At 46.8% G+C, this 139,535-nt stretch overlaps 11 protein-coding genes and 2 long non-coding RNA genes across 25 annotated transcripts in view; 10 read left to right on the forward strand and 3 right to left on the reverse strand.

The window, feature by feature from the left end:
* bbs9 (Bardet-Biedl syndrome 9) overlaps nt 1-5,148 on the forward strand; it is a 96,897-nt gene extending 91,749 nt beyond the window's left edge. For both annotated transcript variants that reach the window (XM_068322944.1, XM_068322945.1), the window contains one exon: nt 2,716-5,148. In XM_068322944.1, coding sequence (XP_068179045.1) covers nt 2,716-2,984 — 269 coding nt within the window. In that variant the 3' untranslated portion in view covers nt 2,985-5,148. The remainder of the gene's footprint in view (nt 1-2,715) is intronic.
* A 5,330-nt stretch (nt 5,149-10,478) lies between these two features.
* Nucleotides 10,479-30,206, forward strand: bmper (BMP binding endothelial regulator). The gene is made up of 16 exons (XM_068322969.1): nt 10,479-11,876; nt 16,199-16,284; nt 21,883-21,982; nt 23,941-24,023; nt 24,126-24,216; nt 24,339-24,421; nt 25,140-25,239; nt 25,343-25,452; nt 25,603-25,737; nt 25,818-25,922; nt 27,608-27,653; nt 27,773-27,939; nt 28,024-28,225; nt 28,318-28,660; nt 29,074-29,204; nt 29,285-30,206. Exons 1-16 carry the CDS (start codon nt 11,771-11,773, stop codon nt 29,464-29,466), a joined length of 2,070 nt encoding a protein of 689 aa, XP_068179070.1. The 5' UTR covers nt 10,479-11,770; the 3' UTR covers nt 29,467-30,206.
* A 118-nt stretch (nt 30,207-30,324) lies between these two features.
* Nucleotides 30,325-34,353, reverse strand: eaf1 (ELL associated factor 1). 2 transcript variants are annotated; one of them, XM_068323031.1, is made up of 6 exons: nt 34,102-34,353; nt 33,236-33,330; nt 32,898-33,034; nt 32,397-32,569; nt 32,107-32,328; nt 31,822-32,020 (listed from the first exon to the last, which is right to left on the reverse strand). In XM_068323031.1, exons 1-6 carry the CDS (start codon nt 34,202-34,204, stop codon nt 31,971-31,973), a joined length of 780 nt encoding a protein of 259 aa, XP_068179132.1. In that variant the 5' UTR covers nt 34,205-34,353; the 3' UTR covers nt 31,822-31,970. The 2 variants fall into 2 exon arrangements, with proteins under 2 accessions (XP_068179131.1, XP_068179132.1); XM_068323030.1 differs by having other exon boundaries at nt 30,325-32,328.
* Nucleotides 34,354-34,608: 255 nt separating this feature from the next.
* mettl6 (methyltransferase 6, methylcytidine) lies at nt 34,609-37,041 on the forward strand. Its single transcript, XM_068323037.1, has 6 exons — nt 34,609-34,630; nt 34,767-35,085; nt 35,278-35,412; nt 35,630-35,800; nt 35,959-36,100; nt 36,186-37,041. The coding sequence occupies exons 2-6, from the start codon at nt 34,771-34,773 to the stop codon at nt 36,338-36,340; spliced, it is 918 nt and encodes a 305-aa protein (XP_068179138.1). The 5' UTR covers nt 34,609-34,630; nt 34,767-34,770; the 3' UTR covers nt 36,341-37,041.
* Nucleotides 37,042-38,076: 1,035 nt separating this feature from the next.
* On the forward strand, nt 38,077-40,931 carry LOC137601081 (uncharacterized). The gene is made up of 4 exons (XR_011037020.1): nt 38,077-38,216; nt 38,578-38,667; nt 38,899-38,988; nt 39,359-40,931. It is a non-coding gene; the product is annotated as an uncharacterized lncRNA (long non-coding RNA).
* Nucleotides 40,932-42,312: 1,381 nt separating this feature from the next.
* Nucleotides 42,313-45,081, forward strand: LOC137601080 (uncharacterized). Its single transcript, XR_011037019.1, has 3 exons — nt 42,313-42,449; nt 42,570-42,696; nt 43,210-45,081. It is a non-coding gene; the product is annotated as an uncharacterized lncRNA (long non-coding RNA).
* Nucleotides 45,082-47,097: 2,016 nt separating this feature from the next.
* On the forward strand, nt 47,098-57,067 carry sh3bp5b (SH3-domain binding protein 5b (BTK-associated)). 3 transcript variants are annotated; one of them, XM_068323008.1, is made up of 9 exons: nt 47,098-47,409; nt 47,745-47,807; nt 49,455-49,583; nt 53,598-53,762; nt 53,853-53,983; nt 54,459-54,501; nt 54,629-54,848; nt 55,162-55,494; nt 55,879-57,067. In XM_068323008.1, exons 1-9 carry the CDS (start codon nt 47,332-47,334, stop codon nt 56,106-56,108), a joined length of 1,392 nt encoding a protein of 463 aa, XP_068179109.1. In that variant the 5' UTR covers nt 47,098-47,331; the 3' UTR covers nt 56,109-57,067. The 3 variants fall into 3 exon arrangements, with proteins under 3 accessions (XP_068179109.1, XP_068179110.1, XP_068179111.1); XM_068323009.1 differs by having other exon boundaries at nt 47,106-47,409; nt 55,894-57,067; XM_068323010.1 differs by lacking the exons at nt 47,098-47,409; nt 47,745-47,807 and having other exon boundaries at nt 49,491-49,583; nt 53,542-53,762.
* Nucleotides 57,068-57,386: 319 nt separating this feature from the next.
* Nucleotides 57,387-65,397, reverse strand: capn7 (calpain 7). 2 transcript variants are annotated; one of them, XM_068322962.1, is made up of 21 exons: nt 65,030-65,397; nt 64,684-64,792; nt 64,050-64,202; nt 63,899-63,966; nt 63,578-63,817; nt 63,371-63,457; nt 63,150-63,276; nt 62,980-63,065; nt 62,753-62,846; nt 62,511-62,657; nt 62,028-62,134; nt 61,795-61,915; nt 61,463-61,607; nt 61,229-61,328; nt 61,011-61,146; nt 60,817-60,892; nt 60,415-60,560; nt 60,214-60,276; nt 60,004-60,134; nt 59,511-59,603; nt 57,387-58,937 (listed from the first exon to the last, which is right to left on the reverse strand). In XM_068322962.1, exons 2-21 carry the CDS (start codon nt 64,720-64,722, stop codon nt 58,793-58,795), a joined length of 2,304 nt encoding a protein of 767 aa, XP_068179063.1. In that variant the 5' UTR covers nt 64,723-64,792; nt 65,030-65,397; the 3' UTR covers nt 57,387-58,792. The 2 variants fall into 2 exon arrangements, with proteins under 2 accessions (XP_068179063.1, XP_068179062.1); XM_068322961.1 differs by having other exon boundaries at nt 64,050-64,207.
* A 1,698-nt stretch (nt 65,398-67,095) lies between these two features.
* LOC137601071 (dnaJ homolog subfamily C member 2-like) lies at nt 67,096-69,533 on the forward strand. The gene is made up of 3 exons (XM_068323075.1): nt 67,096-67,353; nt 67,851-68,300; nt 69,245-69,533. Exons 1-3 carry the CDS (start codon nt 67,182-67,184, stop codon nt 69,256-69,258), a joined length of 636 nt encoding a protein of 211 aa, XP_068179176.1. The 5' UTR covers nt 67,096-67,181; the 3' UTR covers nt 69,259-69,533.
* A 1,754-nt stretch (nt 69,534-71,287) lies between these two features.
* Nucleotides 71,288-73,258, forward strand: LOC137601037 (zinc finger protein 461-like). The gene is made up of 2 exons (XM_068323019.1): nt 71,288-71,529; nt 71,970-73,258. Exons 1-2 carry the CDS (start codon nt 71,292-71,294, stop codon nt 72,866-72,868), a joined length of 1,137 nt encoding a protein of 378 aa, XP_068179120.1. The 5' UTR covers nt 71,288-71,291; the 3' UTR covers nt 72,869-73,258.
* Nucleotides 73,259-74,515: 1,257 nt separating this feature from the next.
* LOC137601001 (zinc finger protein ZFP2-like) lies at nt 74,516-81,871 on the forward strand. Its single transcript, XM_068322968.1, has 3 exons — nt 74,516-74,757; nt 76,618-77,106; nt 79,621-81,871. Exons 1-3 carry the CDS (start codon nt 74,550-74,552, stop codon nt 81,021-81,023), a joined length of 2,100 nt encoding a protein of 699 aa, XP_068179069.1. The 5' UTR covers nt 74,516-74,549; the 3' UTR covers nt 81,024-81,871.
* Nucleotides 81,872-82,625: 754 nt separating this feature from the next.
* nes (nestin) lies at nt 82,626-90,221 on the forward strand. The gene is made up of 4 exons (XM_068322938.1): nt 82,626-83,576; nt 84,562-84,686; nt 86,282-86,328; nt 86,993-90,221. Exons 1-4 carry the CDS (start codon nt 82,752-82,754, stop codon nt 89,701-89,703), a joined length of 3,708 nt encoding a protein of 1,235 aa, XP_068179039.1. The 5' UTR covers nt 82,626-82,751; the 3' UTR covers nt 89,704-90,221.
* A 5,238-nt stretch (nt 90,222-95,459) lies between these two features.
* mef2d (myocyte enhancer factor 2d) overlaps nt 95,460-139,535 on the reverse strand; it is a 67,997-nt gene continuing 23,921 nt past the window's right edge. For 2 of the 8 annotated variants that reach the window (XM_068322985.1, XM_068322986.1), the window contains exons 2-12: nt 133,522-133,873; nt 128,143-128,346; nt 120,655-120,792; nt 115,399-115,630; nt 113,700-113,756; nt 109,282-109,460; nt 108,756-108,785; nt 105,751-105,868; nt 105,265-105,427; nt 103,419-103,487; nt 95,460-99,612 (exon numbers count right to left, since the gene is read on the reverse strand). In XM_068322985.1, coding sequence (XP_068179086.1) covers nt 99,186-99,612; nt 103,419-103,487; nt 105,265-105,427; nt 105,751-105,868; nt 108,756-108,785; nt 109,282-109,460; nt 113,700-113,756; nt 115,399-115,630; nt 120,655-120,792; nt 128,143-128,346; nt 133,522-133,575 — 1,671 coding nt within the window. In that variant the 5' untranslated portion in view covers nt 133,576-133,873 and the 3' untranslated portion in view covers nt 95,460-99,185. Of the gene's footprint in view, nt 99,613-103,418; nt 103,488-105,264; nt 105,428-105,750; nt 105,869-108,755; nt 108,786-109,281; nt 109,461-113,699; nt 113,757-115,398; nt 115,631-120,654; nt 120,793-120,969; nt 121,105-128,142; nt 128,347-133,521; nt 133,874-139,535 lie in introns of all 8 variants that reach the window. The other 6 variants (XM_068322988.1, XM_068322987.1, XM_068322990.1 and 3 more) reach the window with 6 other exon arrangements.

The raw sequence follows: 139,535 nt of genomic DNA on the forward strand, positions 1-139,535 counted from the left end.
CGATCCGCCGCTAACACGTGAATCCTGGCGGAACGCGGGGGGCTTTGAACGCGGCGCAGATAGCATCGCTCTGCTAATCTAATCGACTGGCCGGCTTTTGTTGCTGCGGTTTTTCTCTTTGTTCACGCAGGAATAAACAAGTGTCGTCCTCTAAACTCCAGCCAGAGGATGAGGAGCTCCGAGGATGATGAAGGCTGAGATGATTCTGGAAGATTCTGATTCGAATGATTTAGAAAATTCACCTTCGACCTCCTTGGCTTTTCCCGTTTTCAACGGCACCGGGGAGGGGATTTTAACTGGCAACCGCAAAGCCAGCGTGTTAAAACAAAAACCCGATTCCATGACGGGGAAAATATCACGAATCGTCGGTCTGAGACGAAGCGTCCACGATGGACTCATAAACAATCTGCTCAAATTAAAATGTTCTAAAATGATTATGGAAACATGGGAAGCCAAACGCTGAAGGAGGCGTTCGACCAAAGGGCCCTCGCGAGCAAACCACGCCGGGGCCGTCATGTCATTAGGCCCCGGCAGCCTCCGCCGCTTTTCCACGCTGAGAAGTTGTTCCTTGAAAATGAAACACCTCCACGGTAATTTGGGGGAACAATATTATAATAGATTTATTCCCTGAAGGACCGTTGGCTGAAGGCAATGATGTGCAGCGGCAGGAACTACAAACCCCCGTTTTCCTGTCAGGCTGATTCCGTCCAGACGGAGCAGCGGCCGATCCAGCGGGACGGGAACGGCTGCAGACTCTGACCAACGCCACCAGTCGGTCCCACGTGGGGGGGGTTTCACGTCACCGCTGGAGGGGGCGGCGTCTGCCGACGTCCGCTGGCCTGAGCTGACCCTCCTGGGCCCTCGTACAGACGGGAGCTGCCTTCTTGTGTTACAGCGTCGATGTTAGAGGACAAGCTCGGAGGGAGACGCAAAATGAAATTAACTCTTCAAACAAAGGGTTAATTTCACTGGTCAGAGGTTTGAGTCTCGTCTGGTGGCAAATCGAGGTCCAGTTTGATCTGAAACCATCAGAGGATCAATAAAGCAAACAGATACACATGTTCATGCACAACACACACACACACACACACACACACTCTCTTAGAGTGCCTTCGGTATCTGTTGGCTCAGCTGCTGAGGAGCGACGCGTGGAGGAGTCAGACCGCTATCGTCCCGTCTGGATTAGACTGTCGCTGCAGGATTAACCCACACACACACACATTGATGACGTCTCACACACACACACACACCGCGGGTTTTACACACAGTTGGAGCGTTTCTATGGCTTGTGTTGTTTTACTGCTTAGATACCGACACTCCCTCAGCAGTGTGTGTGTGTGTGTGTGTGTGCGTGCGTGCGTGCGTGTGTGTGTGTGTGTGTGTGTGTGTGTGTGTCTGCTGACAGATGGATTTGTTCCCACTTGTTTTGTGTGAGCAGATCCCTCTGACGATGTTCGGTTCTGAAACGCTGCTGAAATCATCTGTAATATTCCACCCTGCTCCGAGGGGAAGGTGGAATATTTTTCCCATTTCATTTTTTAATTTCAAACATTTTTGTTTTTAACTTTGACCTCATGTCTTTTAAAAACTAAATCCACTGACGTTTCCCACCCAGCAGATTTTTGTCCGTGTCCATTTCTTTCTTTCTTTCTTTCTTGGTTAATTTCAAAAATTAAAGAAAAACTGTTAAAAACTGATAAATTTCTACAAAGCTGATCGGTTTAATAATCAATACTTTCATGGTTCGTCCTTGTATGGGTTAACCAGTGGTCCCTGAATGGGAGGGGTACACTTTTTTGAGAATTCTAAAACTTTTTGACAATCAAGTTTCTGACTAATTAAACTACTGATATATTTTTATCTAATTCAGGCCACATCAAATCAAATCAAATGTCTTGTGTTTTCTAGAATACATAAATCTGATTTCTTTTTTGGGGGGGGGGCTGAACCAAACGTTCTGAAGGAATTTCAAGCATCTGCCGATCATCTTCGTCCAACACGTCTGAACCCACTGCTATAAATGTCATTTAAAGCCCTTTACACGCCGCGGGACGTTTACGGCCCCCGTCGGCCCCCGTCGGCCCCCCGTCGGCTTGTCCCAGCCGACACACACTCGACTCGAGCCCGCAGACGATGATCCGTCTGATTAGATCCACACACACTTCACCCGCCTCCGGTCCTCACATGTAAGAACAGATACATCCACACGCATCGAGACTGACCCCCCCAGTTCTGAGAGGTTAACCCCCCCAACCCGTCTCTTAGACACTGGGCTGGTCTCCGGCCTCGACACCCTCTCCGCTCCCATGGAGATAAGACCAGCGTCTCATTGTGGGCAGACAGCAGCCTCCTTATTGTCTTATCAGACCGCCGGGGGGGGGCTGCAGTGTATTTGACAGACGTGGTGGTGGGGGGGGGGCTGCAGTGTGTTTGACAGACGTGGTGGTGGTGGTGGGGGGCTCTTTGGTGAAGTGGGGGTACTTTGTCATGCGACAGGTGTTGTTGTCACTCAGTTTGTCTGGATGCTAACGGCTAACAGCTGCAGTGTGTTTGCAGCAGTCGTCTTACAGCTGACTGGTGATCCTCTTCCTCACGCCTGATAAACCTCTTCATCATCATCTCATCGCGCCCAAAACCGCCTGCGATATCAAGATGATTCGTTTTCTAAAAGAGAATAAAAATATAAAAACTGTCCTGTCCTCTCTCCTCTTTCAGACAGGAAGGAGGCGTCCAGAGAGACGTCAGAGACCTCCATGAAAGACGAGGCGGGAGCTGCAGAGGAGCCCGAGAGGGAGGTGAAAAGAGAAAAGAAGGAGTCCAAGAAGGACTCATCCTCCTCCAAGGAGAAGAAAGAGTTGTCAAAAGAGAAGAAGGAGAAAGACAAGGAGGCCAGTAAGGAGTCGGGGGAGAAGAAGGCGACCAAGAAGTCGTCTGTAAAAGTGAAAGAGAAGAAGAAAGACGAGCCGGAGGCCGGAGAGAACTGATAGGACCAATGAGGTCACATGATATGCATGGAAACATCATTCCACATGAATATACATGCACACACACTCACACACACACACACACATACACACACACACACACACACACACACGTATGTATGCAGACTAAATATATATTTACATGTAAATTAACTGATTCAGCAGCAAAGCTGTTCTTCAGAAACACATCCACTGTCTGCATCTCAACCACACAACTGTGTGTGTGCGTGCGTGTGTGTGTGTGTGTTGCGGTCGGAGCCTGCGGAGAGCGAGGAAGAAGACCAAAGCCTCCTCCTCCTCTCCTCAGACATTTCGCTGACTCTCCGTCCTTCCTCCTCCTCCTCATCTTCGTCGTCTAACTCCTGCTGCAGTTGAACCCACAACCAGGCCCCAAACTCCGCCCCCTAGCCCACGCACACTTCTGGACGTGAAGTTGGACACGCCCTCTCGTCCACCCCCCCTTGCGTGTCCCCGGGCCTCTCTGGAGCACCCCCACCACTAAGAATAACCCGGCTGCTGAGCCCTGATCCCCGCCGCTTACGGGTAAATCAAGGCCACATCCTCCCGCCGCCGGCACCGCCGCCCCCTCCGACCGTCTCAGTTTAGTTTTTAAATATGGGACACTCAAGGACACGCGGCCTCTGGTGGACACATACTTGGTGCCACAGGGTCAAACCCGAGCCCGTTTTGGTACGCTGGAAACCGACAGGGCGTTTCTGGAAAAAGCAGGGTGGCAACGGGCAGGCCGGAGGCCGGCATTACACCCGAGACCATTTCTGCTGAAGAACATGAGGGAAAGGAGGCTGGACAGGAACGCATCACCAACCTGGGTCGCCATGACATCAGCAGCATGTTTAACCAGCTTGATACCACTGATTGGTTGCTAGGACACAAGTGATAGAGGCGCCAGACGGGGGAGGAGTTCATCTGTAGACAGTCTAGAGTAAATGTTTAGAGAACAACTGATTCAGTGGGCATGCAATTGGTTGGTTGGCTGGTGGGTTGGTTGTTTGGTTGGTTGGTAACACCTGGGTGAATCAGACTACTACCTGTGTGGTCAGACACCCTCATACAATCTCGTTGGGGACCTTCGTGACAAACTTCCTTCTTCCTTTCATAACCAATTGGAACTCAATCAATATTAACCAGTCAATGAGCCTATTTACCTTCTTAAACATTCCAGTTACCTGCCAAAGTTGAGTTGTTCCTGTTCCAGGACAGACGTAGATTAGAATCTCTCTGGACTGTTTTCTTTATGTTGAAGAGGATTAGGAAAGTTTCCTGTTCCTTTTTCCCTTAGCATTCTGGGTTGTCCTGTTCCAACCCACTAATGGTCCTGATAATCCCCCGATAGAAACTCTTTGAACTTTAGTTTATGGCAGCTTTTAGTCAGAACTGTTACAGTTTAAAGTCTGCTTGACCCAACAAACCGTTGATTTCCTGTAATGCTTTCTAAGGAGCCCAAGTCTACATAGAGGAGTTACACATGTTCATAAAGGTCTCAATCCCTTCAGTCAGTCTAGACCCTCCATCAGAACTTATAACTTTACGTCTTTACTGCTTCATAGTGTTTTCATGAAGCATAATGAATGCATTATAATGCACTATGAAGACAGTTCATAGAAAGATTCAACACTGAACCTAATATCTTTCTGGTTTTACACAGGGTTCATGCGCTTAAACGTTTTTCTTTATAGAAAAGTAAAGTTTTGGATAAACTCACTCATCGTGGACGAGTTTGTTATGTTTCCGCCGGACCTGAGGCTTAGAGTCAGTGCCAGTCTACCCTAAAACAATCCCAGCAGCCTCTGCTTCGCTGCGTGTCTGTACGATCAGCTTCTGTCCACTGGGAAACATCTGTTTTAGTATTTTTTAGGTTTTCTGCCATTTTTAGCGCAGATGAAAAGCGTCTACACATCCTGCCAGCCGGGGAGTTAGAGGTCGGAGGCGTCACTGACGTTCCCGTTGGACACAAGACTCTAAATACATGTTACTGTTTCACAATGTGATCCTAGATTTTGTACTGTTGTTTTAGCCGTTCACATGTACGAGACTCTGGGAATGAGTCTGCTTTTATAGCCACACTGTTCATGTGCAGCTGTTACCAGGAGAATGAAGCTCGTTTATGATCAATTTAGTAATAAAAGTGATTTTCTGGAAGCGATGGAAGCCTTCAGGTGGTGTTTGTCCAAACGGTGTGTTTGTTCTGCTTCCATCTCTGTGTTCATAGCTCGGGTGTCAAAGAACACAACGCTTGTCAAGCTGATGGACGGGAGTGTGATGTCCGGTTTGCAGACAGGATGTTGGTGCTGAAGGTGGAGGATGTGACGTAGCTGCAGACCCAGTTAGACTCCTACACCTTTCTCAGCTTCTTTTTATCTTTCGTTTTTTCTTGCAGTTTTTCATCATCATCCTCATATATCATATATATATATAATTTTTATTTTAGTACCTCCACCTTTTTCCCTCTACTCCACCTGCATGATCACGGCTCAAGAGCTCAAGAACTTCTCCTGCTTCATCCGCCGTGGAAAATCAAAATAGTGAATCTCTCCAAACCCCGAAAACTGTTTCCGAATGTTGAAATGCATACTGCCTGGTCTGATCTCCTACTCCTTCTGTTTCCTCTTTCTTTTCCCAGAGACAATCTCTCTCCCTCTGGTTTGCATTTGTGATTAAAACACTTCTCCAGATTTAGTTTTAACTTCTTCCCTCATTCTCGCCTCGGCCCAGTAAACTGGCTGTGATGTGAGGAACCACCGAACATGGTAGCACACACCCAACTGTTAAAGACATCAAACAACAATACTTGGACAATCAAAGTGTAACCGCGCCACAGTAGTTTGGACGGAGGGTAATAAAAGGGGTTCGGAGCGGCGGCTTTAATTTCAGAGCTTATTTCTGTCTCTCTTGGGTTTTGGGCATAAACAAAGTGGATCAGATAATTGCCGCATCGTTTTACTCTCGCTGCAGATTTGAAGCGTCAGCAGTGTTTCACCTCCGCCACAGAGAACTTAAGTGGCTCAGATTTCTTTTTTTGTGTGTGAACAATACTGATCCCAGAGGAAAATAATGTTTTGTTTCCTTGGCGACACTACAAAGCAACTTCAGGTCAGACTTTATCCTCAGCTGCTAACATTCATATCAATAGCTGCTGTTTCAGGGGCAAGCGTGTGGGTCGTTATCAGGTCATCATCTGGTGATTCAGGAGGAAAATACAAGAAATTATTGTTTGATTTAATACCTGATTTAAAAAAAAAACACTTTATGGATGCTCATCTAAAAATGAGAACACCATCGGCATGAGAGTTTCAAACTGATCCAGACCAGGTCAGGACTCCATCATGTGCCCCAAGCGAGAGGAGGGGGCCCCAGTCCCACTGGGATTTGAACATTCGCCCTCAATTCACTTGACATTTCAGCACAAACGGACAAATGTTGGTGAGTTCGAATCCCCTTGGCTTCGTTCAACACGTCTGCCATGTTTCTGCTGCAGGAGGAGGACGTCTGAGTTCAGGTTCCGGTTCAGAGACGGTGAGGAGCAGAGAGTCGCGGACAAATAAAATTTTTTTAAAAAACCCACAAACACAATTTGATTACTCTTTACGAATATATATGAGTGGGGTTCTTGACCTTTAGGCCTTTGGGGTCTGTTAAATAAAGGTTTTCTTGCTTAAAGTCAGTCCATCTGCAGATAGGTGGCTTCTCGCCGACGGCAGCCATATGACCCGGGAGATTAACTCCAAGCCGACTTCCAGCGAGACGCTTGTAAAAAGAGGAGAGAGTGTTCTGTAATACATCCCAGACCGCTCTACCCGTTCTAATGTTCTCACTAAAGGATCCCCCTCCCTCTGGAGGAGACTCTTCTTTACATCCTGAAACACAAAGAACCAAACCCTCAATGTTTTCGCCCTCAATGTGTTTCCAGGGTGTTTGTTTGTCGTGAAAAAGGACATAAAATCTCCATAAAGGCCTGAAATATCAGCCGTTTATTAGCTTACAAGGCTGTAAATGCAAACGATTACACGTGACGCTTTTAGTCTGGTGTTCCACCCCTGGTCCTGCTGGTCCCGATCCAGGACCTCATCCAGCGCCAGTCAATTTACTACCCCGACACGGTTGTTATTGGCATGGTGGCAGCTTTCATCCATTCTTTACATCTGAAAGGCATCAGCTTTAAAAAAGACAATCCTGATTTACTACGAAGTAGATCCAAGGTCATTGTGGGAAGATTCTGCCACTCACCAGTCATCTGGGACCAGGACTGAGACCAGGGACCAAGACCAGGTCTCTGTCTAAATGGAAAAGACTTTTAATGAACAAGAGGGCACAAAACTCTTACTCACCAGTCATGTAAAAATTTAAGTTTTTTTGCCTTAAATTTTCCACAGGATGCACAAATTTCCATCAGAACAGCAAGATTCCCGCCAGAGTGCCTTGACATTGTCAGCTGACTCCTAAATATAAGAGTGTCATTACTTTGTGTATTTATATTTCACCAAAAATCTCCTCAGGTGTATTCTGTTAAAGTCTTGTGTTTATACATATATCCTGTGTAGTCGATCCAGTTATAGATATTTGAGGAACTTTTATTTTGACAAGGTGCATCTTATTTTGTGACCTGACTTCCCTGTTTGGTCCTTCCTGTATTTTCGCGTCACTCTCCTCAGGCGGCTCACGGCCCTCTGGTGGACAGGTGTCTTCATGGCGGCGCTTCTGAAATTACTGCGTCAAACGTGATGAAAGTAGTAACCGGAAGCTAAAGTAATACTTTATATGTGTCACAACAATTATTATTTAACACAGGAAATTGTTAATGTTCGTTTTTAATCGGCTAAATCACTTTTTTTTGTTTAGCTAATTCATCGGTGTTAAGCTAGGCTATACAGTGAATGTTTTACTCCTTTAGTCCCGCCCCTTTAGAGCAATGCGCATGCGTCAGACGACTGAAGCCAATGCTTGTTTTCGCGTCCATTTCTACAGGTATGTCATTTTTTAATTATTTTGTTTGCGCCCATAAATATCAATTTTGTATTTTTGAGTTCAAACCTTTAAATTATTTTTTTTGTAAACAGTAAAAATGGTAATTGTTGGAAAAATGACTGATGCCACAAATGTAACGATAAACTTAGTATGTGATGCATTTTATTTTTATTTTATTTCATTTAAAATGTGAATAGATAATAAGTGCAGCGTTATGCATTTAGCTGGCTGGAGGCCGTCTTGCTCATCAGAAACTTTTTTTGTTGTGTTTGTTTACGTAGAATAAATTCCCCCTTAGGCTAGAAAGACAGTCGTCTACATTTCATCTGTCCCTCAATCAGGTAAACTACACATCACATTATCACGTGTTACGCCACGCCGGCTAGACGTTAGCATGATGTGGAATCCAGGACCGTCTGAACTCACACCCCCGCCTGCTGCAGATAGTTGGAAATACCACAGATCGGGTGAGCAACACCATCAGGTACCTGCTCTAGCTGTTGGAAAGCAGATGAGTTCAGTGGATTATTCTTTTCTTTGTGGCCTGCTTTGTGCACCGTTAATGTTGTGCATCGATATCCAGAAGAAAAATCAATTTGTGATTTAATCAAACTTTGATCGTATTCGTTAAATCCAGCTCCATCCTGGATCCTGCAGGATCCTAAACCTCTAATATAAAGACTCTTTGACTCCTGGAAAGGTTGTTGCCGAGGCAACGAGCGTTGGTGTGGGTGAGGCTCAGACAGCTGGGTTTAAACTTCTCACCCTCCTCCCCCGCCTCCCCTCTCCAACCCAGACCTGCCGGCTGCAGGGGGGCTTTAACCTCAGGGCCGACGGGGCCCCCGTCCCCTGTCTGCAGTCGGTCTGAAGGCTGGGGGAGGCCAAGGCAGCCGGAACACCTTCAATCCAGGTCTACTCGTCTCTCTATTTTAAAAGGTTTTCTTTTCTGAGTTCCAGGCTGTGTCACTTTTCGGTATATTTTCTCAAGACGTATCTGACTGGACAGGAGAGTTTAAATAATGTTTTTTTCAAGTTCTTCTTGATACATTTAATATTAACATTCTCTTGTTTTTTAAATTTAAATCCAGTCCCTGTTTATCTTTTTCTTTGTGATCCCTGAATAATTTATTTCTCACTGAAAAGCCCTTCAATCCATGTAAATCGTTTGAGGCCAGAGGCGCCTCCTCATGTTCGGACATCACAGAGTTCCCGTGAACGTTTACCCCTGGGGCAGTTGAGCAAGGCATCGACTCCAGTTGTTGAAAATTTACGTTGGTTGGGGTCAAATCGTCATCGTCTCTCCGGTCATTCGTAAAATGTTTGTGCTGTTAGGCAACTGTTAGGCCTTCAGAAGAGGCCTGTAGCCTGGGGGGGCCTTAGGGGCCTGAGCCCCCGCTGCTCCTGAGGAGCCTTTAGGGTAGCTGACGGCTTCAGGTGGCTGGTTTTTAAATTCAGGGGGTCCACGATCCCCAGAGGCTGACAGTCAGAGGGGTAACGGTGATGCTATCTGCTCCTGATGGGCAGTGATCAAACATGGCTGCTGCCTGACCTGCAGGAGCCGCTGCGTGAACCCAGCAGTGTGTGTGTATTCACCAGTGTGTGTGTGTGTGTTCTGCATCTTCTCAGCTTGTGTCCCGCTGCTGTTCTCATGAATATCATAAGAACATGTCTGCGGTCAGACCGGGACACCCCCGCCTCTCTCTGTTGCCATCTGGTGGTTAATACTGCTAACACCCAGCCTCACACCCCCTGACGCTCCTCACCTCTTTCACACACACGTCATGCTTCCATTAAAACACTAAACACACACACTCTCTCCTCAGACACACACTTTCTCCGCTCAGATACACTCTCTCTCCACTCAGACACACACTCTCTCCTCACACACACACTCCCTGGCTGACTAACCTGTACCTGCTGTACCTGCCGGTGTGTGTCGACAGCTGCTCAGACTGACGCTTGCTTTAAAGCTTCTGGGTGGGACCTAATTGTTTCTTTGAACACTCACTTTTCCTCCCTCTCTGAGCTTCTGACGAGCGTCACTTTAAAGAGGACACACACACACAGTCATTCAACGTTATACTGTATGTCACACAAGACTTTTCATTTAAAGTCGATCTGCAAAAACTTTTTCCATGCCTTACAAAGACACTGAGAAATTGAAAAAAAATACACTGAGAATAAAAGATTTTTGTTTTTCCTTTCACTGCAAATTTTTTTAAAAATGAATTAAATTTACTTTAAAAATTACTTGTATCTATACCCCCAGAACTTGCAGATGCTTCACTTTGTCGTTGTTGTTTTTAGTTTAGATTTTAATGTAGTTTCTTTAGAGGCGTCTGTTACAGATCACAAAGATCGTTGTTCCCTAGAAGTTTCCGGGAGAGCACTTTGGGAACTTGCATTTGTTTCTTTGACAACCTCCAGAATACGTATTCACTTCAACAAAACTTTATTGAAATTCATTTATATCTAGAACATGATGCTTAAACAGAGCAGACGCATGGATGATGGTGCTGGTGCTGGAGGAGTTAGAAGAGAAGAAAACCCACACTGGTTCTGAGCAGAGAGAACAAGGAGTCAAACACAGACAGAAACACAAAGTTAAGAGATTTCTGTCAGGATTTAGGTTTATCTTCAGTCTGAAAGCGTGAGGACAGCAGTTCCAGCACAGGTTTAAAACCAAACAGGGAAAGATTGTGAAAAAAAGAAATTGAACTACGGTATTGTAATATTTAAAGTCATAGAAGGAGACGCTGAGTTTCTTTCTCCTCCAGATTTTAAGAGGAAGCGGACTTCCTGCGGCAGATGCAGATGTTGCACTTGACATCATCCTCCTGGCTTTTTATTTCTTATAAATTTACAACACACAGAGGTGGAGCGCAAGTTGCTCCTCATGAAACTGGATCCCAAAGCAGGAGGTCGCTCTCTGACTCTTCTCCCACAGCATGATGGGACATTTCAGCAGCAGACAGTGGCCGACGGGAGCAGAGACAGGGACTGTTAAAAACTTAAAATAACAAAGGCGCTTCTGGAGGGGTTTGGAGAGGGTCTGGGTAAGAGGAGGAGGAGGACAGTCTGCAGGAGAGGACCAGAGGGTCTGGAGGCAGGAGGAGGTCCCGGGTTTGACAGAGGAGGCAGGACTTTCTGGCTCTGCGGTGCGCTCCGACACCACAGGTCCGCTTTAATACCAGAGGAGGAGGAGAGGCCGCACCGCTCAGAGAGAGAGAGACTGGAGTCCACTCCTCCGTCCCCGACAGTCGGCATCCAGCATCCGTGCGCCCGGCGGTCTCCTCAGGTCTGAGCGCAGACTTTGAGTTCATCCACGGACAAACTGACGCGCCAGCAGGGAGTCAGAGTCCCTTTGAAATCCTCCATCTGATCGAAAACAGCTGTGCGTCGGTCCGGATCTCCCCCGGACGCGCTGATCTGGACTCCCCTGACTGCAGGAGCGGAGCGAACTCCACCTCCAGCTCCTAGAGAAGCGCTCCTCTCACGCCGCCCACGCCTGCTGGATTTTGGGAGCTGATTAAATCGTTAGATGTTCCGGGCTCATCCACGGACTCCAGAGCTCCGCGCATGACAGGCGCAGCCGCGCCGTCTCCAGCCCGTCGGCGCGTCTTTGTCATTCTAATGTGGCCGTGATCGCCGTGCGTCTGCCTGATGGTCACTTTGCACTCCAGCGCAAACTGACAAACTGCTGAGGTCTTCAATCCTGCGTGGAGTTAAGAGACGCCGAACGTGGATCTGTTCCGGATTGATTTTATTCTCCTTTTCCTCCGCTTGCACCGAACTCCGGCAGGATGTTTCCCCGGTGCTCGAGTCCTCCCTCCTGGTCCACCTGTAGGTTTTTCTTCTGCTTTTTGCTGCTGCTCCAAACGCCCCGGTCCTCCACTGCGCTAATTACAGGTAGGATTAAAGGGATCACATGGCTCCGTAATAACACATCGCGACACCCACCGTGCGTAAAATCTACCCAAACCTCCGGTTATTTAGTCTGCCGCGTCTCCGCGCTCCTGTTTCCATTCTACCGGGGAGCGCACCGGAATCAAAGCGGCGCTCCGTGAAGGACATTTAATCCTAATTTGTTACATGTCGTAAAAATCGCCAAAATGTTGAAAAACTATTTAAATCTGAGAATTTTTCTCCCCTGAATTTACTTTTTTGGCATCTAACAGAAACTCAGCAAAATGCGTTTTTCTGTGGTTTAACTCTTAAATCTGGGGCCTCATTCCAGCCTGGCACTGAAAACAGAGCCGGTTCTCAGCTGAACCCGGTAATCCTTCTACCTCCCAGGAACCGCTGCCTCCATGCAGTAGAAACGGCTGCGCTGGAGCGAAATGCCACCAAAATCTGCCCTGCGTGGGACGCGCGTTTGTTTGCGTCGAAACTTGTTATTTGCAGAATTCTGTGCCCGACGTAAATCACGAGTCGATATCAAAGTAATTCCTATCAAACTTTAGGTAATTATACAAGGATTTAGATATTTAGGATGAAAGGTCTGAGTCAAATTATACGTGATCTCAACTCAAATTGTTGTTTGTGCCGCTGCAGGTTATAATTAACCCACTTTTCGAGTTAAAAGCCGGTTGTTGGGTCTAAATCACTTTCTTTAACAGCTTCTCCCTCCGGAGCCGCCTCTCCCCGTCTCCCCCCGGCCTGGACGCGCTCCCTCCCCGGCCCCGCTCCCCCCCTTTTGACAGCCGCATTGTATCATAGGATATCGTTTGTTTGCCCTGCAGCTCCGTTGAGAAATGAGATAATGGAGTGAAAGAGAGGTGGATGTGGCGCTGCGCGCTGACCTGCTTCCACCGGCACACACGGGCGCGTTGACGCATGGACTATCGATTAAATACATGTAATTATGAAAATTTATTCACTCTAGCTGTCATTTTGTGGATTTCAGTGACGACAGTTGTAGAATTCCATCGTAAGTGCGTTAAAAATGAGAAACCATTTTCGTCCACCGAGCTTTTAACGATAATATCGATCTGATCAACACAGGACAGGCTGGACATATCACGCACATCCGCTCCGGTGCTGATAAGAATAATTCCAGATTATGAGGTTTCCTTTCTGAGTTTTTATCTCTGCTCTTGAAGCAAAGATGAGAATCAGATGGAGGGGATGAATAAAACCTGAACCAGATGGGGCTCTGCGCTCCAGCACGTGTATCTGTATGACACGAGGAGGTCGCACCGTTATGATCCCAGGATGGATCATATTCCTCCACCTGGCATCCCAAACATGCATGCATCATCCTGTCCATTGTGTGCTCAACCACACAGCAGAAGGTTGGAGTTCTTCTGCCTGGACGGTGAATGTGTCCCTGGATCAGGTGAAGCCTGCAGAGGTCATCCGAACCACAGCCGGGCTGGATCCAGTCCAGACCGGGACACTTGTTGCTCATCAGCTCCTCCTGTCCCAGCAGAAAGACACTGGATGAACTTCTTAAGTCTTTTTTCTGAACTGCAAACAGCTGTCCATTTCACGCAGCTCAAAAAGTCATCCTCAGATTTTGAAGAATAATTTTCATGGACCATGAGTTGATTAAATTCTGGGGTGGATCTGGTCGGGATGTGGATTTTGGATCACTGGCAGATTTATGTGTCTCAGACGACGCACATTCAGACCATTTATTGTTTTATGTACCTGTGAAGTTGAGCAGATGCATCTAGATGAAGGTGCTGAAATTTCCACTGAATTACCTGCTGTCCCTAAATTTTACATTCAGTAGGTTCATATTTTTTTATTTTTTTATTAGAAGTTAATTTTTTTTACATCTATTAGAAATAAGGTTAAATATAGTTATTATAACTACTTTTATTTAACACATTTTATCTATTATAATTAGGAGTAGTTCTAAAATATGACAACTGGAAAAATAAAATTCTACATTTTATTAAGCTATTTGTTATTCTGCAATAATATTTATATTAGTTCAACCATTTGTCTACGTTTCCCTACTAGTCCTGTAATGCAGTATTTGTACAGGAGTAGTATTAAACTGAAATACTACAGTTTTTATTTCAGTGAAGGGTTTGAATTCCTGGTGCATCACTGACGCTAATGAAAGGCTTGGAGAGGCAGATTTAAAGTCGCAGTAAAACGACCGAGGGTTCATATGTGACGTCCTTCCCTCAGATTATATTTGATGTTTAACTCAATCAGTTAAATTGGAGCTTTATGAGAGCCAGACGTAAACGCATTAAGACTGGAACTGACTTACATGTAAGCGACCGTCTGAGCGCCGTTCGGAGACCAGGGGTCACATTTTTGTGTCTCCGGCTGTCCTTGAGCTCCGGCCTTGTTTTATTTTCCTCGCTGCTTTTTTTTTTGCTCGCAGCTCCAGATGATCCGTTTTCCTTTTAATCAAAGTGGAATTACCGCTGGTTTGACAGGGAGCTGTTACTGTATGTTATTAGCTGCAGAGGGATGTGGTACATAGATACAGCAGCTGACAAACAGAAGAGGAAGGTGGGCCTCTGAGACCGAGCCCCCCACCACTTACAGCCCTGCCAGTTTAATTACGCTGGAAGGCTGTAAATTTTACAGTGCTGCTGGAGTCGGGGGGGGGGGGGGCAAAGTTGGGTGGGTGGGGGTCGTCTGTCAGGATCCACCGGGCTCTGCTGGACTCAGATGAACCAGCTCGACTCAGACGATCCTAATCCATCTAATGTCTGACCTGGTGCACAGCAGGTGGCGGCGACGGTGGATGACGCACACTTTAAATATTTAAAAGTGTTTAAAATCATCAGTTACTTTTGTTTCAGGCAGAAGTTAAATCTTTATGAAAATATAACTTTTTTTTTTAATTAATGTTGAAGCTCGTCTAAACTGGTAAAGGATGATTTACCGTTAGTGGAATTCAATTCCTAAATCATCAATACGACAAAAACCAGTCAGCGTATCAGGTGTCAAAGGTCACAGAGTGTTGATAAGAAATTTCAACCTTTGTGTTGCTCTGGAATCATGGAATCCTTTACGTCACCGTGCAGTGCAGAAGGTTTTACAGTTCTTGGATTAAATTTTAGATTAAATAAATCTGAAATATTCCAAGTGGAGCCTCTGCATCGTTACAGCAGATGAGGCGAAGGATAATATTAATGATCCAGCGTTTTATGACATAAAACCGACAGAAACAGGGCTGTAGTTTCCTTACTCTCAGCCTGGCTTGAAGTTTCACATGAAAACTAATCCTTACAGAGTAACGACGGCGCTCCCAGACAGAGATCCCCCCCTCTAGAACGGAGGACTTCCCCTCACCTCCGATGGTCCTGGTTCATCTCCCGGCTCTTGAGGATGAGCTCTCCTGGGAAGGAAGTTTTCATTTCAGTCTAAATAAACTGTCAGCGAACAGCTGAGCGCCGAGCAGAACTTCTCCTCCTGCTGGAACAGGAACAGGAACCGGCCCAGTAGATGTTGACATCTGCCCGTTCTGCCTGTAAACCCTCATGTTTGGGGTCGTTTCCTGCAGTTGGCTCCGATTACATTTGCTCTCGTAACAAACTGACTGACTCACATTTTTAAGACCTCTGTTTAAATGTTAATGCTTTTACCTGGAAAGACAAACCGGGCTGAAAGGCGGAGAAAACACCAGTTTAAGTAATCCTCTCAGCTCACGCTGGCTTTTAACGCTCCCCAAAATAGAGCCGCGCTCCACCAGGCCGACGGTAGGACGCCTCAGTCTGGATGTCTGACCCGCGCACCGCTGAGAATCAGTTTAGTCGTTGTTTAGCCTAAAATAAGATTCTTTCCTTCCCTCTATCCCCCCACTAGGCTTCACAGGAGTTAGGTTTAGCGTAAAAATCGCTGGCCGTCAAACCGACCCAGTGGTCAAATGTAATCAAATGTAATTTGACCACTGGGTTAAATGTAATTTGACCACTGGGTGGCAGCAGAACAAACTCTTAAAATGTGACGTTGCAACGACAGTAGAACGGACAAACATGAGCGTAATTGAGCCTGTTTTAGCTCTGTTTTGATCTCCCCAAAGTATTGAGAAACACGTCAGCGCGATGCTCCGTTGCGTTCATCCGTTAGCGGCTAACTTTTACTGCGTGCAGTAAAGTAAAGAACATTAAAATTAAGGGAAACCAACACAACGAGCTGAAGGGCGCAAAAACAGCAGGTTGGGGAGATATTACTCTAAGATGGGCGATGCTTTTTCAGAATCTCTGAGGATTCTCTGGCTGTTGTTTCTCTTTTTTCACCTCCTCTTTTCTTCACAGGCACCGAAGCCAGCTGTGAGAACGAGGGAGAGGTCCTCCACATCCCCAACATCACCGACAACCCCTGCATCACCTGCGTCTGTTTGGTAAGAACCCGTTTGGTTCTCCACGGTGACATTCAAGGACTCGACCTGTTTCCTCTCGGCTCCTTGACATGTAATTGCTGCTGATAGGATAAAATGACCTCTTCTAGCCCTGATAGGGATATTTGTGAAAGCTGATTATTCAGCTTTGTGTGGTGTTTCTTATCGGGAGGTTGTGAAAGATTTGTAACGCGGCGACAGGACTTTGAAATGCAGGTTTTAGCGGGAGGTGAGACGCGGAGTGTGGATTTGATCTTGGCGTAAGGTTGTTATTTTAGCACTTTCATACTTCGGAAAGAGTTTGTGACTCTTGAAGTCAGGATACAGGTTTTTTTTAACGGCGTAAGTGAAAGCAGGAAACTTTATAACACGGCTCCTAACTGTTTTCTGAGGATTTACAACAAACCTGCAGTGAAACATGAAGTGAGGATTGTTTGTTTTAACAGACATGTCTGTCGTCACGCTGTCTTGGCTCGGTCCGGCTGTTAAAACCAGACTGCTAAACGTTAGCGGACAACTCTTTCCTGGAACATGTGCTCTTTGACCCCCGACCCCTGCGCTGCACCGCTACCCCCCTTTACGGCTGTAGAGGTCTTTGTTTTAGGGGATGAAATGGAGCAACAAGGCCTTTCTGTGTGGCTGCGTGACTCCACGACGGGCCAATGAGGGGTTTTTAAAAAGTGTCACGTGACCAGATTGGAAATCAGACTGACGCCGGTTTCATGTCTGCAGAAAACGACCTGAAGCTACTTTTAAGAAAGCCCACAATGGACTTTCATTATGTTTAATCCTTAATACTTCTGTTTATTTAATACTTCAAATAATTTTGCCCCTTTTCTGGTCAAAATTATGCTTACAGGTTAAATATTCTTTCATTAAATGATGTATTTTCTCTATAGAGAATCTTTCTGGATGCACTTAAAAATAACTAGAATCAGTCAGCAGAACACCAAACAATTCCGGTGTATCATATCATCACTATCCAGCCAATCAGAAGCTGATGAGGGCGTGGTTTATTAATTCTCAGGCTGGAAACAGAAGGAAGCCTGTCGTGATGAAACGCTTTTCGATGCTGCTGTGATTTCCTAGACTCGACGTCACCGTTTATACACATGTCCAGTTACACATTTACTCATTCATGGTAAACACAGCTTCCAATATCCTGATTTCTGTCGTCCCGGCCTCTGATTGGCCGCCGCGGGGCTCCCCCTGGCCTGCCGCCTCACTGAGCCGTCCTCTGTGTTATCAGGCAGACATCAGCCGTAGACCTGCTGAATGCTATCAGTCATCAGCAGGCAATGGCCGGCCTTTCATCTCTACTTTAACCCCCCTGCTGCACACACACATACACACACACACACACACACACACACACACAGACACACACACATACACACACACACACACTCATAAACGTACATACATTCAGGGCTCAGGCTTTATTGAATTTGGCTGCTGTTTATCTCCTAAAACATCTTAAACCTCAGATGCGTGGCGCTCTTTCTGCGCTCCAGGACAAACTCACATCAGTTTCCAGTCGCCGTGTTCGCCTCCTGACTTCTGGCTTGAAAAGCAAATATATGTTGAATAATTAAAAGCTTTTATTCTGAAGTCCCCAGAGAGCAAAAGGTTAATGAGTGATGGGCTCCCAGACCCCGTTGTTGACTTTCCTCTTCTTTGATTTAGCCGCTAACTGCTGCTAGCTGCTTATTGCATCTACCAGGTGTGAATGACACACACAACACTTAGCCCTCGTTGTGTTCCACCCCCTCGCTGTGTCCCCCCCTCTATGGACGAGTTCCTGGTGCTCACATCAGACGGTCCTGTTTGCTCACTTTCTGATGCTCCAGGATGGAATCAGGCTGAACCAGGCCGTTAAAAACATCTTTCACTTCCACTTCCTTCATCGTCCCCCAAAAACAGACCCTCTATGTCCCGGTGACTCCTGGAGGGGGTGGGGGAGTCATCAAGGCTCCAATGTCCCTCATACATGGGTCGCTGGGATGAGGGTGGGGGGTTTGGCTCTCCAGTTGGTCCAGAGAACCTGCTAATAGCTCTGTGGGTTGGAGACACACACACACACACACACACACACACACACACACACACACACACACACACACAGATACATACAGAGGGGCCATTGTGTAGTCGGGGTGAGGCCCGGGCCCTGTAATGGGGCCAGGAGTGGATGTGGCTGACAGACTGGCTGACAGGCTGGTCGCCATGACGATCTGTTATCTCAGAGGTTGTCGGTCTGTCTCCGTCACACTCTTCATCATCTCCTCTATCAGCCGGCTCATCTCCGTGTCTCTTTCCACTCTCTCATCGGCTCTTCCTCCGCTCGCTCGCCCACATTAAAGGGTCCTCTCTCTCTCTCTCTCTCTCTCTCTCTCTCTCTCTCCATCCCTTCACATTGATGCCATAACGTCAACCTGTAGCTGCTCTAACGGAAGCAAACATCCCTGACTACTTTAATCTGCTGCGTTAGCATCAGAACAAGCCTCCGTGACCAAGAGGTCAAAGGTCAGACGTCACAGTTAATCAACTGAGCATTCCAGATGAGGAGCACAGGAGGGGTTTTACACCGCGATCGATCGGGGAGGAAGGTCAAAGGCTGCTTCCTGTCAGCATTTCGACTCAAACAGTAGCGGATCGATGCAGGAGGGGCGGGGCTTACCTGATAACCACCTGATAACCACCTGATAACCTGAACCAACACCAGCTCTGCTTGTTTAACATCAACACCAGGAAGGGTCGCTTAAGTTTAGACTAAATCGATCATGTTTAATTCCATCATCTTCCCTCCACTGGTCTCAACTCTCTATTTTCTCACGTGAGGAAGAACAAAAGATGAGGGTCTGAGAGGTCAGAGAGGAAGACAAACAGACGAGTAAACGTTAAAAACTCCTGTGTGGTCGACGGTTCCTAGAACACCCAAGAAAAGTAATCTAACTAATTTAAACATGTTATAAATACAAAAGGAATGAACAAAAACTAGGATTTAAATATTTAAGAGCTGCTTCTTCTCCTCCCCCTTCTTCTTCTTCTTTTTCTCCTTTTTTTAAATTTTATTTGACATATGTAAAGTTCACTTCAGTCACCCGTCAAATGTCCTTAACTGGAATCCTGAGCTACTCGTTCTGATGGTGGCGCTATAGCAACCATCCAACAATAAATCAGTCGTAGGTCGTGGTTCCTGAACGTTCCTTGTACTCCGACCAGCAGGGGGCGACCTCATTACTTTCTTTCTTGGAAATCCCCCAGGAACATTTTTCCAGTTTTGGTTCCCATTGGCATCTTTTCTCTTCCCGTCTCGTCCCTAAGCTACTGTGGCTCCTGCTCTCTGGTAGGGGGTCGCGACCTGTTTGTTTTGGAGGAAGGGTGAAAGGTGAAAGGTCACCCATGGCAAAGGAGGTTAAGGTTCGGGGGGGGGGGGGGGGGGGCGGAGGGGTGACGTCCAAGGGTTTAAGTGGGCCTTTAAGTTAAGAGTTCCTCTCCTGTGCTGACAGATCCTGACTGATCTCTCTCTCCTTCACCATGACAGAGAGAAAGCATGAGGGGGGGCTAAGGGGTTAATGGAGGGGGGGGGGGGGCTTTCGTTTTTAAAGAAAAACAGGGGGGACTTATTAAACTGGAGGGGAAACTGGAAAAACAAGAGAATGAGAGTGAGAAGTCTGGAAGGAGGAAGGCTGAAGATGGAAGTGATGGATGATGGGTAAAAAAGAAGGGCTGAGTAAGGATGAAGAGAAGTAATGAAGAAACTAACGGTGAACACTGTCACCTCCTGGTGGCCCGACACCCCCTTAAAGGAGACGCTTTGACGACCGTCCAGTCGACCGGCCTCGGTGCCGCCGTGGTATGCCAAGAGTCTGTCAGGCAGCGAGACCGATGTGACCTCTGACCCTTAAACAAGAGGGGCGAGAGAGTGTGTGGGAGTGGTGTTGGTGGTGGTGGTGTGTGTGTGTGGGTGGGGGAGTGTTCTCCATGTTCTAACACCACTCTGTGGTCGTGATTAACAGGAGGGGGAGAGGAGGACGTGACCTTGGCAGCAGAGTCGCCCGGCATTCTTTAAAGGATGGTTCCAGTGTTTTGTTTTGGGTTTTTAAGCCGTTTAATTCAAATCACATGTTCAGAACATGGTTTTATGTTTGTTCTTCACGCTCCAGACAGAGCAGTTGATTTACATTCAGGCAGGAAGTTGGACATCTTGCACACTTTTTTTCCACGGTCATGAAGACTCGTCCAGGAGCATCCTCCAACAGATGTCCAGTTACCCTAGATTAGAGCCCTGAGGAACACCTTTACAGTGATATTTAAGGTTCTGCAGCAGGTGCTGATGCTTTCTTTTGCATTTGCGACACTGAACGTGACAAACCAGAAAAATCTTGAGGAAAAAATGGAGATGATTCCCTATTTCTGTGGTTCTAGGAGTGCTTAACGTCAATAGCGTTCCATCTTTTACACCCCAGGAAGACAGGAGTGTTGTTTTCATTCGCTCAAGAACTGCTGGATAAAATAATGCAAGCAATTTTCTTGTGTTTCGTTTTGGTGGTACATTAGCGGCTTACACAACCAAAGGGCTTTCAGAATAATGCTGCGTGTGTTTGATTGTGTTTCCTGGCGTGGTTGATGGACCATCAGAAAGTCGGTCGACAGTCCGTCACGTTTCTGGATGGAGCTGAATGTTTTAAAGGATATGTTGTGCTTTTGCTCTCCGTCGCTCTCCTCCCTCCTCCTCTGTGTCATGACTTCATCTGTCCTCGGTTTGGTTGGGGTTTAGTTGGAGCGCTGCGGCTATATTAAACCACCCAGATTTATTTTCGCCCTCCTTTGATCCGTCCTCGTTAGAGCCGCCGGCCACGGTGCCGCAGGACCGCAAGACCTGCCAGCCTCAGCTTCATGAACCCTCACAGTGTATAAAATAAAACACACACACACACACAGTGTGGATCAGATCAGCAATAAAAGCTGGGTGTGAAAGTGGAGCTGATTATACAAGTCCAGATTCTGTCCGATCCCACGGGGCCGTTAGTGGTGGTGACGGCGACCATGAACAGCGCTCGTCAAGGTGACGGGGGGATTGTTGAGTTGGTGTGAAAATTCACAGCTGAGCCCTGAAGACTGAGTCACTTTGCTGAGAAACTCCAAACCTGGGATGAAGCCTGATGCCAGAGCGCACAGGCAGTGTCCTGTTGTCATGGAAACACAGGACACAAGTCTGGGTCTGGTGATTTTTGGCTAGCTAAGGTGCGGTATTGGCAATTAATGCGATGCGTGGCCTCGTGTTGCTCTCCCTGTGAAACTCTTTCTTTTTCTAAGCATGTATGTAATGGAATTCACCAGAGCCTGGCGCCCTCCACTGGTAGGAGGACTGCAGCTGCAGGGCTTCAATCGCCCTAATGAATACCTTGAGCGCTGCTGATAAACAAACTGACGCCTGCAGAAACACAGCCTCCTGGGAGATTTCCCATCATATCTTTGATGATCGGATTTCATTTTGACTCATCGCTATTTGATATGAACTAAATAAAAGTAGCGCTGAGGAGGTCGTGGCGTGACAGTTGGAAAACATGAGCCTGTTTTGTGTTTGTGCTGCAGGAGGGGAAGGCCGACTGTAAGCAGGAGAAATGTCCGCCGGTGTCGGAGGACTGCGCTCTGGTGGTGAAGCAGACCGGCGCCTGCTGCGAGAGGTGCAAAGGTAAGACGCACGACTGCAGGTTCAAGTGTAAACTGACTGATGTAGAACGCAGAGGTCGCCACGGCAACATAGCTAGTCAAATGCCCAGGGAGTCAAACCCTCAAACACATTCGAGTTCAGGATAAAAAGCTGGTGTGTGAGGTTAGTTTAGCATTTCTGCTACCTTAAAACTGGTCTGATTCAGTTTCTGCTTCATTCAGAACCGTCGGATCCTTTTAATGTTTTCTTTTTATATTTTTTATTTCATGTTATTAAGCCTGCTTCACACGTATAAAAAGAAGCCGGTGTCACAATGTTTTTGTATTATCTTTACAAGTCAAGTTATATTTTTGTGACTGCAGAAAGTATGAAGTAACAAAAAAAAAAAAGTAGACTTTGGAACCTGGATCAGATTCAGTGAAAAACCCTCGTGATAAAAATAATGAACCTGGCACGTCTTTATTATTATTACAGTACCTACAGCTGCAGTAACAGGAGACGGTAACAGCACACCAGTACAAAAACATAGATGCTAAACAGAACACACACACACACACACACACCCTTCAGAAACAGTCCGGCCTAAATATGACCTGTGGGAGAGGAGACATATTATTCACCTCACATATAGCCCTTCTCCCCCCCTCCCTCCCCCCTCCCTCCTGCACAGGGAGCTGTGGCGGCTGCTGACGGGGTTCACCGGTGGGTTTACGGGCCACAGTTGTCTTTAGGAGCCAGAGGCTCCTCGACAGAGCTCCGAACCTCGGCACCGGCGGCTCTAGCTGCTCAATCTGAGCGGATGCTAACGCTTTAGCTTCCACAAACTTAAAGCTTGTTTCGTGTGTAATAAAATAATGATGATTCTGATTTTTAGTGGTTCTTTTGAAACCTCCCTAAAGGAGCAAAAATCACCACCAAGAACACAAAAGAAGAGAAAGATGGCTCATTTTTGTCTTTCTACGGTTGTTTTCTGTTGACATTATTCTGCGGGGAAAAGCGAGGAGACGTCTAAAAACTTTGCGATGACTCTTTCTGTGTTTATGAAGCGCTGACTTTAGTTACGTCATGTTGATAGAAACAGAACAACACGTTCAGGGCGAGGTCCTTTTGTTTGTGGTTTTAAGTTTATACAGAGCAGCGCTTCATTAAGAACGACATGGAAATCCCCCCGTTGCCATGGAGACCCAGCTAGTTTCCAGTTGGGCGGCTGACTTGTGGCCGCGGCGACCAAAGAGAGGACCCCTCTGCGACCCTGGAAACACCCCAAACTCACGAGCTCACGTTTTTCTGCCTGTCAGTAAATCAAACATGTTTGAGGAGACTTTCATCCAGAGTTAATGAACCATTTTTATGTTGTTGGTTTGACAGCTAATTAAAATATACGCTGTAAACATTTCACATGCAAACAATAAACATCATTAGACGCCAAACAGATTCATTTAATAATGCGTAGCTGCTTCTCTGTGAACCGCTGCCCTATCATTGATCAGAGAGGAGTGTTGTCAATCAGAGATGACTGTATGAACAGGACACGAGTCTCTGAGGGGGCCGCTCCCCATCTCATCCGATCCCCCCCCCTCTCAGATACACCATGTCCTCCTCTTCCTCAGTGACACCGCATCAGACGGTTTGTTTTACGCAGAGGAAAGCAGATCAATGCTTCTGATCGGGTTTCATTCTGTGGAAATTTAACCACTGATCTGAGACCACTTACTGTAAATGGGGTGAAACGAATAGCCGTTCGTTTGGAGCTGAGTGGACGGGTCTGTGGGGGCGGAGCCACGCAGCAGCTGTTTTTATGTATGAGAAATGCTGTTCCACGTCTTTATGTTGAATTCATGTTAATGAAGGTTTGTCTTCGCTGTGACGCTGCTGCTGAGGTTGAGCTCGTCCTTTGACTCCAGGACGAACGTGAACGATGACAGGAAGACGCTCTGATCAATAGTTCTATAAGTTTTCCTTCTCTCCTCCCGCCTCAGGCTGCATGCTGGATGGACGATCTTATAACAGCTCCGTGTCCTGGACCAGTTCCACCAAACCCTGCATGACCAGACGCTGCCAGGTGTGTGTGTGTGTGTATGTGTGTGTGCGTGTGTGTGCGTGTGGGTGTGTGTGTGCAACAAAATACCAACTAATCAGGTGTTTCTGCTGGCGCCCCTGACAGGAAGGAGTCATCACCGAGGCAGAGGTTCAGTGTGTCGTCCACTGCAAGAACCCCAAAATCCACCCCAAGAAGTGCTGCCCCACATGTCCCAGTGAGTCCCCCCATCACACCCCCCATCGGTCCTGTCGTCTGTCACACACGTTCTTTTCTAGACAATACACTGAATACATATGTGTGAGAGCGAATTGTCATCACCTTCTTCTTTTTCTGCAGGTTGTATCTTTGAGGGTCGTCTGTACAAAGAGAAGGAGGAGTTCAGTCCGGAGGGCAAACCCTGCATCAGATGCACCTGCACTGTGAGCACACACACACACACACACACACACACACACACACACACACACACACACACACACATACACACACACACACACACACACACACACACACACACACACACACACACACACACACTGGGTAACCATAATGAGCTCCCTTCAGTCTCGCGGGACTCACAAACCTGGGGTTGGAACAACATCATCCGCCTTCATTTCCTTCTTTCCTCCCTTAACCCCCCCAGTGCCCCCCCTTGCATTAAACAAACAAACCCTTCAGGAACGTCTATAAACACATTGCAGCATTAATGTGTTTGCACCTAGTTGGGGAGCTACGGGCTTGTTAACACACACACACAACTTTCAAAGGCATCACAACCAAACTGGATTTTATTTCTGTGCTCATTAAAAAGTAAACAGTTATTGTTTTATTGAATTTAATCCTGGTTTTATTTGTTCTTAATATTTTATTTTTAATCAAGTGAAATAAACTAACAAATTAATCCTTTTCTTCAAAATATAAAGTTTACATTTAAAATCATTAATGAGTTCCTTAAAGTCTGTTATGGTGAAAATAAGCTTTCATTTAAACTGATTCCTAAAACCAAACTAATATAAAGTCTTACTATTAAACTTGTAAACATGTAAACAAACAGTGTGTTTATCATTAAGATTAGAAATAAATTTATGTTTAATCCAGAGGGAGAAAAGTTTCTGATGAAGCGTCTTGTTATTTCAGGGGGGGCGGACTCTCTGCATGAAGGAGGTGTGTCCAGTACTGTCCTGCCCCGCTCACCTCACTCACACGCCGTCCCGCCAGTGCTGCCCCCGTTGTCTCGGTAACGACCAGCGGTGTTTCATGTTCAGCGTTGGTGTTTATTTCTGGGTGTACAGCTGAAGGATTCATCTTCCTCTCATCTTCCTCTCATCTTCCTCCTCCAGGTCAGAGGAAGGTTTTCGATCTCTCTCTGGGGAGCTGTCTGTTCCACAGTGAAGTTTACGAGAACGGGACGTCCTTCGTTCAGGACAACTGCACCACCTGCACCTGCAAGGTACTGGCCTGTGTGTGGAGGCTCCGCCCCCACTGCCATCATCATCATCACCACAGACCCTCATCTTTTCACCTGCTGTATTTGAAGTTAATTCCCTTACACTGACTTTTTTAACCTTTGACCCCTCCTCCTCGCTGGTCTCCTTCCCAGGATTCCACAGTGGTGTGCAAGAGGCGGTGCTCTCGCCCAGGGAGTTGCCATGGTGACCAGTGCTGTGATGAGTGTCTGTCCTACGTGAAGGTGGAGGAGGTGAAGTACTGCAGAGTCAGGAACAAGATCTACAGGGTAAGGCAGGATGGATGGATGGATGGACGGACGGATGAACAGACCGATGGATGAACAGATGTTGTCTCGTCCTCCTGCAGGAAGGCGACATGTGGTCGTCGGCGAACTGCACCCTCTGCGCCTGCGTGAAGGGAACCATCGAGTGTCGACCTAAACAGTGTGTACCAATCACCAGCTGCCCCTCGGTGAGTGACGGGCCAATCAGCAGCCTGCATCCCGTGACGCTTTTACCTGCTGCTCATCTCGTCGGACACACACGTTACCAACGACTTCATTCGCTTTTCACACGCGTTACGCCTGAAAACATGTAACATGGCGGCCCAGCCGTGGCCGTTTCCCTTAAAGGTTTTAGCCCCCCCCCTTTAAGGCGGTGCTGCGTTTACCTGTCGCGGAGGTGGCTCAGGGTTCACCTGTCGTCCGGCGGGTGATGGAGTGAATTCCTCACATTCCGTCGGCCGATGGCGGTTACGCCATTCAACCAGGCGTCTGCGTCGTACGCAGTTCACACGCTTCCAGCAGTTACAACAAGCCCCCACCTGTTGTTGGTGGTCATAACGGGGTGGGGGGGTGAGCCGGGTCACCCCAGGTTCAGGTTCAGGGGAGGATATTTAATTTGCTCTCGTCCGAAAAATTCCAACCAATCCCAGCTCGTCGTTTGAAAGTGGCGATGTTGCTACGCCAACCAGCGGCGAAACAACGTCCCTTTAGTCCAGAAGAGGAAGTGATGACAGTCTCCTCATCTGTTGATTCATCTGATGACAGAGCGGCAGAAACACTTCCACTCGTTTGCCCCCCACCCACTCGTTTGCCCCCCCACCCACTGAATGAACCTCCTGTCGTATAAAAGTCGTTCTGAATGTTTGTGAATCGCTTCTTGGCTCGACGAGAGAAAACTCCGCAGGTTCCATGTGTTCCTGATTTTCCCTAAGGGGTCAGCCCGCCCCATCTCCCCCCTCTAAACACACACACACACACACACCTTCCTGTCCTGTCATCCTGCGGTCAGCGGCGGGTCGGCGGAGCGCGAGCCTCCCTTTGGAGACGGCGTGTCTCCAAACAGCCTTTTGTCTGTGTGACGTTTGAGTGACAGCAAAGAAGAGGTTCCCTATATTTAGGCCCCTGAAAACCAATCTCTGTCAGTGTGTGTTAGACAGAGTGTGTGTGTGTGTGTGTGTGTGTCCCGGGTTTGTCGAGAGAGAGGCAGCCCCCCCCCCCCCTTCAATGGAGACGCTGGCCTTTGTGCAGACGTGAGTGTGTGTGGAGCGTTCGTCTGTACGTGATGACAGATGAGCGCTGAGAGAGGGAGAAAGGAAAAAAGAGTGTGTGTGTGGTGCAAATGAAGGGCTTCCCTGAGGCAACGAGAATGTGTGTGTGTGTGTGTGTGTGTGTGTGTGTGTGTGTGTGTGTGTGTGTGTGTGTGTGTGTGTGTGTGTGTGTGTGTGTGTGTGTGTGTGTGTGTGTTAAAGAGGCCTCTGATGAAACACACACGCAGTTTGTGTTACACCCCAGAGTTCAGCGGTTGAAGCGGAGTATCGGTGTCTCTGCGGTCGTCCTGGTCCGGCGCTGAACTCGTCTCTTCCTTTCATTTCATCGCCGCTCGTCTGTCTGCGTGAGCAGAAACACAGAAACACACTCGTTACCTTTGTTGTCAACTCTGCCAAACAAATGTGCAAAAAATTCCGAACATCTGGTTATCTCTGCGGACGCCAACCTGTCATTACCGCCGCCGGGGACGTTGCCATGGTAGCGGCTTCTGTTAGTCTGGATGACATTAAAAAAAAAAACCCACGGCAACAACGAATCCCAGGATGAGACGACAGGATGAAACTCCTCATCGATCTCCTCCGTGACTCCGCCTCCTCTCTTCCAGAATAAGATCCTGAACCGGACCGGCTGCTGCCCCGTCTGCACCGAAAGTGAGTCTACAGGACGTCAGTTTGATCCAGAGTCACACCGGATCTGATGAGTCATATGTAAAGAGAGCCCAGTCCAGATTTGACACTTCCTGTCCTTGTCCTCTTGTCCCTGTCCTCAGAGCCGGGGGTGTGCACCGTCTTCGGAGACCCCCACTACAACACCTTCGACGGCCGGACCTTTAACTTCCAGGGAACGTGTCAGTACGTGTTGACCCGCGACTGCGGCGGCAGCGCCCCCTCTGGAGGATCAGGACATAACGTCAACGGACCGGACTCCAGCTTCGTGGTAGGACAGACGCCCCAGCGTCGCTGCTTAGGGGTTTAATGTTTATTTAAAACCCCCCACTGGACCGAACTGTCTCGTTTCCAGGTGCTGGTGAAGAACGACGCCCGGCGCACCCGCTCCTTCTCCTGGACTCAGTCTGTGGAGATCCGGCTGGGGGGGTTGATCCTCAGCCTCCACCAGCACCTGACGGTCCGGAGGAACGGCACCCGCATCGCGCTGCCGTACCACGGCCGGGGGGTCCACATCGACCTGGACGGATACCTGCTCAAACTCACCACCATCGCAGGTCAGGAGCCACAACTGTTGGCGCCCCCCGGTGTCTGCTTGGAGAACCAGCACCTTGAAACCCGTTGTGTCATTTCGCCCCCCCCCCCCCAGGTCTAGAGATCACATGGGACGGCGACAGCTTTGTTGAGGTGGTGGCTGCCCCCCACCTCCACGGACGCCTCTGCGGCCTCTGCGGCAACTACAATGGCCACAAGCGTGACGACACCATGGGGGGCGACGGCCAGTTCAAGTTCGACGTTGACGAGTTCGCCGAGTCGTGGCGAGTGGACGGAAACGAGGTGTGCTCCCAGCAGCCCCCGCCCCGACGCCCCACGTCCTTCCTGTGTCCCGGCAGCGTCAAAGTAAAGTTCCGCGCCCACCGGGAGTGTCAGAAGATCAAGTCGTGGGAGTTCCAGAAGTGTCACCGCGTGGTCGACTTCTCTCCTTTCTACAGGTGAGAAAACAGATCACATGTTTCTGATACAGTCAGGGCTCCGCCTCCAGCAGAGCTGCATTATGGGTAATGAATCAGATTTAGCTGGGACATCTGCTTCTGGTTCTATCAGAGGGTTCTTTAGTTGAGCTCATTATGCAGTGCCTCCATTCTTTAGCTAAAGGAGCCAATTGGCTCCTCTGTTTGGGATGCTGTGGGCGGGGCTCTCCAAGTGGGAGGAGCCTCTGGTGTTGACCAAGAGCACACAGAATGGTCTAGGAACACCTCCAGATCCACAGGAGGTGTGAAAGCAGTCAATTTAAACCGATGTGATTCAACATTTACAGCCTGACTGTTGACCAGGAACCTGATTGATGATTGATTTAGTGATTGATCGATCGATTGATTGATTGATAACACGCTGTTCCCTGCAGGTCCTGTGTGACAGACATGTGTGAGTGTCCGGTTCATAAAAACTGCTACTGCGAGTCGTTCATCGCCTACAGCCGGGCCTGCGAGAGGGAGGGGGTCCCCGTCCTCTGGAAGCCAGACGCCGTCTGTATGGGTGAGTGACATCATCACCAGATCGTACGATTGTGGTCCATCAGAACCAGCAGACTCACCTGCCCCCCCCCCCCCCCCCAGCCACCCAGTGTAAACACGGCGCCGTCTACGACACCTGTGGACCCGGCTGCACCAAAACCTGTGACAACTGGAACGAGATCGGGCCGTGCCACAAGCCCTGCGTGGCCGGATGCCACTGCCCCGCCAACCTGGTGCTGTTCCAGGGCCGCTGCATCAAACCCATTTCCTGCCCTGGACGGTGACCCTTGTGATCCAGGTGGGAGAGGGGGTGGGGCGCCATCGGGACAGCCGTTAGCCGCCGTGACGGAGATCAGACGCGATGAGGTACTCAGGGTCGAGATCGTCTCGAGGATCCATGGCGTTTGAGCGTCTGGTTTCGGTCTTGTTGAGCTAAGGAAAGACTGGGGTCCCGTTTCCAGAGACTTTACCACCTCCACCATCTGAGCGTTTGTCCACGTTGTCGTGGAAACAGTTTGGGTCAATGGACTCCTGTTGGAGCCAAAAGACTCTAAAGTGGGAAACAGAGCATCTGCAAAAAAAATGTGGAAGCGTGGAATCATCCCACCCTGGTGGTCTCCATCACTTCAACGTGTAAGCTAGATTTATATGAAAGACAAGCTTTAATATGATTATTGATCTAATATTATTATTTGTTGTTGTTGTTAATTTATATATCAGTCGTAGCAGGAGCCAGAATCATGAACATAATTGCGTTTCAAATGATTTAAAGGGAAACAAAAGCTATTTTTCTATTTGTTGTGTATGTTTGTGTTTCTGTTTGAAGAGCAAAATGCCCAAATGTGACTCAGTTGTTGCACCATCGCAGGGAAAAAGTACTGTATTGTGTTGTGTACAGGTTGTTGTGGTTCGTATCACAGTGAAGGTGTTCATCTTAGCAAATGTTTCACTTGATTATTTAAGACCAGCAATATAATCTTTTATGAAGGTCGTTCCTGCCTGTTGTTTTTATTTGAAATAAGCAGGAGTCAGAGCTGCATTAAGCTACGCTACGTTAGCCCATAGGAACTGTAATCTGTTACTATGACGACCCTGAAGACAAAACATTTTCACGTTTATCAGCAGAAGAACAAGGGAGACCGTTCGGTTACACGCGTTTAATTCCACATCAACACAAAATACAGCAAGAGGAACATCGGAGTGGAACATTAGCCGTTAGCACTGCAGCTGCTGCTTCAGTCGAAGCTGGAACCTCTGAAACTGAGCTGGACGACAACTGATGGTGGTTTAAAAAAACAAACATCCAACACGCAAAAATACTGAAGCCAAACCGCAGGCGGTGAAATCGACACGAGGGGCGGCTGAAGAGGATCCATTAGCAACCGCCAGCATGAGGATGATGATGTCATCGCTGCCCTGGACCACTTCCTGGAGGTCTGAGGTTCTACTGAGCAGACTTCATCCTCGCCGAGCGCCGGGTGAAAAGACCCCCAGTTTGTAGGGTCAGAAGTATGAAGGCTATTATTATCAGTGTTGGCTGTGGGTTGAGTCAATACTTTATGTACCGGCATAAAACGAACATTTCTATGGTAAACTGTTGTGTTTTTGAGGTATTTAATAGAAGCTTAAAACTGTTACTATGACGACCATTAGGTGAATGTTTAGCAGCGGCTCGATTTCCACAGGAAACCTGTCGTCACATGAAGGAAACGTAAAACTGTGACGGTTTGAAGTACTGAGTGGTGCTGAAGCTAAAGACACAGAACAACAAGAGGCTGAGAACAGGTTAGCAACAGTCTGACAACGGACTGACAGTAGGTAAACAACAGGTTAACAACAGACTGACAACTGACTGACAGTAGGTAAACAACAGGTTAACAACAGTCTGACAACGGACTGACAGTCGGTAAACAACAGGTTAACAACAGACTGACAACTGACTGACAGTAGGTAAACAACAGGTTAACAACAGTCTGACAACTGACTGACAGTAGGTAAACAACAGGTTAACAACAGTCTGACAACTGACTGACAGTAGGTAAACAACAGGTTAACAACAGTCTGACAACACTACGGCGCTGCACAAACTGAATCTGACTGAATCACGTCCTGAACGACCAACAGAGCTTCAGAAGACAGGTTTCCACCTGGACATGACATCATCATCATCATCATCACATGACAGGGAGAGAGATTTGATTTAACCAGTAACTGATGATGGTTCGAGCTGAGCCCTCCGGTCCGTTCCTGTTCCTGTTTAACACTCAATGTCTTAAATTTAGTGGCGTCACACAACAAGCAGCCGCGTCAGCAAATAACTTCAACGTGTAAACTGAACCTTTAATCCTTCCTGTCAAAAAAAAGGAAAAACTAATCTGTCTAAAACTGAACTATGAACCTGAAGCTGAGGTTGTGTATTTGATGTGTTGCCCCTTCGTCCCTCATCCTGTGACGACCCACCACCCATCTCTTCTTTATCTCTATAAAACCCAACCCGACTAAAACAACGGTGCAGGTAGATAAAAGTAGCTGCTCTAAGTACAGAAAATATGTGTTTACACTCTGATGGAACATCAAACCGCTCCCTTAAAGGTTCTGCATTACAGAACAAAAATACATCTAATAAAAATACACTCTTACATTTGCAGGCCGGCCAGCTTTCAGGATATAAGAAAATAAAGTTAAAGGTAGAGTCAGAGAAAAACAACCGGGGTCAAAGGTCACAGCAAAGGAGCAAGGGAACTGGGAGGAGGAGTGTGGAGAGAGAAATGAAGCGACTGACCGGGGGTCAGTTGTCGTCGCTGTCGCTGCCGGACTCACTGAGCTGGAGGTCGTTTCCTGTGAACAAACATATAAAGGACCAATCAGAGGCCGGGTCAAAGGGCGTGAAACTGCACACCTCCCTGTGGCTACGCGATACCCACGAAGCGTGTTCATCAGCTGGTTGTTGCCCTGCTGGCGGTCGGCGCCTCCGTTGGCGACGGCGTGGCGGTTGGGGGAGGTGTGGCCGGGCGGCCGGGGGGCGTGGTGCTCGCCGTCGCTGCTGCTGCTGTCGTCGCCGCTGCCCGACGCGCTGGCCGAGTCAGACGAGCTGCTGCTGCCGCTGCTGCTCATCTGCTCGATCACGTCCACCTCGGCGCGCAGCTCTGAGGACGGAACGCCCCTTAGAAACAAATACCACCCAAACATGGGGGGCGTGGTTAGACCGCCTCACCTCGCTTGATGTCGTCCAGCTGAGGCTCCGGCGACGGGTTGTCCTTCGATGGAGAAGGAGACGCTTTGGCCCCGGCACTGGGCTTGGTGGGGGCTCGGAACTGAGAGCTGGACTGGCTGGACCGAACCGACTGCTGCTCAATCCGAGCCTGGATCTTACTGCTGCCCTCCGCCCTGAACCACACACACACAGACACACACACACACACACACAAACATACACACACACAGCTGAATCCTACCTGAACAGACATTCTCTGAGGGGACCAACATGAAGTCAAATCATTATCAAACACAGCAGGTGTAATTATTCTAATCGGCCACCAGATGGAGCCAAAGATCTGAGATTACATTTTAAGCATCAAAGACTGACATTTTAAATAAAATTTTTAAAAAAGATCATTTTAATCTGTTATAACCGTCACTGATCTGGGAAGGAATCATAAATCAGGCGCTGTTTTTTCTGGACAGAAGCCCAGACTGACGCTCTGAAGTTCCTCACCTGGTCTTCTTGACTTGGATGCTGCTGCTCAGCTTCTCCAGGACGAACTCCCCGGTGTCATGATTGATGATGAGCACGCAGTCCTTCTGGTACGGACGCTTGTTTCCTTTGAAAACCGTCATGGGAGGCGTGGAGCCCTGCAGGAGGAAGACAAACCAAACATGTTTCCTTCTAAAATAATTTAAGTGGGATTTTCACTAACAACAGCAGCTATTCATGTCTCAATCTAACATTACAAAAAAGAATGTAATATAATAAAGTGATCTGTAATCCATTCCAGTAGATATTTAGATTACACATCATCACGTTTTAAAGCAGACATTTCCCACACGCCTTACCGGGATGTGAGGTAACGTTATGGTCACTTCGTCACCTTTCCCAACCTGCAGCTCTCCCTCGCAGCTCGTGTCGATTGATGCCGGTTTGAAGTCATCTAAAAGAGACGGCCAGTTTTAAAAACACCTTTCTCACAAATATGGATACGACTGTGAACTAATTTAACCCTGGCAACATCTGGGTTCATCTGGTGAAGAGAGGAAATGGGCTCAAAGGCAGGTATTTATCATCAATACTTCAGCAAACATGACAACCTTTCATAAGAATTAACCATATTATTATATTAATGTATATTAAGATATAAAATCATATATCCACAAAAAGAATGTTATAACGTAAAAACAGGAAATGCTTTGTAGTAATAAATGATTTTAAAAACATTTGAATAAAATTTTAAGTTCATTAAAAATGAAAGTTAATAAATGGTGATCAAAAATGGTGAAGCATAAGCTAAACGAACAGTATGATACTGTAATAATAATCGAGGTTTTTCCACAGTGTTTCTCATTTATAGAATCTCACAGTAAGAAAACGAACATGATCAGATAAAAATATTAAAAGAATAGTTTTTGTAATTTCTATGTCAAACTAGTTTTATTGTGTATTTTCTACACAAACATTCGTCCTGCTTTAAAGGCTCATTCAAAAACTTTTAACCAGGTAAACTAAAGCTAAAGGCGAGCAGAGCTTTTCTATCCTTAGTGAACAAAACATGATTTAGAAGAATAAAACACAACTCAGTCATAATGCATCTATAACCTAAAACTGAACTCGAGTTATTTCCATGGATGTTCTGACGTAGTTGTGTTGAACATAGCAGTAAACTGGTGTTTCAGATCAATAACATCGATCATGCTGTGAGTCTCACATCTGATGGTGTGAAAGGAGGATTTCGGCCTCCTCTCAAAGCTTTCACCGAGCTTCAAAACATGCTCCTCTTTGTCCAGCAACGGATTCGTGCTTCCATTCATGTCTCGCTTTATTTCGAAAATGAAACACACATTTATTAGAAATAATCCAAAGAGTCGATCTTCAAACAGATTAGGATGACAAAACAACTAAAAACAAAGTTATATCAGCGCTGCTAATCTTTAGCAAAACATCCCTGTCGTCACTCGGCCACGCCTTTTCCGCTTTTGGTCCGGCTATAAAAAGTCACCGAAAACACACGACAATTACGTTGTTTTTTAAAATAAAATATAAAATGCAAATTTCAAAATAATTACTGATTAAAAACATTTTTTTGTGGTGATGCAATTTTTTTTTAGTTTTGCCGTTTACGAGCAAACCGACCATGTGACGTCAGAGAAAATAATAGAACCTTTTAGATCTTTGTCCTGTCAGCTATCCGGAAGAATTTAGCTGACGGACAACATGGACGCCAAACTCGTGAAAATGTAACCAGCTACCTTATTTGTAAAACTTCCAAGTTGTTTTTAGTTTTAGACAACATCTAAAAACCAAAGTTGTTGTAAAATATTTATAAATGTTCTGTTTTGACTAATTTAAAACTAGTAACGCCTTTTTTAACAGCGACATGGAACTGTCGGGAAATGAAAGTGTACCCGCTGATATGAAGGCAACACACACCGAAGAGGAGGTGGACACAAGCGAACAGAGACCTCCTTCTGTCCCCGGACAAACTAAAACCTCCACGTCCCGCGTTTTAACCCAGGAGGAGGTGGAGGGTCTCGGCCACGACCGGGCTCTGGTGTCCGAGTTCAAACGGATGAAGTTGGAGAGAGAAGCTCAGAAAAACTGGGACTTGTTTTACAAAAGAAACACGACAAATTTCTTCAAAGACAGACACTGGACCACCAGAGAATTTGACGAGCTGAAGGCGTGTAGAGAGGTGAGGATCACGGGGACGACTTTAAGTCAGACACCAAATCTGATCGTCCTCAAAACTGTTCCTACCTCTAGATTTTGTTTCAGAGTAATGGTTGTATAACCTGTATTCACATCAGACAGTAAAACAATGAATCAAAGTGACGGCTTTTCCTTCTCAGACCTGATTTTGGGACTTCTTGTGTGTGGTTGGTAGTTTGAGTCCCAGAGGCTGGTGCTGCTGGAGGCCGGCTGTGGTGTAGGAAACTGCATCTTCCCTCTGCTGGAGGACGACCTGAACATCTTCGTTTACGCCTGTGACTTCTCCCCACGAGCCGTTGAGTTTGTGAAAGTAAGGTGTCCCTCAGAATCAGGGAATCTTTTGTATTTGATGTTTATAGAGGATTTCTGGTAACTTTCTGTGCTCCATATAAGCTCGTTGTTTTTCTGCTGCAAGATTTCAAAGCTTAAAACAAGAGTTGTTGTGTAGGACAGCTCAAAGGTTAGGGGAAACACGAATCACTTTTAATTAGACAATAATAAGAATCAAACTTCTTCTGCGTCTACAGCTGAACCCTCTGTGCTGCCCTGAGCGCTGCTCTGCATTCCAGTGTGATTTAACTAAAGATGATCTGAGGGAAAATGTCCCTGAGGGCAGCGTCGACGTCATCACCCTCATCTTTGTCCTGTCGGCCGTCCACCCCGAAAAGATGAAGCTGGTTCTACTGAATATCAGCAGGGTGAGAGAAGACATCTCCTGAGATGCACAATGAGTTACATACACACCTAATAAACGTAGAAACTACACTTTGTAGCGGTCTGCTAAAGATCTGGTGATACAGTCCGTCTGATAGAACCTGATCCTGGTGGTGTCCCCTGACATTCATGTGGTTTTAAGGTGCTGAAGCCAGGAGGCATCGTCCTCTTCCGGGACTACGGCCTTTATGACCATGCCATGCTCCGATTTAAAGCCGGCAGCAAGCTGGGGGAGAACTTCTACGTCCGTCAGGACGGCACCAGATCTTTCTTCTTCTCTAAAGGTCAGGGTTGTCTATGTTTGATCAGAAAACATGTTTAATTTCTTCTTTCTGCTTTCCTTCTCAGTCTGTTTCTGTCTGTTTTCAGACTTCCTGGCTGAGCTGTTTGAAGAGGCCGGCTTCCAATTGGTCGCCAACGATTACGTGCTGAGAGAGACCATCAACAAGAAGGAGGGGCTTTGTGTCCCCAGAGTGTTCCTGCAGAGTAAATTCACCAAACCCAGCCAATCAGAGAGCACCTGACGTCGCCTGACCCGTGACTCACCTCAGGAGCACAAGAATGAAATAGTGGTTTGAAACTGAAACTCTATTCCATTCTCAGACAGTTAAATTTTAATATTGACCGCCACGCTGCCGAAAGACAGGAAGGACGATCACTGATGATATTTACTGGTTCAGACTCGTTAGGAAAAGTTCTCACATTTTCCTCCTGGGAACAAACCAGTATCCAGACCGCCTCTGGTACAAACAACATTACTGGGAAAATAAAGACATGGATCATCTGATTGTTGTACGTTCTGACAACAGCTGATCCCACAGGTTCTTCATCATTATCATCATCAGAAGCTTCCTGAAAACGTGTGGAAATAAGTCCACTCCACAGACCCGTGACCTCAGATAAGCGTCTGAAAACGGGACGATTGCGATCATCTCATCTACAGATGGTGGATCAATTCTGAAGCTGCATTCTCTCAGCCACCTGTAGGTGGCAGTGTCTGCCCCAGTTCTATATGCTGACCCCCTCTAAACAGAGACTGGATCTAACTGGTCTGGATTCAGATGCACACAGCATGGACTGTCCCTATTTAACTTTATTGTATTATCATGAATTTTATTATTATTTTAAGTCCAGTTCTGCCTCAGGAACTCACCTCTAGACAAATGTCGTCAAAATTCGTTGTCATCTTTTTTGAGATGGAGGAGAAATTGAACTTCTATTAAACCATTGAATTGTTTTGGGACTCATGATTTTTTTGTTTAGACTGTTGTGAATTAACTTTAAAGGCAGATCGACCCGCTGAATGTCATCAGATTAAAAACCAACGAAGGAAAGGAGGATAACCAAGTGATGCTTCAGGGATAGAAGACATAAGAGGACTGCTGGTGAGAATCTGTTCACCATCCACGCCCGTTATGCAATAGTCTTCTTTAAGAATGACTTCCTGTGTGCACGTCATGTCCGTTTCACTCAGGTTAAAAACCCAGATTATGTCGTGTGGTTTCCCCCTTTAGCCTGACTGTAAACACGACTTTGAAACAATTCACCAACAGATGCAGCTTCCTGTTCTGTGGTTTGGGCTCTTGTTGGTCTTAAATTCAATGAGACAAATATTCAACCAAGAGTAAAGCTTTATGGAACTTTACTTTTATTACACTCATAAGAAAATGTGCTTGTAGAAGATCCAAACCGACGTGATCAGTCTGAAAGAGAACAGAGAGCAGAACCGGGATGAGAAGCTGACAGAGAAGTTGTGATTATCTGACTCTTCATCAAACTGTCATCAGGTCTCTCAGCCTCCCCCCCAGTAGCTGTTGGTTCATCACTCTGACTCTGTTCCTACCTTGGACTTCGATCCAGATGAAATGCCCCATGGCTCCGTCTTTGTTCTCACACTCAGCTTTGCACTGAACCCGACCATCGTCGTCTGGCGTCAGGTCCAGGATCTCCGTCACGACCCATCTGCGTCTGGTGTTGCCCTCGGAGACGGTCTCGTTCACCATGGTGAAGTACTTCCCCGGGTCGGACAGCTCGACGTCATTCTGACGCCACACAACGTGCAGCAGGCCGCATCGCTCGAAGTCGTAAACGGCCTCACATGTTAGTGTGAGCGACGAGCCTCTGGGGGGGGTGAAGGTCCTCTGGGGGTAGAACAACTCCACTGTGTCTGCAGCTAGAACAGAAGAAGAGAAGTCAACTTTAAAACTCTTTCTTCAGTCCCTCAAACCCCAGAAACAGTTCCAGAAACATTCCGGCGTCTCCCAGAGATGTCGTTCAAGGCGTGATGAAGGTCACGCCTCACTAACCTTTACCGATGGTCGATGACAAACACAGGTTCACCAGCAGCAGAGGCAGAGCGAACCGAGTCATCCTCCGATATGCTGAAGACGAAACGCTGAGGTGAGTCGCGCGTCGACGTGTTGGTGTGTCTGCGTGGGCGGAGGAAACGGCGCCACGCTCAGCTGCGTGACGGCGTTTCCTCCTCCTGACCTCCAGAAGCTTTCTGATCATTTGTGTTTTCACACAAAACATTTCACTCAATCAGGATCAATATTTAACGTCTCTGATTCTGATCGGATTAATCAAATTAGTATCTGATAGGATCAGTCGATTGGATCAGAATTAGCACTGTAGGAAGTGTCTGGTCTCATGATGTCAGAAACATGTCGTCATGGAGATGGCGTGTCGCTGCTCTCTGAGAAGAAGACGAAGAGGAGCTGCTAATAGTTCCAGTCATGCAGTTGTTGTCTCTGTGTTGCAGGATGGCCCAAGGCCTTCTGGGTAGTGGGGGTCAGCTTTGGCCTGCTGTGCATTGTGCAGTCAGTGATCTATGTTGTCTGGTTCACAGCAGGTGAGCATCCACCGACCGACTGGTCAAAAAAAAATTTCTTTTTTAGACCGACCAGAAAAAAAAATTTTCAGATCGACCAACCGAATGAAAAAACCTTTTTTCAGACAGAGCGACCGACTACTTGAAAAAAACAATTGTTTAGACGACCAACCAAACAGAAAAATTTTTTTAGACTGACCGACCGACTCTTTATCCACTTTCTGATTAATCAAAATCAAACATTCCCAACAGGTCACGCTGCAGGTTTTCCGAAGTTCTGTCGTGTGGATCGGCCTGACGATTAAAGAGTCCAAACGGGTCATTCAAAGAATCAATGGACACGTAAGACTCTGCCTTATGATGGTGATGCTGATGATGCTGGTGGTGTTTTGCAGTGGGGGGAGTCATCCGGCTACACAGTTTCACTGCTTGTATTCCGACCGGTCCTCCGGCGTTGCCATGCCCCCTCCTCCACCCTTGGATGACACTGTTTGTCTCGCCTGTCACATGATCACATAGCTGTGATTCCGTGTTCTTTACTGTCACATTCCTCTGCTTCATTTAATTAATACCTTTATTTATTTACATACAGAATATTCAAAGGAAAATAATGAAAATTGTGTTTTTATGAATGAGTTCTTGATCTTTCAAAATGAATGATTTTAAATAGTCTATAAAACATCTTCTCTCTTCTTGTTTCTTCTTCTCCCAGAGACCGCCTGATTGATTTAGACTAAAACTATAAATGTTGTGTTTGGATCGTCGCCTCACGAGCTGCACTTCTTGATCCGACCCTGAAAAGATGGGTGTGTCCCACTTCCCCATCCGTCATCAGGAAGCAGACAGGAAGTCAAAGGGATGGGGTCAAGAAGTCATCGGTCCACCTCTGCCTCTTCTTCCTTATGTTTCTCTGACTGTATGGTGTTGTGTAAGATCCGGAGGAGTTCACAACCTGAAGTCCAACACAAATAACAAAGTTTCCTGAAGCCTGATTGGTTCTTATTCTGACCCGTCTGTATCATCCAGTCCAAACGGGTTTGAATGAGGATAGAAAGGTGAGTTATAGCAGCTGATTAGATAACTAGTATGTCAGGTTTAGACCTTCCAGAGAAATTTTAAAAACGCAGTAGGGTTTTGGCGCTGGTGGTGGTGGCTGATGACTCTGCTTAGACTAATGAAATAATGCTGTCAGTGGCTTTCAGAGGACTGGACAGCGATGGGGGCAAGAAACAGAACTGAGGTATAGAAGGAACCACATTAGGTTGATTTGTAAGGTGTGTCGATCATCGTCAAGGTCATCATGTGACCTCTGGATGAGACATTTAGCTGACCCCCCCCCCCCCCATGAGCCTAAACGAATTATAAGCCGACACAATCAGCTTCTCTGCTGCTGTGAATACAGCCGCTGTCCGATTGTTCCACGAACACTTGAGCCATTGTTAGCAGCACGCGTTAGCATCCGCTTAGCCGTTTAGCTGACGCTCTCATCTGCCGTTATTCACAGTGAGAATAGGACTGAGTCACTCGTTAGATCGCTCCCGGTGAACGGCCGACATCAGTGTGAGGAGACGGTGATGGGAGCCACGGCACAAAGGGCAAAGGTCAGAGGCTTCGGCGCTCTCCCTGGACCGGAGGGGGGGGGGGATTCCGCAAACGGCATCTCTGTGTTTTCAGCGGACATTAGGAATCTGCTGACCCCGGATCTCGTCCCGACACGTCCACCTCATGAGGGCCGGGATGTTTCACATATTTGGTCGCTTGCATCCATGAATCTATTCTGACAGAATTCCACCCTGACCCCACACCCTTTACTTTGACTCATTTCTGATATTATAAGATGATGTCATCATTCAACCATCAGACAAGACTTCTAAACGAAAGCCAGATTCTGTGAGTGGTAAAATATACAACATTTATCTCTGAGATGAAGTTATAGGATCAGGAAACAGGAAATTAATTTGTATCAGTATTTAGCCCATTCTCCTGTTAGCATCAGACGTGTGTCCGGGTAATGAGCTGAACGCTTCTGTTAACTTGAATCAAAACAAGTTGTTGTGTTCACTCCATTTCACGCTAAATGTTCCTTAGATCCCATCGCCTTCAACACTGTACGGATTCCGGAACCATTCCAACCCTAGCCCCAATAATCAGCACTATATCAAGATGACAGAACAGTAACGGCACACACACACAATAACACAAACACACACCCAGCCTGTTAGTTCCTCTTTTGAAAGGATGACTTCCTGTTGTTGACACAGAGGTTCATACCAGTGGAGGTTTTGTGTGAGTGAAAATAAATTTGTATCTCTGAGGTCTTGACTCGTTCTCTTCTCCCCGGTGCAGTCCAGACCAAACCGAGCCATTTATTGCGTCAGTTACACAACAAGCGCGACGTGGCCTCAGGCGCCATGTTCCCATGCTCTCTGAGTACTTTCTCCTCTGATGAGCAGGAATGGAAACAATAGATGTAAAGGGTGATGGCTGAGAGAGAGAGAAGCGTCTATCTCTGCATCTCCAGAGCGATAGGAATGTTTTCTGTTCCATCCCACAGATTAAGGTTCATCCCGGGGGCTCAGTGGTAGATTCCAGATAAAAGCTCAGTGGAGCATTTGGAAGCATCACGACCTGAGAGCTGAATCCACAAAACGTCAATTTAACTGAAACTGAACAACGCCAACATTTTGCATTGAATGTCAGTGAGTTAATGAAATATTGGTCAGTCAGTCTAAAAAAAATTGTTTTTAACTCGGGTGGACTGATGGCCAAACGACTACTCAAAAAAAAAATTTTTTAGACCAACCGACCAAAAAAATTTCGGTCGGTCAGTTGGTCTAAAATAATTGTTTTTTTTTAACTTGGGTTGACTGACTCACAGACTTGTGAAGGGCATTTTTTTAGACCAACCAACCCACCAAATACATTTTTTAAACCACCCGACCGACCAACCGAAAGGTTTTTTTTTATTTTATTCTATTCTAAAATAACACTTCTAATAAAAAAAATTTTTGATTAAAAAAATTTTAATTGTAAAAGGTTTGTAGAAAAAAGTTTTACATTTTAAAAAAAAAAAATCTTCTTTCCAAAAAATTTTTTATAAAAACGTTTTTCCTAAAAAAAATTTGATTTTGTAATAAAATTATGTTGTTTTTTACAAAATCAAAAAAAAGACTTAGAAAAATATTTTTGTAGAAAATTTTTCCAAAATATTTGTAAAGAAATTTTCAAAATAAAAATTCCTGTTAGGTTGGCCAGTCGCTCTAAAAAATTTTTTTTAACTATGGTCGACTGACAACTGACCGACTGGTCAAAAATTAAAAAAAATTTAGACCAGCCAACGGACCAAAAACAGAATTCTTTTAGACCGACTGACCGATGGACCGACCAAAAACACAAATTCTAAAAAAATGTTTTTGGAAAAAAACAACAAAAATTTAGAAACATTTTTAACAAAAAATTTATAAAAGTATTTTATAAACAAATTGTTCTCAAAATTAAAAAAAAAATGTTTCAATAAATTTTTTTAGAATTTTTGATGAAGTATTTATGGCCTGCGGGATGATTTTTAATTACTATTGGAACCGGCCCGCAAGCCGCATCCGCCCGCTGGTGTTTTGCACGGACCAACACTACATTCCCCACAATGCAACGGTAAAGGAAGTAACTGCAGCGCAGCAAGAGGGCTTTGGTTTCATTGTTTACCAGCATCAGAGCGGAGGTTACTCCGCTCATCATAACTGGCTAGAAGGAAGGTGGACGCTGAGAGCAGGGGGAGTCAGAGTTCATGTTCAGAGAGGTCAAAGGTAAACCTGCGTGTCTTCTGCTGAGTTTAACCGTTTTATCCCCGACACAACGTCCCAGCTGCGCATCCAGCTCGGACGCATTAGTGTGTGTGAAGAATATCTCTCTCTGACGTCACACAGGAGCTGTTTGCCTGATGAACATCACTCCATCCTGAGGGTCTCCTCAGCTCAGATCCTGACCCCTGAATGAACCCTGACCCCGGACATTGATGAACCTGTATGAAATATCAGATTCAGCCTCAGACAAGTGAGCGTCACACAGCAGTAACATATTTTCAGTTTTAAATTTAGTTAAATGTTTACGTTTGTTTCTACAAGACGTGATGTCTCTTTGAAGGAAGCATTGTTTTGTCTGTGTGCCACAGATTTTTGTATTTTATTTATATTTATTTCAGTTGAATGGACTCAGGGAAAATTGCAGATAAGAGCCATGAGGAAGAATACAACTGATCTGATTTACATCTATATCTTTTATTTTACTTTGTGAAAGCAGTGATTGGTAGGATCGTAGAGCAGCATATTAATGCATTTTCAGTTTCTACTGCATGCAATTTCATTTATGCGTTTATCTTGATATTAATGTTTCCCCTTGAAGTTACTGACAGTGTTAAAATAAATTGTATTTTGTGTTAAAATAAACACTCTGCCCTCCCACCCCCATCATTAACAATACTGTTACTGAGAGAACGTGCACCGCTGTGGATCTAGACAGTTGTGTTACAACAGAGTCTAACATCACATCTGTGTGTGATTCTTACAGGTTTGCACGGGCCTGTGTGTTTCTGTTTGGTTCCCTCCTCCCAAAGCTTCACCAGCCTTCAGTCCTGGCTCCTCCCACTCCACCTGTCCCATCCCCGGCTCCTGATTGGTGCAGCGTGTTGTCAGTGGCGTGCTCCAACCCCAGATCCTCAATCAGCCCTCAAATCGTCTTCAGCTGTTCAGATGGGGGGGGGGGAGCAATTTCCTCACAGACAGTCTGCCTCGTTTTCTCCTGCGAGATGCCAAGTTTTAACCAAATTTGTGACCACATTGTGGAAGAGTGGGCCGAGTTAGTCAGCCGTCGATTGCAGGCAGGCACTGGATTATGTTAGCATTCGAAGTAGGGGGGCTGCTCACCACTATTTTTGTACAAGTGTAATTAGATTACTTTGTGGCTTTTGTTTTCACTTTACAGACAAATTCAGCGGTCCTCTTTTGGTTCTATTCCTTTGTTTGAGCAGCTTCCTTTGGCCCTTTTGTTAATTCTGAAAACCTTTACCCCGTCCAGGGATTTAAAATAATCTCTGGTTTATTAAATATTTTTATGTTAACCCTTTAACATCGGTTTCTTCTTGTTACAACTCTTCTTAACCAGCTGGGTCGTAATAGCGATCCATCCTGGAAGTGGTGGATCATGTAGAGCAGTGGTCCCCAAACTAACCCTAACCCCTGAACAGTACCAGAACCCCCCCCGTTTCACTTAGTTAGGTTTGTTAACTTGTTTGTGGTTTTCACAGGGAAGTTGATGAGACAGAGCTGCAGACAGAGTCTACCAGTCTCCTGGACCCGACAGAAGGGTCGCTCAGTCCAACAGGAAGTTAATGTCCAAGGCCTTTTTGTCTGTGATGATCCCAGTGAGGGTTCTTATGTATTATATCACATGTTCTTACCAAAAACTTGATCTACCTACAAACTTAAAGACATCCGAACGTTCTTCGCCTGGCGGCAGCAACTGCTACCTTTCCATTAAATTAAATTGATGTCCATGACAGCAGTAAAATGTCAGCTGTTTCTGGTCTGGGGGTCCATAACCCTTTCTTTCTATACTTCCAACACCGCGGAGGGGACACGGCCCCCCCCGGGCCTCGTTACTGCGAGACACAGTTTTGATCCAGAACCTGCAGCGCTGGGTTGGGACATGAATGCGACACCGAGGGCTCATCGTTACGGGCTAACCCACCACGCTACCGATTCCTTCACACTCAGACCTTTTCTCCGGGCGTATTTATCTTCGTCATTCAGGAAACGGCCTGAAAAATGAAAGGACAGGTGGGATTTGAACCCATAACTGCAGAACTGAAATCCACCTCTCATCTCTCTGAGCTAAACCTTCAGCTGATGTGATTTGGTTGGAACTTGTATTCATGTGGTTCACAGGTGGAGGAACTGATCAAAATGTTTCTGCAACTGGGTTTAGAACCAATTCCCACTACAATCAGAATGTCGTGTCATCTCACTCTACTTCATACCTACTAACACTTTAACTAGGCTATGCGCATGTTTTTGGACCCACCAGACACGTGGAGAACATGCAAACTCCTCACAGAGAGGCCCTCAGTGGGGTTTGAACCCCAGACCTCCTGGCTGTGAGGCGACAGCGTTACCGCTGCGCCACCGTGCTGCCCTGATGAGAGGAGGAGGACTTGAAGAAGAACGATTCACGCTTCCTACACCTTTTCACCCTTTGCTTTGTCGGCACTCGCCACACTCGAGAATCATCTCTGTCTCCGGTCCGACGCACCGCAAGAGACGAGCGGCAGGAGAGGCAGGAGCGGCCTTTACGCACGGAGGCTCCGGGGAGCATTCCGCCTCCGCCTCGGGCCCAGCCTCTCCTGAGAAGGCCAGCATCAGAAAATTGTCGGATAGAGACACACTATCCCCTTTTCGAGCTTGTGCTCGAGTCAATACGCAGGACGGAAACACATCGGAAGACGTCTGAGTCTGCTCCGTCAGTGCGCACTGAGGGATGTCCCACACCTCCAGCGCGGGAGTAACTCTACCACCGGCTACATCATTACCCATTAAGAATGAGATACCTTTAATAGGCAGCACAGCACAGGACAGATAGCGAGTGGGAAGAATCCTATTACTGGTTCTGACTGCACGTGGAGACGGTGCACAGGACGCGGAACATAACCCACCTCAATACCGCGTAAAACAGACGGGAAACAAACGGGTTAAACCACAAGTTGGGTTTTTATTTGGTCGATATGCACGAAGCACATCAAGTCAAGACACCGCTGCAAATCCAAGAAAAGCTTCTCCTGTTGTTCTTGGAATATTTTACAATTACAGTATGTGTGTCTTTCTGGAGCAGAAAAAATTGTAATCCTATTCGTCCAATGAGGTCACAGTGTGACCGTTACAGTTTGTGCTGGTTGTACTTACATGTAGTTGTGTTAGGAGCACAAAAAGTCCTTACACAACTACATGTAAGTACAGGAACATTGGTTCAAGACACAATAAAATTTATGGAACAGGAAGCGTCACGCTCGATTCCCTGGAAGAACGCTCTTCAAACAAAAACAACACACTGAACACGATCATGCATCGGCACCAGAGTTTAGTGGGGTTGTTACGTAAATCCATCCACTCAGTTTTCAATAACTAAAATTAATAAATAAAAACAAGAATGTGATGTAGAATGAAAAACAGGAAGCATGACACCAGGATGGAGGTGGACAGACAGAGGTCGGTTCTACATATTAACCTTAACTTTTCATTTTATGTAACCCTAAACCTAATCCTAACCCTGATCCCAACCCTAATCTTAAACCTAACCCTAGCTGTATCCCTAACCATAATCCTAACCTAAACCCTAATGCTAACCTCAAGCCCGAACCCCAATCCTAACTCTAACTCTAATCCTACCCTGAACCCAAAATTTAACCCCAACCTGACCCTAACACCAAACCTAAACTTAATCACAAACCTAACCCAACCCTAACCAAATCCTAACTGTAATCCTAACCTCAACCCTAACCAAACCCTAAACCAAATCATAACCATAACCATAAATCTTACCCTAGCCCTAAACCTCATCAACCATGACCCTAACTCTATCCCTATCCCCAATGCTAACCCCTAATCCTAACGATAACCCTTATCCTAACTCTAACTCTAACCCAAACCCCTAATCCTAACCATAAACCTAACCCTACTGTAACCCCAACCCAAAATGTGACCTTAATCCTACTCTTACCCTACCCCTAATTATCTATTTATAGCTGTCCCTCAGCTTCTCTGGGAACTGATGTTTTCCGAGAATTCCTTCCAAGAATAGGAAATGTTGAGGTCTTTATGTCATGTCACGCCCCAGCCTTCTGTTGTAGTTAATTAAGCATGTATTTATAGAATATTAACACAGAGACAATGATTTACATGGAGCATTTAATCTTTAGAGCATGGCGTAAAAAACTGACTGAAACATCAAAGAACAACAACACAGACGACTGATAAACTCTTATGGCGATGTCACTGTCATTTTGACCTAATTATTACGTAAGATGCCTTAATAAATTGTAGAACAATTATTTTCATATAATTTTAATTCCCCAAAAACATTGTCATTATTCTCCTAATGACTTATTCTTTTAAAAACATGATTTATTCTCATATCATTATTTGTTTCAAAATCCATTATTATTATTATTATTATTATTATTATTATTATTATTATTACTATTGGTATTATTACTATTATTACGATTGAATTCAGACGCCTCGCTGCTGTATGACAGACACTAAAGACCAACTCGTTTTAATGCAGACGCCTGTATGACAGACATTAGTGACCAGCTGGCCCTCCTCAGCGGCGCCCCCAGCTGCCGGGTGGTGGCACTGATTGTTCCTCATACACCACAGCTGAAGGGGGCGTTCCCAGCCTCCATCGGAGCTCCGGTCACCTCAGCCCCGGACTCATTCCGGAGGGGGACCTGTGCCGGGACGGGTGGTGCGGGTCAGGTCGGCGGATGCAAACCGGGATGAACCTCTTCCTGCCCCAGATGCCCCTCCTCTGAAAGACGTTATTTAGGCTCGTGCCTGTCGGGGCAGATGTGCGTGCGGTCCGGGTCTGAGTAACGGTTGAGGTTCCGTCTTTGTTCGGCCGCCCTTCACCTCCGTTATGGACCCCCCAGACAAGGAGCACCGGTCGGACGACGAGACCGAATACGAGGACGAGGAGGTGGACCCCAGGATCCAGGTGGGTGTCCTGAACGCCCGCAGCGGGCGGCTTTTTATGGGGTTTTTTTTCCCTCCAGCCAGCGCGGCCGTTAACGTTAGCTAACAGGGAACAGAGTCCTAGCATGACGCTGCTAGCACGTTAGCACCGATGTTTTAAATGAAAACAAGCTAACAGTTAACGCGATGCATGTTTATGACGCGGGTTATAATCCACACGTCTGTGACGGTTTGCTCGTGACGCGTCACAGACGACGCGTGTGTGTGTGTGTGTGTGTGTGTGTGTGTGTGTGTGTGTGTGTGTGTGTGTGTGTGTGTGTGCGTGCCTCCTTCACCTCCGTTGTTCCTCGTTTTCAGGGGGAGCTGGAGAAACTCAACCAATCCACGGACGACATCAACAGATGCGAGACGGAGCTGGAGGTCAGTGTGTGTGTGTGTGTGTGTGTGTGTGTGTGTGTGTGTGTGTGTGTGTGTGTGTGTGTGGGGGGGGGGGGGGGCTGCAGAGAGGACTCATCTGTTGCTCTCAAACTGTCCAGATGCAGCAGCTTGACCTTTGCCCCCGCCTGCAAGTACAGCGGTTTCTTATCGGGGCGTTTTGCTTCGTCAGCAGCTTTAAACCCACGTGATCAGCCTGGTTCTGGTTCTGGTTCAGACTCTGACATGTTGGGCTACAATAAACCACTTCAGAGTCTCTACATGACGTCTACGTGAAGATGAGTCCAGGGGGGTGCGGACCAGATGTGGGTCGTGCAGGTTGTTAGCTTACATAACTGATCCTTAAACACCAGTAAAACTGTGTCATGTGACTTCGATGTCTCGCCTTTATGTCGGTTAGCAGGGTGTGACTCTATAAAGGTCAAAGTTCACAGTATGACGAGCTGGAATGATTTGATCATTGTCTTCAGCAGCGGAGAGGCTTTATATTCTTCTCCTTTGGCCTCCTGGCTTGATTGTTTGCGACTGATTTGTCACACCTGATCCAAGCCCCGCCCCTCTGCAAAGATTTGTGGGAAGCTTTTCAGAAGTTTTGTTACCGGGTAAAAAACACTCTTCTGTGACTCCGCCTTCATTTCACATGTTCAGATGAGAACTGAAACTGAAGGTCAGGGTTTTTATGATTTGTAACTCAGATTGATATCCGTAATAATCAGCAGAGGATGGTCATGGGTTCGAGTCAGTTGTCCATCTCGGGTCAGCAGGAGCGTTTGGCTCCTCCCCCTCTGACCTTAAATCCATAGTTAAATTTATTTTGTGTTTCTGATGAAGCGGAGCGACTCGGCTCCCGTCCACATGAAAACTTTTTACGGTTAATTAAAGATTTAAAACTCCTGCTTTTCATTTTATGTGTCTGAGATTTGTTTGCAGGGTTCACAGGGTTTGACACGCACACACACAATGCTAGCTGCGTAGCTTCATGACCTTTGCCATGTTTATTGACGTGTTTGAGCCCCCCCCACCGCCGTCACAGTTTAACACTCCATTCAAGAACAGTGTAAACAACAACAGCTGTGATGTAACGGCGCCGCGATGTAACCCGGAGAAACGTGACATCACGGCATCGGCGCGTCGTTTGCTTTATATGAGCGCCAATCAAAGAGGTGGCTCTGGTTGTGGTACTGAGTCCGCCATTAGGACGGTAAGCCCCTCTCCTGCCCCCCCAATGGAGAAGTGTCTGAGGTTCAGAGAGTTTATCCTCTTAGAAAACATGAAGCCTAAAAATAGTTTTTCTTCCCCTGAAAGGTTTTTCCTGTGAACCCTGGATTGAGTCCATTGCGTCCGTAACACCCATCCCTACCAGCGGCGGGGCGGGGGGGGGCATCAGAAAGATTACTTCCCTCCTCCCCTGGGAATTTATTTTATAACTTGTTTTCAGACGGGAATTAGCCATGATTCAATTTGTGAGTTAAAATTCAGAGTCAGCAAAGCTAAAAAAAAAGACCGAGACAAAACAGGTTTGAGTCGGTCAGACTTGATCCGTCTGGCTCTCAGGGAAACTAACGCTAACGGGTAGACTGGTTGGTTTAACTTTTTTGTTTTCCTTCACGCATCCACTTCCTTGTTCTTCAGGACTCTCGGCAGAAGTTCCGATCCGTTCTGGTGGAGGCCACTGTCAAACTGGATGAACTGGTGAAGAAGATCGGCAAGGCGGTGGAGGAGTCCAAGCCGTACTGGGAGGCCCGGCGGCTGGCCAGACAGGTGAGTGGAGACGTGGTGGAATCCTCCAGAAGCACATGAGGTTCTGATCAGTCGGGTCTAAGGGCTGGAGCCGACCAGGAACCGGTGCTGCGTTTCCCCCGGCGTTGCTTCCCGTTTCCTTTTCTGTGATTTCACAGGTGCAAAGTTCAGATTTGATTTTAGTTCTGGTCACAAATCCTGGTGGGGAAGAAAAATGAATCCGTCAGCCTTCAGGGAAGTGAGAGGAGGAAGTGTTTTGGTTCCGTTACCTGTCTGCTCACATGCTGTTGGGTTTGCTTCAAATCTCCCGATGAGGAACGACGGTTCTTCTTTAATGTCAAAGTTCGAGATGACAAATAATAATAAGTCTAAACTGCTTGTTCGTCGACGGTTTTCAACGTAACACGATTCGTTTTCGGGCCTAAACCTGATGCAACGTTGATGGTTTTGCCACACACTGATCCGTACATACGTGTTGCTGTTGGAAACGCGGATGTGAGATGTGTTTGCCGTTGCTAAGCGACGCCACTAGCAGCCGGTGATGCTCGACAGCACGTCACTGAATTGTCTCCTCCTCGCGGCTGCAGCTGATTGGTCGATTGGTTACTTGGCAACGGATGGATCAGAGTAGAAATCATTTGTGTGCGTTCAGGTTGGAGCCATCCAGGCCCCCCCCCCATGCCTCCTGGAGCAGATTTAGCATCGAGGCTTTGTGTCAACAGAGAGATAAACGTCACGCTTCGGCCGGCGTCTCCCCCATCAGATCGCTCGTCTCCCCCATCAGAACACTCGTCTCCCCCATCAGAATACTCGTCTCCCCCATCAGGCCTTCCCATCAATCTGATCTTCACCGTTCCAATGAAAGGAATTCAGCCCAAACGTGACGGTGCAACCCTTTAACCCCCTTCGATGCAGTAAACACCCCCCTCCCCCACAAACTGGACTGTTTTTCAGTGGAAGATGCTGACGTCGACATAAAGAGTCTGTTGTTCAGCTGCTCCCGACTGTCGGATTGGAACAAACAGCCTTGATGTGGTTTGCTTTAATGTTTTAACCGGTTTAGATCAGAGACACTGAGTCTGTGTTTGGAGTTCTGCTCTGAGATGAAGTCAGGCTTTTCATTTCATCGTGTTCTGTTATTGCAGCTCATTTCTTCATGGATTTCTAGCCAGAAATTCCTCCATTGCTCTCAGTGTGATAAGAAACAGCATTTGTGGTTGCAGATAAGCAGTGTTCGGAGCTGGGGGGTGGAGATGAACCAGCTGGTGTGACCTTGACTCCGGAGAAGCTGCAGAGGTTGAGATAACTTTGTCTTGTTGGCGGCCGGTAATTCATCAGACGTGTGAGCCTCCCCCTCAGGGATCAGGACACGCTAACGTTAGCTTCACACGCTGCTCACTCCGTGAACCTCAATAGAAGGAAATCGTGCCGACGACCTGGAAACTGATGAGGAAGTAGGTCACGGCGAGGAACTGGGAACGGCTGTGCGTTGGTGGCTTCGGGCGCCGTCGCTTCAGAGCTGCTCGTTTTTACCGCTGCAGAATCTGATGTGGGGTTTTTAAGACGTCATGAATCAAACATCAAACTCCAGGCTGAGTTCTGACTCGCTTTGACTCCTGTGTGTAGAGGATCTGCTGTAAAACTGAAGCGTGGATTCTGTCGCTGTAGGTCACTCTGTTTGTGTTCGGATGAAGCATGAACATCTCTCCTCCTCCTCCTCGTCTGCAGAAACAAACCACAGTGTTAGCTGTTAGCACCAGGAGCTGAGCTATGCTAACTGAATGTAAATGGAGGATAAAAATGGCGACCACTGAACAGATCAGATGAAATGTTTTGAACTTTTTTGTCTGGGAGCTCGTGATCCTCAGATGTTAGACGTGAGGCTGTCTTCAGCAACCCTTGAGGTGACCTGAGTTTGAACAGATGCCAAAGGGAGGAGGGAGGAGGAGAAAGACGGGTGGGGGCGGGCAAGGAGACGTTCAAAACATGACATGCTAGATTTGGAGAGATTTCATGCTGGTGAACAGAAACTCAGGACAGGATGTGAGGAAAGGAGTGAGGAAGACCGGAGGTGGGTGTCAGGAGTCCCCCATCCTCACCCAGACGGGGAGACAGATGGGGTTCTGAGACGGTAGGGTGGGAGTCACATCAAGAAGAGTCACGCCAGTGTCCCCAAACATCTAAGAGAGATAACACACTAGCAAACCGGTAACATGCTAGGAGCGGTCATCATCTCAGTTCAAACAGGCCGCGAGAAATTTGATTCTCCTCCAGACCTTCACCTCCTCCTGCTCACACGAAGTGAAACAAAGCATTTTCAAGTTTTTTCTTTCCCATAAAATGTTTTCTGCGTTTGAGGCTCTTAAATAATTCAGTTTGGTTTGTGCAGTTCTCCGTGGAGAAGGATTGCCCCTCTGAAACATTCATCGCCTGCATACTTCAGATTAAAATGTGAAATTGCCGAGCAAATGAGAAAAATGAGGAGGATGGAAGGAGAGATAGAGCGGGGAAGGAAGAGGAAAAGATAAACCAGGAAACAGACGTAAAACGAGCTGACAGGAAGACGTGAACGAGGCCAACAGGATAAATTAAGCGGGATATGAAAAGTGACAGATGGATGAATGGATGGAGGGAGATGTGATGAAGGGAGAGATGGTAGAGAAGAGGAGATGGATGGAAAGAGACAGGGTGAAGAAACACGAATGGAAGGGGAGGAAGAACAAAGAGGGCAGAGAGAGAGAGAAGACGGAGGACGAGTTGAGTAAAAACAGGAGATTAGAAATAGAAGTCTACGCTTTGCCGTCACGTTTGACCGAAGCTGATGGAGCGTTCTCATCCTCTCTGCTGACGGATCATTATCTGGGTCGGGTTTGGGTGAAGGGAGAGAACGCCACAAATTAGTCTCCTAAAAACTATGACAAGAATCTGACAAACGGCCTGGTGTTACGTATTTCTGGGCCGAGGAAAAGTGAACCGTGTTTAATGTTTGCGCTGACAGAATGAGGTTGGAGGAGGAGGGGATGGATGGAGGGAACACGTGTCGGATTAGTTCCTCGTGGGAATTATGACAAGAGAGGAGGAGGAGGAGGACAAGACTAAACGGTGCAGGATGAGGGATGAAGAGATCACTGTAGGATTCTTTGAGTTTCATCCCTTCCTCCGTGTGAAGCAACATCCAACTCCGATTTCCCCATAGTACATTTGTTTCCATGACGATATTAGCATTAGTCTTATGTTAGCATTAATCCTCTAATATACAGGTGGAGCTGTTCTCTGAGGAGTTGAAGAATGAAGCAGTTTGATTAGTTGGTGACGCGACATGAGAGATTATGGAAGCTAATCCCTGACATTTTAGCATTAGCATCACCGCTAGCTGAAGGGACATCACTGCTGCACGGCGGGGAAGTCTTCCTTCAAACGCTGCGGCTGCTGTGACCCGCGGGCCGAGGATGTGACCACGTGGCGATGCCGCCGGTCTGGAGAGGAACAGGAAGGTGGAACACGGTTCTTCTGTTTACACAGAACACGTGACGCCACAAGGGCCAGGGTTGTTTGCATCCCGCTGCGTCGGCATGTTGATGAGCACGGGTAACAAAGTTACAGTGATCATGTGACATCAGCGGGCTGGGAGAGAGCTGCTGGATCCGAGGAGGAAACAACTGACGCTTCTAGAAAGACAGCAGGAAACCGTTTCCCTACCAGATACTTTTTTTAAACAGGAAATGAGGCCAGAGGACGAGTGTGACCTGATTGGAGCACAGGAGCGTTTTCGGGTCAGGGGGTACAGGGTGTCACTCTCGGGTGGCGGGTTCTATTTTCCAGCTCTGATCCGATCCCGGCAACGCGTTCTCTCACATCTCAGTCGGTCAGAGCGATGATGTCACCGGCGCCCTGAACAAAAGGCAGTTCAGGACGTTAGTTGCTGCTTCTGTTTGATCCGATCGGTTCACGCTGACGTGATACGGCGATGTCTTCACAGCGGGGGAAGGGGGGGGGATGATTGGAGGTGAGATCCCTGACTCTCTCCGTCTTCAGGCCCAGCTGGAGGCCCAGAGGGCCACTCTGGACTTCCACAGGGCCACAGAGGTCCTGCGGGCGGCTAAGGAGACCATCTCCCTGGCCGAGCAGAGGCTCCTGGAGGAGGACAACCGGCAGTTCGACTCGGCCTGGCAGGAGATGCTGAACCACGCCACCCAGCGGGTGAGGAACCCGTTCATGTTTGTAAAAATACAACGGAAAGGTCAGAGACTTCATGGTTCACCGACCGTGTCTTCTGATTGGCTGTCACAGGTGATGGAGGCGGAGCAAGCCAAGGCACGAAGCGAGCTGGCGCACAAGGAGACGGCGACCAAGTATACGGCAGTGACCGGAGGCATGAAGCAGCTTGAGAAGAAACTCAAACGCACCATCAACAAGTCCAAGTAAGAGTCTCAGCGAATCACGGGTTCACTAAACCAACGAAGAAGAAGACAGACCCGTCTGTGATGTCAGCAGGTTTGGGTTCTGATCATGTGATCAGGTCTGGGTCGCTTTAAGAAGCTGCTGCTGCTCTGAATCCTGAAAGTGGATTCTCACGCTTGATTGTTCCGTTTGTTTCAAACAGTCAGCTGTTAAAGAGGAAGTCTGGCTAAATCTGGTGCTGCTGGAGGTGGGGGGGGGGTGAGGTCTGGGGGGGTTTGGACCAGCTGCCACAGTTGGAGGATTCTAGATGTAAAACCAGATGTGGGGAACTGAAAACCACTCAGATCTTTCATCACTGACCTCTCTGGGCTGCAGGACATCATAACCTGCTTAAGTCTGTCATGGTTGCCATGGTGATGCTGATACTGATGTTTTTCTGGGTTACCATGCATTATTTCACTCTAATTTTTTCCTCCCCCCCCCCGCCTTCTTCAGGCCTTACTTTGAGATGAAGGCAAAGTACTACCTGCAGCTGGAGGTAGGTGACGTCTGCTGCTCTGATATTTTCTTATTGGCAACAGCTGATTGTCACAGTGACGACATGTTGGCATTGATGACCTTCATCATCATCATCATCATCATCTCTATCTGATGCCCCCCCCAAGAACCTCAAGAAGAACGTGGATGAGCGGCAGGCAAAGCTTTCTCAGGCCAAAGCTGAGTACAAGACAGCGCTCAGGAACCTGGAGATGATCTCAGACGAGATCCACGAGCGGCGCCGGAACTCCACCATCGGCCCCCGGGGGCGGGGCGTGGGCGCGGAGGGGGACGGCGCTTCAGGAGATGACATCACCAGGTTCAAGCTGGAGTCCGACGGGATCTCCAGTGAGTAGACAGATTACATGGGATTAACATTTAAGTTTCAGGGGGAGGAGTCTGATGATTGGGGGGGGTGAAGTGTGGCCTCTGCACCGCCTTGGCTGGGATTTAGGAATAGGCTGCTGTTACCGCGGTAACAGAAGCATATGGGTCCAATCCCAAAGCGGTCGCTATGAAGTTAATCCATAGAAAAAAGAATCTAAGACAGCGATGGTGCGTTCAGGGACTTTGATTCATGTCAGGGAAGATGTAGCGCCTCCTCTGGGTCTGATGTGGCTGTTTTTTTTCTCTACTCTTCCTCCTCCTCCTCTTCCTCCAGTGGCTTCGGTGTGTTTCGACGATGCCTGCGGGGGAAGCTGCACCATGTCGGAGGAGGACTCAGAGACTCGCTCCACCTGCAGCTTGGGTTCGTCTCCCAGCAGCCCCCAGGAGCTCCTGTCGCCCTGCCCCTTCGCCAGCTCCTCCTCCTCCTCTGCCTCTCCGTCCCCCACCCCCTCCTCGCCGCCATCCTCCCCGTCCCCCCCATCGAGGCCCTGCAGCCTGGACCTCCCCAGCACTGTATCGCTGTCGGACTTCATCCTCATCTCGCCGGTCCTGGGGCCTCGCAGCGAGTGCAGCGGGGCGTCGTCACCCGAGTGCGACCTGGAGAGAGGTGCGTGACCCCGAGCGTCCAGAGCAAAGGTCAACAGGTCAAACACTTCAACAGCGATTGGTCAGACATCAGGTGTTTAAAGCAAAAAGAGCCCAGAGGCAGCGCCACAAAGTTCACCTTCAAACCGACACCAAAGTCAAATTAAAATAATTAGAATAATAATTCAGGAGGAAGTGAAACCGAAGGTCAAACATCCCCCAGAAAAACAGCTGACGACCCCCCCCCCCACAAACACTAGGAGGAGTCAGAGACGTGAGGTGAATCCAGAATCTACTGACTCACAGCTGCTACCCATAATTCAATGCAACGCACACCTCCATTTATGAAACCTGTGTGCTACATGAGCTAATGTTAGCAAAAACATGACCCACTAACCAATCACAGACCTCCGTGCCACAGGTGACCGGGCAGAGGGGTCAGAGGGCGTCCTGGACAACGTTCCGGCCTCCAACAACAACAACCACCACCTCACCTCCAATTCCGGCACCAAGAGGAGCTTCAGCCTGGAGGCCCGCTTGAGCTTCCTGAACCTGCGCCGCCCCCGAGCCGACAACGCCAAGAACACGGACGGCCGTTCTCAGAAGGCGGGGCAGACGGTGGTCGTGGTCCAATGAAAGCACAGGATTCATGCTGAGACCTTAAACTGAACTGAGCCGTTTCTCAGCTTCCTGCCACGCCCACACGCCAGAGACTGAGGGTTGGTCGATGTGTTCTGTGTCCCGCCGCCGCGGCCACGCCCCTTAAGACGCTGTCGTGGTGAAAACGTGTTAGTTGTGGTGATGGAAGGAAATGATTTGTGTGCTCTGTGGGTATTTTTTTTCCTATTGTTCCTGAACACAACATGCGATCAAAAAACGACTCAATCGGTCCTTAAACTTGATCACATGACAGACACGCTGTAACGTAGCATAGCTGACGCTCCGCTGACTTTAACAGGTGTTCACGTCACACGCGTGGAAGTGTTACATCAATAACTGGACTATTAACCTCCTGCTCGCTGCTGCCGCAGCTCGTGTGTCGTTATCTGAGATTATGTCAGTGTTAAAGTTCAAACACGTTCTGCCCACCTTCAGGTCGATGGAGGAACACAGGTTTCTCCTGAACAAGACGGAGAAAACAAAAACAAAATAAAATGAGCCCAAAGAAGACCAGAGATGAAGCTGTAACCTTGAAGTTCTATCCTTTAAATAAATCCATTTACTGACTGCATTATCTCAGCGTCCTGTAGGGGGCAGCGTACCCACCCCCGTCCACACAGATACTATGATCGATATTTTAAATCATTAATGTGAGAAAAAAATCGGACTTTTTATGCAGTTTTTTTACATTGAAGAGTAATTCTAGGATTGAATTAAAATAATCATAAAATAACACGGACCAATCAAAATAATTCGTCAGGCAGGGGCGGGTCATGATGTTCCTCCACAACACTCCAATAATCCAGATTATTAAATCTACGTTAAGAGGAATTATTAGTTCTTAGGTTATATGTTATGTGTTCTGTTTAGAATCAGATTCTCCTAAACGTCACTTTGTGTTGCATCATGTTAATAAACTTGTTTTCTAAAAACCAGTTTTGTGGTTTTAAATATTGTCGGTGATAAATTAGCATTTAGCCGATGAATAGTTTCTGATTAGGTCATAAATCCTCATGAATTAAAATTAATTTGGTTTCTTCTACAGGTTGTGAAACCAAACATTACCTTCACTTTTCCTCCTGCATCCTCAGAGGTCGACGTCGCTGGTTTTGTCTGAGAAAGGGAAAAAAAAGGTTTTCCAGTTGAGTTAACAAACAATAACAGGAAGTAAAATATGAAAGTCACAAACTCACCAGAGGATGAAGAGCAGCTGATGTCATTCCAGGAGCAGCTTCTTCACTTTAAACAGTTTAGATCTTTTATTTAGGCATGAATTCATGTTCATGTTAGGCAGACAACATAAAGAATGAAGGACATAACTTTTTATTTTACATGTCATTACTATAAACTCCTGTTCACGTGTTTCAGTCAGGCGATGAGTGGCACAATGATGTTCTATCAAAATAAGAGCCCTGTTCCCCACCAAAATAAGGGCCACCACAGACATCGTTCTCTGTATTTAAATGTTGAACAGATCAGCTGATCCAACATTTAGTGCAAACATTACATCAACATTCATTCAGTGGGTTGCATCGCTGTGGCGGTGCAGAACCCCCCCCCCCCCCCAAAACCAAATAATGAGCAACATTGTGGGTATTTGGCAGAAGTGCTTGGCAACACAAAGAAATATACTCATGTGGATCTAATCTGCCCCGCCCTGCCCCCGCCCCGCCGAAGACAGGTGGTGGTTCTGAACACTCAGTTTGACGATGAAACAAAGGTAAAAATGAAACCGAGGGTGTGGTCTACGTTTCACAGGTAGACCACACCCATCTCTGACATCACTGCTGCTCTGCTCCTGAGAAGAGGACGACCACGGTCGTCAAGGAAACGATCCGTCCACCTGACAACAGGTCGGATTAGCTGACCTGTTCAGCAAACAGAACCAAATTTCTTCTGCTTCCTGTTCTACTGCAGCTAGCATCGTGATGCTACATGTCTTATTTTCATATGATGGGACGTTTATGCATCTGCAGACTCCGCCCTGCTTGTAGCTGATTGGTGCACAGGGTAACTAACAAAAAGGGGAAATAATACTTTAAATATGCCCCACCGACATTTTTTACCATTAGTCTGAGAATGTTGTTTGTGCAACAGACATCTGGACCTGCACAAATGAACACGCCCACACGTCCGTCCCACTTTCAGCAGATATTGTGTAAATAATTAAAATGAGCTAATGCTAATGCTAATAGTGCTCAGAACAAAACAAACCAATGGTGGTGGTGGAAACAGCAGAGGGTCCTGGAACCAGTCTGAGGTCCAGCAACTTAATGGTCATCAGGTTTAGATCAGCGGTGGTCTCAGGACCCCGACCAGAGCCGAGGTCAGAGGTCACTGAGGAGAACTGGTTTAAAACATGCGAAGGAACAAGAGAATAAAAGAAAACTAAAACGATGAGCGGTGCTCGGAACACAGATGAGTCCACTGGTGAGTCCTAACGGACGTGACCTGCTTTAGATCCGTCCTGTTGGTGGGGGCGGGGCTCAGGGAGATGGAGTTCATGACGCCAGTGCCGAGCCCAGGATGTGGACCAACCAGATTCAGCCATCAGTGAAGATGATGATGATGTAACTCAGTGTCCCTCCATCACTCGTTTATTTTTGGTGGATTTTAACGACTTCACATGCTCCCCCCCCTCCAAACCCTGACATCCGTCTTCACTGCAGCTGGGACACCTTGAGGGGGGAGGTGCTGGCCAAGTCCAAGAAGAAGGGTCCTTCCTGTTTGGGCAGGAAGGTGGTGGGGGTGATGTTGTAGATGCCCGCCGGGACATGATCCAGCTCCAAGTAGCAGAAACCACATCTGGAAATACAAACAGAGTTAGGCTCCGCCTCCAGCCCCGCCCCCTGTTCCCAGCAAGACAACAGGGGGCGGGGCTGGGAACAGATGCTGCTGCTGGCATCGGCCGCATCTGGTTTATAGGACTTTAATGTCAAAATAAATTTGATTTTTGACATTTGGATATAAAATATCGTCACCTCATAATTTGAGGACTTGGGTGAAATTCTGTCATACGTCTTGACTTTGAGTTAAACGACTAAGAAGTCACATCTCAAATCGAACCAGTCTGCCAAACAAAGCTGAATCATAAATATGAGGAAAATAACTTTCATAACAGTTTAAAATTAGTTTGAATTAGTTATGTAACCGTCCCACACGCGGTTCCAACGGATCTCATTTTTAACAACGATTCTCTTTAATGATCAAGCATCATGCTGTCCAGGAACGAGGACTCATTCACCGCTGAGGACAAAGGAGAACTCATCGTCTAAATGAGAAGGCATCGTTTAGTTTGTCTCCAGTTGACCTGCTGTATTTTCCCGCTAAACGTGTTAAACGTTCCTCCAGATGGAATCACAGGTGTTTCGTCTCTACCTGTAATCTCCGCTGCTCTTTTTCTGGAAAGCAGCCGGACCGGGATCCCCGAACGTCGATACGGTCACCATGTCGAACCCGACGCTGTACTGCCTGCAGACAGAGAGGAAGAGGATGACCTTCACCGCAGGAGGATGATGATGTCGTTGTTCTTCATCGTGGGGTAAAAACTCTAGTCAAAACTGATCTTGAGGAGTTTACTTTAACATCAGAACTTTCTGAATGTTTATCATTCCATTTTTTCATTTATTATTATTTTTTAGACACACATAACACAACTTCCTGACAGAACTTGATGAAACGTGGAAAAAGAGTTGGGCTGAATCCGGACAAAAGATTCAGGACTTTCTTGGATTTTATTTTAAAATTTCTACGTGAAAGAAACTCCTGATTATCACAAAACCAGCTGCGTTAATCAACTGAATGTGGATCCAATAAAAGTGACTGTAGGTAATGTGGAAATGAAACCACCATCAGGTGCCACCAGCCTGACCTGGACCCCCGGAGCTCGATGAGCAGCGGTCCCGGCCGCTCCAGGTTGATCTGGTAGATGGGGTTGTGTTTGTAGGAGTCCCTGTAGGTCCCACAGCCGCCGGCGCTGACGCCCTTCCACTGGCCGTTCACCTGCAGAGACGGGACACGATGAGCCAAACCTGATGACGTCACATGACGGTGGAGTGTTTACACACGCATGATGTCACACCCGTTTGGTTTGAGTGAAGGGGTTCGGGATCTTGGAGAAGGTGAATTTACATCCAGAGAATACCTGCAGAAAAAAACAACAGGTGTTGGTGTTACAGTTCTACCTCTATAACATCATCCATTAACCACAGATGTTTGTACCGAGCTCTGATTGGCTGTCGGGTGCCTCTCACTTCCTGACTCTACAGAAGTAATTCCTCACCCGTAGTGTGTAGTTGATGGTGTTCTGCTTCTCGTACTGGGACACCACCAGGGTGAAGGTGTGTGACCCAGCAGCTGTCAGCCTCATCTTGGTCAGGTAATGTGGGCTGTTGATGCGGATGCCGTCGATGTAGGGAGGGGGGTCGGCTGTGGGGGAGGGGGGGTTAAAGGGGTTTATTTAAATAACAATAAAGTCCTGAGTCTGTTTGTCACGGGTTAAAAGAGTTAAGAGTATTATATTATGAAATCTACTTCTGTTGAAAAGAAGTTGATAAGTGGATTATCAGTAGATCATCAGTGGATTATCAGTAGATCATCAGTGGATTATCAGTAGATGTTCAGTGGATGATCTGTTTTTGTAAGGCGTGGATGTGTGTGTCATGTTCGGTGTCTCAATCCTCACCTGGGTAATAAACCTTCTTCCCGTCCGTCTTGTAAACAACTAGAGTAATAAATTCTCTGTTTTGTGCAAAATCATCCTGAAACACATGAGATTAAAGTCAGCAGAAGATACAGGAAGCCTCGCTGTGTGACACGACAACCGTTCTGCTGCTGAGGTAAACACACACTACATCACTTCACGACCCCCCCACCCACCTTGTCGGTGATGTGTCTGGTGAGCAGCACCCAGACGGCAGCGCCTCCTGCTGGACACTGGACCTCCAGCCTGTACTGGGGGTTGTTGGCCAGACTGTACACGTCCTTCACGGGGCCCTGCTTCCCGTCCCAGCTGCTGCAGACGACACACAAGCAGAACACACACGTCAGAGCTTCTGTCGCCCGGCTGCTTCCACGTGAGGAGACCGACGACCCACCTGTGAATGCAGGACGACTCCCTGAACAGAGACGGGTTCCAGCTCAGGTAGATGACATCATAGTACTGACAGAGGTCCTCCCATGAGATCCAGAAAACTCCTACAGAAGGAACAGAATGTCACGGGTGCTGCTGTGAAGCGGAACTATTCCACAAAGATCTGACGGATCCTTCCAGGCCTCAGGCGTCCTGAACGCCTCAGACAAGGAAAGATGTGGGAAAACAATTGGAATACCGTTATCAAACTTCTGTGCTGTCTTGGGGTCAAAGTTGAGGTATTTGAGGAGGTCAGGGGTCCAGTTCTTCTCGTCACGCTCGCTGTAACGGCCCTTCCACCGCAGGTGACTCCACGGGTTCTTCAGCTGTAGGAAACGCATTCCCTACGAACACACACACACGTCAAAGACAGCAGATACGTGTCCACATGATGCATTTAGGAGCTGCTGGGAAATCACACATTTTGCGCTGCATTACATTTACAACGCCACTCTCACCCAATAGAGACACCCCCTCCCAGCCATAGAAGAGCTAATGGTGACAGGCTAAGGCTAGTTTAAGCATGCTAACCTTATACTCCCTGATGTCGAGGACAGCGTAGGCGTGCGTCGGCACTAAGCCCCTCCTCTCCCCTTCTTCCTCCGTCATCACGCCTGTCGCCGTGGTGACGAGGACGTCGCCTCTGTGAAACCTGGCAACAGAGAGGAGGAGACAGTCGTGAAAAGGGACAAAGAAAGTAAAACGAAAGTATAAAGAAGGACAGGAAACCCAGAGGCGGGTGGGGGTGGGGGGGGGTCGCTCACCGCTGGAAGAGCATCCGGAAGGTGTCGTCTTTGCTGAACGACTGATTGTCTGAGTGCATGGCGATGCGTTCGGGGATCCAGCCAGTGAGCGCGTGCAGATCGATATTCTGTAGGAACCAACAAACTATCTGGTGACGACGTCGTCATAAATGAGCTGTGATGACATCATTCCTAAACACGATGACACGTGCAGGAGCTGAGATGATGCTGGGTGTCTTGACTGAATCTTTATCTGTTCATCTGGTTCATGGCACCGTGTTTTACTAAATGTTATTAACATTCAGAAACGTGTAAAGACAAGAAGCAGGTCAGAAAAAAAAATTTAAGCAAACTTTACCAAAAAATAAAACTCAGTGACCAGAACTGATTTTAACAACGTTCATCTGGAAGCTCCAGACTCCGATCTGCACCAAACTGCACAAATAAAAAACAGACACCAGACCAGGAAAAGACCTCCTCCTCCTCCTGCTCTTCTTCACTCACCGAGTTGGAACCGGGGAAGTCGTAGCCTCCCATCACCTTCATGTAGGCCTTCTCTATGAGGGAGACCCACAGCTCGTTCCTGTTGCTGGAGTAGGAGCACAGCAGCTCCCCGTTGTGATCCACCGGCAGGAAGTCATCTATAATCACCTGCACAGGCCGACAGTGAACGCATCAGGACAGTGAACGCATCAGGAGAATGAACGCATCAGGACAGAGAACATATCAGCGTAACCATGGTGTACCTTCCTGGGAACGCCGTTGATGTGAAGCTTGACCATGTATTTCCCACAGGGATTATACTCTGGTTCCCCACGTCTGTTCTGAGGGTAGATGATGCTGCAGGACGCGAGAACACACGCGCACACACACACACACACACACACACACACACCAGTCGACATACATGTGAATTATTCCATAAAACATTAGCTACATCTCACTTCCTAAGCTGATTGGCTGCAGGCGCTACCTGGTGATGAGCTTCTTGTTGTAGCGCCTCTCGTAGGCGGCGCTGATGGCGAGGGACGCCACGAAGGAACAGTCAGAAACCACCGTCTGGACCCAAGGAGAGAGTATCAGGTGATGAAAACATGGAGCGTGATCTCAGACGAAGACGAACACGGAGGCCGTCTGTCTGACCTGTTTGATGCTGAAGCTAGACACGGACATGATCATGGTGGGGTTATTGCAGATGTCGTCCGGCCGGACCCAGCGGGAGAAGATGGCTTTCTGTTTGGGGGACAGAGCCAGTTTCCCCGTTTTATCCCTGGTGAGAAAGACAACCACAAAAACTATGAGTTGGAAACCATCTGCAGCTCAGACCGACCCAGAAAAGTCTTCTTCCAGAGGATGTGGCTTACGAGAAAGGGACAGGAAAGGCAAACCGTTCCCTCATGTCGACGGTCATGAAGGGCACATAGGCGATGTTGTTGATTGTAGACGTACTCCTGACAGTTAAAAAGGATGACACGAAAATATTCTTCATAGCGAAACAAAATCTTGAATCCAACATGAATTTTCTGTATTTATTCCAGTCTCAGCATCGACGTTTCTCAGCGTTTTCTCACCTGAGCACCTCAATCTCCTCCGACGTGTAGCGCTGACCTTGGGGTTCGCTGGACTGAACCGGCCGGACCGGTTGAGGATGAGGCCGGTCCCGGAGGGAGAAGTCAGTCCCAAGGGGGAAAAACTGGCGAACAGGTCCGGCAGAAGTATTCACGGCGCTGGCTTTGGTTACGGGGGGCCCTGGCCTGTCCTGAGTCTGAGCTGGAGCCGATTTAGACTTTGAAACTTGAAGACACTCCGCCCTAGTGGAACAAACGGAGGAGTATAATTCAAGATCGGAAAGAGAGGGAGAGACAGCGGCATCGACCTGTAGGAGCAGATACCTGTCTAAAGCCTGGCGAGCTACCTGCTTCAGCTTGGACTGCAGAGCGGGGTCGGATGTCTCGTTGGACTGCAGCAAACACAGGAGAAACAAAAGCGATTGAAAGCAGTGGATGTGAGGATCAGAAGACGAGAGATTGACATCAGATCTACCGTGTTGATGCACAGCTCCACAGCCTGAGTGTATAGCTCGATGGCTTCATCATCGTTTCCCTTCTCGTCTTCTTCAAAGGCCTGTGTGACCAGGAAGTAAGCCCGCTCGAGGTCCAACTGCTGCCGGGACTTCAGCGGGTCGCTCTTCTGGGCCTGATCTGGGACACACATCAGACGATGACTAGAGAACAGGTTAGGGTCTGCTCAAATGTCTGCATTAGCGTTGTTATAGCTGTGATGCTAACTGCCCTGCAGCTCAAAACACTTTCATCTGTTCCACCCAGTTTGTGTCAATGTCCATGTTTGACTAAGGTGGGGAAAACAGAAGTGGTGATGACTTTTCAGTTTGATCCAGATTAAACTCACAGGTGTGAAACCTCACCTGGAACACATCCAGGATCAAATAGCCAGACGTTGGTCTGTCAAAAAGAAGTGGTCTCAGTCCAGTTCAAAGTGAATCAGTTTCTTAAACTTCTTTTATTTTCTGCAAGGCTGTTTGTCAGTCGTTCAATGCCTTAGTGGTGCAAATATAGAACTCAATTTGCACTATCATCAAATACTTTGTTAGATTTGATTAGGTATACTTTAATGATTCCGAACTGGTTAATTCACAACCCTCATTAGCTGATCTTACGAGAATTATGGAGGGCCTGGACCCGATCCAGGTATTCATTCACTTTGTCCTGGATTCCATCCAGTTTGGACCCTGCCATTCCAGCATATATCAGGGCCTGGGCTGCCTCCTGGAACAAAAATATGTGAAGTTGTTAAAAATCCATTTAATTAACTGACAGTAAGAATTAATTATGTTTTAGACATGTTCCTGTAATTTAACAAGGGAAATTTTCTTCGAATGTGTAAAAGTACATCCAAAACAAATAAAATGACACAACACAACTTGTTTACTTCTTGAGCTTGCTTCATGGCTAATACCAACAGCTAGCCGCTGCTGACACCTAACAAGAGGCAAAGTTACCGACCTTGTAATAAAATATAGCCTCGTTATATTTGCCATTCTGGTCGAAGGTCACAGCTGCTTTGGCAAATTTGACAGCATCGAGCTCCAGCGCCGAGCAGTCCATCCTCCCCAGAAGTTGTTGACAGCTGTCCAGCGATGGGGTTAGCTAACCTCTAGCTACCGCTAGCCTCTGCTAGCTACCGCTATTCTCACAACTACGGAAACATCCGTCTTTCACGGAAAAGACAAATCGCTTCATCAACTTATACGAATCGTAATCGATATAATTTTGATTGACATCCGTGTTCCCGTGGAGAAAGCTGGCCAGCTCAAGTTTTTACATCTTCAGCCAGTCGACTGCTGACAAGCGGAAATCAAATTAAGAATGTTGTTCCCGGACACGATGATTTGCGCAACCGCAGTAGACGATGACGTCCCTGTTGCATTCAGGTGCAGTAGGAAAAAAGTGGACTAGAAATCGCTTGTCCTCTGTTTTTACTAATTACGGTTTTGTAGCTCCACTTCACAACATTCCAGATGCGCGTTGTGGTTGAACATGAGATGTCAAAGTTTGAGTAGTTTGGACTTCAGGTGTTGTCACTGTCACTGATCAGGTGTTGTCACTGTTTTTATTCCTTTATCAAAGTCATAAATTGCCAGTACCTCCATAGCACACACGTCTTCGTCAAGGCCCGGGGGCCAAAATTGGCCCCACCAGGCCTCAGTTAAGTGGATACTGGTAAATATAAAAATTCAATATAACATTTTTGATGCATGTCTTGACCCACTTTCACTATGTTTTGGGAAATCTGATATATATTTTTTGTGGAACCCAGAACAGTTAATTAGTTGAGATTATGTTCAGAATTGTTTTAATTGTGTTCTTTCAATGACAGCTCTGCTGTGTGTGTGTGTGTGTGTGTGTGTGTGTGTGTGTGTGTGTGTGTGTGTGTGTGTGTGTGTGTGTGTGTGTGTGTGTGTATGTGGACCTGAGTGGGCAGACCCTGGAATTATTGGAAACCGACCGTATCTCACGGGGAGCTGGAGCCTATCCCAGCTGACCAAGGGCGTGAGGAAGGGGAAACTCCAGGTGTGATGCCAGTGCACCGCGGAGCCACACAGACAACCTGGCTTGCACGCACTCACAGCTATGTACAATTTGGAACCCACAACAGCGGATAAAGCGGTGACAGAAAATTGATTGATGGATGACCGTGTGTCAAACTGAACATATGTCAAACTGACCTTAATAGGCCATCTTTGTAAAAAACGTTATGTAAGACGGCTCACACCACCTCCATGCCCCTAGAACTGCCCACAGCAATCCAACGACCCAGGTCTTAGGTCCCATTACATATTATTTTATTAGTCAGACATCTAAACATTCCACCAGTCACAAATGTTTTGGATAATGAATATTGTCATTATTGCACAAACAGAGAAGTAAACTATGATGAACAACAACTGCTGGAGGTAATAACATAGATGGATATATACTTTAATAATCCCGAAGGAAATTCAGGATAATAAGAAGCTGTTTGCAAGTCAAGTATGAGATACATTGTTTTCTTAAGTCCTATTTGTTAATTTTATTTCCATACAGCTGAGGCACAAACTTCTGAAACACACTTGACCTCGGTTCTATGTGTGCAATATTTATTATCGCTGCCAAAGAGATGATGTTTTAAACATTGTGCGTTTGTTCATGTCATACAAACTTTGTATGTCATAAGCGACGGATTTAACCCAAAAAATAAAAATTGTACACAGCAGCAGGGTGAAAAATGACCGAGATCAACTCAGCTCTCCTCTGTGCAGGAGATAGGGAAAGCTTACCGTCTGCTGGTATTTTTACTTTGTAGTAGAATTGTGTTGATCAGGGAATCAGGGAATAAGTCGGCTTTTTTGTGCGACACCTCAGCCTTCCATTATCTTTTATTTTCTAAAAACGAACGCGGAAATTGCCCCAATCCGACACTGTCGATTTGAAACTGTGGAATTCTGAATCCTTGCCATCAACTGCAGGGGAACAATAAAAACTTGGACGATTTCCTAGTCGGAGGTTTTTCTGAGTGACAACGAGCGGAAATCAACAAGCGGAAGTTAACATCCTTTCTAGTAGCGTTAACTTCGACGTTATATTAGTTTATGCTGTATTTAGTTCCGTTAACAAAATGTCTTCATTTGATTCTTGGAAGGATTTTGTTAAAAATCGACTAACAGCTGCTGATGAGGATATTTTCGGAACTTTTCAAAAACCTGTCGTCAAGGAGGAAGAAGAGATGAGTCGTCAGCGCAGACTGCTGGATCTCTGCCTCAGAGCCGAAGTGAAGTTACACAGGATAGGTAAACAACACGTCATTTTAGTTAACCAAACACAAGATTCGACCATAAATTTTTATACTTTAATCAGTGTATATCTTAATACTTTACGTAGCGTTGTTTAAGCCATTTCTAGGGCAAGCATAGTTCATAATTAAACAATCCTGATATAAAATCATTTTTAAGTTTTATTGTTTACTAGAGTTGGAAAATTCTGTATTGTGGAGATTGTATTAGTCAACCAGTGATGTTTTGGATGCCGTTTTATGCAATTTGATTGGTTGTTGCTTTCAGTATAAAATAATACAAACCCCACAAAACATCAGAAATCACTTGGACCTTGGAGCAACACAGTCTGTTGTCTGTAAATGGTCAGTAAATGGTCGTAAGGAAGAATTTTTGATTGAAGACTGTTATGTCTGATTGCCTGTGTTGAGAGCAAAACAACTTCAGGTCCTAGTTTAGTGAGGCAGATGTACTGCTGCACCCACAAGTGTGACACTCCTTTTGTTGTCCTCCAGATCGCCCACAGCATCATGTCTGTAAGGAGGAGGAGGTGGAGGTTCCTGCTGACCAGCAGCTCTGGAACCAGGAGGTGAAGTCCAGTGTGGACCAAGAGGAACCAGAGGTTCTACGCCTGAAAAAGGAACCAGAGGAACTCCACAGCAGTCAGGAGGGAGAGCAGCTTGTACTGAAGCAGGAGACTGATGCTGTTACGTTGACTCCTACTCACAAGGAAAATGACCACAATGAAGATGAGATTCTGTACATGAAAGCTGAAGATGGTGCAGCACAGACAGAGTCTATTGACAACTTGCCGGTTATCAGCTCTGTGGTGGGAGCAGCAAACATTGACCTGCTGATCTCTAACGGCTCTCATATGTCCGTCAGCCATGATGAGAGAGGAGAAACAAGGAGAAAAGATGCTGAGGTGGAGTCTCAGTTTCAGTCCCGGAGAACAAGTAAAACCAGTAAGAAGCCATATGTTTGTAAAATCTGTAAGAAGGGTTTATCGGCACGCTCTAGTTTGGCTCGCCACATGAAAATTCACACAGGAGAAAAGCCTTACAGTTGTAAAACATGTGGGAAACAGTTCAGATGGAAAACAAACCTGCCTCTGCACATGACAATCCACACAGGGGAGAAGCCTTATGGTTGTGAAACATGTGGGAAACATTTCAGATGGAAAAGAAACCTGATTTTACACATGAGAATCCACACAGGGGAGATGCCTTATAGTTGTGAAACATGTGGCAAACGTTTCAGGGGGAAAACAAACCTGAATGTGCACAGGACAATCCACACAGGGGAGAGACTTTATGATTGTGAAATATGTGGCGAAAATTACAGACAGAAAACCTACTTGAATCTCCACATGAGAATCCACACAGGGGAGAAGCCTCACATTTGTAAAACATGTGGGAAAAATTTCACAGTGAATTCAAGCTTGATTCAGCACATGAGAATTCATACAGGGGAGAAGCCTTACAGTTGTAAAACATGTGGCAAAGGTTATACAAAGAGAGCATACTTGAATTCGCATATGAAAATCCATGCAGAGTGAGATGCCTTACTGTACATATGTCAAAGTCAAGGCCCGGGGGCCCGATCCGGTCCATGAGTAAATTATCCATAGCCCCCCGGATAATATTTAATTACATCCCAGATGAGATAGAAAGACGAGGGAGAAGGGCAGTGCAAGTGAAACCGTAGATAAAAGATAGTGTTTTTGATCAATGACAGGTCAGAGCACTAGCTTTGATCTTTGACGTATGCAAGTAGGTCAGGGTAAATTTTGAATTCAGGGGAAAGCAGACTTCAGGATTGTGTTTGCCATGTGTCGGGATGTTGCAGTCTGTGACTGCCTTGGTTTTTGACTGCCTTGGTTCTAGTGACTATTATAAATGACCCGCAGGCCACAGCTGCTGATGTTTTGCTGCTGATGTTTTGCACGTACCAACACTACATCCCCACTATGCAACAGTAACCTGCAAAGTCACTGCAGCAAGCGGACCTCGCCTTCGTTATTCAATAGCAGTCAGAGCAGAGGTCAACTTTCACTTGACCCCCTCCTCAAAAATGGCTAAACGGAAGGTGGACGTTGAGAGCAGGGCGGTTTCAAGCCAGGTGGGAGTCAGAGGACATGTTCAAGGAGGTAAAAGACAAACCTGTGTGTCTTTGTGTGTGTGTCTAATAAACCTTCCTTCTGCCAGATTCATTAGTTGTCACTGTTTTTATTCCTTCATCAAAAATTGCGAGCTACTTTTCTACAGCACATATGTCTAAGTGAAGGCCCAGGGGCTGAATTGCTGCCACCAGGCTTCTGTTACTGTAAGTGGATAACGACAAATACAAAATTCAATATAATAGTTTCGATGCATGTCCTGACCCATTTCCACCGTTTCGGGAAATCTGACATGTATTCTTTCTGGAACTCAGAACAGTTAATAAGTTCAGATTATGTTCTGCATATCCAGGAGAGGAGTGCAGAAGGACAGATGGTGATTGACTTTGCAAAAAGGATGGAAATGTACTCCGATGATACTGCGATTGTGGCATGTATCCGGGAGGGTGATGAGGGGCGTACAGAGCATTGGTGGCTGACTTCGTGGAGTGATGCCAACAGAACCAGCTCCAGCTCAACGTCTCCAAGATGAAGGAGATGGTGCTGGATTTCCGGCAGGCACCTCCCTCTCCACAACCAGTGATCATCGAGGGCAGTGAGGTGGAGGTGGTAGGAAACTATAAGTACCTGGGACTGCAGCTAGACAGCAGACTGGACTGGTCACTCAACTTGGACTGTGTGTTTAAGAAGGGGCAGAGCAGGATGTACTTCCTGAGGAGGCTGGCCTCCTTCAACATCTGTCCTAAGCTCCTTTTCATGTTCTATCAGTCCGTAGTCTCCAGTGTGCTGTCATACGCCATTGTGTGTTGGGGTGGGGGGGCCAGGAAAAGAGATATGGACCGTCTTAACAGACTCATCCGCAGAGCGGGCTCAGTGGTCGGGCTGAGCCTGGACTCTGTGGAGACAGTTCTGGGGAGCAGGACCATGTCTAAATTCAGGGCCATCATGAACAACACCAGCCCCCCCTACACACCACCTTCTCCCAACAGAGGAGCACCTTCAGCAAAAGACTGCTGTCACACAGCGCCTCCACAGAGAGGGTGAGGTCCTCCTTCGTGCCCCGTGCCATCAGGGGGTACAATGACTCTCTCAGGGGGAGCGGGGGGGAGGTGGCGAGGTCAGCACGCAGTTAAATGGAAATAATTTAATTTTATACTGTTTATATTTTAATTTTATCCTGTTTTGGTTTTTTTTAGTATATGTACTGTTAATGCTACACGTGTCTGTTAGTGTAGTGTATGTCTTGTGGTATGTCCTGTTTTGTTTTTGTTTTTTCCTGGTGTTTGGCTGAGCAGTGGATATGTGCAATTTCCTCTGGAATTATTAAAGTATCTATCCATCTATCTATCTACAGATCCAGTATTTGCTTAGAGGATGTTGATAGAGAAGTACAGAGAAGGTCAGAGGGAGCTGCATTGTGTTTTTGTAGATCTGGAGAAAGCTTATGACAGGGTGCCCAGAGAGGAACTGTGGTATTGTATGAGGAAGTCTGGAGTGGCAGAGAAGTATGTTAGAGCGGTGCAGGACATGTATGAGGACTGTAAGACAGTGGTGAGGTGTGTGTAGGTGTGACAGAGGAGTTCAAGGTGGAGGTGGGACTGCATCAGGGATCAGCTCTGAGCCCCTTCTTGTTGCTATGGTGATGGACAGGCTGACAGACAAGGTTAGACAGGAATCTCCATGGACTCCCCCGACACTGTCGATTTGAAACGGTTGAATTCTGAATCCATACCTTCAGCTACAGCGGAATAATAAAACGTGGTCGACTTCCTAGCCGGAGGTTTTTGTGGGGGACAACAACCGGAAGTAAACATCCTTTCTAGCAGCGTTAGCTGTGATGTTTCTGGAATCAGCGAAAGTCGATATCATAGTAGTTTGTGTTGTATTTAGATCCGTTAACAAAATGTCTTCATTTGATTCTTGGGAGGATTTTGTTGATAATCGACTAACAGCTGCTGATGAGGATATTTTTGGAACTTTTCAAAAACCTGTCGTCAAGGAGGAAGAAGAGATGAGTCCTCAGCGCAGACTGCTGGATCTCTGCCTCAGAGCCGAAGTGAAGTTACACAGGATAGGTAAACAACACGTCATTTAATGAACGAAACAGAGGATTCGACGATGAATTATTTAATACTCAATCAGCGTATATCTTAATACTTTACGTAGCGTTGTTGAAGCTATTTCTATGGAAAGCATATTATTTATATTAGGATTGTTGAAGTTCCATTGTTTTCTAGAGTTGGGAAATTCTGTGTTACATTTGTATTGTGGAGATTGTATTAGTCAACCAGTGATGTTTTGGATGCAGTTTTATGCAATTTGATTGGTGTCACTTTCAGTATGAAATAATAGAAACCCCAAGAAACTCTTAAATGGTCGTGAAGAAGAATTTTAGATTGACGATTTTCATGTGTGATTTCCTGTGTTGAGAGTAAAAGAACTTCAGGTCCTATGTTAGTGAGGCAGATGTACTGCTGCACCCACAAGCGTCATAGTCCTTTTGTTGGTCCTTCAGATGGTCCACAGCATCATGTCTGTAAGGAGGAGGAGGTGGAGGTTCCTGCTGACCAGCAGCTCTGGAACCAGGAGGTGAAGTCCAGTATGAAGCAAGAGGAACCAGAGTTTCTACACCTGAAAGAGGAACCAGAGGTTCTACACCTGAAAGAGGAACCAGAGGAACTCTACGACAGTCAGGAGGGAGAGCAGCTTGTACTGAAGCAGGAGATTAATGCTGTTATGTTGACTCCTACTCATGAGGAAAATGACCACAGTGACAATCAGACCCTGTGCATGAAAGCTGGAGATGTTGCAGCACAGACAGAGTCTGTTGACAACCTGCCAATTATCAGCTCTGTGATTGGAGCTGCAAACATTGACCTACTGATCTCTAGCAGCTGTCATATATCCGTCAGCCATGATGAGAGAAGAGAATCAAGCAGAAAAGATGCTGAGTTCGAGTCTCAGTTTCAGTCCCGGAAAACAAGTAACACCAGTAAGAAATCATATGTCTGTACAATATGTAAGAGGGGTTACACAAGACGCAATACCTTGGCTCGCCACATGAAAATTCATTCAGGGGTGAAGCCTTACAGTTGTATAACATGTGGCAAAAATTTCGTAGAGAATTTTCATTTGACTGAACACATGAGAATCCACACAGGGGAGAAGCCTCACAGTTGTAAAACATGTGGGAAACACTTCTCAGTGAAATCAAGCTTGATTCAGCACATGAAAAAACACACAGGGGAGAAACCTTATGATTGTAAAACATGTGGCAAACATTTTAGATGGAGAACAAGCATGATTACACACATGACAATACACACAGGGGAGAAGCCTTATGGTTGTGAAACATGTGGCAAACATTTCAGACTCAACGGCCACTTGACTCGCCACATGAGAATCCACACGTGAGAAGCCTCACATTTGTAAAACGTGGGCGAGATTTCTCAGCAAAATCAAGCTTGTTCTGGATCCGGCCCGTGATACAATTATCTACGGCCCCCTGAATAATATTGAATTACTATTAGAACCGACCCGCAGGCCACAGCTGCTGGTGTGTAGCCGCTGGTGTTTTGCATGTACCAACACTACATTCCCCACAATGCAACGGTAGCCTGCAAAGTCACTGCAGCAAGCAGGCTTCATTATTCATTAGCAGTCAGAGCAGAGGTCAACTTTCAACTACCCCCCTTCTCAAAAATGGCTAAACGGAAGGTGGATGCTGAGAGCAGGGCCGTTTCAAGCCAGGTGGGAGTCGGAGGACATGTTCAAGGAGGTAAAAGACAAACCTGTGTGTCTTTTTGTGTGTGTCTAATAAACCTTCCTTCTGGTAAATTCATTAGTTGTCATTGTTTTACTCCTTTATCAAACCGATAAATTGCCAGTAACTCTACAGAACAAATGTCTAAGTGAAGGCCAGGGGGCCGAATTGCTGCCATCAGGCTTTAGTTATTTTAAAATGGACACACATATAAAATATATTACACATATATAAAAATTAAAGATATATAAGATTTTGATGCATGTCCTAACCCACTTCCACTACGTTTCGGGAAATCTGACACATATTTTTTGTGGAACCCAGAACAGTTTATTTGTTCAGATTATGTTCAGACTTGTTTAATTGTGATAATTCTTTCAATCACAGCTTTACTGTGTGGGTGTATATGGACCTGAGTGGGGGGGTCAGTGGAATTACTGGAAACTGACCGATGTCAAACTGACCTTATTAGGTCATCTTTGCAAAAATACGTTATCTAAGACGGATCACACCACCTCCATTCCCCAAGAACCGTCGACAGCAAACCAACGACCCAGGTCTTAGGTCCCATTACATGACTATTATTTTATATTATTTTAACATTTAAACATTCCACCACATTCACACGTTTTGGGTAATGAATGTTGTCATTACTGCACAAACAGAGCAGTAAACTATGATGAGCAGCAACAAAACCTCACTGCTGGAGATAATACGCTGTTTGCAAGTCAAGTTTGACATTAAAAAAAAAAATTTAAGTTGTACTTTCTAATTTTATTACAACACAATTGAGGTACAAACTTCTGAAGCACGCTTTGAAAACCTTTTTATATATGCAGATTCATTATCCCTCAAAAAGATGTTGTTTTAAACATTGTGAGTTTGTTAATGTCAAATAAACTTTATATATCCTAGGCGACGCACTTAACCCCAAAAATAAAAATTGTAAACAGCAGCAGGGTGAGGCTGGAGAAAACTGACTGAGATCATCTCAGCTCTCCTCTGTGCATGAGATAGGGAAACTTACTGTCTGCTGGTATTTTTACTTTGTAGTAGAATTGTGTTGATCAGGGAATAAATCCGTTTTCTGTAGTACACCTCGGCCTTCCATTGTCTTTTATGCTCTAAAAACGTACACGGAAATCGCCCCAATCCGACACTAATTTTGATTCCATACCGTCACTAACAGTACATGGGAATAATAAAAACTTGGACGACTTCCTAGTCGGAGCTTTTTGGGGGGGACAACAAGCGGAAGTCAACAAGCGGAAGTTAAATACCTTTCTAGTAGCGTTAGCTTTGACGTCCCTTGAATCAGCGAAAGTCGATATTATGTTAGTTCGTGTTGTATTTAGTACCGTTAACAAAATGTCGTCTTTCGATTCTTTGAAGGATTTGGTCAAAAATCGACTAACAGCTGCTGAAGAGAATATTTTTGGAACTTTTCAAAAACCTGTCGTCAAGGAGGAAGAAGAGATGAGTCCTCAGCGCAGACTGCTGGATCTCTGCCTCAGAGCCGAAGTGAAGTTACACAGGATAGGTAAACAACACGTCACTTTAACGACTCAGCTTGTTGAAGCTCTTTCCATGGAAAGCATAGTTCATATTTAAGAACGATTTTATATGAGGATTGTTGAAGTTCCATTGTTTTCTAGAGTTGGGAAATTCTGTGTTACATTTGTATTGTGGAGATTGTATTAGTCAACCAGTGATGTCTTGGACGCAGTTTTATGCAATTTGATTGGTTGTTGCTTCCAGTATTAAATAATAGAAACCCCAAGAAACATCAGAAATCACTGGACCTTGGAGCAACACAGTCTGTTGACCTACACAACATACACTGAATTTCAGTTTGTTTGTTCAGAAAAGCTCCTGATTTTTTGTATATTATATGATTCAGAGTTCATTCTACGTCAATGAAGTAATGCATCCCCGGATGCGCATCAAAAAAAATGTGTGCATCCCAGCAGAATATACTGTAGAAGCCATACGCAAGGATAGAGTTTTGCCAATAGTACAATATAAAAACTGAAACTGTTAATTTGAACGATTTTAATAATAACGTCTTAAAAGGAAAAAAATAGAATTACATATGATTTTTATCAAAGTGTTAAAGACTCGTCATCATTAAACAGTTTAGAAATAAAGAATGATGTAATACTTTTTTTTTTTCCCCTTTTGCTTTTCACTCAATCGTTTTGCCTTTAATTCATATGTTCTCCTGTGGACACTACACCAAGCTGAAAGAGCCTTCTCCACACACAAATTCTCATAAGCTGCACCCTCTTCATTTTGTTTTGGGTGCTGACATTTAGCAGTGCCTCACACATGGAAACAATCGCGTCCATTGCAGTACAAATGTTCAGATTTTTGCTGGATTTCGCTTGGCTTCTGCGTCTTTATCCGTCCCATCCACAGTAATATCTAATATCTAACTTTTGATTATTTTTTATTCAGGGCGGCACGGTGAGGCAGTGGGTAGTGCTGTTGCTGCACAGCAAGGCGGTTCTGGGTTCTAGTCACGCTCTTTGCATAGTTTGCATGTTCTCCCCGTGTCTGCATGGGTTCGCTCCGGGTTCTCCGGCTTCCTCCCACCTCCAAAAACATGCGGTTTAGGTTAATTGGCCGGTCCCAAATTGACCATAGGTGTGACTGTGTGCGTGTGTGTTTTTCTGTGTGGCTCTGCGGAGCACTGGCATCGTCACTGGCCCGGAGTTTCCCCAGGCTCCTGTTCTCAGTCAGCTTGGATTGGCTCCAGCTCCCCACGACCCGGATGATGCAGCAGAAAATGAATGAATGAATGTTTTTTATTGAAGAAAGCACTCAGTGTCACCAGGTTTTTCTTCAACTTTTGCATCTTTTTTGGAGGCACGGTGATGATGTAAGGCTAACTCCACGGTCTCACTGCAGCGTGTAAAATGAGCAGACGTCGTGTTGTAGTTTGGTTCATTTTAATAAGGGTGAATCTCGTGATGAGAAACTCATATGAGATCAAAACATAATGGCATTTTCCAGGTTTGAAATTTAATTGGAGAAATGGATAAATTGCAGGGAAAAAAATTTCGATGGAAGTGCGTTTTTTCCCAATATTATATTGAGGAAAAAGATAGCATGGTTTTAAAAAAAATTGTAATTATTTAAAGCTTGCATCCCAGACACGCACGTTGTCTAATGATTGTGCGTCCTTGTCAAAAAATGTGAATCAAAGACGCAAAGAAGCACACTAATGAACACTGTCATTGCAAGTTCTTCAGTAAATGGTCGTGAAGAAGAATGTTGGATCTAAGGCTTTTATTTCTGAATTTCTGTGTTGAGAGCAAAAGTACTTAAGGTCCTAGGTTAGTGAGGCAGCTGTACTGCTGCACCTACAAGCGTGATACTCCTGTTGTTGTTCCTCCAGATGGCCCACAGCATCATGTCTGTAAGGAGGAGGAGGTGGAGGTTCCTGCTGACCAGCAGCTCTGGAACCAGGAGGTGAAGTCCAGTATGAAGCGAGACGAACCAGAGGTTCTACACCTGAAAGAGGACCCAGAGGAACTCCACAGCAGTCAGGAAGGAGAGCAGCTTGTACTGAAGCAGGAGACTGATGCTGTTATGTTGACTCCTACTCTGGACATGAAAGCTGAAGATGGTGCAGCACAGACAGAGTCTATTGTCAACCTGCCGGTTATCAGCTCTGTGGTGGGAGCAGCAAACATTGACCTGCTGATCTCTAACAGCTCTCATGTATCTGTCAGCCATGATGAGAGAGGAGAAACAAGCAGAAAAAATGAGTTTGAGTCTCAGTTTCAGTCCCCGAACACCAGTAAGAAATCATATGTTTGTACAATTTGTAAGAGGTGTTACACAAGATGCCATAGCTTGGCTCGCCACATGAAAATTCATTCAGGTAAGAAGCTTTACAGTTGTAAAACATGTGGGAAAGATTTCATAGAGAATTTTCAATTGACTGACCACATGAGGATACACACAGGGGAGAAACCTCACAGTTGTAAAACATGTGGGAGAGATTTCTCATTGAAATCAAACTTGATTCAGCACATGAAAAAACACACAGAGGAGAAACCTTATGGTTGTGAAACATGTGGCAAACATTTCAGATGGAAAACAAGCCTGACTGCGCACATGACAATCCACAAAGGGAAGACGCCTTATGGTTGTGAAACATGTGGGAAAGATTTCTCATTGAAATCAAACTTGATTCAGCATATGAAAAAACACACAGGGGAGAAGCCTTATGGTTGTGAAACATGTGGCAAACATTTCAGATGGAAAACATGCCTGACTGCGCACATGACCATCCACAAAGGGGACACGCATTACGTTTGTGAAACATGTGGCAAACATTTCAGATGGAAAACAAGCCTGACTATCCACATAAGAATCCACACAGGGGAGAAGCCTTACGGTTGTAAAACATGTGGTAAACATTACAGACGGAAACACCTATTGACTCGCCACATGAGAATCCACACGGGAGAAGCCTCTAATTTGTAAAATGCGTGAAAGATTCCTCACTGAAATCAAGCTTGATTTAGCACATGACAATATACACAAAGGAAAAGCCTCATGATTGTGAAACATGTTGCAAACATCCATCCATTTTCTTCACCTTTATCTCCAGCTGATCACAGAGACCTGCAGCCTATCCCAGCTGGCATAGGGCATGAGGTGGGGGACACTCTGGGCACGACACCAGTGCACCACCGAGGCTATTACAAACATTTGAGATGGAAAAAAAAGTTGACTACACACATGACAATGCACACAGTGGAGAAGACTCAAGGTTGTAAAACGTGGCAAATATTAGACAGAATCGCTGCTTGATTCAGCACATGAGAATCCACACAGGAGAGAAGCTTTACAGTTGTAAATCATGTGGCAAAAGATACACAGTGGTACCGCTACTCACGAAATTTCTTCCAGAACCAATTAATTTCGTAAGTCAAAAAGTTCGTAAGTAGGGATGCGTTTTCCATGCAAATGTCCTAATCCGTTCCAAGCCCTCCAAAATTCAGACATGTTTTATAAAGCACAAAAATGCATCTAAACATGTAGCAAATACATGTTATAATTCGATGATTACACAATACAGTAAATGAGAGTTGTCCATAATGTAAAAAGAATAGAGCAAAGAATAAAAATTATGGTCATTTATCTTTTAACTGCTGTCCTCCTTGTTTTTTACCCTCTTTGGTTCATGCCCTCTTGCCCCACCATGAACAACAGAGTGAATTCCAGTCCTCCTTTTGAACTTCTCCAACTACCAACACGATGCCTTAAACTCCTTAAACTTACTTTTGTTTTAATAACGTGGTGATTGTAGATGCATTATGGCCATATTCTTTGGTGAGATCTACCAAATGCATCCCTTTTTCATGCTTTTCTATTATCTCTTGCTTTGTTTGTACGGACAAAAAAAACCTTTTCTTCGTCTTTTCTTTTCCTCTTTTCTCTGTCACTTTCTTCTTTCCAAAGTAAATACCCTAAAAGAATATATTTACTTAATACCATCAGAACATGTCATGGGTCGTGTGCCGAATGACAAAGACGCTGCATAGACACCTATCTAGCTACACACAGAGGTCCCTCTTAACCAATGGAATGCCAGGATACTAGGTAATAGCCAATGGCAGAGCAGCTATAAGAATGTTGCATTCAGGAACCTTTGGGAGCTGCGAGTATCAGCCCATACTGTATTTTTACCTTTCATAACTCAAAATTTCTTTCGTAACTAGAGGCAATATTTTCCTGTTGAGGCGTTTCGCAAGTAGAAAATTTCATATTTAGACATTTGTAATTAGAGGTACCACTGTACAAGGAAAACATTCTTGAATACACGCAGAGTGAGATGCCTTAGTGCACATATGTCAAGGCCCGGGGGCCAGATCCAGCCCGCAAGTGAATTATCTATGGCCCTCTGAATAATATTTAAGTACTATTACAATCAATACGCAGGCCACAGCCGCTGGTGTTTTGCACGTACCAACACTGCATTCCCCACAATGCAACGGTAGCCTGGGAAGTCACTGTGGTGAGCGGGCCTCGGCTTCATTCATTAGCAGTCAGAGCAGAGGTCAACTTTCACCTAACCTACTGTGCCTAAATACACACAGAGTGAGTTGTCTTATTTGCACATATGTCAAAGTTAAGGCCTGACCCTGTACACAGCAGCAGGGTGTGTCCCTGTCAAAAAATGTGCGTCAAAGACGCAAGGACACACGCTAATGAGAACACTGTGATTGAAAGCTCTTCAGTAAATGGCCGTGAAGAAGAATTTTGTATTGAAGCCTTTTATTTCTGAATTCCTGTGTTGAGAGCAAAAGAACTTCAGGTCCTAGCTTAGTGAGGCAACTGTACTGCTGCACCCACAAGCGTGATACTCGTTTTGTTGTTCCTCCAGATGGTCCACAGCATCATGTCTGTAAGGAGGAGGAGGTGGAGGTTCCTGCTGACCAGCAGCTCTGGAACCAGAAGGTGAAGTCCAGTATGAAGCAAGAGGAACCAGAGGTTCTACACCTGAAAGAGGAACCAAAGGTTCTACACCTGAAAGAGGAACCAGAGGAACTCCACAGCAGTCAGGAGCGAGATCAGCTTGTACTGAAGCAGGAGACTGATGCTGTTATGTTGACTCCTACTCATGAGGAAAATGACTACAGTGAAGATCAGACTCTGTACATGAAAGCTGAAGATGGTGCAGCACAGACAGAGTCTGTTGACAACCTGCCAGTTATCAGCTCTGTGGTGGGAGCAGCAAACATTGACCTGCTGATCTGTAACGGCTCTCTTGCATCTGTCAGCCATGATGAGACAAGAGAAACCAGCAGAAAAGATGTTGGGATTGATTCTCAGTTTCAAACCCAGAGAACAAGTAACACCAGCAAGAAATCATATGTTTGTACAATATGTAAGATTGGTTTATCGGCGCGCACTAGTTTGGCTCGCCACATGAAAATTCATACAGGGGAGAAGCTGTACAGTTGTAAAACATGTGGCAAACATTTCAGATGGAAAACAAGCCTGACTATCCACATGAGAATCCACACAGGGGAGAAGCCTTATGGTTGTGAAACATGTGGCAAACATTTCAAATGGAAAACAAGCCTGACTATCCACACGAGAATCCACACAGGGGAGAAGCCTTACGGTTGTAAAACATGTGGCAAACATTTCAGACAGAAACCCTTATTGACTCGTCACATGAGAATCCACACGGGTGAGAAGCCTCTCATTTGTAAAACATGTGGGAAAGATTTCTCAGTTAAATCAAGGTTGATGAAGCACCTGAGAATCCACACAGGGGAGAAGCCTCACATTTGTAAAACATGTGGGAAAGATTTCAAACTAAAATCAAGCTTGATTCAGCACATGACAAAACACACAGGAGAGAAGCCTTATGGTTGTGAAACATGTGGCAAACATTTCATAACGAAAACAAGTCTGACCGTGCACATGACAATCCACAAAGAGGAGAAGGTTTTTGGTTGTGAAACATGTGGCAAACATTTCAGATGGAAAACAAGCCTGACTATCCACATGAGAATCCACACAGGGGAGAAGCCTCACATTTGTAAAACATGTGGGAGAGATTTCAAACTGAAATCAAGCTTGATTCAGCACATGACAATACACACGGGGGAGAAACCTTATGGTTGTAAAACATGTGGCAAACATTTTAGATGGAGAACAAGCATGATCACACACATGACAATACACACAGGGGAGAAGCCTTATGGTTGTGAAACATGTGGCAAACATTTCAGACTCAACGGCCACTTGACTCGCCACATGAGAATCCACACGTGAGAAGCCTCACATTTGTAAAACGTGGGCGAGATTTCTCAGCAAAATCAAGCTTGTTCTGGATCCGGCCCGTGATACAATTATCTACGGCCCCCTGAATAATATTGAATTACTATTAGAACCGACCCGCAGGCCACAGCTGCTGGTGTTTAGCCGCTGGAGTTTGGATGTACCAACACTACATTCCCCACAATGCAACGGTAGCCTGCAAAGTCACTGCAGCAAGCGGGCCTCGGCTTCATTATTCATTAGCAGTCAGAGCAGAGGTCAACTTTCAGCTACCCCCCTTCTCAAAAATGACTAAATGGAAGGTGGATGTTGAGAGCAGGGCGGTTTCAAGCCAGGTGGGAGTCGGAGGACATGTTCACGGGAGAAGCATTTCAGAATGAAATACCACTTGTCTCTCCACAAGAGAATCCACACAGGGGAGAAGCCTCACAGTTGTAAAGAGTGGGAAAGATTTCTCAGTGAATTCAAGCTTGATTCAGCACATTAGAATCCACACAAGGGAGAAGTGTGAACCTGAATGTCACACATTAGTGTGTTTTGTTCCCACTTCCTTTAACCCTGCTGTGTCTTTTTGGCCACTGGGAGTAAAATTAGAACAACTCTTTCTTCAGTCTGGGGCACTAGACATCGATGGTCCCCCCCCTCATGTTGGGGTGATTCCACCGGGTCTCCATGTCTGGTCTTTCTTCTGTTAGAATAACCTTCTAGGCCTCCAGATGCTGGTTGGTAGCATTTGTGATGCTCTTCTCTGAGGCAGCGTTGAGTGTAGTTTTTTTCTTTAACCTTATCTTCTCACTCTTGTGATTTAATAAAATTACTGCAAAATAAAAAACATAATTCCATATTCTATCATGTAGTGTATAGCATGATGCAATAGCATTTTACTTGTTAAAATGTGTTACATGTTTGTACTCTGGTGAAGAAAAAAAAAACCCTGACTTCCTGGCTTGTCTATCAGGGTTGGGCATCATCAGGATTTAAACAATTTAAAATTAAAAAAATTGAAATAAAAATTTCTTAGTGATTCCTTAAGTTTGGAACCAGTTCTTGACACCTGACCCTAAGTGTATTCACAGCTGGTCTCTCTCACACACGCAACTAACATCCAAATGCTGTAGTGGCGGGACTTGACCACTAGATGGCGCTGCCAGGCTCAAACTTCACCCTGCCCCGTTTGCACCCATTGAATTCCACCATGAACAGATTTTCATGGATCATGTCCCACTGAAGTGGTGGCAACGAGTCATGAAGGTTTATTTCAGAATTCATTGTCACTAATTTCCAAGACGTTTTTAAAAGTTTATCAACTTATTTAAAACAAAGTGCTGCAGATCAGAAGGTAGGATAGAAAACATCAGGAAGTTGTTGCATCAACTTTTGTACCACGTTTCACGCAGGTTAGCGTGAAATATTATTTTTTTGAACATATAACTGATTGAATATGATATGATCTACTTGAGCAGGTGAAGATTTACTGAGTGATGAAAGGGTTAACTGAATGACATCATCGCCTCTCATCCCACCATCCACCTCCCTCTGCAGCCTCCCAGCTCCTCCCTCTCATCCCTCCTCCCCTCCCGTCCGTGTGCCCCGCCCCTTCATTAGCGGCGGTATGAAAGCCTCTTCCTGGCCGTCACGCGACCAGAACCTCACAGGAGCCTCAGACCAACAACCCAACACTCACTCGGGCCGGGACTCAACCTCTGACTGAGGCCTGCTGACATGGAGCTCCACAGGGTGCATGCAGCCTTCCACCTCCCTGGTGGGGAGAAGCAGCAGATGCTGGACCTGAACAAACGTCTGGAGACCTACCTGAGCCGGGTTAAACTCCTGGAGGAGGAGAATGCACTGCTTGCAAAAGAGATCCGAGGTCTGAGACGCAGCAAACAGGGAGCATCGATGTGGAAGAAGGGCCTGGAGGAGGAGCTGCAGTGGGCCAGAACGGAGGTGGACATGGCCTGGAGGGACAGGGTCCTCACGGAGATGGATGTGGGCAGGCTGGTTGAGGAGCTCCAAGCCCTGGAGCAGCAGAGGAACATGGAAGCCCAGGCCAAGGCGAAGGCTAGGATGAAGCTGGAGCAGAGCAGGAAGGAGCTGGAGGAGGAACAAAGAGCACAGATGTGGCTGAAGGAGAAGGTCGATCAGCTGGAGCAGGAGATGACACTCTTAGTTCAAACTCATCAGGAGGATGTGGCCCATCTAGAGGCCGCCTCCATCTATTCCAGAACCCCGGTGCCACCCACATCAGCTCAGAGGAGCAATCAGACACCAAACCTCCTGCAGCTGGGCCAGGAGTACTCCCAGAGGGCCACCAGGGCCTGGCAGGAGGCAGCAGAGGCCTATCAGGGGCAGTTAGCTCGTCTGGAGGAGTCCCTGAACCAGACTAGGGGCCGGATGACCCAAGTGGGTCGGGAGAGGAGCGAGAGCCAGCTGAAGCTCCAAGCGCTGGAAAAGGAGATGGCCTCAGCTCAGGACACCAGACTGCATCTGGAGAGGACGGCAGCCCTGGAGGGACAAAAATACCAGCAGGAGATCCAGCACCTCCAGGTGGGAGCAGAACATCTCAAAGGTTTTATAGAATATGGCTCTTAATGATTTCACCTTAACTAGGATGAGTTTGAAGCACTGCCACTAAAATCTTATGAGCTATTGATTCTGTTAAATGTTTTGAACCACTTGATCAATCGATTATTTTCTGACGGGCTCATTTAATCAAACAGATATTTAGTACCCTGGTGTTTTTTGATGAGTAGAAATAATTTACTCTTTTGCCGATGAAAGCTGTGAAAATGACTTCCTGTCATGTGAAAACAACCTTCAGGAAGTCATCGCCTCCTACCACTCAGGAAAGGAGTCGTCTGTGTTTGTTACTGTTGCCATAGCGACACGTAGAGATATGGTCCATGCCGATGGAGTGCCAAACCACAGAGGAATGTGAGCAGTTGTTGAGTTAGTCACACGACTGGTCAAGCATTTAAATCTAAGATTACACATTTAAAAGATATACGTAAGTGCATTCACGGGAAGCCGGAACCTATCTCGGCGGCATAGGGCATGAGGCTGGGGACACTCTGGGCACGACGCCAGTGCACCGCGGAGCCACACACAGACATACAACGATACATACACACATGGACGGATGCTCATTATCCAATAAAAACAGGAAAGATGACAAGTCAACCCTAAAATGTCAACTTCAGCTTAAGAACTTTCACTGAAACTATTTTCTAAATATAGTTGAAATAAAAACTGAAAGAATGCTTCACCCGAAAATGATAATTCATTCAACATTTATTAACCTCGATGTTGATAAGTCTTTGTCCACATCCAAATAGCTTCCTAGCATCCTCCAAAACAGCTGAAGGCGATGGGGACTGTAGGTGACCAACACAAGCCCCCAGAAGTAAAAAGATGTTCACACATTTATGCTGAAGTCTTCAGGATGTTTGCACCTGAAAGACTTGACCGTGACAACATGTCAAACTGTTAATTAAACTGCTTCCTGTTCCTGTTCCTCTTCCTGTTTGGACAGGAGCACATGGAGGGTCTTCAGGTGGAGAAGGAGGTTCTGGGCCAGCAGATTGATCGTCTCCTCCAGGAGAACCGAGGCCTGATGGAGGTGAAGATGTCTCTGGGTCTGGAGGTAGCTACGTACAGGTACGCGTCATCAGCGTACGTGTTTAGCGTAGCTTAGAATGAAGACCAAACATCCTGGGACCAACCGGGCTGTCTCCAAAGCTAAAGACAAGTCAGTTGTTACCGTCTGACACTGAAAAGGTAGAAACAGGGCGTTATTTCCCCCTCCATGACAACAGATGAAGCATTGCAGGAGGTTTCCATACCAACCTGTGAGCTGGTTTGTCACGACTCATCGTCTCGTTGCTCCAGAGAAGGAGAAACTCTGGCTTCACGCTGAGATGTAAAAGCATCCAGATCAGACGAAGCAAGGAGCTCACCTGTTTGAAGTCAGACAGGTGTGGGATGAACGTGGGCCCATGTCAGTTCAGGAAGTCTGGAAGAATCTTCTTTAAAACCACCCAGTGCTCCGATTTGTTGTTCATAAGATGAAGTATTAGTTTTTTAATCTACTTAAATCTCTACTTGAGCTTTAAATGAAGTCAGTGTTTAACAAAGATATTCAAAAATTTTTCTAAATGAGAACTTTACAGCTGCATTATGTGAAACAAAAATACACATCATGAAATGTTGGACAGCAGGATGTCAAATTTCAAGAATCCGTGATGGGTTTTGGGAAATTTTCTCAAATTCTGACGAATAAATGATGAATTCATTGAGAATAAAAGCAGTCTGTCAGTTATTACTGAAGATATTCTTAAGATGCGGCCCTATCAGATAAATAGTTTCCAGGGTAACAGGATATAACAGCTACAGGTTAGGGCCTCCTTTTCCTGCAGCCGGCCCACAATATGTCCGTATGTGAAGTCGAGTTTTGGGTGGAGGAGCCGAACTTTAACCCGAGCAGAAACATTTGCACCACCTAAACAAAGCTTCAAGGTTCTTTCAAACATCTTTCTTTTGGTGACCCCTGGACTAGTTTTTCACTCGATGTCCTTACTTTTGCTTCTTTTTGAGTTTTGACTTTTTTTTTTTTTGGTTGAAGTCAGTGCAACCGATTCCATCCCACGGCAACGAGATGCAGGATGACATCCTCCAAAGGTCGGCTGCGCTGACCAGATTTGGTGGGAGAAACAGAAATAAAGAGCAGACCGCAGCGGGGGCAGCCGTCTGGATGAAAGGTCATCGCATTGAAATCCAAGCCTCTGATGTCTCCGTCAGAGGAACCCCCCCATTATGGATCCCTGTAGTCTCCTTCTCCCCCCTCCTCACAATATTGACTCCCAGCCTTTAGTGACAGGCTACCGATTAATGAGCTGTGGGAGTCTAGAATAACAGCCTGGAGGGAAGGTGGAGGAAAAAACGAACGTCAATGTCATTCTCACGGAGGGAATCTTAATCCAGATATAAAAATGATATTGAAAATAATACACGCAGCTAATGATTACAATAAAAACCTTATGAGCTCTATGGAGAGTGTGTGTGTTGAGGGTTTGTGCTCTTAGACGCCTCCTCAATGTCGAAGCCTCACCTCCATTACCATAAGAACAGACGCTCCATCATCTCCTCCCATCAATCACCAATCATCCATTATTGGCTCATCCACCCCCCCCCCCCGGTGTTCACATGTCATCAGAGAGACTTACTGTACCTACATCTCCCGTCTGTCTCCACAGAGCTCTGCTGGACGGTGGAAGCCTCAGGGGTGACGTCATCATCGCAGGTAATCCCAGTAAAAAAAGTCTTCCACATTGACTAAAAGCCCTTCTAAATAGGGAGGGGGGGGGCATGTTTCAGTTGTATCAGTGTCGCTGGTTGAAGTGGGTGGGAGTGGGGGGGGTTTGGCTAAAGGAGCTAAGGTCGGCACTTTCTGTCCTGAAATACAAGCCACCCAACTCAGTCCCCAAAGGTTATTGAGCCATATGGTTTTGCTTTCCGGTAACGTAGACGGCAGTGAAAGGGAAGGACGATCGATATCTGCCCATTAGTGTCCGGCCTCCTCAGAGAACACAGGGCTCCATAATCCTCTCTGTAGCGTCTCAGTCCCGGGGCAATCCGAGACATTACTCAGTGCTATATGGACAATAAATAAGGATGCAGAATGTTTGATGGAACGGTTGTTTTCATTTAGGACATTATGTGTGTTAATTAACAGACTGTCAAGTTTGTTAATCCAGAGGTAATAACTGGTCAAGAAGGAACCCATAAAATGTTGGTGCCGATCTAGAAAGAGGAAAAGATTATGGAATTTTGTAGAAATTTCACAAATATCCCACAAATTAAACAAAAACTACCAAACAAATTTCAAAACTTTGTGGAAGGGTTGTGCAGTATATCAGTGGGTTGGTTCATTGTGAATTCATGAGCTCTCCTCTTGTCTACCTCAGATCCAGCTTTATATCCTCGAGGGGTTAAAAAGAATTACCCGCCCCAGCTGACCATTAACCACAAGACCACTTTCCGTCCACCTGTCCATGTTCTAGCAGGAACAAGGCCAACACCCGTCCAGAGCAGAAAACCTTTTACCCCCAGTGAAGCTCCAAAGCTCTCCAATACGCCTGCATGTGGAGCAGCAGAATTAGCGAAGTGGGAACGCTCTTATCCAAAAATCATGCAAGATGGAGCTGTGGAAAATTTCAGACCACAGGAAGTACTTGAAAAAGTCACCCATGCTGAGCCGCTGTCACCTCCTAATGACCAGGAGACTGTTCCTGAAATATCAGAGGATAAAATGGTAGAGTATGATTGGATTGCTGGTGTTAAACCCCCAGATGAAGGACCAGTTGTTCAGGCAGTAGTTAGTTATCAGGTTGAGTCTGCCCTCAACACCGAACCGGCCCTGAAGCAGCAGCAGTTCACCACACCAAACCTCACGCCATACCACGTAATGTTGACAAAAGAAAGCTTTGGTGTCTCGGACGACTCTGAGAAGGAAGTGCCTTTTGAAAAAGATATACAAGAGTCTCAAAATCCAGGTGATGCCCAGGTAGACATAGAAAGTACAGGTCCAGAAGCAACAAAAGAAGAAAGCTCAGATTCTGAAGCTGTGGCCATAATTGAACCGAACTTTGAATCCTGGACAAGCAGTCCAGCATCTGAAGAAAGTGTGTCTGATAAAGTGGCCGATTTCACCAAAGATGGGAACATCTTAAAGGAGGAGGCTGCTGAGATATGTCAAGAAAGGAGCAGCTTTATTGTAGGAGGAAATGGGACAGATGTTGAGGATAAGTTGTACCCGGATGGGGAAGAGATGGACACATGGGACAGTGTGATAGAAAGGAAGGATGATTTAAAGAGGGAGGATGGTATGAAGAAGGATGAAGACAAGCAGCAGCATGCTGAGCCAGAGGAGGATTTATCACCAAAAGAACAAGAGCGAGAGCGAACAGAAACCAGGAAGGATTCTGCCACAGATGCACTGCAAAGTGACGACATGATGGACAAACAGGAAGTTGACAGGGAATTAAGGGCTGTGTTAGACCACGCAACACTCCCTTACAATGATGGCGATGAAGAGGAGGATTCTCAAAATGTCTCCATGTCGTGGAAGACGGAGCTGGAGAGTGACAGCTACGCTCAGGACAACACCCTCGCCGACACTCGCCCGCTGATTCGGTACAAGAGTGACGACACGGACGCCAATACTCACATGGATGAGAGCGAGTCCAGCGACGGCGAACAGGAAAAGAAGATTGGAGAGATGGGACAGTGGAGCGAAGGTAAGTCCAAGAGGTTTGGGACTATGGAAGATCTGTGTGAAGACGTTGAAGAGGAAGCATTGGAGGTGGAGTACGATCTGGGATATACTCGTATGGAAGACAGGCCTGCCGGCTATGGGTTAACAGGAAGTGAAGGTGCAAGAATGTTGAATGATCCAGAGCCTTCAGAGGAAATGATCAAAGAAGTCAGCAAGGAACATTTAGATGAAGCCAGAGAGGAGCTAAGCAAAACTGCTGGTTCCTTGAATGTGGAGTTTGATGAGGAGTTAGAGACGGACAGAGTAGTGGAGCAGGAGCTAGAAAACCTAGCCACTGACATCTACAGCGTTCATTTTGCTCAGCAGCAGGTCAGTCTGAATGAGAAGGCAAGACATCAGCATGAGTCCGTCAAGCTAACACTAGAGGAGGCCGGAGAAACCAAACCAGAGTCCTCCTGTGTCGAGCCAGAGAAGACCACAAACCAAGAAGCCGCACAGTCGACTGCAACCACAGAGCAACCTTTAGAGGACCGGTGTTTGAGTGATTCATCACTGACCCCAACTGGTGAGGGTATGGATGAAGGGCAAGAAGCTCCAGAGAGACGCCAGGAGGAGGATGAATGCAGTCAGTCCATGGAGACAGAACTCTCTGGGTTCATTGGCCTCATAAGCAGGCCTGATATGGAGAAAATCGAAAACTCAGGGTTATGTGTAACAGCAAACCAGGAAAACCTGCAGAATGTGGTGTCCTCGGCAGAAGTGGAAGAAGTTCCACCTGTGGAACAGTCTCAAGAACATGCCATCGAAGATGTCGCATACTGTCTGGAAGTTCCAGAAACAACTGAAAGGGATGTCCTTGAGAATCCAAATGAGGACTCTGAAATCAGAGATCAGAAGGAAGACGAATTCACCCAAAGTGATGTCGTAGATGAAGGAGGCTGTGATGACGGTGATCCAGGCCAGCCCCTCCAGGTCTCCCCTGACAGTCTACCTCATAAAGACCACATCTTTACAGTGAAGAACTCAACAGAAATATTGCAGGCAAATGACAACGGCATCCACGGCTTCATTTGCTCCAGTGTGAAGAAGGACTTTTGGTTGTCCTCCTCGGAGACCGGTGCAACCTATCAGTCAGAGGATGAAGCTGAACAAACCAATCAGAATCAGGGGTTTGCTGACAACTTGGTTTGGGGGGGTTTGGAACACCAGGAAATTGTTAACTGGAACTCCAGGATCGATGTTGATTCATCTAAAGGCCTAAACAAGAAGAAGAAGAAGCAGGAGGTGCATTCAGAGGCCAAACAGGTGCTGTGTAGAAATGATGCTGAGGGGGAGTTGGTGCATTCTGAGGAGTCTGATGCTGAGGCTGAATCCTGGTCCTCTGGGGAGGAACCAGTATGAGAAACAAAGGAAGGGTTTGAGGGGAACTAGTCGTAGATTCAGTGTTAGCCGGCTGAAATTTCTTTGTCTAATTAATTTACGATAAAACCAAAGTCGTGCCTTGGTGCACACCTCAGTGACGCCAACCACCAATGTGCCAATCCAGTGGAGATATTGATCACTGCCTTGTTCCTGACTAACCTTTAATGTGCATGCTCTGGAAGGAGGTGGAGCATTTTCTGCATGAGGGAATAGCATGAAAGACAAAGCGTTTATTGATGAATCTGATTATACTGATAGAAATCAATTAGACCAGAAGATAGAAGGTGAAACAAACAAAACTAGTGGCTCAGCATTGTTGTATGTTTTACACACATGTAGAATGAATGGTTGATGGTAAATGCAAACAATGAGACAAGTTGATTTGGTCAAGTTATGTTTTTGTTGTGTTTTAAGTTTATTTTCATCCATAAGTGTGTTTCTGCGGTACATTAACAGCCCAAAATAAAACATAGACTGATGACGAGTTTGTCTGAACATCTTTCTTGAACAGTTGCACCTCACTCATATTATAATAAAGATCTATTTAGCGTTTAAACTACTTTAAAATGAATTATTATTGCTGCTTGCACAAAGTATGGAGATCTTCACTGACCTCATCTGGTGGTCCGTGCATTCACATAGAAGCTCCTGCATGCTAGCATATTTTGCTTAGAGAGTGCAGTAAAATTCAACTTACACATTTCTAAAAATCAATAATCTTACGCTATTTGTATGTATGAACTGTCGGGAGTAGTTTTATGTAGGTCAATGCTACAGAAGACACTTCTCCCGACTTCCCACCGGAGTGGGCACCGACAGTCCCTTTAAGTCAATAAAACTAGCTAACATCCAGCATTCATCGGTGGTCTTTGGTATTTGGTTGTTGTTGACTTTGGGATAAAAATAAGGATCTCAATTTGGAGCATTAAAGAAATCCATAAATATGAACCTTAACTTTTAACTAGAAAACAGATGCATCCTCAAAACAAGGTCATGAAACCAGCTGCTCCCAGAAACATGCATCTCTGTTCCCTCTTGAGGTTTTCAGAGGGAGCGGCTGCAAAGTGTGTGTGTGTGTGTGTGTGTGTGTGTGTGTGTGTGTGTGTTTGCTATGTGGGCTCAAAGCGGGCAGGCTAACAAAGCAGCACCAGGACCCTCCACGGGCAACCGGCCATCCCACGAGATGGCCAAGGAAAAAGTCCCAAAGAAGAACAATGTGCAACTTCAGCCCCTCCCCCCTCCACGCCCCCTTGTCATTCATTAGTTCACCAAACAATGATGCCTATTTTAGCGGCTGGCGGCCTCCTCGCTGCCCAATGAGTGTTCCAGAGAGGAAGGACGGTCGTACTCACTGTGAGAAGGCCAGATTCCTGGAATGGTATCACAGCAGCTGTCTGGCCATTCTCTGCCTATCAATAGGCCGTCCTGCCCGTAACGCATCCTGTCATTATCTACTGAGATACAGGTGGACATTTGTGGAGCGTCTACAAGAAGAAAACTTTCATGACATTAGTGAATTGACACAAATAAGGAGAATTTTAAAAAAGAATAGAGTTATAAGTCAAGAGAAGGCAGGAAAACACAGGGAAAGAAAAATCAGACGAACCAAAGACGGACTGCAAACGGACTGAACAATCCGAGGGAAACGACTCACAAAGGCAGGAAGACAAACACAGGAAACATGAAACCTTCACAATAAAACAGGAAACATTTCCTTTTGGTGACCCTCATGTGTCTGAAATTAACACTGGATTTAAATGAAAGTAAAACCCCATGAACATATTTCAAGTGTTTGTTGAACAGAAACTTTTGTGTGTTTAGGGTTAGGCACACTAAAAACAACATAAATTAAGACAGAATGATGTGATGTGTCACAACCCAGGACTAAAATATCCAAAGTCTCGTTTACGCTCCATCCTCTCTTAACCTTTGATTTGTTTGAATTTGTGCTGCAGTACTGGTGGAAATCATTGGGGGCAGTGTAGCTAAATCATTATAGACGTAAGGAATGTCGCGACACCATCAACCCGGTGGCCAACACTGCAAAGATGCCTCAGATAAGCGATTTTATTTAATACTTTATCATAACCTCCTTTAACGCCACCATAAATATCACTCTTGACTCTCCTCTGCCCTCCTGTGGACATTTTGTTGAACATCAACGTAAAGTAAGAAAAGTTTTTTACACAGAGGTAGCATAAATGAGCCTTAAGACCCCCGAGACCTTTTCTAGGACAGTTGCAGGACAGAGTTGGAAGACTTCAGCTCAAATTCTCCAACAAACAAAAAAAATTCATAAACCGTCGGATTCAGCCATGACCAGCGGTCTCTGTATTAACATGGGGTGGGTGTGTTCCGAAGAGTCCATTAGGAGCTAATGTTAGCCATCTGCCACCCATTGGTCCATTGATTTCCTCCTGATGGCGGCGGTGTGGATGATGGAGGAGCTGCAGAGGTTCTTCAAATATACTGGTCAATAACTTGATCACAGCTAAAAATGTAATAAATTTTCCTGTTTTTGAAATGTAAAAGACCAATAATGTAATAAAAGTTCTGAACCGGTTAGGGTAAGGGTTAGGGTTGGCGTTAGTAATAATTTTTCATGTTATAACATTTCAAAAACAGGCAAATTCATCACATTATCAGCTATTTGCTTTAATAATTCCTGTTGCCCTCGATGATAGAAGTTAGACCCAAACCAGAGGAGCTCTGGAGATCTCTCAACAGGAGAGAAACGGTTTGGAACCCACAGCGGTTCTGCTCGTCCCTCGTGGGTCATTTGTCACCCTGTGCGACCCAAAAGCTGATTGATGAGTCACAGTTTTTTTTACATGTCACGTTCCCAGCCAGTGAATACATCTACATCATGATCCACCCCCCCGAAGTGTGGGGAGCTGAGCTCCAGGCATGTGACAGCATTACGCCTCCTGCCGACCGGGTCATCAGTCACCAGCCTGGACCAAAATAGAGCAGCGGTTGCTCCGCGAGGTGCAATCGGTCCCGACAGCTGCAGGCGGGGCTGGAGGTGCAGGAGAAGGGGGGGGGGGGTCACAAGAGTCCTGAAGAGGGAGGGGAGTCACAGGAGTCCTGAGGAGGGGTTGTGTGCTGCAGGTCTGAGGCGGGGGCTGCAAACCCATCCAGAACAATCAGATCTGCTGAGCAGGAGGGAGGCCGACAGTCTGTTCCTCAGATCAATACCTGATCAGCTGATCCAGATTGATTCCTACTCTTTAAAATAAGTATTTCCAGATATGCTGCAGACAAGCAAACACTACCTCTGACTGGTGGAGGTGTCAGGGTCTCTGTGCTGTGAGGACGGGTGCGTCAGCACTGATTATTGATCCATAACTGATAGGTTTGAGGTGAAACCAGCAGCAGATGAAATGTGTTGTGGGCAGGGATGAGGTCCAGCTGGTTGTGTGTGTGTGTGTGTGTGTGTGTGTGTGTGTGTGTGTGTGTGTCGGCCGGCAGACGCCCACAAATAATCTAATCAGCGTCTGCAAATGAAGTTACACCAACGAAGAGCAAAGACAGCATCTCGTCCTCCTCTTCACCGTCTCCCGGCAACCACAGGTCACACACACACACACACACACACACACACACGGGTTACCGGGCTGAAAACCGAGCCTCGGTCTGGATTCGTTTGAAAAGCAAACAGAGATTTGAAAAACAGGTTTTCATCCCCGACGAGCAGAAAGAAAAGTCCAGCTGGACGCCTGAGTCAGTGTGTGTGTGTGTGTGTGTGTGTGTGTGTGTGTGTGTGTGTGTGTGTGTGTGTGTGTGTGTGTGAGATGCTTAAAGCTGAAGGCCTGTTCAGTGTGTCTCTGAAAAGTCCTCCTTCTTCATTGTTGCTTCTGTCTGCTGTGATCTCAACATTATTATGGGATGTCTGACTGTGAAGATGCTTGTATCACTATATATTTGCTGTAGCCGATGTAGAGACGAAGGAATAATGTGTTCAGATTAAGAAAAAAACTCATTTATCACAGATTACTGAGAGGAATTTCCTCACAGCTTCTTTCAAACATTTATTTCAAACCTTCAGGAACAGGAAGCTTCATTTGTTTGTGGGATTTCACTGTAAGAACTTGAGAGGCCGGGGTCTGTGAATAATTTTGTTTGGCACAAAATAACAATAATTTTATTTTGAAATGTGACTTCCCTGATGAATTTAAACTGTTTTAACAACTTACCCTTGATACGTCACGTTGTTGACACGCACAAGGGGTTCTTTTGTGGGTTGAAAGCAACATTCTTAAATAAGGATGTGTTGGAAATTATATTAAACAAACCACACCTGCGTTACGCGCACTCGGCACAGGTGTGTTTTTGAATATTTAAACAAAATTAATTCATTGACAGCATCCCCCTTTCCCCCGACAAGGTTACAGTCCGCACCTTTAACCGCTTCAACCCAGTTTACGCAGCAACCGATGCGCGCAAAGACGCGTCTGATGGAGGAAGAACGACTACCAATAAAGAGTTAATCCTCACCCTCAACCCACTATAAAAACACAAAGGTTCGGTCTCACCTGAGGGAGGGGTCATCCAATAGGCCCCCGCGTCCCGGTGGCGTCCGATCATCCAACCCGACAGGACCGATTCCTCCGATGTGATTTTAAACGGATCTCAGTGCTGGAAGGAAGGTTTTCTGTAGTCCAATAAACGTCTTCATTCATAGCTGCAGGGTTTCCCCCGGGCGCCACGTGACGCCTGATTTATTCCTCACCTGGAAGTGAAACGGAGAGACACCCCCCCCCCCCCCGGCAGGTGAGTCTGAACACCTGGCCGCTGGTCCATCCATCATCCATCATTGCTGATTTCAGTCGAGAAATGACCGTTTACCGAACACCCCCCCCAAGAATTCATACATTTCTTGCAAATTTTACATTCATTTGATTTGCATTCATATAACCTGTAACTGTGTGTACACTACACACCGTATGCTTCATTATTTATTATGTCACAATGTTTTTGTTTTGAAGGTTATATATTTATAGATTTCAACATTCTCCTATTTTTAATGTATTTATAAAAGTTCAGATAGATTAATTTCAAATTAAATAAAAAAATTAAAAAGTTTTTTTTGTTTTTCAACACTTTCTTTTATATTATTTTTTTTTCTTTTATATTCAACTTTCAATTTCTTTTATATTTCATTTTATAATATGAAGGTAAAGAAAAAGAACGGAGCACTGGCGTAAGACAAGAGTGCCCCACCTGGTGGTCACTGCGCGGTACTGCAACATCACACAAACGACACGAAGGCCTCAGTTCTGTAGGTCAACTTGTCTATTTAATATATAAAATACGTTAAAACATACGCAAAAAGGGGAGGAGGGAAAGAGGGGACCAATGGATACTTTGGTACAATAACAAACACTTTTTGTAAAAGCAGTATAGAATTTGTAATAACATATCAGTGCATACTTTATTTATGAAAATATACACAAATTGTATATCATTCTCCAAAAACAACAAAAATCTTTACAACAAAAAGCAGACTAGCCGAACACAATATATTAGCTATAATTTAAACTTTTTCTTCCATTTTTTTTTTGTCTTAAACATATTTCTGTGTGATGTATATTTGTGTACATTTTTATTTCCTATAACACGATTCACTCTGCTTTTTAAACGCCCATGCATTGACATCATCATGTCTGGTCAGAAATAAGTTAGACGTGTTACGCTGACCCCCCCCCACCCCCACTCCCACCCCCCCATGTGGCTGAGAGGTTTGTACATCAGACTCAAAAGTTGCAGCGTCGCCTCCATCCGCGGCCACACGTGTGCTAGCGTCACTACCGCTTGTGTTTCATCTCATAAAAATCGTGCAACATTGGTAACACCCTTTTTGAAGAAAGAAGAAAAACAAATCCCAGAAAGAGAAAACAAAAAAAAAATACCTATAGAATATCTTATATAATAAAATAAATTCAAATAAAACAAGATGCCTAAGCTACACACGAAAAAAAAACAAAAACAAAAACAAAAAACGCAGATTTCTAATATCGTCATGACAGCAAAGGCTGTGCTAACGGCGATAATCATAATAATATATCAATTGTCAGAGAACAGTTAAAAACAGACTGTCACCAGCACAAATTAACACTGGAAAGTCAGTGAGACCTCTAAACATCATAATACAGGAGCGAGTAGCGCGTCTTCTCCAGGGATGCAGGTGATTAAAGGAGCGTTCCAGCAAATAGTCATCGACAAATAATTATCTACTCGCCTCTACGCCAACAGGAAGTCTGGTGACACGTTGAGTGCTAACGTTATTAGCCCAGAGGCTACAGTGAAGAATTTAGATGTGGATTCTGCAGCAGGGAATTTGTCTGCGCTAGTTTAGTATGTTTTCCAGAACTTTTTTTTTTTTTTTCAGATATAGTTTCACAATTCTATCTTTTTTAGAATGCGATGAAGCTGATTGGCTGTGAAGCTCTAGAAAGGAACTCTCATCTGACTTCCTGTCTTCCTGGAGGCGAATAGATGATGACCAAACTTTTAACGCTTCCTTTAAATACTTGTCAGCACGATTGTCTCTGTGTCGTGATTACAGCGCCCCCTAGTGTTCCTGTGAAGGACGCGCAGGAGTTCTGCTTTTGTCCGGAGCTCGGGGTTCAACAGTCTTAACAGTCAGACCTTATATGATGGGGGGGGTGGCTAATGTCTGTCACATGACTAGTAAAGCAATCGTGACTGGTCAGAGTGGATGAGTGACAGATGGAAGGGGGGGGGGGGATGACCCCCGATCAAATTTTATTTGAGGGTCTGGACGGAGAGAAGTGTGTGAAGAAGTGTGTGTGGAGTTTGGAGGAGGAGGAAGAGGAAGCTGATAACCTCATTCTGGATTTGGGAGGCGGTCATTAAAAGATCTCGACTGGGCTCAGCGACGGCGACCCCCCCCCCCCCCAGCCTTCAGCTAACAAACGGACGGTGGCTGAAGAGCTTTCAGGAAAACGGGTCAAATAAAAAGCCGAAGCTGCTCCTAAAATCTAACCAGTAAAACCTGAAATCCTTCATTTCCTTCACATTAATCTGACCTCACAGACACGCACCCCCCCCTCCCACCAGCGACAGACCCGATAAACACAAACAGGTTTCAATAACACAATAATAAGTGTGTTTTCTCAAAGTTTGACGGATATGTTTGCGAAAAGGCTGATATGCCCAAAAAAATAAAAAATGAAAACCTGCAGATGCTTTAAAGGTGTGAAACATCTCCGGGGAATTTAGATCATCATTAAAACAGCAAATGTACACAGAATGATGAGACACTATTTTACACTTTACACTGCTGCCCATGAAGAATGAAAGCAAACAGTTCATTCTTTACTCCGCTGATATAAAACCTGTGGTTCTGGGATCCTGCCCGACCCGGTAGGTCAACAGATCCAGTCCCATCCGCTCCGACTCATCAACACGTTTGATATTTAAAGAAAATGGAGGATTCTGTCAGGGCAGGACCCCGACAGCCAATCGGGGAGCAGCTGACGGCGCTGCCAAGAAATGGCCAACTTTCCATCTCTAGAGGCTAACTTAAGCTAGCACATCTCTCTAGATCAGGTGAGAAAGGTCGAGTGAGAAGGGTCAGGTGGGAGGGGTCATGACTTCCTGTTTGGTCAGAGGGTGGATCCTGGGTCAGAAGAGACACCCGTTAAATTAAAAAATGACTTTAACATTATTTTTCTACATTCTCTTTGATTCACGAACTCATTTAGGGAGTCGGGATCAATCGGTTTTATGGATCCCAATCATCTGGATCAATCGGGCTCCTGGCAGTAAAGGTCTGGTTCCAGCTGAAGACCTGGTTGACTGAGTTTCAAAAAAAATCCTAAACTCCAAAATCAGTTAAAACTCAAAAACACTAGAAACAAAGTCTTTTAAAATAGTCATTAAAAATTCAATTTATTTAATTTTAATTTTTTTTGATATTCAATTCCATCATTCTTGATGTTTCAAATTGCAACTCTTTATTGTTTTAGAAACAATGATTGTTTATTAATTTAAAGGAAAAAGTTTTAACTCGACTTTATTCAAACGCAAATAAACTCTTAAATTTAAGGCGGTCCCGCCCCCTGAGCTGCAGTGGGAGCTGATTGGCTTAAATTACAATCCAACAGAATTGGATTACATAAATAAAATTCTGCAGGAATGAACACTGCAGTGTGTGTGTGTCTTTATGTGTGTGTGGGGCAGATGTGTTCAGGTGTCGGGGCAGGAGGGTGTTAAGGGTAAAGTGCGCTCCGTTTGTGACGGAGTCCTAAACAACCATTGCTCACTGAAAACAGTCCGAGTCGTCACGGCTACGGCTTCCCTTCCTGCAGTGCCCCCTGTTGGCCTGTCGACGTATTACACTTTATATACACGCATAAATATTATTAAAAAAAAGAGACGCATCCGCTGAGAATCAACATGTTTGCTTTTTTTTTTCTTTTCTTTTTTCCTGTTTCTTTACGGGACGTCCTGCCGAATATAAGCTCATATTTACAATCCCTGTCGTCTGCTGTAATCCCCCCCCTTCCCCTCCCCAGATAAAGAGCTGCCCCCCTGCCTGACGCTCTTTAAATATATATATATACTTGTGTTTTTTTTCCTGTCACACAAAAAGCCACAAAGGTTACAGATTGCTTATCTACACGGTACCTCGTGTCCACGGCACAAAAATAAATCAGCTGCGTTCAGCCGTCACGTCCAGGAGGGACGTCTGTCCAAACTGTCAAAAAGCTGAGGTAACAAACCCACACACACACACACACACACACACACACACACACACACACACACACACACAAACACGAACACACGCCTCTTTCAATGTGGGCGGAGCATCTGCGTCACGCGTCATCGAGCCGCCGCAGTTCATCCCTGATTCGAAGAGAAGCAGTCTGTTTACCTCGTCGGCCGACGAGCCTCCTTTTGGCGGCTTGCTTCGGTTTACATGAGGACGCCCGGGAGGGTGGGGGCCCACTGGGAGGGTGGGGGCCCACTGGGAGGGTGGGGGTCCACGGGGGTGTGGGGGGGTGAGTTTGTGTCTTCATATTCACACTGAGACGAATCCTAAACAGTCAAACCAGGAGGACAAAAACACCACGCTACAAAAAAAACAACAAGAAAACGTCTGAGGCTCCAGAGCGACCCCCCCCCAGGAGCGAGGACATGAAGGGTGTGTGTGTGTGTGGGGGGGGGGGGGCTCGGCTGTCAGCATGGGGGGGTAAATAGTCCAGGTGGCCAAAAGTGTGGTTTCACTAGCCCACAAAAATGTTCATTCATCGAATCCCTGGTTTAGAGGCTCGACCCCTGGGGGGCCAGTTTAGTGTGTGTGTGTGTGTGTGTGTGTGTGTCGTACAAGTGTGTTAGCATGCTTGTGTTGTGAGGTGAGTTCAGTGGTGTGTGTGGGGGGTGGGGTGGGGGGGTCATGTACACAAGCCACTGGTGCTCGCCCCCCCCCTTCATGTGACCCAGGTGTCGAGTCTCATTCTCTTCACGTTGGTCCCGTCCTGCTCGGGGGGCTCGGTGGAGGAGGGTCGCAGGAGGACCATGGTGGGCTGCTGGGGGGCGGCGGCGGCCTGCTGGTGGAAATCCGTGGCCCCGCCCCTCCCGTCGTCCCGGTCGCTCCCCTCGTACGAGCTGCCGTTGCTGCTGAGGCTGTCGACCGGAGAGCGGCCCTGAGCCCCCGCCTCCAGGAGGAGGGACCCCGGGTAGGCCACCGTCACCAGACCCTGACCCGGCGCCGCCCCCCCTCCTCCGACGCCTCCGCCACCGGTGGAGGAGGGGGTGCTGCGGTCACGGTTGGGGGAGATGGGCTCGGACTTGATGTTGATGTTGGGGTTGGTGTTGACGGTGAGGGCGGCGCCCTGAGGGATGTGTCCCACCGGCCTGGGGGGGGGGCAGAAAAGACAAGGAGGAGTCAGACGACGGAACGCAGCGACAACAAAGACTCAAAGGAGGAGGTCGCCCCGACAGGAAGTCACAGCGGTTCAAATAGATCCTAAATCAGGTCACCTGACGTCTGAGGTCACCTGACATCTGAGGTCACCTGACATCTGAGGTCACCTGACCTCTGGGCGACCTCCTCCTTTAAACCCGACGCCGACACACGAGGAACAAAAGACAGGAACAAACAGACATCTGAGGCCACGGAGACTGAAGCCATGCAGCCGTCCAATCTGGATTAGTTACAGGACCTGGAATAACTCCACCCTTCCAGGAGCAGCGCCCCCTGCAGGAGCGGAGTGTGTTCTCTGATGACAGCAGCTCGGTTCTGTCCATCTGACAAACATCTGGCTGCTCCTCCCTGAGTTTAGACGGCGTTTGGAATCATCGCTGGATCTTCACACGTGTTTGTGATTGTGTGTCAGACGCACAACCAGAACCTCACAACCAGAACCTCACAACCAGAACCTCACAACCAGAACCTCACAACCAGAACCTCACACTTCCTGTGTTCCCCTCCTGGCAGCAGACTGGAGACACTCGGCGGCGGCTGGAGGAGGAAGGATTGACGAATGCTGAGGTCGACCCGGCGGCTCCCTCTGGTGGCGTTAAGTAGACCCAGCGCCCCCCGAGGACTGTCGATACAGATCGGTTTGTTTATTAAGGAAGAAGAAGAGGTTTGTCTGGGGCTCGGCGTTCGGGGAACTCGTGTCGACTCGGAGTTTGTCTCGCTGAAGTCGCTCTTCGCTCGCCATTTGGGAGTCGATCAGGTCAGAACTCTCTAACTAATCCTGTTCCTATCAGCTGAGTTCTTCTGTTTTAATAATAAACCCCCACCTATCAGGCGTCAGGAGATGACACGAGGAGGAGCATTTTTCTGCAGGATGACAAGAACTTTGACTCATCCTCTGTCCTATGTTTTCATCCTTATTACAGTCAAATCACCATAATGTGTTGCTATTCTAGTAGATATAGTGAACCTCAAGGCAGGCGTCTCATCTGACGTCTGGATGATTTATTCCTGAATAATTTGCGGGGTAGGGAACCTTCCAGAGTGACCAGCCGTCCGGCCGCTGCTCTAAACACGTTTGTGCCTCGAGATGCTGGAGGTAAAGTCAGGTGCCAGAAAGCGAACATCTCGACCTGCCTGGACTGTTGGATCAACCCTTCCTCCTCCTCCTCCTCCTCCTCCTCCTCCTCCTCCTCGTCTCTGGCTGGAGGCTGAGCCGACCTGTCACCGCCGCTGACACCGGCTGCTCCGCGGCTCGCTGCTCTGACGCCGTCAACAGGTTCTCGTCTCTCCCTCTCTCCGTTCGGTTTTGACGCGGTCGATCTGAATTTGAAGCTTCCAATTACGGCGCTTCTCCCCCCCCGGGTGTGTTCTAATATGTCACATCATTATCCATCTGCAGCGCCCCGTCTCTAATATTCCCTCAATTACCGGCAGACAGAGAGGGAATTTAAGATAGCGCGCCTTCAGGCGGTCTGCAGCTCCGTGTGCTCGCCGTCACTGACACACTGAGACCCGGTGCACTCCTGCTGTCTGACATACAAATGCTGCTTCCTGCACACACACACACACACACACACACACACACACACACACACACACACACACACACACACACACACACACACACACACACACACACACACACACACACACACAGTCTCTCGCCGTGCCCACTTCATCAAACTGCTGCCGCCCGTCCCGGCGCAGGTAGATGGATGGAGGTGCTGGGAGGGCGCCGTGGTTACGGTGGGGCTGGAAACAGCCGAGTCAGCGGGTCGGTGACAGTGATGAAGGCGGGAGCGGGGAGCTAGCCTCCAGCGCCAGCAGAACGCCACGGTTCAGGGTGATGCGGTGAGGAGATGCCCCCGTTTTCCCACAATGCTCGGCTGATAACTTCCTGCGTTAGCCGAGTAGGAGCAGACATTTAACCACAGCAGCTGCGTGGGCGACACACGCGGGGGTGGGGGGGCAGGTTTATTAAAGCCCAAACAGCAGGAACGAGTGAGACGAGGTCACGGCGCTCGACCCAGATGTGCGTCCACACGTGACGCACGTTCACCGTCCGCTCCAATAAAACTCCCATGAACACACGGGAAGCCTCCACCCAGGCTGCCGTCGGGGCACGGTTTAGTTTTTTGTTGTTGTTGTTGTTGTTGTTTTAAATCCAGCGTCTGTTCGGGATGAAACAACAGAATTTGCTGCTGAATTTGAAATCACTAGAATTTAAAATATTTGTTTCTGCTGGATTTTTCCGACCAGGTGAAAGAAAAGTGGAGTCGAACGAAGCCTCTGTTTTTTTAGCCTCATGGCACCGATAGCTCAGATGCTAACGTGATGAAGAGACGTGAAGCTAAAAAGAGGCATCGACTGGATCAGGAAACAAACACTGAGGAGGGTAATTCAATGCAACCTGCTGGGAGGCGGTTGAAGGAGCAGCCCGGACATTAACATTTAGATTGGGGAGCGAGGAAGAGGAGGAGGATGAGGAGGGAGGAAGCCAACAGGTGCTCGCTGGAAGACGGAAGCAGCGGAAGACGGATGATTAATAAGACAGGAGTCATTTCCTGGCGGAGCCGGCGGTCGGCTGGAGATTGTCAGTCGGCGTCTGATTAGAGGAAATCAGAACCAACTGGAGCGATCCGGGCGGCAGAAGCGCCCACGCCTCCACGGGATGGCAGGATATTCCACTTCAACCATCAGTTTCCACGGCGACTGTGTCACGGTGAACCCGTCCGACGTTAACGCTGGCTCCTCCCATCTTCTCCAACAAGACGTGTCTTGGTTAGCGTGGCTAAAACGTTAAATATTAAGCGCGTTTCTCTGATATTGGACACAAACAGAGACCAACTCTCCTCGGTTCATCTTTTCCGTACCGCTTCCCCTTCCTTCGTGGGTCACGGGGGTTGCTGGAGTCTATCCCAGCAGTCACCTCACTCGGGAATCGCTGAGCCACATAAAAGACGAACAACCACACACACTCACACACACACACACGTATTTTCATGAATTAATTTCTTCTCGTCAGACAGAAACAAACCGCCGAGTCCCTCCTGACAGCTAGCGCTACTTCAACCGTCTGTAATGTCGAATTAATTTAATTTGTAGTCGGAATTAAAGGATCCGAACATTAAAAGGAGACACCCACCAACAGGAGACCCCGCGAGTGGCACAGGCTATCAACTGGTGATTACGACTCTATCCAAACAACTAGCTGTGACAGCTAAGCTACATCTAAACGGGTCTTTGTAGTGGCGCCGCTGCAGGCGTGTGTCTGAGGAGTCGAATGCGTCTGACTGTCAGCTGCCACTGACAGCTTTAAGTCACATTTTACTGCAGTCGGCGTGTCGACTAAAAGCAGCTGCTTTCATTGGCGGAGCTCACGGCTGTCAGGGCGCAGCGTCTTCCTCTTTGTTCACGACACATCCAAAGAGCGTCAGATCTCAGATTTAGGTGGCATGAGAGTTCTGCTAACCACGCTCGGCGAAGCCTTAATCTGGAAGAAAAATAAAAGCCTGACGAAAATGAAAGAGCGATGGAGCACAGAGGCGGCGACAGGAATCACAGTCGACACACAGATGGGGGAGGAGGAGGAGGAGGAGGATGGTTTGCGTCGCCGCGTCTCTTCTGTTTCTTTGGGTTATTTGAGCTCAGAGCGGAGCGCCAGCACAACAGCAGCGGCACATTTAAAAGGCATAGCATGGGCCCGCGTAGCGCTAGGCGCTAACGTTTCATTCACCTCAGGTTAGCAGCAAAATTGGAGATGCAGTTAACCATCTCCGCATTCTGTTTCTCTGCACCCCACATGCTGTGGAGAAAAAGGGGGACAGGGGGGACAAGACAAGAGGGCGTTACAAGCTGCTACCCCAGGCGCCGGTTAGCTTAGCACAGCTACACTGGTCACACAGAGATATGCTGCTACTGGCTACATGGCTATGGTATATAACGGCTCTAAAACAGGAAAGAGAGATCACCGTATTTTCCGCACTATAAGGCACACCTAAAAGCCTAAAATGTTCTCATAATCCCGTAGTGCGCCTTATAATCCGGTGCGTCATATATATGGATTAATATTCATATTTAATATTGGTTAAAAACATGATCGGTGAAAAAAAGCCAGCAGTCTGGCGCCAGTCATGCCGCACTCCGCCACCAGAGGAGCCCCCTCACAAGGCACTCGGGCCTACGCCCCCTAACAACGGTAGTCAAGGGGCGTCACCGAAGTCCCGGCTCTGAGCTGCTCTCAGACGGTAGAGCAGACTGTAGGAGCACCGGTGGTTACGTAGAGAAACATAAGGAACTTTCAACAATTCTATTAATAAAGGTTGACTGACTGACTGATCTCAGTATTTCCTAACTATTTGGCGTCAGAAATAACCCACTTTAAACTGAATTGGTCTTAAAAATGCCATTGTGCTGTCATCTGGAATCTAGTGACGGTCCATTCTATTAGTCTGTGGAAACACACGGAGAAACTGGCATAAAGGTGAATGAAAGACCCTCAAAGATGAACTTCCAGCCTTTTCTGAAATTTAAAGAGCAGAGTCACTGCTAGACAAGGGTGTCTGGTGTGCTGCATAGATTTACAAATGTAGTTGATAGCTCTGGGGGGGCGGCTGAGGGGCGCATTCAGGCTTGTGTATTCTGTCTGCAGCGACGTGCTGTGAGATTCACGGCGGTGAGACACCGACGTTAAAGTCAGTTCTAGGAGTAAAACAGCGTCACATTTGACAGTAAATTATCAGCCTGACATTAAAAACTAGTTGAAAATTGTTCAGGACACACAGCAGCAAATAGCTGCACCTCACCTCCGACTGGACTACCGATCGATCGAAACAATATTTAATTAATAAATGAAGACGAACGTCGGAGCTTAAATATCTGCTTCTGGAGACTCCTGTGGAGTCATTTTGTGTTTGTTTTTAAAAATATGCTTTTAATTTTTTAATTCAATCAATTGATTGATACTTAATTTAATGCAGGGACCGCTGGGCCGCTGCCGTTCTAGACTTTAAGAATGTACTCTGAAATTTTTTTTTTAAGTGGCATTCATTCTAGATTTCTCTCCAAGGTGGCATCAGTGGAGGTCGTACTCTTCTTACCTGAAGTAATTAGAATTAATTTAAAAGTAGCTCCTATAATGCTGCTAAAAGAGCACCGTTTCTTTTAGAAACGCCTGAGAGGAGGACGGATCAGAACCGACTCACATCGGATGAGTCCTGACTGTCGTCACATCAACTTTTCACTGAATTACTTCTGATCCAAACAGGAAAAGAGCTGAAGAACCAGCAGGAACCAGTTCAGCCCATATAGCTCTGGCTGGCGCAGCTAGCTGTCTAGCCTCTCAACCAGGGGTTAAATGCAAGGGGGGCAGGGGGGGCTCAGAGTGGGATCAGAGCTGAGTGGGGGGGTAGTATCTAGGTCAACACAAAGATGAATCAACCGCAGCTGGGGTGATGCTACCGCTTCACGGCGCCGTACGCTACCGAATCAGCTGACACGCAGATAAAACCATCAGTTTGAGGTCAAAGGTCAGGCGATCAATCCCAACCGCGACTGGCTGGCATGGAGGAACGGGAGCTTACACCAGGTTACTGAGCGACGCCAGGCTCAGCTGCTGCTGCTGCTGCTGCTGCTGTTGCTGGGAGACGGCTGGTTGCTGTTGCCAGGCAGCCATGTTTCCAGGCACCAGCCCCGGCGGCGTGAACGTCTGGAGCGCCGTGAGATCGGCGCTCGTCAGCTGGTACTCTGAGATGAAGGGACGGAGAGAGGAGGAGAGGGAGAGGAAGAGGGGGTGAGGGGGATTGTTTTACATCATACAACTTTCTGGAGCATCAATATTAATCAGAGCTAATCCATATTAATGGGGACCTTTGAAGTGGAATGGCTCCAGAAGCTCTCACACTGCGAACAAAGTGAATATTCATACTGGTTGCCGGCGTCACGCGGCAGCGTTTCCCCTTTCTCCACACGACACTCCAGGTTTTTTGTAACATAATTCAGACTAGATGTTTCATTTGGTTTTATCTTTCCCACTTCTACGGAGCGGAGATGCGGCTCCGCCGTCTTACCGGTGTTGTAGGCCGTCTGCATGCTGGAGAAGGGCGCTAGGAGACTGGGCGTTGCCACGGAGACCACTGGTGTGGTGAGAGGCTGTGCCACCTGGGAGCCACCTAGCCGCTGAGCATTCTGGGAAGACAGACAGGGAGAACAGAGGTTGTTGAATGTGAAGGAGGTGAGGGCGGGGCCAGGGCGTGTGGGAGGAGCAGCCGGGTTTCTTAAAGGAACAGTTCACCCAAACTTAAAAATAATTTCTGGAGCTTGACAGTAAAACAAGTGTTGAAACGTTTTAATTAACAACTAAAGAGGATTATTTTAAACACAAAATCAACCTGTTTTTTATTCAAAACATGAAAACAGATTTCATTTGGCTCATCAAGCAAATTATATTTCTTAAAAGTTCCCAAATTTAATGTGAAAACACTATTTACCCCCTTTATGATGAAATAATGGACCTCCAAGAGATCTAGCCTGAAGCGCTAGCGTGACACACACGCTCAATGCATGACTGCTGACGGGATCTCTGCACACATCGCTCAATGGAAGCTTCACACATGCAATAGAGAAGTTGTGCACGTTCTTTACGCATGCTAATGCTATTAGCTTAGGAGCTGCAGTGATGAGCTCAGCTTTACAAGAGAGTCAGTTTGAAATCTGTGGGCTTCTGGAGATTTGGATAACAGCGTGTATTTGTTTCTAAATTAAAACATCTCACATCATCTTGTGGTGTTTGGTTGTTCGCACTGCTAATTTACTATAAATCTCATGCCTGCAAAGTTTTGCGGACTAAAAAACTTTATATGGAAGTGAAGACAGCATGATTGTATTCATAGTTTTGCGTTGTTTCTATAAAAACTTCCGATAAGATTTGCCTGCATCTCCTCTGTGGATTTAATTCAAACTCAACTTTATTTCACATTGTTCCACTGGTGCTCTGGCTCAGCTGAGGCTCTTCATTGTTTCACATTCCTGTAAAAACTAAATGATACTTCAACGTCCATCTAACATCTACAACCCGTTCTTCTCAGATCTGTGGGGGGAAAAAAAAAAGCCCTCGCTGGCTTCCACGCTGAATCTCGCCGCTGCCTCCATATATGGGCAGAGCGTAGGAGTCGACACATGACTTCATCCGTTCTCATCGGGGTAATGGTTAGCATGTGCTTCCACCGTACAGCAGAGTGCATGCAGAAGCCTTGTAATGTGACTGAAAACAAGGGAATTGCGCCGTTACCCCTGATGTCTTTAAATATAAACACATCTTGTTCTAATCCCACTTGAAATAAAAGCCAAACTTAATCCAGCCATTTAACTGCAGCCCCGGATCCTGAAATATTTAGCCCACGAACTCCGTTCTGGTTTTATTGGCAGATAACATAAATAGAATCTGAAGCAAGCCCAACACTAATGACTAAAGTGTGACATCATCAGCAGTTACATCACTTCGCCTGTGTAGGACAGAGGAAAATGTTTTATTCATTGTGTGAGAAAAACCTCTCTGAGGCGGTTAACTCTTCGCTGACACTTCACATCTGCATGCTAGAGGATGAGAAGAGTCTGACATCTAAACGTGGCGTCGGCACGGCAACGTGGTTGGCGACGCCACGCGCCATGTTATGTGGCATCACGGCGGAAGGTGTGAAAAGAGGTGCCGCCGTGTGGGAAAATCATGCTGACGGGCAGGCATGCTTCGACCGGACAGAGAGGAGGAAGGTCGAGTGTGTGAAGGACAGGTAGGAGGTAATGGTGTGTGTGTGTGTGTGTGTGTGTGTGTGTGTGTGTGTGTGTGTGTGTGTGTGTGTGTGTGTGTGTGTGTGTGTGTGTGTGTTTCAACATGTCCGCCTGTGCAAGTTGGATCTTTCACTCGGCTGAAACCAAACATGCACATGCTGAGCAGCGTTACAGAGAGTCAGCTGGTCGCTCCAGTTCGTTCCTTGTTTCCACTATGTTCCCCCTATGTTCCCTCCATGTTCCCTCTATGTTCCCTTTATGTTTCCTCTATGTTCCCTCTGTTTCCTCTATGTTCCCTTAATGTTTCCTCTATGTTCCCTCTATGTTCCCTTTATGTTTCCTCTATGTTCCCTCTGTTTCCTCTATGTTCCCTTAATGTTTCCTCTATGTTCCCTCTATGTTCCCTTTATGTTCCCTCTATGTTCCCTTTATGTTTCCTCTATGTTCCCTGTATGTTCCCTTTATGTTTCCTCTATGTTCCCTTTATGCTCCCTCTGTGTTCCCTTTATGTTTCCTCTGTATTCCTTTTATATTTCCTCTATGTTCCCTGTATGTTCCCTTTATGTTTCCTCTATGTTCCCTTTATGCTCCCTCTGGTTTCCCTGTATGTTCCCTCTATGTTCCCTTTATGTTTCCTCTATGTTCCCTATGTTTCCTCTTTGTTCCCTGAATACTTCCTCTATGTTCTCTATATGTTAACTATGTTTCCTCGATGTTCCCTATGTTTCCTCGATGTTCCCTGTATGCTTCCTCTATGTTCCCTATATGTCTCCTATATGTTCCCTGTACGTTCCCTCTATGTTACCAACTGTATGTTTTTCCTCTACTTTCCCTACGTTTCCTCTGTTTCCTGTATGTTTCCTCTATATTCCCTATGTTTCCTCTATGTTCCCTATGTTTCCTCTATGTTCCCTATGTTTCCTCTATGTTCCCTATATGTTAACTGTAGGTATTTTCCTGCCTGTTTGTCTCCTTTCAACACAGATTGAACTGATAATCAATATTCAGCGCCTGCCTGTCCTCATCCTCCTGCTTCGCTCTGGGATTTTCCTGGAAAGAGATGAAGAACTCCTTTAAAGGTCAAGTCTCCATGTTTGTGACCCGATAATTAAAAACCTAAAAAGATTCATGGCCCAAATCATCTTCCAGGAACCAGAGCGACCGGCTGATTGGCTTCGCTGCTCTTCCACTGTCGTCACGGCGACGGCGCCTTTAGGTCAACCGTGACGGAACGCTCATGCCCGGTGAGATCACACAGTTTTAACAACAGAAGTCTAGAAGTCTTCACCTCACTCACCAACTCCAGCTCTTCCTCCGTCTGCAGGGGTAGGGGGGCGGAGGGGGGGGGGGGTAAAAAAACAGACGGTTACGCTTCTGGAACAACCGGCGTCAGTAAAGTCATCACAACGAGTCAGGAGGTGTGGAACAACGTGACACACGGTGACACTTTCACATGCAAACTGGGCTCTGACGTTTAGCGGCTCTGAACCGGAGAGCCGACTGACGGCCGACTGACGGGGAACCACCGGATCCAGGTGTGGAGTTGGACAACAGACGGGAGGAATATTCACATTAGCAGTCACGTGTTTGTAAAACGGCCCAAAGACGTGAGCCTGGTTTCAAACCGCGACCCTGAATCAACGCAGACGTGAGCTGAACAAAACACATCCAACCGAGTCAGGAGGCCCAGAATTTAAAATCCAGCCCTCATCCTCTCATCCTTCATCTATCTGAGTCATTTTTAGTTCTTTTTCCGTTTGCTGTGACTTCACACATTTGTCCCCGCGTGCCTGCCGTAGCTGCGTTCTCCTCACCAGCTGCATGAGGCTCTTGCCGCCCTGCGAGGTGATGACCCTCAGGTCCGGCTTCCGGCTGTTGACCATCTGAGGGTTGGGCGAAGGCGGAGACTTAGCCAGGACCACTTTCCCCAGGCTGTTGCCATTGGATACGGAGAGGAGGCCCGGGGAGGCTCTGGCACTGATGTAGCCGTTAGCTGGAGGGACGACGAGAGAGAGATTCAGTGAGGGGGGAGTGTGTCTGAATCTTACTGGTGTGTGTGTTTGTGTGTGTGTGTGTGTGTTCTCATTAGCGAGTTGGATCGCTCTGTTGCACCACATGCTCATCATTGTTTCTGCAGCTCAATCAGTGATTTTTGGCAGCGCGTAAGATTTTTTTTCGGCAGCTCTAAACTGTCTCTCCCTCTACAACTTCTTTATTCTGTCTCAACGTGGCGCTCAGTAACGCAAACAAACAAACAAACAAACAAACAAAAACAAACTAGCTCTTCCTGGACTCGTTCCATCACACACTGCAAAAAATATCTTATGAAATCAGCTTCAACCTCAAAGCTGATTTGATTCTTTCGCCTCATTCAACTGCTTGACAGATCTTTAAACGCAATAAAAAAAGCTAAAGAAAAATTAAAGCAGCGCCATCTAGAGGCTGGAGGTTCAACCGCAACACCAGGACGGCCAGTAGAAGATTTAAATGAGAGTTTTGGTGAGCAGCACTTTCTGCTGTGTGTTTCATTCCTGCACTCCAACAGTACAAAACGTCACTTTTGCTGAACGCACCCTCCTTTACAAAAACCACAACTGGTCACATTCCAAATAGCTCCTCTGACATAGATGGATGACACAAAGGGGAACCACACCTATGAGTGATGTCATCAGAATCATTTTCATATTTTCATGAAACCTGTTTTCTGAGCCGAGAAATTCCTGCAATTTATCTGCTCGGCTTTAATCTGAGGTTACAAACCCGGGATTAGCTCATGAAGACTTTAGCAAGTTTAAAACATCGTGTGAGCGTTCAACAGCCGCCCACAAAAATGTTCTCTTTTATTTCCTGTATTCATATTTCTAGTAAACCAATAAGTTTATTAGTATAATTGTTTAGTAATTGATTGATTTATTGATGGAATATCTTCTTTTATTAGTCGTGGAATGATCACAGAAAGCAGATCAACCAAAAGAGTTTAAAAAAAAGTCACTGTGTAAAAAAGGGACAGCAGGGACTTTCCCAGCACCCACACACACACACACACAAGCAGGCGAGCACACACACTGTGTGCGTGTTTGTGTGTGTGTGTGTGTGGGTGTGTGTGTGTGAGATAGCAGATAGCAGCTCTCCATGACGCCGGCTCCAGACGACAGCGGTATGTGACTCTGCTTCATCTCAGTCACACACACTCCAGGGAGACAGACACACAACAACAACAACAAATGAACGACACGTCTCTAACGGCTCAACAGGGGGGATGGATGGAGGGAGAGAGGGAGGGGAGGGGGGAGAGAAAAATAAAGCCACAGACAAAAGGAGGGGAGATGGAGGGAGGAAGAGTAGAGCTGATAATTATGTTCACTTTTACTGAAGAAGTACAAATAATAATAATGTCAGAGAAAAATAAAAGAGCGAGAGAACCAGGGAGGAAGTGAAGAAGGAGGGAAGGGAAAACTGATGGAAAGAGAAGTAGAATAGAAGTAGAGAACAAGAGATGCAGGGGGATGATGATGGAAGGAGAGGAAAGGATGTAAAGAAGGTAAAGAAGGAGAGAATGAGGAAGGAAAGAGGTACAAGATGGAAAATGAAAAGAGAAGAGATGGAGGGAAAAGTTGGGCAGGATGTAGTGATGAAGTGAGGAAACAGGGAAGGAAGGAAAAGACAGGATATGAGAGGTGGAGAGAAAAAAAGAGATATGGAAAGTAAAGAGAGAAAAGATGAAAAGAAAAAGAAGAATTATGTAAAAAAAAAGGAGAGAAGAAGAAGTGCTGGGGAAGGAGGAAGGACACAAAGGTGGAAGCAAAGACATAGGAAGCATGTGTGTGTGTGTGTGTGTGTGTGTGTGTGTGTGTGTGTGTGTGTGTGTGTGTGTGTCAGTGTGTGATGAGTACAGGTGTATGTGTCAGTGTGTGATGAGTACAGGTGTATGTGTCAGTGTGTGATGAGTACAGGTGTATGTGTCAGTGTGTATTGTTCTACAAATCCACATATATAAACAGCCTGGGGCCATGATAACTGTGTGTGTTTGTGTGTGTGTGTGTGTGTGTGTGTGTGTGTGTGTGTAATGGTTTTACTGGAATGTATGCATGCAGGTTTTTATGACATGCTTGTGTTCAGATTAATAAACTACAAAAACTAAAAAATATTCAAACTTTTATCAGATTGTTTGCCAGTAAATTAAAATTAAAATAAAAACAATGACGAGAGACTTTGTAATGTTTGAACAAGGAGGATGACGATGTTCCCGTGTTCAACCAATCAGAGCCTTCATCTCCGGGTAAAATACGACGAAAGAAAAAAGAAGGAAGAAGTAAAAAAAAAAAAAGAGTAAAAACTTTCCCCTCTCGTATCTGGATGACGCCGATGACCTCACAGACAACATGGGGGGGGGTCATCTCGTCATCCTTTACTTTTCTTAACGTTTGACTCTTCGCTGTCCTCTAGTGGACGGATCGAATAACTAAAGTCATTGTAAGCTATAGTTAAAAAATGTCAAACTTTCTAAAAACTAGAATCATTCTTAGAACACAATAATAAAAAACAGTTTCCAATAAAAGACAAACATGATTCGGTTTTATTTGATGATTTTGTTGATTTCCGTTTCCAACTTATTAAAAAGGACATAAATTTGAAACTGCATGATAAAAGGAATTTCAAATGATTCATAATTGAATTCTCTCTCTCTGGAAAATCACAAACATTTAAAATTAATGTGCGTCAGTGAGTAAGTGTGTGTGTGAGTAACTGTGTGTGTGGTGTCTCCTGTTACGCGAGGAAGGGTGTGGGAATGTGAGGAATGCCGGGTGACGTCAATGGTGACATTCCCGGAACCTCTGGTCCCTGAACAACAGCTGAGAATGACAGGACTAAGGGAGGAGGAGGAGAAAGAGAGGGATGGAAGAGGAAGAGTGAGGGACGAAGAGGAGGATCAAGAGGGAGAACAGGAGAAAACCGTGAAGAAGGAGGAAAAGAAGGAAGTGAGGAAGAGGAGAGACCAGTAGAAGGGTGTGAGAATAAAAGGAGGAAGAGGAAAAGAGAGTGATGGAGGTCACATGACACCTGTTTACAGGACAGACCGCAGATCGTCTCAGATCAGCGGTGGAGCTGGTAACCTGAGGAGGTCATGTGACCAGAGGAGGTCATGTGATCGTTCCATCTTTTACGAATTAATAATCATAAATTAAAAATTCCCAGTGATGGTCCACTCATGATTTCCCACCATTTCTGGATCCAGGAGATAAATAATTACATTTAGAGGGGTGGAGGCGTGACACTGCCCCCTACAGGTGGCAGTGTACAGGCGATATAACGCAGCTTCACAGTCAAATCTATAATTATAGCAGATAAGGCGGGGTCAATGTTTCATTGAAGTGACATCATTGTGGTGACATCACCATGTCATACTCTATAAAAAGAATTTATAAGGGGTCCTCATGTGAGAACTATTTCCATGGGTTCTTAGTTTTAGCTTAGTCAGCTAGTTTGAGTTGAAACAGGACTGCAGACGCTCCTGTTTGAACGCTCCGGTCTCTAATCATGTGACCCATGAATATTCTTTGTATTTGTCCTCCTCTATTCTAATTTCTTGATCACACATCACTCGATCTAATGCCAAGGAAGGTAATATGAATGTATTGACCTCCACCACCACCCCCCACGGTGGGACAACATGTTTATCTGGTGAATGGAGGCACCTTCCCACCATATCTATTACTACTGGCTGCTGGCGCTATCTGGTCGGCTAATAGGATTTAAAGGGGGGGAGGGGCGGGGGCTATGGCCAGTGTCAAAGTCACCCCTGAGGAGGGTCCGGTGCCAAGACAGGGGGACAGTTGGTTGGACGAGGAGGGCCGGGACGAGATAATTCCTGAGAGAAGACGAGGGGGAACAGCTGAGGGAGGCAGGATGAAAGGTAGAGGGGGGGGGTGGGGGTGGATCAGGAGGGGATTTGGGGGGGGGGGGGGTGAAGACGTGGAGCTCAGGAACATTCCAGGGTTTTTAGTTTGGGACCTCGGTTCCCGTTAAAGCGGACCTGAACCACACTCGTGGTGCGTTCAGGGACTCAAACGAGCCTGAATTAAATCAAACGGTTCAAATTACTCATTCTTAAACTAATGTTAAATTGTCGCACCAGAAATAAAAATAAACGACTGGCTAAAACGAAACTGAAATTCTATCTAACTGGGGGAGGGAAGAGAGGGTCGGAGTAGGGGTAGGGGGCGTTACTTACGGACTGGACTCGGACAGGCGCCGTTTGAATTCCCCAGATCTCCTCCTAACAACGCACCTGCGACACAAACACACAACCGTCAGATGTAAACACCTGTGAGACCAGTTTGTTCGGAAACGTCGAAAAAACCCGTTAAAAAAAACATCATTAAATCAAATAGGTCGTTAACAGAAGTGCTCCTGCTTTTTGACACTCAATCGCTGCTTCAAGGACTGTAATGGATTTAATACCCAGCAGTTAATTTGAAGAGGCTGCTCACCGGTCCTCAGAGGAATTCTCATTTAGAGACAAAAATATCAGAAATTTATCTGATTCATCTTAAATCACTTTTTTCTTTTTTTTAAATATATAACAGTAGAAAATCAAATTCATTTCAATTTAAAAATGTATGACAAGAATATGTTGGCTGAAACAGGAAGTGACTGTTTGTCATGTGATCATTAAAGCGACCCCAGATTAACCCTGGTGTAGCTCAGAGTCTGTCGGAGGGTTGGTTAGCTTTACAACTAATTCCTTCCAAACAAATCTACTAAATTTTGGTTTCAGGGATCAAAAAACACTTCATAATAGTTTTATATTATTTTTCTGAACCGACGGGACGTCTGAGAATGAAGATGAAGACGAGGGAGGAGGAGGAAGAGGAGGAGGAGGTCCATTACTCCTCTGTGAAACCCTCTGACTTTGGAGAACGGCATGTTATGAAAGATGCTGTAATGCATTTGTTGCGCGTTACATCACCTAATTCTGACTTACAATGAGATTACGCCGGTCGGAGCAGAGCTCGATAAGTAACCCCGTCTGGGCAGAAATCCTTTTAGTCAGAGGGTGGGGGGTGGGGGGTGCTGCCAGGCAGCCGAGCCACGAACCCCCCCCGCCCCCCCGTCAAGGAAGTGATGGATGTGTGTCGTTATGCAGCGCTGAGCAAACAGGAGTCACTCACACTGACAGGTAAACCGAGCACGATGACATCAGGCGGCGACGGCTGATGGATCGCATCATCGGTCAGAGTTAAACCTACGCGACCGCGTTATTCGGCTTCTGCGCCAAGAGGACAGCGGGGTCTTTAAGTAACGGCGTCGCCATGACAACCGCATCAACAGACGCACATCCAAGACGGGCGTCTGATGCGGGATTGGATTGGAACGCACCCCCTTCAGAGCCACCATGGCGTCATCGGCATACGGAACTCCGGGATGGTGAATATTCGACATTCCGCAACAGTGCGTTCACGCCCGAGGTAGCGTAACGCGAGGCGTTTTGTTTCTGATGTTATTTTTAATCGCACAAGACGATCACAACAGAATTCGCCGTTATTTTCACCTGACGCAAACTGACAAAGCTAATTGGCTGATAAAAAAGGTGATTTTTCCATATATGGGCGTGTGACTTTCCTGACAGACGTCGTGTGAATGGAACGCCTCCCTCCTGCAGGAGAACGCCTGTCAGTCAAACAGCGTGGGCGGCGCTCTCAAGTCTTTCTTCTTGGTCGCCGCTGTCAGAAACTCGTCAGCCGCTCTGCGTCGGGATTATTCAGCGCGATCTGATCGCTTTGGCATTTCAACGTACAAACGGATAACGCCGCCATCCGTCGGCCGGATCGATGGCCGTTCATTCCTCAGGAAATGTCACCAATTATCGATTTACACGGCGGCCAAAGCGCTCCAGCTGCGCCTCGCCTCGCCTCGCCTTAGTCTCTTACCTGCGCTGGCGGGTCGCTGCGGTAACCCTGGCGACACGGTGTTCCTCTGCAGAGCTGGTTGCTGTGGCGACAGAAGGCGGGGGTCTGTGAGGGTGGAGGTGACAAAGGAAGTGGTAGTGACCAGGGCGCCGCCGGGGTTGTTGCTGAACTGGAGGGCCGCCGCCGCCGCCGCGTTCTGATTGGACACCGGCACGGTGACTGGCATGGAGAAGGTGGGCTGTGGGACTGTTGACTGGTGGAGAGAAAGGAGAGGGCGGGGCTTAGATGTGTGTCACTACACACACTAAGACACACATACACACACGCAGGAACGTACAGGTGATCAGTTAGTGATCAGCAAACCAGCCTGCAGGTGAGAAACAGTCACAAACACAACCAGTCACAACCAGTCGCTAGAAGAGTGTTTCCAAAACGGGCGTGTGTGTGTGTGTGTGTGTGTGTGTGTGTGTGTGTGTGTGTGTGTGTGTGTGTGTGTGTGTGTGTGTGTGTGTGTGTGTGTGTGTGTGTGTGTGTGTGTGTGTGTGTGTGTGTGTGTCGTGGAGACGCAAAGTTTGAAATGAAGGAAACGGAAACTGAAAGATTAAAACAAGGTTTTGTTTTGTTAGAAATAAAACTGGTTGTTTTTCTTTGACTTGTATAAAAAATGTCATTCTGTGAATTTTTTTTTGCCAATTAAAATGACAACAACCTGACACACTTAGTATTTATCACATTATTAATTTATCAGATTAATTACACGTCATATTTTCCAAATTCAGGAAGCTTTGCAATTATTTATGTGTTCGTGTTATGTTTTTATTGTTGGTAGACTTTATTTAATCTATATTAACACACAAAATCTCAGTCTTATCAATAAATTTAAATATTTAAGTCTGAATCTTTGAGAATTTATGAAAACCATATTTGATAAACTCCTATAAACCGAAACTAATCGTTTCTGGGTTTTTTAAAAATTTTTAATTCAAATTCTCTACAGAAAACTTTATTTATCAAACAGTTTCAACGCCGTCGTTTGATTCCAAAGTTTTGGGGATTAAAGCAGGAAATAAGTTTTAAAAAATTTATAATACAAAATAAAAACACTGAAAATGTGTCAAAATGTTTTGGAAGCAAACTCTTCAACACACACGCCGGATCGCTCTGACACACACACACTCACACACACACACACTCGCTCAGCCATCGCATGCAGAGTGGCGTGGAGGCGGGGCCAAAGCTGTCGCCACTCGCCGCAGCAGCGGGTTATTGCGTCATCGTGTTATTGGTGATGTTTCATAGCGTGCACCATTCCAGCTACATCCCACCACCGCCGCTGACATCATCGCCGAGGAGCCGCCCACCGTGTGTGACACGCCCTGATTAATGCATTCGTTTTGTTGTTTTGGCCCCAGTCGACCTCCGTGAGGAAGAGGAGGAGGAGGAGACGACGCTCCTTCTTCCTTCAGACGACCTTGAGTCGACCCATTTCACCCTGTGCCAGCCCGATCTGGAAGGAGGGCTTCTACAAATAGAATGTGGGTCGCTGCTCTGACCCGGTTTACAGCGGAGGAGGACGAGGAAGACGAGGACACGGCTTGTTTGTGGAGGAAAGAGGAAGAGCAGGATTTCAAATTAAAAGGGGTTAACGGCGTTTTCATCTGGTTTAAAGCAGGATTAGGGAAAATCTACGGGATGGAATTCAATGAAAACTTGTGGGAAAGACGACAAAATGAATGTTTCCAGTTTCCTGTCACATGACATCCCTTAACTCTTTGAAACGGCTCAAGTGATTTCCATGAAACGTGCAAATACGGACAAAGAGAAAGGATTTTTAATAACATTCTTTGGAATTCAATGGAAAATAATTTTTAATATAATTTATTTGTGATTCTAATAAAAAGAGAGTAATTTGAACCACTTCTTAATTCCTTTCTGCGGTCTTCAACAGTTTCTTAACATTTAAACTAGAAAGGGAACGTGAGGTCAAGCTATCCGCCGCTAGCCAGAGACGCCGTGAGGGTGGGGTGGGGTCGGGGGTCTAGCGGCTAACAGCACCGCATCACTGCACACAGGCCAAGCAGAGTGGGGGGGGGGGTAAATGGAGGGATGGATGAAGGGATGAACAGTTAGAGCGAAGGGGATGGAGGTGTGCTAACACTAAAAAACCCGATTTCACTAAAAACCAGTGCAGGGGGCCGGGGTGGGGGTGGGGGTGGGGGGCACAGGTGAACAGGTGTAGGGTGGGGGGGTTGCGCTCTGCCTGTTTACACCACTTTTTATAAAATGACATCAAAGCAAAAGGAATTGCAGCATCTAACAGAAGTGTTTCACTGATTTTCTATATTTTTATTTGATCAGAAAAGTTTTGGAGGAATTTGAATTTTTGATGTTGATCATTTCCGTCCTGGATAGAATAAAGAATGTAATTGTTTTTCTGGACTTCAGTTGATAAAAATACTTCTATACGTTTCTATGGTTTTCTTGCGAGTCTTTCGTCGCCACAGCCCGGCCTCGACGACGGCGCCGGCTCCTGGTTGCTAGGAGACGCGAAACTACCAAACACTTCCTCTCCAGATATGAACAGTCAATGTGTTGTCACCCTGCTCTCCGCTGAGCATTCATCCGTGTTTTTGGTGAATTTACCCCCCCCCATACCCCCCCACCCCTCATCAACCTCATTTAACACAGACTCTCCAGTGAAGGACGTGAGGGTTAATTGGGCCCTGACCTTCGTCTTGCAGGTTTAACACAGAAGGGGAATCTACTGAACAATTACTGGTTTAATTCCTCGTGTGAGGAAGCCTCTTCTCCAGGGGGTGGGGGGTAACCTCTCGCCCCTCAGAGGAGCTCTTTCAACAAGTGTTTCCTGGATGAAAGGGTGAAGCAGAATGAATTCAGCTGCTGGCCTACTTCCTGTCTCCTCCCTGAGAGTGGAGTCTTTTAAACTTTACTTTCATTATTCGCTCTGACGTCCCAAAAGTATCCGGATTACTTTTGTGTCTGAGAAACATCTGACGCGACGCGAGCCGCGCCTCACCTGACCTCCATGTGGGAGCGTCATGTCGACAAAATGAGGGCAGAGCGGGGGAGACAAAAGCCGAAGGTGGAGCGTCGATTCTTCAGTGAGGGGGCTGTGGGGGCGTGGAGGTGGGATGGAAACGTTTGCATGCTAGCTAACACGGCGGCGGCGTCAGCTGCTCTGGGACGTCTCTCTCATCTGCTATTATGTTCCTGCCCTGCTGATGTCATCACCCCGATTTAAAGCCCTAAATGTCAGCCGCGTTTGAAACCATCAGCTGTGAGGACAGATTGGGGGTTGGGTGGGGGGTGGGGGGGGGGTCGGAGGCTGGATTTGTAAACCAATCACATTACAGGATGTTCCAGTTGGGGTATAGGTACCGATCAAGGAACCGTTCTGAACCTCGGCGCCTGTCGGTTCAGCTCCTTTTGCTCAAGAGCACCGAGGACGACGTCTCATTGGATTTCCGGACGCAGAGCCAGAAGCGGATCAAAACCGGAGACCCCCCCCCCCACGCGCCCCGGTGGAAAGCAGCTCCTTTTCTCCTCTCCTAGCGTGGCGTGACGGGGCCCCTCCAGCCCGGCACCCCGCTCCCCTTCTCCCTACCTCAGGAGGTATTTCAGTACAAGTGGGATTAGGCGTGTTCATCCCAGCCGCCGGCTGTCACGCCGTGGATAATGATGCTGCAGGCGGAGCGGTGGGTGGTGATGTGTGCCTCCGCTCGCTGGTGCGCCGTGAAGGGGATGCTGGGAAAACTGGTATGCAGACAGACTGGAGGGGGGGGGGGGCGGGGGGGGGGGGGGATGCTACACGCTAGTAGCGTTAGCTGGCACCTGATCACCGATGGATGCTATTAGAAATATTAACCGATTTGGGTCAGAATTCATCGACTGTAGCTCTAAACTTCTTCACGGATCGCTCTGATTGGCCGACTGGGTGTGTTTAAATATAAACAGATAATCGATGTTTATATCATACGTTCTTATTCATGCGAGTCCTCCAACACCACAAAAGAAGACAAGAACCAATTTTAAAACGTGGGGGGGAAAAACAGCTGACGATAAACTCGACAAAGTTCTAAAAATGATTAAAAAGTTATTTACAGGTATCTTCAAGGTGAACTCGTCTCTGTAGCCTCTGAGCTAAAAGCATTAGCAGGTGTTTCCTCTTCTAATGACGAAATTTCCAGACAAATTATGGCTAAATTTTAATATTTGTGTCTTAAAATTGGGAGGGGGGGGGGGCCTAGATGACATCGGGGGCCACACCCAGAGAGGGTTCAGAACCCGTTAGCGCCTTAGCTTCACGTCGGGGTAGTTCAGAGCTCCTGGTCCGTCTGCATTTCCGCGTGTGGCTGAGCCCAAAGGCTGCTGTGAACGTGTTGATTATCATCATACATCACGATTTCCCCTTCTGATAACGGTTGCTATGCCAACTTTTGTGAAAAGCGGGGACCTAGTTAGCGCTCGGCTCCTTCTGTTGTTTATTCTTGTACATTAGTGAACCTGCAGAGACACCAGAGGCTGCGACTGAGACCTGAGATGAATAATGGCACCGAAACGACTTTTTTTTTCCCTTAGGGATTCTCTTTTTCTCGCTCTCCACCTTCGAACGCCCTCAGGTCCCGTTTTTAATTAAAATCCGATCTGCAGTCCGTCTCCGCAGGTAGACGTCACCTGTTCAAGGCGAGGCGACGGCAGATCTGTGAGGGCGGGGGAGGCAGGAGGACGTAAAGTTGGTGTTTAAAGAGTTTATTCTATATAAGATTAAACTAGTCTAGACATGATTTTAAAATAAAACGACCACAGATATAAAATTGAGAAAAATGGATCACAGTGTCTGATAAAGAAAAATATTTACAATTAATTCATTGTAAATTACATTTAATTTTTTGAAAATTATAATAAATTTTTATATCATTTTAAATTTTAAGTAAAGAAATTAATTTCTTAACAAATGAACTTAATGCACTAAATTTTCTGTCTTTTCTGTCGAGATTTCCCGGCAGCTCTACCTTTCCCGGGCGCACGCCATCAGAGGGGCTTGTGGGTAATGACTCGGTGGGTGGGGGGAGGTGCTGTTGGTAGGAGGTGAAGTGAAGGAGGTAAAGGAGTGGGTGGGGGAGGGGGGGTGAAGGCAAGTGCTCAGTGAGTAGTCAGGCCGCCATCAGCAGCCGGAAACCTCCAGCAGCAGCGCACCAGCATGGAGGGTGGGTGGGTGGGGGTAGGGGGTACACAGAGGGGGGGGGCGGTACTCACTGACAGCCTATAGTTCTGCATCATTTTATCAAACTCCTCGTCAATTTTTTTGTATTTCTCCTCAGTGCGGGGGGTGAGGGAGAAGGGCTCCTCGGGTTCTGGGCTCTCAGAGTCCCGGTGCTCTTTCTTGTTCAGAGCCTTCGTTTCCCCAGACAGAAGAAGAAGGAGGAGAAGAAGAAGAAGAAGGAGAAGAAGGAGAAAAAGAAGAAGGAGAAGGAGAAGAAGAGGAAGGAGGCAGACAGACAGGAGAGGAGGTGATAGAGAGAGAAGACAAAGGGGCGGTTAGCTGAGGTGACACCGTGTGGCTGTACTCACGCCGTAGCGCTTGAAGAGGCTGTCCAGGTCCTCCGTCTTGCGGTACTTGTCTTCGTTTAGCGGGCTTTGGTCGATGGAGTCGTCGCCATCGGCCTCGGGGCTGTTGCAGCCGTTAAAGCCCTTCTTTCGCAACGTCTGAGGCGTTCAGAGAGGGGCGACAGGAGGAAAAGGAGGAGGCACGTTTACATGTTTCATGCACATCACAGGTCATATTTTCATTTCACACACACACACACACACACACACACACATGACCGTCCTGATGGAATCTGCCTCCGCCCACTCTGTTCCTGTAGAGGGAATAAAGCGGCGGATGGAGACGTTTGACACGACAAGCAGGCAATCACCTCTGATAATCGATTTGTCAGGTCGACAAAACGACGCACACTTGAAAAAAAACGTTGGTCGCTGCAGGACCTGCTCTCAGGAAGTCACGGATTAAAAGGGTCTCGAACAGAACGCTTCGAAATCGGAGGATTTGGTTGAGGAGAAAGGCGTTGTGGACTCGCTGCGGGGCGGGGAAACTATCTATAAACCCGAGCTGCGAGTCAGGAGACGAGCCGAAGCCTCGCACCTCCGCCCGCCGGCTAATCAACACCGCCGAGCCCGGCGCTGAGGAGAAGTGGTTGAGGCTAGGCGAGAGGGTAAAGGGTGTGTTGAGAAACATGTGGTAGCGTTAGCGCCGCGACAGGAGATCTTCTTTTGACAGGATTCAGCCAAACTGGATCTGTGTTAAGTGGCTTCACCCGGCGGGTCGTCGACCAAGGACACCCCCACAGCAGAAAAGGGTCTTAAACCATATATATATATATATATATATATATATATATATGATGCTAACACACCTGAAGACAATTAACCCCAAGAAAATTAGAACAGAAGAAGAAAATAAGCATTTAAGGAACTTTTCAAATCCATTTTTCTTCCTTTGGCTTCCGATTATTTATAACAACTTACAAATGTATTTATTATAACCCTGTTAGACTTTTAATTATTCCATTTTTCCTGGTTTAAACACATGAGAACACATCGTGAACAACAAGAGACGAAAACAAAGAACCGTGTCAGCAAAGGTCAAAGGTCACCGGCCTCGAAATATTTTTTTTACAGTGCCCCAGAAACAAAGCGCTGTAAAATCCGACCATTATTTCTTTCAGCGACTCTTTTACGCTGGTGAGTGTCGCCCCAGTCCTGGGGTTGAGGGGTGGGGGTGGGGGGTTCTGATTAAAACATGTTGAGTGAGGATGATTCAATTGAAGGCAACTCACTGTATGCGGCGCCGGCGATAAATTCCAACCTGCAAGAGCTGAAAAACCCCCGAGGAGGCAGAAAAAAGGGATTCTTTTAATTTTTTTGGATTAAAAATCCTCGTCGACATTCGGGCTGGTGGTGTGTGTGTGTGGGGGGGAGGGGGGGGGGTGATGCCACAAGGCTGCCGGATGGAGACTTTCAGTTTTAATAACAGCGCCGCACTTCGATATGAATCTCATTAAAACTCTAAGACGTTATTATTATCTGGGTGTCAAAGCTGCGTTTTATCCGCCCACAGAAACAGGTTATTAGACAGATTTGTTCCAACACGGCGCCGCGCGCCTGATTCAGCCGTTCAGAACCAGGCAGCGCTCTGATCTGCAGCTTAATGCAAATTTAACGCACAAAACCGCAGCCGCACAGTCTGCTGTCCACAGTTCATAGAAAACACTTCCCCCGTGTGTGTGTGTGTGTGTGTGTGTGTGTGTGTGTGTGTGTGTGTGTGTGTGTGTGTGTGTGTGTGTGTGTGTGTTCTGGCCTGAAAAAAATCGAGGGAACAAAAGAAGAACAGGAGAGAAATAAAAAACAGGAATAAAAAGGAAGTTCGGAGCGACAATGGAGGCATGTGACGGGGGGCTGCGTGGAGGATGTGTCGGGGGCGTGGCCCACCTGCCGCCATCGGGACACAAAAAAGGGGGGTGCGAACGCAACTGTGGTGACGCAGGAGCAGGATGAACGCACAACACGCTTTTCTGTGTTTAATAAAAGGAGCGCACCATTAGTGACACACTTCTACATCCCATAATAACGCCGCTGCTGACAGTCACATGTGCACCCGCAGGCTCCCGTTCACGGCTCCCGCTAATCGTTGGGAACACAACAGCGTGGAACACGTCCGACACCTGGTTTGTCATTGACAGGAAGCTTCTGACGCACTTCCTGTCTGAAAGAAGATGCGTTTCATTCATTCCTGTCCCTGGAGGTGAAAGGAAGGCTTTTCTGTCTTTGTTGCTCCTTTAATTAACACAAAAAAGGTTCTGTTTAGGTCACATGACTCAAGTTGGTCCAATCGGATTTTCAGTTGTGAAAAAAATGAAAATCGGGATGTGAACGTGACAAGAAATGGGATTCACTGACATCATCACAAATGGATCATTAGAGAAGCGCCTATCAATGGTCTGGCTCCGCCCCCTCCGTCTGGATCCACGCCATAGGTTCACGGGTTCCTCACCCGCCCCCCACCTGGTTTGAAACTCCACCGATCAATGGCCGCATCCCGATCTGAAGCATTTACAGATTCGGCCTCTGTCGCTTCCGTCCCGGTGAAGCGAGCGTCCGGCGGGGGGGGGGGCCATCACCGCTCCCCCCCCAGCAGAGGTGAGCTGGTGGGGGCGGGGGATGATTATCATCCTGCGCCTCAGAGAGACCAGTGTTAATTGCAGGTCATGACCTCTCCGACCAGCTGCACGCCCATCCATAAAGCCCCGCCCCCCTCGCTGTTGCTTCCCGCCCACCTGCAGCGGGGTCGCTGAGTGTTTGCGCTGGACATATGTGGTGAGGTCTGAACTCATCCGGTGTGGACTTCAGTCCTGGGGGGGGGGCAGAGCCGAGTCATGTTTTGACGAAATGACTGTAACCCCCCCCCCCCCCCACTGTAAACATTGGTGATATTTCAGCGTGGTTTCCCCGTTTCCCGTGACAGTGAACGCACCGTCTCCCCGATCCGCCATCTGTTCACCTGTCCGCCGTCCACCCCCCCCTATTGTGTTGCCAGGGTAGGATTCACCCTCCAGTGCGCCACGCCGGCCTCTGACTGGCTGTGCCTCGTGACAAGCCCCGCCCCCTCCCCTCCCCTCTGGCTGGAGCGCTCGCCCACCCGCTTGTCCGCCCGACCTCCACTGAAGCGTCACCGCCCCCCGCCCCCCCCCCTTTTCCTCTCACTCTCTTCTCTCATCACCGCGGCTCTCGTGGAAAAGTCTCGTCCTATCGTGTTTTTAACGCCCCTCGCTCTTCCTCATCTCCTCTGTGAGTCCCCCCCCCCCGCGCCCTCCTCATCACCCTCTCCCTCCCTCACCGCTCGCTCTCCCTCTGTCCTCTCTTGACCTTTTCCCACAGCTTTCACATTCCTTCTCTCTGCTCGTCTCTTCCTCTGTTATCACATCATCATCATCATCATCATCATCATCATCACCATCATCATCCTCCTCTGAATAATGGATTTAAATTTGTTTCATCGCCGTCTAAACCGTATTTTTGTTGACTCAGCAGGTCACCGGTAACAGGAAGTGTCTCACAAACACAACGTTGCGTCATCGACACGCGATGCGTTCAAAGCCCCTCCTCCGGTCGGACATCCCGATGGTTTGCTTTTGCCTCCTTCTTCATCCTAACTACTGAATCACCCGTCCTCGAGGTCGATGGCTCTTTGCTCTCGCTGCCTCCCAGGAGCCGTTGAGAACGACTCATATGGGACGTCCCACCGCTGGCGGGGGTGTGTTTGTGTCCACTGAGGGGTGCAGGACAGAGGGGTGGAGATCAGGATGTCGTATCATTTCTTTAGGGGCAGCTGTAAATGAACGATTCAAATCTATTCATTTTGTTCGCAGGGCTTTAATGGTTCAGATCGTGACAAAAATAATTAGGAAGGAGCAGCTCAATGTTTCACAGAAGTTCTGCGATGGCTGCTGGTTAAATAATCCCAACACGACGGCGATCAGCTGACCAATCAGCTGACCAATCAGATGTGTTTGTGTAAAAATGCCTCTGGTCAGCTCTTCTAGTCCAGATTAGCTGGTGACAGGTGTTTGGATAGCAAAGCAGGATTAGCATCCGGGGCTATCATGAACTGGTTTAGCGGTGATAGCATCCCGTAATGGGCTGGTTAGCTCTGAGCTAACACAATCCTTCACTTCAAGGGATGTTACGCGAGGCCGCGGCGGCGTCCTTAATCACCCACGGCGACGGCCGAGCTGCTGGGAGGAGAAAGGGCATTCCCCTTCTCCGCCCATCCACGCTCCCTCCCCCTCGCCGCTCCAGCATTCGCTGGCTGGCGCTCCCCTCCATCCCTCGCCGTCTTGCTTTGCTCGCCCTGATTGGGATCTGCAGTCAAGCGGATTAACGCGCCCTGGCAGCGCGGCCGGCTGCCCACACACACTCTCCACCGCAGCACGTGCTCCTCCCAGAGAGGCTGCATGTGAATGTGGAGGACACACACCGACCAGGAGCTGAGTGCTGCACATGTGTGTGTGTGTGTGTGTGTGTGTGCGTGACTATATCCACACTTCATAATTTATACTCGAAAGCTTTTGCTTGAGACTCGCGGAGTGAAGCAGCAAACAGGAACATTTTCTGACGATCTGGTTTCCTCTGACAGTCAGAGCGATGATGTCATCGCCTGAATAATCGATCAATAGGTCATCCATACATCCCACGAGACCCCCCGTTAATGTCCTATTATAGATAGTAAACATTAAAGTAAAGAAAGTGAAGCAAAATGAAATCATGTTACTTATTGATCATTGTGTCATGTGACCAGAGATGCTAACTGCTGCTAGCTGCTATTAGCTGTTCTGAAGTCGTCTCTCAGTAATGATGTCAAATAATAAGGATTAAAGGAAAACGGTGCAAGAGCAGGAGCTAACACCCGCTTAGCAATGTGTGTGTGTGTGTGTGTGTGTGTGTGTGTGTGTGTGTGTGTCACATCTGGCTAAAGGGACATCTGAGGACAAATGCCACAGTGAGTTGTTAAATGCCTCCTGGCCTACAGAGAGGGTGTGTGTGGTGTTGGTGAGTGGGAGGGGAGGGTATAGGCCGGTATAGAAGCTCCCATGTAGGACACTTACACACACACACACACACACACACAAACACACACACACACACACGGACGCACAACTGAGAGGCTCACCGGGTCTGAATATTGTATGAAACGTTCTCATGGGCTGCTGCAGAGCATGCAAACAGGACGTAACACATACACACATGCGCGCGCGCGCACACACACACACACACACACACACACACACACACACACACACACACACACACACACACACACACACACACACAGAAGGACAGTGAGTGGCACAGTTGAAAACACAAACACATGTATGCACACAAACAGAGTCGGTGGAGCTTGAGCTGATGTGGCCCGAAGCAGCCCAACGCCTAGACACACACACACACACACACACACACACACACACACACACACACACACACAAACACACACACACACACACACACACACACACACACACACACACACTCACACACACACACACTTAAGAGCCATCTGCAGCTGCAGATACAGCCCACAGAAAGGTTTTCCTGCTGACACTCTGAGACAGACGGGGAGAGGATGAAGGAGAGGGAAGGAAGACGGAAAGAGAGGAAGATGAAGGAGACGAGAACGGAGGAGAGGAGGAGGAACCGTGGTGACAGGAAAAGGGAGAAGGAGGAAGGACAGAGGAGGTGACAGACTGAGAGGTGGAGGTGAAAATGTGGCACCAAACGCTGCTGCTTCCTGCCCACTCACACCCAAAACTGCTTCTCCGACACTTTTATTCACATTTCCACTTATTGGATCAGATATTATGGGATGGATTCTGCTTTAGCCTCATCTAAACCAAACAGCCCAATAAACATGCGTAATTATACCCGACTCTGATAATAATGAGTTTACTGGTTCCAACTTAAAAGGGGAAACTTCTGTCATGGTTTGACCACCGTTGTCATGACGACGTTTTGGCATGAAGTGTATACACAGGTCCCTAAACCGCAGCTTTCAGCACGGCGAGGAATACATGGTAAATCCTTGTCGACCCATGACGAACTCCTGCGGCGATACGTGCACAAAAAGAAGCAAGAAAATATTCCAGGTGGGGGTGGAGGTGTGTGTGGGGGGGTGGGGGGGCAGCTTTAGGTCCACGCTCCATATGGAGCCTAAGTGATGCAGCGCTGAATCATTCCCAACCATCTCGTGTTGAATTCATGAGGGCTCCATTATGTATAAAAGGGTCAGCGAGCCGTGAGGAAGAGGATGAGGAAGAGGACAAGGAAGAGGAAGAGGAAGAGGAAGAGCGCCGGAGAAACATTTGTCCCACAGGAGAGGAAAGACGTGAGGAAAATATATGTACTCCTATTACAAAAACACAAAAATAGAACTCAGTGATCGCCCTCACACCTCCTCTGCTGACCCCACCCCTCCCTTGCGGACTCCCCCCCCCCCTGAAGTCGGTATGCAAATGAACACACATCCTCTATCTGGAGAGCGTTTTGAGTCGAGGTGGTTTCCAACTGGTTCCTCCTCTGGCGTGTTGTTGTTGTTGTTGTTGTTGTTGTTGGAGAGGTTTCTGGGTAACAAGCGATGCCAGTAGGGAGGGAGAAGGGGGTTGTGGGGGGGAGGGTCCAGCTGTCCCTACTGCTGTCCTCTCTGCATAGCAGACATAACCGGAGCTGAACTGGACCCCCCCAGCGCCGGGCCGGACTGGAACCGGTTCAGACTGTTCAGACCAGTCGGAACCGGATTGAAGCGGCTCAGACTGGTCACACAGGTGTATATGTACGATCCAAACTTCACCGTGTAACGTAGATACAGTTTATTGATTATTTATCCTCATCACCTAGAGATAAATAAGATTGGTGCCAGTTTCATGTCTCCAAGGAGATTAGCTCAGTTAGCTTAGCATAAAGACTGGAACTACAGACTGTCCAGAGCGAACATCTGGAAGATCGTAGTCATGAAATAAAAGGTCCAATCCTTTTACTCGTGCCGCTCGGAATCGACGCAACTTTAACCGTCCCGTCGGGAAACATAAACTCCAGTTTGAGCACAAAAACGACAACAAGGACAACCAGGAAATGAAACGATAATATAGGAGTGTGAGGACACGACAGGTCTGCCTCCCTCCCTCGCTTTACCTCGATGATGTCGGCGTTGGTCCTGCTCTCGTGGGGCTCGTTGTACTCGGTGTACTTGAGCAGGACCTTGTCCATGTCGGTGCTGGCGTACTGGAACAGCTTGTTGGAGTGGTTGAAGATGATGAGGGCGATCTCGCAGTCGCACAGGACGCTGAGCTCGTACGCCTTCTTCATCAGGCCGAACTTCCGCTTGGTGAACGTCACCTGGAGGAGGAGGAGGAGGAGAGGGAGAAATGGGATGAGGAACGTCCTCACAATGTCGACCGCGCTAGTCACACTTAGCTTAGCTCGGCAGAAACAGTTGGAAACAGCTAATGTCATTTGAGCTCTTTAGCTTTTAAAGCCGTTACTTGCTGACCAGAAGCTGCGATTTCCTGGAGCTTCTGACAAACATTTTATCTGAATTCTGACAGGAAAACAGAAAAATAACTTCCTTCCACGGCGAAACGTTTGACTTGATCTCATCCCGGAGCCCAAAGCGCTAAATCGGAGTTTCATAGCCGCGCGTTAGAGCCGATACTTGCCGGCTGGGCATCGGAGACAAACAGGAAGGAGCGTATGAAAGCTGTGTGTTTCCAGACAGGGTGTCGGTGTGTGTTCTGCACATCACACACACACGCACAGGCCTCTTCTCCCTCCGTCACACTCCTTCTCCTCGTCGCTTTCACACTCCGTTATGCTCTTTTCTGCTTTCACTCTCTCCTTCTGTCACATGTTATCTCTCTCTTTGCGTCCCCCCCGCCCCCCCTCGGTGGGGAACAAGCAGAACAGAACCAGGACGGCTGCGGAGGCACAGGGTCCCTCGTCGTCGACTGTTTGGCTTTGGAAGCGCTTCCCCGCCAAGCGACCGGTGTTTACCATCCGGGGGGGTTGGGTGTGTTTGTATTAGACGTGCAGGATCGCACACACACCAAACGACGGGCGTCAGGTAGCGACAATATCTGCTGTTTGATGCGGGACCAAAGCAAATAAAATGTGTGTGCACAGATGGGAGGCAGGAATTAATGGAAGCTGGGAGAGTTCCCATGATTCCACTGGAGGAGCGCTCTCCTGATTGGTGTTTACAGTCGCCGTTAGCAACAACAAGGAAGTGATTTCTCCATCAAAAGGGATTTTGTTTTGTTGAGATTTATACAGACATTATATAGACTGCTTTTAAAAAACAGTTCTAAGGCTGTATTTACTATACAAGTTGTTTTTATACCGACTCTAAAGTTGTTTTTTAGTAATTATCAAGTATATAAGTCAATAAATAAGTTTTATAAAAGTTTTTGTTTAGCACTCATGTTGTTTTGTAAATTAAGTTGAATTTTGATGTGTTAAATTTAAAGTTATTACACGTTTGTCTTTGTCATGTAAAAAGGTTGTTTACTAAAGTTTATAAAGTTTTCTGTAAGTTGTAAAGTTTCAGCAAATGTTAACAAAAGTTGAAACAAAATAATAAAAACTTCGTTCTTTAAAACTTTTTTTCTGCTATTTTTTGTATTTTTTTATGTATTTAATGTTAAAATTTTGGTCAAATCATGAGTTGTATTTTATAAAAATCATTCAAATGTTCTTTTTTTTAGCTGCTGATGTTAAATGATCATTTTTTTTGTCCTGTTTTACAAGTAAAACACAAAAACTACTTGATGGATTTTTATCAACCTTCATGGGACTGATGAGTTTTTAAAAACATTTCCATTCATTATTTACGAACCACCTGATGATGACTTTTAAAAAAAATCTGGATAAAGGGGGTGGAGTCGGATTAATTTGAGATTTTTTCTGGACTGAACACCATGAAAACAGAAGGATGTGATCCCAAAGAGGGAACCTTTGAATTCTGAACCATTTATTTCTTTAATCTTTAATGCAGAGACGATCCTGCACTGAACGGATCCTCTAATCCCAGGCGACGCCTTCAGATGGAACGTCTCTGAACGCTCCTGTTGTCACGACGATGTTTGTTCGGCTCCGTCTTTGAACTGGATGTAATGGAAACGGATTGAACGAGGAAAGAAAGAGGGGAGAGATAAGGAGACGGAGATCAGATGGAGACACGGAGGAGCAGCTGAGTGAGACCTTCAATCCTTCCTTCATCACCCGGTTTGTTTAAGCCTCCCTCCTCCTCCTCCTCCTGTTTTCTCACCCTTACTTTCTCTTCCTCTCCTCTCTCGCCTTTTTCCACATCCTCGCCCCCCCTTCTCCCCCACTTTCGCGCTCACTCATTGCTTCCTGCTGTCACAAATCAAATTATATCGGGGTCGTATCCATGGGCAACCGTCTCCTGCCTCCCCTCCTGCCCCCCTCCTCCCATTTCCCACCTCATCACACAGCACCATCATCATACCTCCTTCACTCTCTCTTTACCCCCACCCCCCCGATCTTTATCTCACTGCTTATCTACATATCTGCCCCCTCCTCTTCCTCTCTCACACAGAACAGAGGGTATATTATGTGGCAACGCTGCAAAGAGAGGATGACAAGAGCGGCTGGTGATGAAGACGAGCCGCCGCTCTGCTAACAGACCTGAAGGTCACCCAGCAGGAATCGACACTAGCAAAACCACTTAGCGTCAAAACAAAGACGTTCCCTCCGTTTCCGTCTTCAAACCGACTCCGGGTGTCACTTCTGATCCCGGTGATCGCCACTAACCAGGAACTGGCTGGACGTAATTGACATTAACATGAGAACTGCCAGGTAACCAATGGCAACAGGAGGAAAAGACATCCTCAGTGTGGACGAAAAGACGACGGCGAGTGGTTTCATGTGTGTGTGTGTTTGTTTGTGTGTGTGTGTGTGGCCAGGTTGTAGCAGATGGACAAGGAAACAACCACTGACAACCGCAGCCTCCTCTCGCCGCTTCCTGAAGCTCACGCCTCTCTCTCATTGGTCGGTGTGAACGGTCCAGATTGATCTGAGGGCGAAGACGATTTTCCTCTCTTTAGAGGCCGAATGACGTCTCAACACGGCTTTTATTTAGTGAGACGGAAAAAAATCATCAGATCCAGAAAATATTAGGGTCAATATTAAGGTTTGATTGATGGTTCTTACATTTCCTTATAATTATGAACCGTAAATTTAGCATTAGCATTAGCCCTGATAAAAAGTTACTTAATGTCATATTTTGGTGGTTTTAGGGAATGAAAGATGCTGCAATGATTCTGACATAAAATCCTTTCACACAATAAACCTTCAAACTTTCTATTTTTGGTTCCAAACATGTTGCATCATCGTCCGTGGAGGAAATAAAACAAGCGTTGTTGTTGCGTCGGCGCTGGATCCCTGCGGTGACTCACGGCTCTTCTGCGTCCTCCTGGTTTTTCTTCTCAGCTACTGAAGCATTATGGGTCACAGAGTCGGCGCTAAGCCGACCCGCTCTCTTTCCGTCACCGGCTCAAACCGTTCCGGTCCCGTTTGCGGCCGTCGTCGTCGTCGCCACCGTCAGAACGCCGTTTGTTTGAGCTGCTGTCACGCTTCCAGCCGGGGGGCCCACGTTCTGTTTATTCTGAAGAGCTTATGGCAGCATCTCTGAATCAACACGTGGGAGGGTGACAGGCTGCATGTCCTCCAAAATTCATTTGACTTCCTTTTCAGAGGCTGTGCTGCTCATTAGCTGAAGCCACACAGAGCGAACGTGTGAAAAAAGCGTTTATTTGTTTCGGACGGCTTAATTCCCTGTTCCGCTTTCAAACGAGGCGCGCTTGTTTCTGAAGGCTGCCGATAGCGGCGGATGAATCCGATGTGACCGTTTCAAAACGCTAGAAAGAGCGCCGGATCAAAGCCGCGACGGAATGTCGTCACCTGTGATCCAAAAAGCGTTTACCGCCCGTTAATGAGTCGGCGGCGGTCAACTGATTGACTTCTGATTCTGACATCACCTTATTGACAAACTGGTCACCTGATACAGACGCCAGCTCCATTAGGAGAGAGAGAGTTGTGTACTGATGAATAATGAACTCTCCTGACCCCTGAAGGCACCGTTTGTTCTCCTTTACGGAGACGCGACCTGCTCCGATTGATGGGGAGAACAGCGGAGATGATTTTCCAGACGCCGGCGGCCGGATCGCTCCCCCAGCTCGGGTCTAATTCATCCGGGCACCTTCCTCCTCTCCGTCTTGTTTTTCCAACTCCCCTCTGCTTTTGAAGGTGGGCACGTCAAATCCATTACTCAATCTGCTCGATGGAGCGAAGCCCATTTGCCAGTTGACTCATTTTGGATGGATCATTTACCCTTTCATCCTCTCTCACAATGCTGCTGATGTAACCGCGGGGACCGGGGGCTGTTGGTTTTTTTTTGGGGGGGGGGGTATCACACGTTCTGCTCTTTTTCCCAGCGAGTCATGCGAGTCCCATAAAACACGACGCCACTACGTCTGTTTTTGTTGATCCTCCGCTGAGAGACGAGCGACTGCGTCGTTGGTGCTACGTGTGAAAACAGGAAGGGCCCCTGTGGGAGATGGTTATCGCAGGAGTTACAGTCTTTTGTCACCACAGAGGGACTCGGTGGCGGGGGAGTGGAAACCATCCTTTCTAAGATTGGAGACGGAAGAGGAATATCTGCAGTCGTTTTGAGCTCTAATAATAGACGCCATCAGAAGAAAGCGGCGTGATGACGTGAGAAACGCAAAGCTGCTGTTGCTGAGGGGTCTGAATGTTAAACAGACAAATTTGAGCACAAGTTAATATAAAGTTGGTCAAAAATATGGTTAACCAGTGTTAAAATAACATAAACTTTGTTTGCATGAACAGCCCTGCTGCACAGAGAGGCTAATAATCGACTTGATCACCGTAGCAACGATAACTAGCATCGAGTCCAACTTTACTTCTCGTCTATGATGACAAATTATTTTTTTCTTTTTCAAGTTCATCCAAGAATCCACAGACATTCTGGTTGAACCACTGATCATCCAAATATTTCACGCTAGCATTAGCCTAGCATTAGCCTAGCCTGTTTACATTTATAATCGTTGTCTTTGTGACGCCTGGGGTTAAATATAGAACTTTCAACTGAGACATGATGTCTTCAGCTCGCGTAGAAACGATTCTCTACATGAATGTTCGTTAATCCCCTGTGGATTGTGTCCGTTTGTAAATTTCAGATTTTAACCCACGCAGTTCAGGATGAGATTGGAGTTCAGTTTAGCTTCAGATCGAGCCACAGACCCGCCACCAGCCTCTGATCCAGCCCCCATCAACGAGGTTTAATCCCAACCATCATCTCCTCCCGTGATTCCCATCACCTCTGCTGCACCTGCGTCCTGCCTCAGAGCGTATTCACACAATACTTTATTAAATAATCCATTCCTCTAATTTGCCTCCTGTCTCCGCGGCGCTGCGATCACAGATGCGACCGCTAAAGGAGTTAAATCAGGACGTGCAGGCGCCGCCACTCACCTGTCGGTTGCGTTCGTCGGTGATCCTCTGGATCTGGATCTTTTTCCTCCCCATATTTCCGGTGTTGTGGTGGGAGGGGCGAGGGGGGGAGTGGTTAGATCAGCGTTTACGCCTCGTTATCGTCGGATCCCTTCTTCCGTAAAAAAACGTCTTTCTGGTTCGGACAGGAGGAGGCTGTCAACGCCTTTACCAAAAAAAGAAAAGAAAACAGACAGGGAGGAGGAGAGGAAGAGCGGGGCTGGGTGTGCGGCGCCCTCTTCAGATCATGGTCCCGTTTCCGGGGGGGCCGGTCATCCACGCTCAGGTCGAACTGGGGTCCTCTGCCCTCCCCTTCACCTCAGCTGGGCAGCTCCTGGAAAACAACACAGGCATTCATCAGACGTTGTGCGCCGTGACCCACTTCAGCTGCTACAAACGCCCCCGACGCACACAACAAGGGAATAAACGAACGCGGCGAAGCATCTGAGGCGCCGTCGAATCAGAAACGTGAAGATCAACGGGGCTGTTTGTGGTCCTCTACGCAGAGCAGGAGGCCCTCGGGGGCCCGCGAGGAGGAGGGAGGCTGTGCTATGTCAGCTTCATTAGAGGCATCACCGCCACATCACTGATCTGCTGGTCGCCCGCGGCAACCGGCCGCCCGGTCAGGACCGCCTGACGCCGTTTGAGCGCCGCCCGCCCCCCCCCCAATCGAAAGGCGGAGAAGAGAGGAGTCTGGATTCGACAGATTCTCTCTTTTCCAATGATTGTCCGTGACTCCGGACGCGTTCCCACCGATGTCCGATAACGATATTACACCTCGCCGCCGCCGCTGAGCGCTGACCTATTTCCATGCAACGCAGAGGAAGATGAAGAGTGTAAAAACGTGTGACTGATTCCGCCTTGCATTTAACTAACCATGAGATAACGGTGTGTGTGTGTGTGTGTGTGTGTGTGTGTGTGTGTGTGTGTGTGTGTGTGTGTGTGTGTGTGTGTGTGTGTGTGCGCGTGCAACACGCTGTGATGCTGCACAGTTTGGACGAATTATACTCCATATTTCACGGGAAAGGAAGGAAGCACCAGAGTAGTTCTGCAAATTCATGCTAACTCATGAATGAAGGAGCAGGGAACAGCAGGCCAGGAATGGAAACAAGCGGCGAGGACGGTTTTAGGACCTGTTTCTACTATTTGTGGATCAGCTTTTAAAAATAGCACTCTATATATACATACAGGCGGTGTGTGTAAACACACACACACACACAGTAGAGCACGCAACAGTCGGAGCCAAGCGGAAGCATCACGGCGCCGAAGCATCTGGAGATCAGCGTGGGGACAGACGCCGCACCAGCTCACCAGCATTGTTCGGATTCCCTCCACCTGGGCGAGCGGCGGAGGAAAGAACGCCCTCTTGTTTACACGCTTTCTGATGAAACAAAAGAATGAGGAAGAGTCTGTCGTGTGGTCGACGTTCCCTTTGTGCCGCTGTGGGCGCCGCACCGAGCGCTCATTTAGAGTGGATGCTTTGCTCTGGAGATGAGTTGCTTATGAATTATGCACTGATGTAGGGAGATTGGACGGGGGTTGAAAAAAGAGGATGTAATGACTGTCATAATTGTTTGGTAAAAAGGCTTGATGAAGGACCGGAGGCTGCCAGAGCCTTTTCTTGCACGGAGAAAACCAACACTAAGCTGCGGGAACTGAATGTACAAACTGTTGGCAACGTCCTTCTAATATTTAGTTCCAACCCCTTCGGCACAAAATTGTTAAGAAATTCATGTTGAAGCGTTTCGTTTCTCTTCATCTGCTCTTTTCTGACTGGAATAAGAGATCCGTGAAGTGAATTCTACCTAGACCACTTCATTAGGTGGGAGAGGAGCGGGTTGTGCCGTCGTTCTTTTATTCGGCTTCAATTTACACGTATGGAGGTGTTGGGAACAAATCAGGAGGCGGAGCGAGCGACCGACTCGCTCCAGTTGTGATGTTCAAAGGCAGCGCAACGACGGGTTTGTCTCCATGCTGTGGGCTGATCACACATGAAAAGAATGCTTTATCGGCCCGGGGTGGTCGAGTTCCCGACCTTTTTGACCCTTCGTGCTGCCGTAGCCCGTCTGATGTCAGGCGGAATCTCTGCTCTCACAGGGGAAGCTAAGGGCCTGGAGCGAGTCGGCAGTGGATCTACAGCGGGCCCAGATGTGAACCTTGGGGAACGCCAAAGACGGTTCATTCCAAAGACGTGGTTTTATTTCATTTTAGGGAATAATGTCATGAAAGTAAAAATTGTACAAAGAGATTTAAAGTGTTTTTGAGGAAATTCTAAGATTTTCTGTAGTCCAGGATTTTTATGTATAGCTGGAAGCATTTTACAGTAGTCATAATAAATGTAACATCACTTTATTTGTTAGTGTCACAAATTTTCCATTGTTTCAGGTTTATGGATATTTCCTGATACATTAGTTTAAATGTTTTAGCATTTTTGAACAATAAACAAACCAAAATACTTGGATACATCTCTTTATGGAGTCTTTCCTGATCCCTGGTCCAACACTCTTAGCGTCACGGAAACCAGATCAGCAGTTTTTGTAAAATTCGGGGGGAAAACACACACACACACACACACACACACACACACACACACACACACACACACACACACACACACAAAAATTGAAATCTCACACAGTTAGAGAAAGTGGAACAAAATACCTCTTCATCCTCGTGAGCACAGACGTTTATTTCCTGGCCCATGCCTCACATTTCCACCATGTTTCAAGGAAAAGTGCAAAAAAAACAGAAAAACCAGAATCTGGGCAACAAAATAAAGTTCCTTCAGTCGGCAATAGAAACGATCCTACATGAACAGAACCACTGGTGCCGAACACAAATGTCCACAATGCTTTAGAGAAGGCACATCAGGTCATCCGACTTTCATCAGCCTGTTTGATCAGTCCTTAAGAGAAGAGTTAGAAACTGTTGCATGGCATCATTATCTCCGACATCTGCGGCTGCAGCCGGTGAGCATTTTCAAAGCTTCGCTCTTCCAAAGAAGTGGGTGGAAAACCACAAGCTGTGAGGGCAATATTATGATTTTGACATTTATTCGTGAAAATAAAGTTGACACAGTGATGTTCTCTTTCAGTAACAACACGATTGTGCAAAGATGGAGTTGAAAGCTCCCATTAGGACCACAGCTGACCAATGAGACGCCTCCCTCGGGGTGATGGCGGGTTAAGTGACTTGATTTTGGGGCACGTCACCCAGATTTTTCCCCAGTAAGTCAAGGCTGGTGAACCGGTGACCTTCCCTCCTTACAACCTGCCTCGCTTTCCTCCAGGGTCGACGCTGCCCTCGATATTCCTGATACATCGGCGCCGATGTTTCGGCTACAGGCGGCGTGCGTCAGCGCCTGCAGGGAGGCAGCGCAGCGTTTGGACTGAGTCATGACACACAAAACAAGCCGTGCCTCAAAATGCAGCGGGACGCTGGTGTGTTGGGCCGGACGTGATTCGAGTCCACGCCGCGGTTTGTTTGGCTTTCACAAGGAAAGATGTGAAGCCAGACATGAGTGATAATTAGAGCAGAAGGAAATCCAAAAAAAAAGAAAGAAAGAAAAAGTGATTGGAAAAATATGATTATTTCACGCTTCATTTTATAATCTGGGATAATAAAAGCATATAAAATAAGCTCTTAACAGTTAGTGACTGCTATGTTACTGATAAATACTGAAAGCATGACGAAATAGTGATTTACAAGTGAGACATTTCACTTTCATGTGGTCAGAATTATGTCGTCACAATACTGGAATTTCCAACTTCTGCCTTTCTGTCAAATTTACTGTCATTCCATAACAAAAACCATCCCAGGGAAGAAATATTGGCACAACACGGAGTGCATGAACATGAAATGATAAATATTCGAACATATTTTGACGATTGATTTGTCACTGATACCCTTTCACGCATTGAACAAATAAAGCATTTTTAAAGACTATTTATGACAAAACTAGTGATTTCCTCATTGAAGGAAAGTAATTTCCCATTTTTCCTGAGGAGTCGTCACGTGATCAGACTCTAACATCCTGACGCATCGCTGCACCGGCCGGGCCTGAGCGTGTCTTATCTGCTTATGCACTTGCGTGAGTGTTCCTTCTCGGATGTCCATCCTTTCTGCCCTGGTGTGCTAAGTGGCGGCAGGGCAGCCTGGAGCGCAGAGATAACAGTCAGCAGCCATGGGGGGGTCGGGCAATGATGAGGGGGGGCGAAGACGCTTCTCGCCTGCTGGAGCCCTGCCAGAGGACTGCTGGGAAATCCATCACTTTCCCACCGACGTCCTGACGGCTGATGGCGACCTGCAACACGGCGGCGTCCGCGACTGGCGAAGCTCGCGTCGCTGCCATCGGCAACCGATCTGGATACAGTCAAAAGGTCGCTTATGTTCCAACAGTGGTGAATCTTTTTTCCGGGTGTGTGCTATCACTCGATTAATCAGCTTTCTCTCTGCTTTGACATCGACTTTATATCGGCCTCTAAGCTCTGAATCGTGGCGGAACTTCAATCGCAAACATCCGAGTCCCTGGAAGCAAACGGTGAAAATACAATACCTCTGAGAAATAAGAACGAATGCCTCCAAACATGCAAGCAGCGCAGATTAAAAGGAGACCAAGTGAAGTTCATCCCTGAAAATGTTCTGCTGGTGAAATGTGGAACACGCAGACTGAATATCAGAAGAGTCACCTCGCGATCTGCAGAGGACTTCAGGGATCAGGTTTCAGGAGCCGCCCGCACGTCGCTGCCGGAGACACGACCTCTGCAGTTGGCTATCAAGATGACTGATATGTCCTTCAGCCTGAAATCCAGGCGGATCAATACTTTACCAATACTCATTCATCACTCAGCGTTCCCTGAGCCAGGGCTGAGGTGATGGACCAAACACCAGATGACAAACGATGGCGACAGGTGATATTGGCCTCGACTGGGAATCACATGAAATCCAATCAGGGGGGGCTTTGATGGTGAAATGTGGCGAAGCTCGAAGGGCGAAGATCGCAAAGCTGGAGGCAACAAGATCGACAAGGAAGGACGTTCAAGACCGTGAAGTTCATCAATGCTTTGTAGCGTAGCACTAACAGGAAGGTCATTTAAACACTAATTTGACTAGGAAAGAGAAAAAGCACCGATGATGTCATCAGGTGACATTTCCATTAAGATACAAAGGAATCCCTCCAGAACGTGGTAGATGGGATCAAACTGACTGAAAACAATCTGAGAGAAACAACACAAAAGGAGCCTTAATTTAAACTGTAACTATGGTTACAAAACTAGAAAAACAACAAAAAGTTCCCAAACAGCACATTGAACTAATTCCACACTGAGTGGATTGAGCATAGAGTTTGTCAAACAGTTTTTGAGTCATGGAGAACACCTTGAATATGGAACCATCCAGTGAAAATGGATGGTTCAGGGGTACTTAAGGAATTATGTTGGGACATCCCCGATGTTAATTAGCAGGAAACAAATCTCCATCCCTGACAATCAGAATTAAGGCAGAAAGAGACGAAATGGAGAACAGCCCTGGTTCAACAGTGAAGTACAAGTCTGGCAAGGGAGACCCATCTAGCCTGGAGATGGGGAGACTCATCTAGCCCGGGGAAGGGGCAACCCATCTAGCCCGGGGATAAGGCGACCCATCTAGCCTGGGGATGGGGTGACCCAACTAGCCTAGGGATGGGATGACCCATCTAGTCTGGGGATGGGGCAACCCATCAAGCCTGGGAATGGGGCGACCCATCTGGCCTGGAGATGTGTCTAGTTCAACTTAAATCTGAGGCGTGTCTGATAGCCTGACAGTCAAGACTCTCCCTGCAGCTGCTGCTGACATTGGCACGACTACAGCTAATGCCAAAGAAGCTGAACCCTCCATGAAGTCAGCGACCGCTTTCGGACAGGCGTTGCACAACAGCACCCAAACGACTTCCCTCCTCTGGGACTCCTTTGGCGTGTTCACGCTGGGCTAGCCAAGACCTTAAAACGCCACCTCGGTGA

This window comes from Antennarius striatus, chromosome 9, assembly GCF_040054535.1.
Source record: "Antennarius striatus isolate MH-2024 chromosome 9, ASM4005453v1, whole genome shotgun sequence".
Taxonomy (NCBI): domain Eukaryota; kingdom Metazoa; phylum Chordata; class Actinopteri; order Lophiiformes; family Antennariidae; genus Antennarius; species Antennarius striatus.

Excerpts from the sequence above, each read along its gene's own strand:
- bmper (XM_068322969.1), top strand. The coding sequence starts at position 11,771 with ATGTTTCCCCGGTGCTCGAGTCCTCCCTCCTGGTCCACCTGTAGGTTT. Across the intron at positions 27,940-28,023 it reads GACCGGACTCCAGCTTCGTG|GTGCTGGTGAAGAACGACGC; the intron begins GTAGGACAGACG and ends TCTCGTTTCCAG. Across the intron at positions 28,661-29,073 it reads GACTTCTCTCCTTTCTACAG|GTCCTGTGTGACAGACATGT; the intron begins GTGAGAAAACAG and ends TGTTCCCTGCAG.
- eaf1 (XM_068323030.1), bottom strand. The coding sequence starts at position 34,204 with ATGAATGGAAGCACGAATCCGTTGCTGGACAAAGAGGAGCATGTTTTG. Across the intron at positions 33,331-34,101 it reads CTCCTTTCACACCATCAGAT|ATGACTTCAAACCGGCATCA; the intron begins GTGAGACTCACA and ends CGTCTCTTTTAG. Across the intron at positions 32,570-32,897 it reads ATCCAAGTCAAGAAGACCAG|GGCGGAGGGCAGCAGTAAGA; the intron begins GTGAGGAACTTC and ends TGTGTGGTTCAG.
- mettl6 (XM_068323037.1), top strand. The coding sequence starts at position 34,771 with ATGGAACTGTCGGGAAATGAAAGTGTACCCGCTGATATGAAGGCAACA. Across the intron at positions 35,413-35,629 it reads GAGCCGTTGAGTTTGTGAAA|CTGAACCCTCTGTGCTGCCC; the intron begins GTAAGGTGTCCC and ends CTGCGTCTACAG. Across the intron at positions 36,101-36,185 it reads ATCTTTCTTCTTCTCTAAAG|ACTTCCTGGCTGAGCTGTTT; the intron begins GTCAGGGTTGTC and ends GTCTGTTTTCAG.
- sh3bp5b (XM_068323008.1), top strand. The coding sequence starts at position 47,332 with ATGGACCCCCCAGACAAGGAGCACCGGTCGGACGACGAGACCGAATAC. Across the intron at positions 54,502-54,628 it reads AGTACTACCTGCAGCTGGAG|AACCTCAAGAAGAACGTGGA; the intron begins GTAGGTGACGTC and ends GCCCCCCCCAAG. Across the intron at positions 55,495-55,878 it reads CGAGTGCGACCTGGAGAGAG|ACCTCCGTGCCACAGGTGAC; the intron begins GTGCGTGACCCC and ends AACCAATCACAG.
- capn7 (XM_068322961.1), bottom strand. The coding sequence starts at position 65,131 with ATGGACTGCTCGGCGCTGGAGCTCGATGCTGTCAAATTTGCCAAAGCA. Across the intron at positions 63,277-63,370 it reads GCCTTTCCTGTCCCTTTCTC|GGATAAAACGGGGAAACTGG; the intron begins GTAAGCCACATC and ends CTTTCTCACCAG. Across the intron at positions 61,147-61,228 it reads GAGTCGTCCTGCATTCACAG|CAGCTGGGACGGGAAGCAGG; the intron begins GTGGGTCGTCGG and ends TGTCGTCTGCAG.
- LOC137601071 (XM_068323075.1), top strand. The coding sequence starts at position 67,182 with ATGTCTTCATTTGATTCTTGGAAGGATTTTGTTAAAAATCGACTAACA. Across the intron at positions 67,354-67,850 it reads AGTGAAGTTACACAGGATAG|ATCGCCCACAGCATCATGTC; the intron begins GTAAACAACACG and ends GTTGTCCTCCAG.
- LOC137601037 (XM_068323019.1), top strand. The coding sequence starts at position 71,292 with ATGTTTCTGGAATCAGCGAAAGTCGATATCATAGTAGTTTGTGTTGTA. Across the intron at positions 71,530-71,969 it reads AGTGAAGTTACACAGGATAG|ATGGTCCACAGCATCATGTC; the intron begins GTAAACAACACG and ends TTGGTCCTTCAG.
- LOC137601001 (XM_068322968.1), top strand. The coding sequence starts at position 74,550 with ATGTTAGTTCGTGTTGTATTTAGTACCGTTAACAAAATGTCGTCTTTC. Across the intron at positions 74,758-76,617 it reads AGTGAAGTTACACAGGATAG|ATGGCCCACAGCATCATGTC; the intron begins GTAAACAACACG and ends TTGTTCCTCCAG. Across the intron at positions 77,107-79,620 it reads CCACATGAAAATTCATTCAG|ATGGTCCACAGCATCATGTC; the intron begins GTAAGAAGCTTT and ends TTGTTCCTCCAG.
- nes (XM_068322938.1), top strand. The coding sequence starts at position 82,752 with ATGGAGCTCCACAGGGTGCATGCAGCCTTCCACCTCCCTGGTGGGGAG. Across the intron at positions 83,577-84,561 it reads AGGAGATCCAGCACCTCCAG|GAGCACATGGAGGGTCTTCA; the intron begins GTGGGAGCAGAA and ends CTGTTTGGACAG. Across the intron at positions 84,687-86,281 it reads CTGGAGGTAGCTACGTACAG|AGCTCTGCTGGACGGTGGAA; the intron begins GTACGCGTCATC and ends CTGTCTCCACAG.